Source organism: Pieris rapae, chromosome 3 (assembly GCF_905147795.1).
Source record: "Pieris rapae chromosome 3, ilPieRapa1.1, whole genome shotgun sequence".
Lineage (NCBI taxonomy): Eukaryota > Metazoa > Arthropoda > Insecta > Lepidoptera > Pieridae > Pieris > Pieris rapae.
Genome location: NC_059511.1, coordinates 8,140,661 through 8,284,839, shown reverse-complemented (window position 1 = coordinate 8,284,839; position 144,179 = coordinate 8,140,661). Strand labels below are relative to the sequence as shown.

General features: G+C 31.8%; 11 protein-coding genes across 13 annotated transcripts; 4 read left to right on the top strand and 7 right to left on the bottom strand.

Moving 5' to 3' along the window:
* Nucleotides 1-32,153: 32,153 nt before the first annotated feature.
* LOC111003356 (histone-lysine N-trimethyltransferase SMYD5) lies at nucleotides 32,154-36,935 on the bottom strand. Its single transcript, XM_022273803.2, has 7 exons — nucleotides 36,754-36,935; nucleotides 36,544-36,671; nucleotides 35,981-36,217; nucleotides 35,368-35,605; nucleotides 34,352-34,529; nucleotides 33,676-33,890; nucleotides 32,154-33,337 (listed from the first exon to the last, which is right to left on the bottom strand). The coding sequence occupies exons 1-7, from the start codon at nucleotides 36,790-36,792 to the stop codon at nucleotides 33,218-33,220; spliced, it is 1,155 nt and encodes a 384-aa protein (XP_022129495.2). The 5' UTR covers nucleotides 36,793-36,935; the 3' UTR covers nucleotides 32,154-33,217.
* Nucleotides 36,936-37,636: 701 nt separating this feature from the next.
* Nucleotides 37,637-55,388, bottom strand: LOC111003387 (organic cation transporter protein). 2 transcript variants are annotated; one of them, XM_022273850.2, is made up of 7 exons: nucleotides 55,298-55,388; nucleotides 45,724-45,934; nucleotides 42,979-43,079; nucleotides 41,451-41,602; nucleotides 40,497-41,123; nucleotides 39,533-39,714; nucleotides 37,637-38,584 (listed from the first exon to the last, which is right to left on the bottom strand). In XM_022273850.2, the coding sequence occupies exons 2-7, from the start codon at nucleotides 45,832-45,834 to the stop codon at nucleotides 38,426-38,428; spliced, it is 1,332 nt and encodes a 443-aa protein (XP_022129542.2). In that variant the 5' UTR covers nucleotides 45,835-45,934; nucleotides 55,298-55,388; the 3' UTR covers nucleotides 37,637-38,425. The 2 variants fall into 2 exon arrangements, with proteins under 2 accessions (XP_022129542.2, XP_022129541.2); XM_022273849.2 differs by lacking the exon at nucleotides 55,298-55,388 and adding an exon at nucleotides 50,377-50,719.
* A 3,488-nt stretch (nucleotides 55,389-58,876) lies between these two features.
* On the top strand, nucleotides 58,877-83,393 carry LOC111003304 (structural maintenance of chromosomes protein 3). The gene is made up of 23 exons (XM_022273734.2): nucleotides 58,877-59,025; nucleotides 59,135-59,249; nucleotides 59,375-59,514; nucleotides 59,584-59,742; nucleotides 60,045-60,170; nucleotides 60,708-60,875; nucleotides 61,806-61,897; nucleotides 62,479-62,632; nucleotides 63,279-63,508; nucleotides 63,910-64,119; nucleotides 64,407-64,506; nucleotides 65,045-65,191; nucleotides 65,675-65,833; nucleotides 66,279-66,437; nucleotides 66,505-66,716; nucleotides 67,282-67,444; nucleotides 73,413-73,576; nucleotides 74,056-74,263; nucleotides 74,634-74,810; nucleotides 75,553-75,689; nucleotides 78,574-78,754; nucleotides 79,409-79,591; nucleotides 83,133-83,393. The coding sequence occupies exons 1-23, from the start codon at nucleotides 59,011-59,013 to the stop codon at nucleotides 83,343-83,345; spliced, it is 3,612 nt and encodes a 1,203-aa protein (XP_022129426.1). The 5' UTR covers nucleotides 58,877-59,010; the 3' UTR covers nucleotides 83,346-83,393.
* On the bottom strand, nucleotides 68,197-71,245 carry LOC111003306 (organic cation transporter protein). Its single transcript, XM_022273735.2, has 3 exons — nucleotides 70,838-71,245; nucleotides 69,774-70,181; nucleotides 68,197-68,944 (listed from the first exon to the last, which is right to left on the bottom strand). The coding sequence occupies exons 1-3, from the start codon at nucleotides 71,176-71,178 to the stop codon at nucleotides 68,272-68,274; spliced, it is 1,422 nt and encodes a 473-aa protein (XP_022129427.2). The 5' UTR covers nucleotides 71,179-71,245; the 3' UTR covers nucleotides 68,197-68,271.
* Nucleotides 83,394-85,164: 1,771 nt separating the features above from the next.
* Nucleotides 85,165-115,117, bottom strand: LOC111003367 (5'-3' exonuclease PLD3). 2 transcript variants are annotated; one of them, XM_045634713.1, is made up of 11 exons: nucleotides 114,797-115,117; nucleotides 102,372-102,484; nucleotides 101,983-102,141; nucleotides 100,876-101,053; nucleotides 100,167-100,301; nucleotides 99,823-99,945; nucleotides 99,031-99,099; nucleotides 95,166-95,297; nucleotides 87,606-87,745; nucleotides 86,743-86,908; nucleotides 85,165-86,456 (listed from the first exon to the last, which is right to left on the bottom strand). In XM_045634713.1, exons 1-11 carry the CDS (start codon nucleotides 115,058-115,060, stop codon nucleotides 86,184-86,186), a joined length of 1,752 nt encoding a protein of 583 aa, XP_045490669.1. In that variant the 5' UTR covers nucleotides 115,061-115,117; the 3' UTR covers nucleotides 85,165-86,183. The 2 variants fall into 2 exon arrangements, with proteins under 2 accessions (XP_045490669.1, XP_045490670.1); XM_045634714.1 differs by lacking the exon at nucleotides 114,797-115,117 and adding an exon at nucleotides 102,550-102,743.
* Nucleotides 115,118-116,480: 1,363 nt separating this feature from the next.
* LOC111003320 (THO complex subunit 7 homolog) lies at nucleotides 116,481-117,449 on the bottom strand. The gene is made up of 3 exons (XM_022273758.2): nucleotides 117,307-117,449; nucleotides 117,111-117,234; nucleotides 116,481-116,997 (listed from the first exon to the last, which is right to left on the bottom strand). Exons 1-3 carry the CDS (start codon nucleotides 117,314-117,316, stop codon nucleotides 116,526-116,528), a joined length of 606 nt encoding a protein of 201 aa, XP_022129450.1. The 5' UTR covers nucleotides 117,317-117,449; the 3' UTR covers nucleotides 116,481-116,525.
* Nucleotides 117,450-117,631: 182 nt separating this feature from the next.
* Nucleotides 117,632-118,410, top strand: LOC111003382 (solute carrier family 35 member F2-like). The gene is made up of 3 exons (XM_022273840.2): nucleotides 117,632-117,819; nucleotides 117,905-118,096; nucleotides 118,270-118,410. Exons 1-3 carry the CDS (start codon nucleotides 117,761-117,763, stop codon nucleotides 118,361-118,363), a joined length of 345 nt encoding a protein of 114 aa, XP_022129532.1. The 5' UTR covers nucleotides 117,632-117,760; the 3' UTR covers nucleotides 118,364-118,410.
* LOC111003381 (solute carrier family 35 member F1-like) lies at nucleotides 118,386-121,677 on the top strand. The gene is made up of 4 exons (XM_022273839.2): nucleotides 118,386-118,517; nucleotides 118,618-118,985; nucleotides 119,455-119,600; nucleotides 119,968-121,677. Exons 1-4 carry the CDS (start codon nucleotides 118,466-118,468, stop codon nucleotides 120,110-120,112), a joined length of 711 nt encoding a protein of 236 aa, XP_022129531.2. The 5' UTR covers nucleotides 118,386-118,465; the 3' UTR covers nucleotides 120,113-121,677.
* A 777-nt stretch (nucleotides 121,678-122,454) lies between these two features.
* On the bottom strand, nucleotides 122,455-135,377 carry LOC110993316 (RNA polymerase-associated protein CTR9 homolog). The gene is made up of 19 exons (XM_045634429.1): nucleotides 135,206-135,377; nucleotides 135,038-135,136; nucleotides 134,709-134,948; nucleotides 133,222-133,490; nucleotides 132,546-132,741; nucleotides 132,036-132,263; nucleotides 131,648-131,854; nucleotides 130,804-130,958; nucleotides 129,749-129,919; nucleotides 129,076-129,290; nucleotides 128,562-128,719; nucleotides 127,916-128,044; nucleotides 127,096-127,358; nucleotides 126,420-126,621; nucleotides 125,802-126,007; nucleotides 125,169-125,295; nucleotides 124,127-124,362; nucleotides 123,496-123,846; nucleotides 122,455-123,172 (listed from the first exon to the last, which is right to left on the bottom strand). The coding sequence occupies exons 1-19, from the start codon at nucleotides 135,239-135,241 to the stop codon at nucleotides 123,073-123,075; spliced, it is 3,588 nt and encodes a 1,195-aa protein (XP_045490385.1). The 5' UTR covers nucleotides 135,242-135,377; the 3' UTR covers nucleotides 122,455-123,072.
* A 280-nt stretch (nucleotides 135,378-135,657) lies between these two features.
* Nucleotides 135,658-138,135, top strand: LOC110993325 (crossover junction endonuclease MUS81). The gene is made up of 3 exons (XM_022259536.2): nucleotides 135,658-136,973; nucleotides 137,071-137,473; nucleotides 137,702-138,135. The coding sequence occupies exons 1-3, from the start codon at nucleotides 136,003-136,005 to the stop codon at nucleotides 138,029-138,031; spliced, it is 1,704 nt and encodes a 567-aa protein (XP_022115228.2). The 5' UTR covers nucleotides 135,658-136,002; the 3' UTR covers nucleotides 138,032-138,135.
* A 38-nt stretch (nucleotides 138,136-138,173) lies between these two features.
* LOC110993272 (porimin) lies at nucleotides 138,174-141,484 on the bottom strand. Its single transcript, XM_022259467.2, has 3 exons — nucleotides 141,256-141,484; nucleotides 139,694-140,108; nucleotides 138,174-139,291 (listed from the first exon to the last, which is right to left on the bottom strand). Exons 1-3 carry the CDS (start codon nucleotides 141,320-141,322, stop codon nucleotides 139,174-139,176), a joined length of 600 nt encoding a protein of 199 aa, XP_022115159.2. The 5' UTR covers nucleotides 141,323-141,484; the 3' UTR covers nucleotides 138,174-139,173.
* Nucleotides 141,485-144,179: the final 2,695 nt, after the last annotated feature.

Genomic DNA, 144,179 nt, shown 5'->3' with positions numbered 1-144,179 from the left:
TATTACTTTGTTATGAACAATGCGAACCTTCTCTGTCTGGATGCCTTCCTGTTTATTCTATTTATGATAACCCTTTTTGTATAGTAAATATATTAATATTGTAAATCGTTTGGATTTATACTATACTAGCGGATCCGACAGACGTTGTCCTGTCTATACGTCTTTAATTTGAAAATTTCAAACTTTTTTTAATAAGCTAAAACATTCTGGACCATTTTGATGAAAATTATTATTCAAATGTTATGACAATATCTAATGATCCAGCACATGGTCTACAATAACACAATGATAACAAAACTTTTTTTTAATTTGATCGCAGCGCTAACTGTCGGGACAGACTAAAATTAAAATACGAAAATTATTTAAAATTTGACAGTGCGATGGTAGCGCCGTCTGTCGGATCCAATGTAAAACATTCCAAAATCAACAACTACTAATTAATTTAAAAAAACATTGTCCAGCGGACAAAATTGTGAATCTAAACCATTCTCGAATCTCCACGAACACACACAAAAAATTTCATCAAAATTGGTCCAGTCCTTTAGGAGGAGTTCAGTCACATACACACGCACACAAGAAATATATATATATTAAGATATGACGAACTACTGTGGTCTTAAAAAACATGCATTTTATCTTCTCGTATTTCAATTTGAAGGTTTGTGGGTCTCAATTCACAGCATCATTTCTTCTATATACCCTCACATACCTTTTAACGTAAGCACGTAATTCTTAAGCCTGATGTGTAGAAAAATATCGTAAGAAAACAATACAATGTTGGTAATGTGTTAAACAAGGTAGACTTCATACAATATATATAGAACCCTACTCCATATCCGGTCCTCGTTAACCACACCCGTACATGTTCTGCGTCTTATTAGACTTTTTATACAAATTTTTGTTATCTTGTTAACGGGTTTTATTGTGCAGGTCAGTGACAGTTACATACGTATCCGGTATAATAGTAATCATAAAGATCTACTACGCATAAGGACGCAAAATAATTGTTTCCAGACAGTGTTTATCGTGTACAACCACTATGTAGAACCAACTATCAACCGAAGTATTTCCGAACCAATACCACTGGGGGTTCTTTAAGAAAAGAGCGTATCAAACTATAAAAGGCTGGCGGTATCACTAAACATCAGATGAGCTTCCTAATAGCTTATTACGGAATTACTCTATAAAACAGCTTATTTTCTAAAATGTGGGAAATTGTAGCAATGCACCCATTCATAAATGTACCAGAGTTACATATTTAACATTTTAATGTATCAAAAATATATATTAAATAAATTTCTTTAGTGATGTCTGTGACATGTCTGTTTTTAATAAGAAAAAACTTAGCTTAACGGTTTGTTATGGATGCTTTTACTTTAGTTCCCTTTCCTCACTTTACCACTACGGCAATGATCGTGATTATAAGTTATACCACACCTATAGGCTTATTCCATGTTACTCAAAATAACGTGTGGCCACTTTGTTTCTTCTACTACTTTATATATAAATCTTGTATATACAAAAAACTTAAACGATTTTAAAACAAATGGTGACTTTCACCAGTATAATACGCGTAATAGAACTAATTTGAGTGTGCGAACAACCAGGTTCCAGAAGATAAACCACTCCTTATATGGAAATTGTATTCGTTTTTACAACAAACTCCCAAGCGAAATTAGAGAACTATCACTAAATATATTCAAAGCCCTTGTTAAAAGTAAATTAATTAATAAAGCCTTTTATAAATGTAACGAATACTTAAATGATCCTAATCCTTGGGATTGATTTGCTCCAGTTCAAACAATTTGTATTAAAAATTTGGCGATTGAAAAGAGTGGCGGAAAGTTTCTTGCCAGTTCTTCCTACCCGCTCTACGCCCTTGACTTGCAAACTGGTTGTAAATGTAAATTTACCATTAATATTATTTTATTTTCTTGACGTTCATACGTGTACATATTTACTTATATGAATAAAGATATTTTGATTTGATTTGATATCCTAAATATAATAAAAACAATTGACTAATAAAATTAATTATTTCTTAGACACTATACGACGGTATATTGTATATAGATTAAATTATACATTCTAAAACAACCAAAAAACAAAAAACCTAAAGAGTTAAAATAATTACTATGAGTGCCATTAAAGTAGCGTTAAAACTTCAAACAAATGAACATAAAAGTTTGTAAACCCACTAATTAAAACCACATGAGCCCAAATACAATTAAAACTGGTTTTAATATTGATCGAGTTTGTATCTAGGCCAAAGTGATAGCAAAGTGTGATAGAAAAGTGAAATTTTCCATCAATGAAAAGTTTAACTTCTGAAAAAATAATTAGAACACGATTTGGTAACTGCGTAGACCGGGCGACTGCGTAGCAATTTTCTGCGGTACAGCGTACACCTACGTAGCAGCGTAGTAGTCAATTATTCAATTTTATATAGTTATGACATTCTACACAAGCCAAAAAACGAATACACACTAAAACATAAGGCAGAGTTAACAAGTTTTACATATACAATATACAAAAAATAAAAAACATGTATATTTATAATAAATTCCAAGATGCATTGATCATTATTATATATATATATAACAAATTATTTTTAGATACACCACTTATAACTCAAGATCGGCTGTTACTGTCGCTGTGGCTGTTGTTAGTTAACTTTTTTTGGTGGATTATTCTCCGATCTAATTATCAGAATAAGTAACAAAATATCGGATAACAATAAATAAATTCATCAATTAAATAATTCTACAAATGCTAACAGTATGTGGTGCCGTCTGTTGACAAAACTACACTCCTTTTACATCGAATTCGTGTCAGTTCAATTCCGATAATTTTATTTTTTACATCAGTAAGTATTTAAACATGTATCGAAATATTGGCGCTGGAGACAAGAGGCCTAATGTGTAAAACTTCTTTCACAATGGAAAGCAAACATTTCTGTATTTGCAAAAAAATGTATTAATCTTATTGTCTTAATAAAATTCTAAATTAAGTTTAACTAAAGTTAAGCCGATATTATTCGATTGTTAGGCGGAATGAAGTAAACCGGGTCAGCTAGTATTTAATAAAAAGGAATGTTGTTCTTCCTTTTTATTAAATAAGCCTAAAGCCTGTAGATTAATAGTTTTATCCGTAGATACGTACTAGAGTTTCAATTAAGTGTAATACAAATGCTATTAGTGGTGTCCTGCAAGTGCAACGTGACACATTAGTTAGGAATTGAGTTAGACACGCGCCGTCGGAGATAACCGCAACGTTATGTTATGAAAGCCTCAAGCCCCAGCGAGCTACGAACATTTTATAATAACATTTTAGTGATTTCTTGGAAAAGCTTTTAATAAAAGTTTAAGCCGTAAAAGATTACATTCTTTAAATATATATTATAATATTGCTAATTTATCATATTTTAGCTGGTCATATCACAGTAACACTGTTTTGTGTCTACATTAACTTTGCGCTAGATGCAGCATTTATCCTGATTCCTTTCTTCTGATTTTTCTTTTACGAATATGCAACATAAGAAACATGTCAACACAATCATATTATTAACATTTATATTAGTAATTTGACATAGAAGGCGCTTTTGTGTTAAAAACCTAATAGTAATGGAGCGCTTTGTACTTGGCACATTTTTCATATGAAAACATAATTATTTCCAAGTGCTCCAGTTTCGTAGCTCGTTGACACCGTGACGTGGTTAGAGATAGCCTTAAGGCATCGTTATGGCGCCACGTCTTGACCCACTTAACGGCCGCTCTACGTCGTTAAAGTTTTTACTAAAACGACCACTTTGTACTGCTTGAGAGGGTTATCAAAGTTGAGATTACAACGTTAGTAAAAACAATTATGGGAGAAGTATTTTCTAACAAAATCATGGAAGTTGCCCTGCTTGACATATCCTTCTATATTGTTAAATGTTAGCGCAACTGTTATAGGGAGACTTTTGCCTTCCATCTTGCTGATGATGAGGTCCAGGTTATCTGGTTGATAACAGGCGATATAACTAAAAGTATGTATTTTAAGTTTATCTAAGATTTTATTATTTATTTTAGCGGTCTACGGTCCAGTCCTAGATAAGGTTTAACTCTTTAGCGATTGTATGTGCGTGATATCATTAATTTTAATAATAAATAGATTCTTTAATTGCTATTTCATATCAACAATACAATGCATTATTTCTTAGAATTTGAATATATTAGCACCGCGAAGTAATCTGTGGTATTCTATTAAAATTATAATTTCAATAGTACTACTTCAGGTTCGACTGTATAACGTTATAATTAAATCTATATCATCTGACGTATTTCCAATACAATAAAATCCAACTGCTCCAAATCAATGTTCCAGTTTTTATCCAGATTTTAGTGAAACTTCATTCAAAAAATGAATAAAAGCGAAGCCAGCGAACTTTATTTCATCAACCCTCAAAAAAACTTTTATTTTTATCTAGTAATTACGGATACAGAGAAAAATTTAAATTTTCGTTTCGTTACCGTGATGACTATTCATACATTCAGATTTCAATACATCTATGAAATTAAACTATAATTAATATTAATTGCGTATACATTATTTTAATCATTTAAAAACATTTCAATTAATTGAAATTCAAATGCTGATATTTATTCATATTAGACCACCTAAAATGGCGCTTTTACTTCATTAAATACAATATAAAGATGGTTCTAGTTGCCCCTGCCTCTAATTATATGTGAAGACTCCTACAATAAAACTACTATACAATAGGATAGTACAAAAAATTACTTTATAAAATAAAAAGTATATAATAGTTTAATATATCTTAATAGTTTTTTCTAATGTATAAATCAATATATATTTATAATATTTATTATTTGGAAAGTTTAGCTGTTGAGTGTCTTAATTCCAAAAATATAGGATACGCTAAAAGTGCCTGACAGGCTACTATGTAGTGGTCCTGTAAAATAACAAAAAAAATAAACACACTGTACAAGTTTTTTTTTAAATATTTTTTCAAAGAATCGAACTTATTGAAACAGTATTAAGCTCCATATTCCAAATCTAAAAAAATCAAACAATATAATTAATTTTAAGTTCCACATATAAATATGCTCAATTATTTTATTGAATGTTCAAGATAAACGCTTTAAGTACATTCTAGAATTTAGCCAAATAATTTTTAATATATTTCAATTGCGTTTGGATCTCTGGATGTAAAGGATCTCACATTCACGCAAGGCTTAGCAGGAATCAAAGCGTAAACACCGGCTGCACTTGAACTTTTTACCATTCTCAGTTTCAGAATTCATATTACGCTATTGTTCTTCACTCATTATATTTTTTGCACAAATTAAAAATGAGTTTACCAGAATAAAATATCCAGAATGCTGGAGCGTAAGTATGTATTGAAGTTCACAATGTTTCAGTCACAGATCATCCAGGCTCTCTTTTTATCTATTTGTTGAGATTTATCCAAAAAAATCCCATTCCTCTGTTTTTCACAAATTTATTTCGATGAATACCTTAATATATAATAAAACAAGTGGTTTCAGCAGTTGTTAAACTTAAAACCCTTGGCCCTAACTTTGTCAAGAATATTTTTATTACCTTAGTCATGAATTTAATTAAACTAAAAACTAAAACTAACCTTAAAATACAAAAACTAAAATATATTATTTAAAAGAGTCCCTTTAGGCAAGGTAACGAAGATACTGGCAGCGTTCCCCCTTTGAATAGCTAGACTAATTCTTTTTCCGAGGTAGCTGCCAGCTTTTCGGTCTCCTGTGATGTCGACTAACTTTTTTGCTATTGCCTTAAAAAGTGTTATAGTTCTTGGATCCCATGGACCAATGGTCTCGACACTGGATGGGACAAAATCATATTCGGAGCGTAGACCCCTATTTGCATGCTTTAGCTATTTCAGTTCAACTCTGTTGTTGGTTCCATGTAAATGGGAAATGGCCAGTTGGCTCAAGTAGACTTGTCACGTTGACGGTGGCAAGTCAAGTGGTTAAGTGTTAAGTGCGGCATATCTCGAAAAGAAGAATGTCTTGTCTCATAAGTTGATAACACTGTCCAAATACGCTTACCTAATTAAACGATTTGCCCAAATTATTAACCAACAACTTGGGATAAAATAATCTGAAGCAAAACTATGCATACTATTATTTTTACGTAAGCTCCGTATTGCTATATGAAAAATTCATGTAATATTACAAAAGGAGGTCATAATTTTCATCCAACACTTGAATTTTAATTCTACCGTATCGTAGCCTGAATAAAAAACGCGTAAATTTTAAAACAAATTTTTCGTAACAACTGTATTACAAACGTAGAAAATTAAAATTAAAAAACGTAATTTTGCACCGAGTGTCTGTACCGAGTGGTGTATAAATGTAATAATTTTTAAATTTGATACGATAAAGTTGCAAACTGAACTTTAATTTTGCCTAACGAAGCTATCTTCTATTACAAATGATCGATTTAATATGGTGGCAGTTTGTTTAACTTCATTTTCAACTTCGAAATGTTTGAGTCCTGTTTGAGCAACAGGTGTCAAACCAAAAGATGCCTCTATGGTAGTTCTAATACTATGATGTTATTGGCGTCAATAATTGTGTATATATTTTCTGGGGTAAATGCATTCGTGCTAAAGGGTAACGGGACCTTCGAACTTCGAGCCTCTGAGTTCTATTCAGAGAACTTATTATACACTAAAACTTATTCATGTCCTATACGTTTAAGATCCTCTCCATGGGATCGCTCTCCACAGGGCTCCATCTAATTATTTAGTCTAGTAAATTGCGTTCCAGATAAAAGTTATAATAAGCGCCTGAGTAATATCCCTCATGATATCATAAAACATCCTAGAAACTTTCGTCTTATCTCGAACAATGAAACTACATGTATACAAGTTTAAACTTTGAAATATTACCACTAATTATACGCCAAGCCAAAGTTATACAATTTGAGATAAAGCCGTGTACTTCATTTTGCTTTTAACAATGAAAACATCTTTAAGCATATTAAAATCAATATAAATTATGTGCATTTAAGTAATTTAAAAAAGTTATGTTCTAACACGACATTCAATTGTGAACCCAGATCATATATAGTTTGTCCAGGCGGCCACTGCCTATTTACTGCAGTTCTTTTACCTTGGTAAGACCTGATTGATAAGTAATCAATTAAAAAAAAGTTTTGTTTATTCATTATAAACAATGCATTAAAATGTGTAAGATTTGGGGTTTAAAAGCCCTATGTCACGGTCCCCAGCTCTTCCATAACAAATTCAACCAATTTTTTTTCTCCCAAGATTTTTTTTAACAAAATTATTATAAACGCGTGTCACGCGTGAGTGATTTAGTATAATATAGTCTGCCTGCATAATGTTTCTGCATAGTGTGAGTAGCTTCAATATAACGTATCATTCATCTCACCAGTATTGTATATATTGTTTATTGATTAGGCAATTGAGTAAACTATATCGATAAACAGACAACTGTCGCGACAAAACCAATCAAATGCTCCCAACTGGCAATGACGCACCAAACCACAACCCTTGGATGAATTGCTCAATAATTACTGTCGTATTTATATATAGAATGTATAGGGCAAGAATATAGTATATTCTAACTTCTCCGATATCGCGTTTAAGCTTCTAAGTTAGTAAAAAACTAGGGTTACTTTATTCAATAAAGAAATTTTCAACTAAATTGCAACTATGATTGGGTGTCTCGTGTTTGGAAAAACAAACGGACAACAAGAAGAATAGAACGTGGTAATTTGACAGATTATTAAAATAATACCCAATTTCTGAATAAAATTTATTCTCTTTTTAAAAAATTTCGTAATAATTTTATTGTACTAAAATTTTCTAAGGTTAATTCCAACCCTATCTGTAATAGCTTCAAGCCCAACATACAAACCATATTATCAATATCATTATATTTTGATATCAGAAGTGTTTATTAAGTATAATATTAGCTGGATAATGATAAACAAAACATTAATAACGATATTAATTTCTCCGGGGCATTCTCTCATCCTGTTTTATCTAATTGATCGTATTTCAAGAATGTCCCGGGGGAACAACTCACAAACTATCGTTATAGTACGTAACATTTAAATTATCTAGTATACGAACTTAATTAATACCGTATACCTATGATAGATATATATAGATAGATAACTTCACCTACATTAAACAGTTAAACCTCAGAAAGTTTCAGTAATCTCAGCAACAAAAAAAATCTAATTCGTTTTATGGAGTTGTTATATTTGAGGATAAAAGATGTGAATTATATTTGACGTAGTGGATAGAGAGTGTGATTCTCATCCGAGGTTTAGGTTCGAATACCGGATGTACACAAATCGCTCGCACGGCGAAGGAAAAGACGACGGCGTGTGTAAAATTTTACGCACAGAATGTCTGACAGAATCGTCTCGTCTATTAAAAAATAAAACAAATGATTATGAAACAGATACAAACGTCTGAGACCAAGGGTTATAGCACCACTGTTTTTTTTTAATAAAAGAATTTACATTATTTAAATAAAAAAACACATTTAGTTACAATAAAATGTATTTTTTATTTTGTGTTTGCGTGTAAAGTTAGCAAAGTTTGTTGCAACGTTTTCAACAGTTACGTATATGATGAATTTTAATCAATTTACATACAATAATAATGACCTATAATCTAAATTCAGTAATTATACTATATTCTGGTGAAAATTGGACAAAACTTACTATAACGTTAAAAATATGTAGACACGGGGTCATTTTATATTAAACTTAATAAATACAGAAATATTAATATTGACATAAATATGGAAATAAAGACTTCGCAAAACGAGTATTGAAGTATAGGCGGAAGCCTAATAAGAAGCGGAATAAGGGGAACCTTATTCATACAAACTATTTTCTTCTCAGTAATAAATAAAATTTGTAAGCGACGTTTTCAAATTTGTACATTCAGCTAAAAACCTGTGAATTGTATTAAAATAAGGCCGCGTCGTTCCTTCAAAGACACTAGACGATTGAAATGAGTTTGTTTTCGAAATATTCCTTTCATAAGAAAAGCCTAAAGAAAGAGAAAATCTTGACCTTATTTCATTTGTAGACCGTAAGTGTTCTCAAGGTAAACCATTCTGCGTCGGAATGAAAGAATTTTCATGAGCACTTACTAGTAACGAGTTACGTGAATAAGACGCCAGTCTAATATGTTTGTGAAAGGCTAGTTTAAGAGCCATTCAAAAACTATCCCATCTGCAATTGAACGTATTTTTTTTGAATGCACAGGACATATTATGACCCAGAGTTTTTCAGAGAGACCCAGATTTCTTATCGAATTCGAAGGCGACCCACTAACGTATAGAAATAGACTCAAAATTATTTACGAGCCATGCCTCATGCTCTACGGAGCTTAGATCTTAGTATAACTAGTAAGATGTTTTCTTGAAAGTTGAATTAGGATATATTTTATTGATTTACTTTTAACATCGAGAGTTCAATCCTATACAAAAAAAGTTAAACTTTAAGGTATCTAGAATGTGATTTGATACAATAATAATCACTTACTCTTATACTATTTCTACATGAAGCGCCTTTTATTGTTTTTTCTCATATTCGGAGGTTTTTAATGTGGCTCCCATTTCCGAGTTTTTGTAACTATTTCTGGGTATATGAAAGTGGGTTACAAGGTAAGGTTACAGTAAAACAATAACACGTAGTTACTGCAAGTAGAACTGAACTTTTACGTGCCTCTTTATTCTCTATTCTTACTTTTGTTTATGAGGATTCTTTCAACCCAACCCATTATTTAAATCTGGGCTAAAAGGATGCATTATTGCGGCTACAAATATGCACAAAATTCTGCATTTTTTAAATATTTGTTCTTCCTTCACTTTCTATATGTAAGCTGCAATTAGTCGATTTGACGTATATCTCAAATCATAAAATATTCTATAACCCATAAGTCAATGATAAAATCAGGTGATAGAAGCCGCGGCTTATTCTAGAAAATGTACAAAAATAATAATTTTTTTGTTTGACAAAAAAACATCTCTATTACACACGTTCGCGTTCTATTCTAATTATTTTAACGTGACATGCCACCATTACATAAAATTTACTTTTGCTTTTTTAATGACAATAGTTTAAATATACATATAACTAATATCAAGTGCATCTGTCTTGAGGGTCACAAATATATGACAACATCTTCGAGTGGTATGTTCAATTGTTCATTGATCATATTGTCTAGCCATGCTTCGGTGGATCCAGTTCAAGATGGCATTAATTAGAAGTAATCAATACAACAATGGTGCTACTTCATATAGTCTGCAATATGTGTTATATTGCAGACTATAGGAGACTATAGGAGACAGACTAAGGAGTTATATAGAGTTAAATTTTTCATTAAAAATACATCCATGGGTACCTTCCTTTTAATAACAGAATCACGTAAAGTAATGAAAGAATATTAAGCAATTTACTAAGCAACTCTCTCTAGGAAAACTCCTCAATTAAAACTCTTAAAAAGAAAAACACTTCAATTAACATTAAGCTCACTGAGTAGAGTTTGAGTCGTATACTTTTATGATGTAGGGGAGAAGTTGAATGTTTACTGGTTTTATATAAAGGAATGTTTCAATATTTTGTAAAAATTTAGAATGACTCGAAGACTTATTTAGATGTTGCGCCATACGTAGTTACATTCACTAGTGTATTAGAATGTATTTCTTCTTCATATTAATAAATATAATTTTGCGTTGGTAAGCTGAATGTAAGAGGCCGTGTAAGGTTGGTGGAGACTATCATACAACATAACTTTTATATTTATATATACTATCTTACTATATTTTTCTACTTTTACTATCTTATGGTAGTAAAACTTATTTCTTAACATTTATAATTACGTTATGTAATCGCTAAAATCTTTCTAGTAACATCTCACAGTTATCCAAAGGACTGACTAATATCATACTCATAGTAGTTTTTTTGAAAATAGAATATTGTCGTAACTAAGATGAAGGAAAAGGTGTCAGAATGAGGCGCTGCCATCACATCAACGCTATTGTTCGCCTTCAACTTACCACTGAGCATGGCCTTCATCGCTCGAGGTAACCAACATATGTATATGTTATGTCAACATATATGTGAATTTAACTATATAAGTGGGCCTAGTTGCTTCAGCCTGCGACTGAACTGGATGAGAGTTAAACAACTGGTTCGATCCCCAGCTGTGCACCAATGACTTTCTATGTTTGCTCGAACGGTGAAGGAAAACATTGTGAGGGACCGACACGATTACCTACTTACCTATTAGATTGAAAAATGATCATGAAACAGATTCGGAAATCTGACGCCCAGACTTTAAAGGTTGTAGCGTCACTCATTTACATAAGTGTGTAATTCATACGTCATAATGAACGCGAAACTTAAAACACAAAGTATGGAAACTTACGAATACATAACTCAATACTAAATCTACTTAAACAAAACATGACTTGAATGTTTATACGAAATTTTGGGGTCGGAAAAATGTTTCACGACTCTGTGGTATGCACCTAACAAATGCATGCACTATCTCTCCCTGGTGAATACAAATTGTCTTCTTCGGGGCGAAATAGGCAGAGGGGTCGCATATATTACAAGAACGCATTTAATATCTTAAAAATTCCGAGACATATTTCTGCCGCAAAACAAAAATGGGATTTTCGTTCCTGCGGCGTGCTTCTGAATGTACTATACTTTGTTTATATTGCTTTCGCAGTAATAAAAATATATTTACCCTAGCTGTATAGAACTGTTTTTTGTGCAGTTATGAATAAAATATATTCTTCTTAATAACATTGGTTTACATATCGTTCAATACATAAACAAAAAATGAAAAACACACACCTGTCCCAAACCTGTTACCTTGAAGGTTGTCCACCATTCCCTTTCAGATCTGAAACGATATGATAACAATTTCAAATGTTATATATACATTATATATATTGTGATATATACATATTGTGATATATACATTATGTGTGTAACGTTAGGCAACTAAAACAATTTTATCAGAAATAAAGGCTTAATAATACCATATACATACCGTCCCTGCTATTAGTTAACTATTGAAGATACTTATAACTATAATGAATCGCTTAAATAAATATTGAATTTTTAAACACGTACGCATAATTAGCAATTTTGTTAAAGCATATTAGCAAAGTTATTATCTCCACTAAAGTTACAACTTCTATCAAAAACTTATATTACGATTGTCAACTGTTCCTCTTCAAACCCAAAATAAATATTAATTGGCGCTTATTAGGCTGGTTTCCTTATAATTTTAGATATAGGGGCATATATTAATGTGTAATCCTAAATAATCATTGAGGAAAATGGACTAATGAATGAACCCTTTCAATTGACCCTTCAGAAAAAGGGCCTGAGTACTTCTCTGATTAATTGCTGCTATACTTTGTTGTGCCCGGACAAAAAAAAATATTTAACGATTATTCAACATTTTTATTGTACATACTCATTTGATTAAAGTATTGATTGGTTTAAATTTAAATATAAAGGTACAGATAAAATTTACAAAATCATATGTGTGACACAAATAGAGACATTTGTTATTTATGCAGTGATTAAAACTTAGGTTTCGTAATCAATACTTTCAGGTCACACGCCACCTTAACGCAGAGGTTATGTTAAAGTAAGTTTTACTATCGCTTGATACATCTAGACATTAAAATAGCAGAATTTAATAAATTTATTTCAAAGTAATAATATAAAATAATGTTTCTAATGAAGTATAGATTAGTTTTAATTTTACCTAAATGAATTGCGGTGTTCCGTTCTAGTAGAATAATACATAGGTCATCTGTGTCTATATTGATCTATTAATTTAGGACACAGAAAACCCTTGACCTGGTTGGACTCCGGTATAAAAGTTTCAACCTTTAGTAACTGTAAAAACTTTTATTCCATCAAAAATTCGTTCGAGTTTGAATTTCGAAAAGTAAATTTTTTCCATTTATTATAAAAATGATTTATCTCTTTACGAGTGTATAAATCACCCTCCTGATCAATAGAAGCAAGCCACTTACCTTGTTATACTAACTCCATCCTTATCGGTTATCCATCGGGGTCGCAATGAAGTCTTCCAATAAAATTTGAGGGTGCCTCAGGTACTTCCGACCCCCAGTGTAATCAAATACGGAAGTTAATAACGATTTTTGCTTAAAGGTTGTACTCAAATTTACAGAAATCAGATTAAAGCGTGTTATAATCTTTAAAGATTCAAATTGATAGTGGATCATTTTACTGTGAGATAAAGATATCGTCTTTTTATACAACGTTCTCTAACGCCTATAATGGAATCACACACCAAAGGAATTGTTGGCCAGTTTAAAGCAAATGTGTTATAAAATGTGAACGCTATCTTCAGATCCAGGTTAAGATCTGATATCTTATAAAAAAACTGTGATCTCTTTATAGTTACATTTAAATTTATTTCTAAGAGCCATTTTGCTCACTCAGTTTTTTAAGTTTTATAAGCGTGGCGAGTACCTTATTCCTCGGAATCACGCCAAGAGTACAGCCAGACTCAAGCACACACTTAAACAAAATATACATCGCATTAATGGCATTCAATCATTTAATTTTTTTATTATTTTGTTATACGTGAATAAATAAATAGTGTACAATTTATTTTAACCCATTTATTATCCCCTTCTGACCTAGGAACCGTATATATTGGTCCATCGAGCCGGAGAAATACGTCCGCCTATTGAATACCGCTACAGGTTGCTGAATCATTAGAAATGTAAGAAGTAATATTGTGTTTTAGACGCGAGCATCAGATAAAATATGTAATTTGAAAAACGATGTCTAGCTGACACAATTGTAGTAATTAATTCTTAATTTTACGATAATTATTTTTCTTTCGTAAAGTTTCTCCATGAAAATGACTTCCGCCTCTCTCCTTCGCCTTCCGTCCCAGTTAGGACCTCAACTTGGTCAGCCCAGAAACTAGAAGAACGGCCTCTGGGTCGTACCTTCCACTCAGACTTAACCGACCTCCGATAAAAATTTTAACAGTATCCTGTAGTTTTATAAATTAAAATAACATATTGTTAGCAGCTAATATTTTATAAAAAATATGTTCAAATAATTTCACAACAAGATGTATACAACTAACGTACTCTAAATTTTCTCACAGAGAGAATGTAATTCTTTTAGAAATAAAGTAGTTTGAAGCGAACAGTAAGCATGTCAAATCAGTATTACAACACGTAATATGTCACTGCGATAATTATATACAATTATTTATAAGTATATATATATATATATAGTAGTTTTCTAAATATAGTATTTAAATAGACTTGATCAATATGACTTATTGAAGAAAATTTCCTACATACATTTACAACATACGTACGTGCCAACGGAAAATTTTCATTTTTCCTTCCGCACGTCTGATAAATCCACAGAACATTATTTCCCGAACGCTACGTGTATGCAATATTGCACCTGATACCGCATTTGGCGATGTTGGCCCATGTTGTCGGACAGTGTGACACATTGCACGCCCACTCTTATTTATATGATTCACATTTGTATATGCAACGCAATTTGTTGTACGACTATTAAAATTCTCCTTCAAATAGGAAAATTTAATTTACTCCATTCAAAATTATAAGACTATTATGGCCATAGACAAAATAATTTAAGCGTGTTTGTCTTTTTCAGGTTGTGTAATTTCATGAAAGTGATAATGAGGTTTAGCAGCCTCATAAACATACTGTAAGCATTACTTTGAATACTTTACAAATAAGTACTTTTGGTGTGAAACGTGTGATGTCCAGAAATCAATTTTACGCAGTGCCACGACAAACAAAGAGAAAAGTACTTCAAATTAGTGTCATATATAAACTTTACAGAACCGTATTTATGAAAAGAACTCTATTTTTAGTAAGTAAATTAGTTCCGAAATGATCAAATCGGAATCTTAAATAGTAACTATCGATAGCGACAGCGATACGGAATCAAACATTTTTGTACGCAAGTTTGAGGGCTACTTCAATATTCGTAGCGCTGACATCGCTAACAAAAACTCATAATTGAGTTCAGAATCAATGTTGATGAGTAAAGACCCTGGAACATCTTTTTCCTCTGCAACTATTATTTATAGGCAATTAAGTCAGTCAAATTGCATAACAAATAATTAAATTCGCATCTAAATACGGCAGTAGGTTTCAGCAAGAATTACTTTTGAATTACGAACACGCGAAGCTCACACTACATGGGTGGATTTACCTTATAAGTTGAAACTTCCATCTGCTAAATTAATGACGAGGATACTAAGGTTACACCAGTTCGGACGACCACGTTGAATTGTTAACCATGGCCCTGGGGAAATCAAGATGCACAGTTACGGAAGATATTTTCAGGTGTGATTTAATTTGGGACGCTTTACTTATAAATTCTTAAGTTTACGAGTTTATGGATAGACGTAAAATACTTAGAATGCCGGTCCCTTGTGCTCGGTAAAAGGGAGATGCCTCAATAAAAAATAAAGAAAGAAAATATTTAGTCAGGAAACAGAAAATGATTTCTAACATAGCCGAATAGCTAGAATCTACGTAATAAATATATACCAAACATTTATTTATTACTTTTTCGAACTATATACTCCATATAACACTTAATAAGGTAGCGATAAATACCATCAGTATTCCGTATTCATTTTATCACTGACAGTATTCAAAAGTTTCCATGTCCATTTTTTTAATGAAGAGTAGGGTTATTTTATTATTTTCTATCAAATTTATGTTCATAATAAAATATAAGGTAAAAATAAATATAAGTCATTCCTTTAAACATTTTATATATTGTAAACGAAACTTAGTAAATTCCATTAAGCTAAGTTGGTAGTATCATTTGTTCCACCACATTGATCCCCGACAAAGAACGGTCAACTGTAATTGTAACATAAATACGCTATTAATGTCCATTATACCCTACAAAAAACAAGCTATAAATTAACAGACCACAACCATGTATCTTTCGAACCCCACTAGATTCATGGTGTTCGCTATTTATGCCCTGTTTTAGTTGATGTGCTGCAAATAACAGCCTATTGCGTGAAGTAATGAAAATACAACAGATAATTTAAATTTATTACACGGCTAACTTCCGCTCGTGTTTGTTACATTATTTTCGCTATGTATTCAGCGCAGTCCAGTTAACTGTAGTTAAAATGTATATATATTTATATACTTACATGACTTGAAGTCCATTGACTATGGTGCACATTGAGTCTGTCGCGTTGGGTCTTGAACGCAGCACTTACACACCTCGCTGCACGTCTTTCCGGCTCTCTTTCCCTTATCTACAACTGTACGATGCCAGGTCTGCTTGGGCCGGCCCCACTTCCCCTTTTCCTGTAGATTCTAATAAATCACTATATGTTTTGTGTAGGCAAGTTAATACGCCTTCAGTTATATTACACGAAATAATTGTTGTTTATATAAAATTAAGCTACCGTGCTAAACGATGAATTGGGCAACACCGCCAATAATATTACAAAAAAAACGTCTTCACTTTGTCATATTTGTTCAGATACATTTTTTAAATTTCGAATGATGTAAAATACATTGGGAACACAGGTGTATAATACGTCAAGAAGACATTCGGGAGCATTGTAATTTATTGAAAAATATTATTGTAGCATGTTTTGTTTGTATTTTTAAAATAAACGTGATGTTAAATTACGAAGCATATATTAAATTCAGATATTCTTTGTAAACTAACGTTTTGTCGTGTTTTAAAATCTTTCAAACATTATAAGTGAATGTCTAGACTTAATCAGATTAAAAGCCACTATTGGGAACACTAAGTAGTGGATTTCCTTTTATTTTTAATTTAAAGTAATTTTATATTACTTTAATACCGAGATGAGGATCTAAGGATACCACTTTTTTTAACTCAGTCTCTTTCTAGTCTTTGTTAAGATTATTTATTAGAATTAAGACAAGTCCTGATAAAATTAGGACTCCTAATTCCTTTCAATAACTAGAAAGAAAAAGAGTATTATCAATTTTGGATTTAAAAATAATGAAGGGCTGTGAGCCCATTAGACCACGGCCTAGAGGCAGTCTAAATTTTAAAAATACGGTCATTACGTAAACACAAATAGATACTAAATGTCTAATAATTTGGTTAATTGAAGGCATTTTCGTTCAAAGACATAATTGAAGTTTCTAATTAATTTATCGAAGAATAATTAGATGGTTTATTGGTAATTATAATTTGGCTTGGTGAAGTAACTGACGTATGAGCTTAATTAAAGTGATAAAAGGAAAATAAATGAAATTTCTTGGGTTTCGGAAAACATGAAATTTCGCCAAACTCTAGACAATTTTTTATCACATTTTAGTATTATATCCACACTTCAATATTATATATATGGTCCGTGATGTTATGTATGTTAAAAAAGTTTTCTTTAAATGTGTAAATTATCTTTAAAATTTATGTTATAAAAGACAATGCAAAAAAAAAATATTTAATTTATTTATTCTTAGCTGTGTATCCTGTCCATCTTCACTGCTAAGTTTAATATAATAAACAGTACCAATCAAGTAATTTAAAGTTCTAGCCATAACTGCTACGAGGCGTTTATCGATCTTCACTCTGGCCGTTATTTCACAAAGAAACTTTAATCCACGCCCTAAACAACCTTGATATTCTAGACAAACCACCTGTACTGGTATTCCTCAACTCTTAATAGCGAGAGCGCGACATCAGCGCTATGGATATTAAAGAAACTATTCGGTATCTGTTCGCTATCACCGTCGCTGACTGTTACGCTGGCCATAGACAACTGCTCCAAGCAGTCGTAGACGACTGCATTATGCGATCGTGTTGCAATCGTGTACGATGTCGCATTGTTTTTTTTTATGTAATAGAAGGCAAACGGATAGGAGGCTCATCTGATGTTAAGTGATACCACCGCCCAAAGACACTCACATTACGAGAATTCACGCAAGTGCACTACCGGCCTTTTAAGAATTTGTATTCGCTTTTTTTAAAGGAACCTAAGTCGAATTGCTTCGGAAACACTTCAGTGGGCGGATGGTTCCATATAGATGTGGTGCGAGAAACTGCCTTAGAAAAAGAACAGTTGTGGAATGACGGATGTCGACGTGATAAGGATAGTATTTTGTATTTTGCCTTGACGTCTGATAATCAAACTCAGCTGCAGGTAGACCGAAATGTTTCATCAGTTAGGAAATATATTTGTACTACGAGGACTTTCAATGCAAAGAATACATTTGCATTACAACAACATACATACATATACAACAGTAACAAGACGTCTAAGGAGAATTAAACCTTTTGAGTTTCTAAAATTACATTATTGAATATTTACAAGTGCGGTTTGGAAACACGAACACATACGTAGTGCCAAAACATTACAGAACTCTAAGACTATTAGTGAACATTATCTTAGTTTAAACTACATACTTCCTATAATTGTAGACAATTAAGTCAACTTTATATTGCATATTAGCTATAATTATTGTATAAAAGAGATTATCTTAACTTTATTGTTAGATAAAATTAAATTATTCTTTAAATAAAGTAATAATATAATTAATTCTTTAATTACTTTATTTGAAGAATAATCTTCTTTCTTATATTTTCTTTTATTTACTTAAATAACGGATACGCAAGAGTACAAGAAATTGTGTAATATAATGAGTTCATAAACGTTTGATTTTGTGTACTAGTCGAATACCAAAAAACAATATTATTGATGTTCCTAGAGAAGGTACCGCAGTGAGGCATTTATTCATAAATCATTGGAATGTCAAACAAGTCAATTAAAGAGAGTAAAAGCAAACAAGTGAAGGTAAACATTGAGAACAAACACCTGAAGGAACCCGGTGCGTGACCTGAACTTTTATTGACATGTAATTCTGTAACCGATGGGTAAGTGAAACTAATAGACAAGAATAGATAGCAGAACGTTATTCTAAAGTCAAATGGAACTTGTATATTTTATAAATAAAGTATTAGTTGTGATTTCGCATTAAATAATAAAGATCTTTATTATTGGAATACTTTGTGCATCTCTTTAAGAGAATTGCGCAATCGGATGATCGTGACATTTGATACAATTAATGATGTGTAGATCTTTTTTTTACATTAAATTTAATTACACACGCTACTGCTTAAATGACACATTTGTTTTTATTTTCACATTCACATTCAGTAGACCTCTTAAATACGATATACATGGGTAACATTGAAAATGTTCAGAACTGGCCAATTATAAACATTGCCAATGAAAACTGCTTTGAATTTCAATTTTAGAACTCTTTGGTAACCTAATGTAATATATTGGATTCATTTGTTTTGTGAATTGGCGGCAAATCTAAAACTCACTTAAATATGAACCTAACACGAAAAAAATTTTAGATAATGATTTATTATGACTTTCGTTGTGGGCTTGCTCAACAACAAAGCTATGCAACTTTCTACATTAATACATTCTAAACAGTTTTATTGTTACCTAGGTACACGAATAAGACGGCAATAATGATGAGATATAAAAAAATCTACAATTGTGTGCATCTCCTGCTTTCTTCACAAATCTTTATTCACAACGAAACAAATAACAAAAGAAAAACATTGTTTTTGCTACTGCATTAAGTTGAAGACAAGAGACGACTACAGATGAGATATAAAGTATCAGTTTCCAGTTAGTACGTTTTGGTCGGCAAATAAAATTATAGAGTACCTTTTTTTCGTAGACGGAAAACGTAATACAATTCGAACGCGAATTGAATACTAATCGTGTGTTTCACTCATGTGGAGTATCGATTTCTTGCCGCAAACCGCATCCCTAAGTTTTACAGGTATTCTCAAGATGTAAGTACTACATCGTGATTTTTACTATAACAATCTCTTAAGTATACTTTTTAAGTATACCTTTTTAAGTATACTCTTAAGTATACTTTACTATCTTGCAATGTTTACATAATACTGTGTCTTCTAAATTTCATTATATAAATTATCAATTCTTGATTAATTGCGCTTCACATATCAAAGTCACCAGAACATATGCAAACACAATATAGTTGTTTTCTATCCCTTTAACCTCGTACGCGCCTGGCGATCCAGCTATAGTCTATGACTTACTTCCCCATGGGACGGCAACTCACTTACTAGTCCACCAGCGTAGCAGGTGTCCATAGGCGGCGGTTAGAACTTTATTTTAAGTTTGTATCTTATCCCATAAATCAGGTGTTGGGATTTGGAGTTGGACCTCGGAACCCAATTTCTTATATTCTCCTTTAATAGACTGACAATTACATTTTATGTAACTTTTAGATGATATTCACTCTCATCAAACCGCTCAGGTAATTTAAAATGGTATAACAATATGCATTTTTCTTAAAGTTTTATTCATTTTCAAGTTGAATTTACACATTCAACTTGTTACTGGAATATTATAAAGTTCTCTCGATAAATTCTTCCACGTTCAGTTGACAAAGGAAAACATCGTAGGGATACATAAAGGAAATAAGTCCCGTCTTGATACGTGATACTAGACAGTACAAAAACTTAGGTCAAATACATTTTAAAAGGAAACGTTTAATATTGATACAAGTTTATTGTCATATCTTTACATTGGTTATTTTTTACTGATAATATTTATTATAAATATTCAGAGGAAATAAAGTTTAAGATATACTGTATTTCAAAAATAATAAGTAACATATAAGATAAATCAACTTCAATTTTAAAAAAATATTACACTCTTTAGCTTATAATAGCTTCTTATAATCAACAACTTAAAACAGATAAACCACACATCCAGAGAGACATTGAAACTAACAGATGTTCAAGCAAGCCTTTTTCGTTGTGTAACCAAAGTATAATCAAAAAGCCCTAGTAAAAATAGAAGGTCGCCTTAAAAGGATGAAGATGGTTGATTAAGTTGGACGTGGGTCGACGGAGCAAAGGTAAATCCCTCTGACCAAATACCACTTAAGGATGCCTTCTTACCGCCGAACGAATAAAAGCTTTGACCCGAAACTCTCGTATCAGTACAAGGACGGTCGATATAATCAGTGACCTCTGTTAGCTTTGTTCTTTTTGGGATTTAGACAAGAAAATATTAATCGTAAATTAGAAGCAAATCGCCAGTCAACTTGGCTCTAATGACCTTGATTGGGTTTTAAATGATAGGCACTTGGTAAAATGTATACTACATTATTGATACATGTGTTCCTTAAAAAAATATATAAAAAAATACGTTTATTTTGGAACATAAGATCATCAAGGTATCACTTATTCCACGTTATTAAATTCGAGCCTGTAGGCACTTCTACTCATCGGCAAAGAAGAAAGAGGATGTTGGCCGAGAGAAAAAGTCGGCGTAAAAAACTCTTGGTACTCTTTTAAAAAAGCAAATCACCAAAAAATACTATTACTTGTTAACAAATCTTGTTAATCTCTTTTTTCAAAATTAAATGAGTCTAGTGGCAAAGTGTTTCTCTAACCTCTCCTGAATTAGTAATACTTGTTATATTATTTACATTTTACTAATTAAAAATAACTCTGCTCCGCCATAAAATAACCAATATACACTACAAGAGACAAACAAAGATGCATATCGCATCTCGATACTTTTCCCTTTATCTGGCAAATCTTTGCTCGATAGAATATGTTCTTGTACAACGTCAGTAAATTTCAATAATAGAATGGTTTCATGGTTTCTTGAATATTGTAGGAGAGAATTTTCCGAGTGCAAATCTCATGCTTACGTCGGCAGGACTGGAGTGCGCTGAGACATTTCAAGAGCGTTAAAGTTTATTTTTCTTTTAAGAACTTAGAGTGGCACTCCCAGTGTCTGTTACGTTGTGTGAAGCTTCGTAAATGCTAAGTTCTTGTTTGTAATGTAATGCTAAGTTTGCTGTTGTTAAAGGACAGAAAATTCTAAGATGTTAACTGATGTCAAATTTTTATTTTATTTTACGAATGCCTAATAATAAAATACGAATAAAGCATTACATTGAGATTTTTATTGGAAAAAATTATTTTAGGTATAGTTAACTGTATAAAACCGCTTTGTAACATTAATATAAATAATAACTTTATTATTTTTACAAGTATTAATTTTTCTTTGAAATTAAATATGTGTTTTGATTAATTCATAAATATCTGTTTCAATTAACCTAAAGTTTTTAACAGTTTTAAAAAGGATTATCAAATTTACTTGTCAGTCACATAAAAAGCCAAACTTAATTAAATTACCCGCAGCACACAATTTAAACAAATAATAAAAACAAAAAATAATATCCTTAATATCTACATCACAAAGGATCGGCTCGGCTTAAGCAAATACTGCGTTAGCGAGATAAAAATTTCCGCCGCTATCAAGTTGTATGAAAAATCGTTGAAAATATACGCCATTTGGCAAGCTTGATTTTGCCGAGTACACAGTAACGAGCCATTTCAGCAATAACTTACTCGGTTTTATGAGAGCCTGGTCCGTCTAAATATTTACGGAATAATTAGGTACCTACATGCCAACATTTTTTGCCTTTATGAACCGGGTGTGGTTTATGTTTTAATAAAAAATATTTTTACAAAAGGTTACGCTTATGCCTTGTGAGTTGATTATATAAAATACAGCGGACACTCTGAGTTCTAACAACTGCAAATATGGAATAAGTGATTTGCATGATAATTTATATAAATGAAATATACATATACTAGCGGATCCGACAGACGTTGTCCTGTCTACACGTCTTTAATTTCAAAATTTCAATTTTTAATAAGCCATTTTGATGAAAATTATTATTCAAATGTTATGACAATATCTAACGATCCAGCACATGGTCACACACGATATAACACAATGATAACAAAACTTTTTTGAAATTTCGGGACAGACTAAAATTAAAATTCAAATATTATTACACTGCGATGGTAGCGCCGTCTGTCGGATCCAATGTAAAACATTCCAAAATCAACAACAACTAATAAATTGAAAATTAATTTAAAAAACATTGTCCAGCGGACAAAATTCGCGAATCTAAACCATTCCCAGATCCCCTTGAACACACACAAAAAATTTCGTCTAAATCGGTCCAGTCGTTTAGGAGGAGTTCAGTCACATACACACGCACACAAGAAATATATATATTAAGATGTATATAAAAATAAATATTATATTCGCATATATTAAGATATTTTTATTGCAAAATAAACACGCCACGCCAGACGGTTCTGCAACATCTATACTACACGATACTTTACTACCCTTTCATTATTTAAAACGTTCAAACAAACTAGGTCAATCACTAATGATTAAACAAAATCAAAGGACCTATAACCTTTGTAGATCTGTACCTCAGATTTCTGTATCTGTTGCATGATTATTTGTCATTCTAAAAGGCAAGTAGATAATAGCCTCCTATGCCTGACGCACGATGCCAGCTTCCTCACGATATACACCTTCGCCGTTCGAACGAATGTAAAAAAATTCCATTGGTGCACAGCCAGGGATCGTACCTACGACCTCGGGGTGAGAGTCGCATGCTTAACTAGGTGAAAACTACTCGCTTCTACAATTTTAAATATTAAAACTGGCAGGCTCTTTATCAAAAATAAGTCTTGAGACAAACATGTCGTAGGTAAAGTAATAATAGACACACTTACAAAGGTGCCTTTTAAAATCTATTCATATTTTAAATCAGTTCGTCTCATTCATATGTTCTGCTACTAAAACTAGACAAACACGTTGACAATTTAGTTCCAAAAATTAATAAAAGCACTTCATCTATATAATTGATAAAATTACGTTCAAACGCAGTAAATGTAGCAAAACTCATTAAATTCTAACTTTACCTGCAAAATTACCCAATAAGATGGCAGCCTGTAATCTAACCCTTGTCAAATTAACGTACATAGTTTCCATGCTTCTAGTTTCATTATATTTTACGGTACAAGTGTAGGTTAATGATAATAGGTAATATTAAACCGTACGTAAACGACACTATGAATATGTTAGTATGAAAATCTAGACATGGCATATTCTACTTGACCGCAATTTTATGGCTGGATAAAACACTATTTTTAAGAGTACTCTTAAAAGGGAAGAGTTTAACAGTTTCGTCGTCTAAAGTAGTGTTTTCTCTAGTTCTAAAAATTATATGTCTAATATCCATTAAAAAAATGGTTGTTTGGTGCCCCTTAATTTAATATATTAACAAAGTATAGTACATTGCAAATATGGTCCTAGATGATTAAAAGTGGTTTGAATTTGGAATTATATTGGTATGTTAATGTTTGACCACCAAATAGCATTTTTAATAAAATTTTACGGACTGGCGACAATTAGTCCACGGAAACTATAATAAAAATAAATATATTCAACTTCATGATGTATGTAACTATTTTTTCTTAGAAATAAAAATTTAGATAGTACAGATCAGGAGTGACCTGTGAAAACCACTATTTTTAAGAGTACCTTTAGACAGTACGTAATTGTGAATAATATAAGTCTCGTCACCGTAGACAGTGTTTTATGTACATACTTCTAAATATTACATTTCATTCACATTTTTAACACATCTATACAAAAGGACCTAAGTGGTTGCCTTTTGCAAAGTCTACACTTGGCAAATATAATCCTAGATGGATTATATTTGCCAAGTGTAGATTGAATTTGGAATAATATTGGTAGTAAATATTTTAATCACGAAAATAAAACATTGACTATCCACAAATAATCCACGCTCGCCCGAAATTTAAAAATAACGTAATTCCCTTAGAGTTCTTAAACTCCTTTACTCCTTTTTTTTGTATTTTCACAAAGAGGTGAAAAAGTAATGTCCACCTTCGGATCGATCATATTATAAACTCTTATATGTATTATCTCATTATCATATTAAGTACTACTATGGTTTATAGAAGATGTTCATCATCTGAAACGATTGTCTTATTTGGAATTCTGAATTGTTTTTATATAAAAGGGGCTAAACGGGCAGGAGGCTCACCTGATGATAAGTGATACCGCCATGGACACTCTCAATGCCAGAGGGCTCGCGAGCGCGTTGCCGGCCTTTTAATAATTAGTACGCTCTTTTCTTGAAGGACCCTAAGTCGAATTGGTTCGGAAATACTTCAGTGGGCAGCTGGTTCCACAAAGTGGGGGTGCGCGGCATAAACTGCCTTTATAAACGCGCATTGTATTGAATATAAAAATTCAAACTCCGTAAACAAGCATAGATCTTATTGTAATATTAGGGAATTAAAACCCCTCTATATTCCCCAACCCTTCACCCTAGAGAAAGTATTATTTTCCCTTAACCAAATTCATCTTCGTATCAATGCGACATTTTCTTCTTAACGACTTCAATTAGATTATGTAGGTTTCTGTTTTACCATGTAACTAAATAAAGTGACAAACAAAAGAAGCTCCATTACATTCGAGACACACGTCACGTCGAAGCAAACTCAAACAAAGTTTCCGATTCGTTAGGAGACATAATACATAGGTACGTGGTTTTTATAAGGAAGTAAATCGGTTTATGTAATATTATTATATAATAGATAAATACACTAGCAGCTTCATAAGCTGATGCGCGGGTATTTGCGTATTTAGAAAAAATATGCAAATTGTTTTTAACATAGTTGATGCACTAGTTACACTTTTCAGAAGCCACTACTTGGTTTGGGAGAAAGTTCTTTAGGGAATTTGTCTTATATAGAGCGGTCTTCTGTATAAAAGAAATACCGCTGTATATGTTATACATATATCGTAAAAGTGTAGGTACCATAACCTTATGATAAAGAACGCGATTAAAAAATATTGAATGAATAAACTGTAACATACTGACATAATTTTCCAGATGTGCCTGTGATGTATATTGTAAATTTACCGACGACTTTTGACGATTTAGTACTTTAATCAAAATATTATAAGAGTGATTTGATTATGCATTATTAAAGCGTTTGATTACTAATATAGCTACTTGTGCTTTTAGTAAGGATCAAATACGTGCTTAATTATAATTAGTGATCTAATGGAACATAGGCCGATTGTTTGAAATACAGTAATTCGTTATATTTTTAATTGAAGCTTATAAAGAACAAAAAGTTAAAATTTATGTCATCCGTAAAATTTTCCCAAAGTTCGAAATCTGTATCTTCCTCATTGAGATAAATGTATTACAATTTAAGATTTCCGTCTCCCCCCTTAATTACGCAGACAAACAAATCACGAGAAAGATCCCATCTCATTCTCATCTCATTACCGTGGACGCATTTAATTAAAATTCACCCTCCCATCGACTTTGTTTTTAGGGTTTCCGAAGTCGTTATTATCACATTCCGTGAACAAATGACGTCTTTGATTCACCCCACGTACTTTCAAATAACATTAGACACATATTATATTAAGGGTCACGCATCCTTTTAACGGATTGAATATACAGAAAGTTGTCTGTTTTTACAGGGCTGTACAAACTTTATAAGCAGACCGCATCCCTGCTGGCACGTTCGTGAGTACGAAATTACAATAACATAATGGTACAAATAGTAATATACTATAAGGCACAAGCAAAATCCAGATTAAATTGAAAAATAATCATTAAAATTAACTAGACGTTACCAACAAACCTTATAGAAGTTGGATAAAGGAAAGACAACGAAGATATAATAAAATTAAAAGTATATACATATCTTGTTGCAGCCTTGCATGCAGAACGCCAAAATCTTTGGGCGCGTTTACGTTAAGTAACATAAGTTTTTTGTGTATGTTCTAGAAGATACGGTGTGTGGTTAAGATTTTTTCCAATTCGCCTGTCCTACAATTCAATATTCAATCTAAAACTACGAACCATAGCTTACGAAATATAAAAGTATACATTATCGATACAAAATACTGTATTATGTACGTAACAACCAAAACAAATAGTAAATAACCAATTCCAACATCATTCCAATGGTCCATGGGTATAAAAGCGGCCAGCGGTAAGTGAAAAAGCGTGTCCCATTAGTATGTATGACTAAAAAACCTAGGTCACTGTAATCCACATCGTTCGCAGCGATTATGCGGGTTTGAGCAAGATTGATGACTAACGTACCAGCACAACTTAGGCGAAATCCCTCAGATTATGCCCGTAAATGGCAATTCATAGCTGTTGTACGCTTTATTCAGCGGATCGCACTAATGAATAGATCTGTTATGGGATTTGTCTTAGGCCTCACATCATTTACTTAAAGTAATTATATTCATTAAGTTTTACGCAGAAATGCGTTATGCCTGCACAAGTACTGGTAGGGCAGTAAACTTGTGTCGCACGAATTATTTATTATTTTTATTCTGTAATCTAAATTATCAAAATTAGCCTTATCTTCACATAATATGAAAAAATGTTTAAAGACCCATATTTAAAGCGAAAGTTTATACGTAGTTCTATAGACTAGCAGTAGTAAGCCTTCTTGACCTGAACATAACATTTTTATATTCTGTAGCCAACTAGGGCCCAGTCTTAACCCTTTCGACTTTTTATGTTCAACGTTGTCAAGAGCCCAAACCGGCTATTCTCGATCCGTTGCGTTGCTAAATTTTTATTAGCACTGCCTTTCTGATACAAAAAGTGATAGTGTTCCCAATGCCCGAGGGTCCGCTTAACCTATTTTCATTCTCTGTTTATTCCCTTGGAGTTATGCGAGTTACGTTCTATGAACGCGAGGCTTTTCAATTTACTACGCAACCTTCTTCTAAAATAGTTTCCGAGTCAGAACAGCTATTACAGTAAAACTTGTTTTAGTGGAAAAGTAAAACTGAGACGGCTGAAAATGTAAATGAAATTCCTATCCGAGCGCCGGGAATCTCGATGTAGTTCCTTGCAAGATATTATGTCTCACTTCTTACTTGTTTCTTAAATTAAACATTCACTGGATGAAATGTAAATTTCTACTATATTGTTTCAATAGAATTGATAATTTTATATAGAAATTTATGTGAATAGATAATATCTAAACTGCCTTGAAGATAGGTTATTATATCGCAAATCTGGCGTTATAATTATCTACCACCAATCAAATACTTCTTCAGTTCTTCACCCACACTGCGCCATTGATTTGGAAACTGGTGGTACGTTTATAAGGAGAAGTTTCATAGTGTCCAAAATGCTCAGTAAAATTTTGAATTGATTCCTTATTCTATATCAATAATAATAATTAATCTTATCAGATAACAAAGCTCAATAAAATAAATCAGTGGCGCTACAACCGCTTTAGGTCTTGGCCTCAGTTTTCTGAATCTGTTTCATGATTATTTTTAAATCTAATAGGCAAGTACGCGATCAGCCTGCAGTGCCTGATACACGTCGTCGACTTTTTGAGTCTAACTTCTAAGACATGTCGGTTTCCTCACTATGTTTTCCTTAACCGTTCGAGCAAATGTTAAATGCGCACATAGAAAGAAAATCCATTGGTGCACAGCCGGGGATCGATTCTACAACCTCAGGTAAGAGAATCGCACGCTGAAGCCACTAGGCCAACATAGCTCAATACTTAGTATTTTTACACTTGTCTGTTTACTTTCTTGTTTGATAGCTTATTTGTTTGAACCTGGGTTTACACGCTCTTATACGGCATCATGTAGGCTACATACATATTACGTGCTTTACAAAAATATGTGCCTAAAGTTAATTATTCTACATATCTGTTTTAAACCATAGATAGTTATCACGGAACTAATTCGACTTACCGTATAATAATTAGACGCGTTGGATATCTAGATATAGGAGTTAGTCCAAGCCGATTGAAGCCATGAATAATCAAATTGGAATTTAGATCGACATGATCGTGCGGACGTATGTATGTAAATTTACAAAATCTCACTCCGATACTTCATCTAAAAGATGCTCAGTTAATCAATATTCTTATATTCTGATATTTGACAATGTTCTTATAAACCCTTCAAACAAAAATAATCTAATAGACTTTCAACCTTTTATCGTTTCTCTATCAAATTTTTGAACAAACATCTTTGTGTACCACTAGACGTTGATTTCTGGGTTCAGACATGCCGGTAAACTAACAATAATCGGGGGCAAGTGAAAAATAGATATATCCGTAGATGTACAGCTAAGACTTAAACGCACAAATACAGGCTCAAGAATCTCACACCACTTCGCTAACACTTTAAAAACGTACGCAATTCCACTTATTTCATTCGTAAGTCGTCACAAATTAATATTTCAAATTAGAGCGTTCCATTATAGAATCAAAAGTGTCTCATTCCCAGTAAAGACGAAATGATGACGGAACGTAAAATAATAATTTTAGCAATAAATTCAAGAACCGCAACGTTTCATCACAGAATTTTTCATTAGTCAAAGCAATTTGCCGTGCCTTCACCGGCTCTAACTCAATAACAGAGGACGAAAGGCATCCGAATATAAAATTTCTTCAATTATTCACAACCCGCTCGAAGGCCAATATTCTGAATGGATCACAATTAGATACCCTTGCCGCTATTTCTTCAAAGAGACGATTTTAATTTAAATCTGGCCCTCAAAGCCATATCCGGCGTTATTAGGATAGTCCAAGCAAAGAGCTTTGGTCCCCTATTAATAGGGCACAACTAGGAACTGCAAATTACGGTAAATGGTTCACTAAACATATTCGTGTGTTATTTTATAGCAAACTATGGAAATATTTTATTAGATCTATATAATACATCGTTAAATATAAAAAAAGTTTTTATGGAGTATATTATACAACATGTTTCTTATTGGCAAAAGATATCAATTATATGTACCAATGTATTCTTCAAATGACAATAAATTTATTTTTCTTAATTTTGCGCTTACTTACTATTGCAGAGTTAATTACGTCACCTTGAATATTATATTTAGAATAGAACAATCCTAACTAGGCCTGATTCTTAGTTAACGAATTTTGTGTAAAAATAGATCATAATATTTTCCATTCTTAACCACATTTTTGATTATGCAAATGAAAACCAGTAAAAACACGAAAGTACTGTTAACGATGCTTTTCATGAATATAATATTGTTAGTCGTTCGTTTATTTACGGAAAATAGCTCATAAACGAGATATTTACTGAAATAAAAACGTTTTTGTAGTCCATATTTCAAGACAATTTGCGTTATAGTCGCGGGGAAGGCATTTTGTACAATCAGTGAAGATCGTTTTATTTTGGATTGGATTTTGTCTAGAATAATGAAATCTTCAATTCAAATATATATATATAAGTAACTTGTAGGTATATTAATTAATTACGCTTTCGACATCGTAAAAATATGAATTTTCAGATGAATTTTTTTTTTTTATGTAGAAAATTGAGATTTTATACAAATCATTCGTTTTTAAAGCAAAGTTTTAAATAGTACTGGTAATAAATCATCAGCTGATCATAGAACTGCTTCATGGGCTGCACTCTAAACACAAATTTAGAGAAAGATTTTAGAGTTGCTTCAAAATTCTAAATACCAGCTTCGTCATGCGTTAAATAAATCTGTCTATAGGTATTTGACATCATAATACTCGGCAATATGAATGCTCAAATTAAAACGCACATTACAGGTCTTTGAAACGGTACAACCATTTATTTGTCGCCTGTATCATTTCAAGGGACGTTACGCGGGTCAGCTGATACAGATTATTCGAGCAATTCGAATATTTTACTACTATCAACTATAATCAGAGGTAGACATATTCAATTGACAACCGAAAAATAATTGGTGGTCAATAATATCGTAACAATGGTTCAAGTGGGTCTTGCTCTTTAATGTTAAAAATACTTTAATTTATAAAATATAAACCTTAAACATCTATAAAAAGAAATCCTCCCACTAAGACCGGTCAAAGTATACCATTAGAGGCGTCTCTGTAGTACAAACATTCATTCCCCCGGTTCAACATCTTACAGGGAGAAAATTATCTCGTGAATAAATTATATTTTTTCCCCCTTTATGAAGACAGCTGAAGTGCATTTTCGTCCATCTTTTTCCTGTTTAGATCAAAGACACAGGAATTCCAACCATCATGCCGCAAGAATAAAAATGAAAAATTTAATACGAGTTGATGTCCTACATAATATAGTTAAAGTACTTTAAGACGTCTCCCGAGGTCCCGTTTGTTTTCTCAATTCAATTTTCGTTTGCGAATTTGCACTTTGACATTACAACCCCCGTTCCTTTGTGGGCTTTTGGGGCGTTTAATTCCTTAGGAATGACCGAAGATTTCAATATTTGATCAGAATTCGATTATTTTAACGAATTTATGTTAGGGATTGTCAGTGGGGTTTTTAGTTTCCATTTCAAAAAGCTAAATAATTAATATAAACACAAAATATCAAACAATATTTTTATTGATAACACTTTTACATTTAATGACATCTATACACAAAATCTATACAAAATGTATACCATAAACGGACTTTAAATTTTAAACATTTCTCTGTTTAAATGTTTGTTCTTTACGTCTTGTAATGTTTCTTTGTTCTTTATAATTAAATCAAAAAGGCAGTGGCGGATTTGGGCATCAAATTTTTATGTTGATACTTCATAGAAATTTAAAAAAAAATCTGCAACAGTCTGCAAAAATTAAAACTTGACTTTCCTCTCTCACATTTAATTCATTATACATTTGGAACAGCAAACTTCCATATTCTAGACTAAAATATAAGTGTAATTGCTATGAAGTTTTTGGATTTAACTTCACAGGTTAGAAAATTTGTAAATCCGCCACTGTATAAAGTGATGCAATGAGTAGATATAACTGAACGTGAATAATATATTTCGTCGATTATGGATTTACTAAGACATTTTATTGCTTTCGAATCTACGTAATCATGTAACGATATACGAAATAAGCCACAAAACAGCTCAATTTTGCATATGAATTTTACTATCTTGTGGTACGAAAATATATCTATAGCGAAATGGCAATGCATTAGAAAATAGCGGCGACTCAAGCCGCCAATTTTCTATTGCAGGCTATGTCTAAGATCAGATAGACACTTTTTGTACGCCCTACAAAAATGTATAAAATACAGTACCTATTTTACGATTTAATAACAAAACGAAATATAAAGGTAATCTTTTATTCACTATAAAACATACATTTAGGCCTTGATTATCACATCTAACTAAATCTAAATATTATCTCCTAATACAGATTTAGCCGAGTTTTAATTTTTTTAACACTTATTCCTATTTCTCACCTTTTTCTACGATAAAGAAAATATGAAGACTGAGATCTAAAACAATTTACGGAGACTAAAGACAATATTACACGAACATTTACGTACACGTGCAAACGCACGCACGCTTAAACTTTTTTTTTTATAGAACAGGGGGCAAACGGGCAGGAGACTCACCTGATGTTACCGCCGCCCATGGACACTTAACACTTACAGACGAGTGTTAGCTAAATTGGGCAAAATATTTTTTATATTATTCATTTGATTTTTTCTTCTTTTTGGAAGAATCTTTCATATCTTATCTCAACCAATACGTAAAATCGATAACTGACCGTGACAGAAAAGTAACGAATGCTCGTTGTATGGAAAACATAAAAGTGGGGATATTCAGGTATCTTATGACACAAGATCTTCTACCCTACGATACAGACAGGATACACTGTACCTTATATCATACACAATTTGTATCTGAGCTATGAGCTATAATAAATTAGTTCGCGCATATACTAGCATAATATAGAAACAATGAAAACTTTAACGACTTACTAAATCTACATGTTAGGCCGTATGAAATACACTAGCGATTGTTAAACATTTAAAAAATGTCCGCATTTAAAATGCATTTAGACAATATTTTATACAAATCTGTTATACTTAAACTTAACTTATTCTATCGATGCACAGGATTTCTCTTCAGTCCCAACCCAGTTGCTCAGTTCAGTCAGGATTATTGACTGCAACATCTGCCCGGACTCTATTAGATAAAATAGGGAAGTAAGGAAGGAACTAGATAACAGTTCAATATATCTTTTATTAAGGTGACACTCAAATGTTTTTTATTATTTGTATAGACTGCTATTAGTATTTTTATTAAAATATTAATAATTCCGCATTGGAGCACTAATCACTGATTCACAGTCCTAGCAAACAGAATGCCAGCAAGTTAGAGCATCAGGCATCCGAGTCAATCTCTTCTTCACTCATCTCCTCTTCACTTGTCACGTCCGGCTGAGTGCTCTCAGATAAGCACTTCTCGCAACCACATATGAACAGATAGTTCTCGGCTAACTCCTACAAAAATACAATAATTATTGTTATTATATCTAGAAACTTATTCAATGAAATTGCTTTCTGCGACAATATCAACATCAGTAAAGAATAAACAACAATAACATCAGTAAAGCCAGACAAAATTATAATTTATATCATAATAGATAATTTGAAATTTGTTTGAGTACAATGCCATCTAGTGACATGTTTTTGAATATAACAAATTCATTATTACTGCCATCTTTCGATATCTGTATGTACAACTTAGTGTTTCTATAAAAAAACTGGTAATCTCTTTTGTGTCTGTAAGACCAAATAGTTCTAATGCTATAATAAAAACTTACATAAAAACAACAAACCTTTTGTCTAGAATGCCTTGAGCGCTGTAAAGAGCATTCATCTAAATAGCTGATACAAATCTCTTCTCCAGGCATTATTGTTTTCAGTGCAATTAATTGTATCCGATGATCCCCATAAGGAAAAGTAGACTCTGCGTTAGGGGAACAGCTATGGTTACTTGCACTCTGCAACTGATAAAGGCCGGAACCTTCATTGTTGAGAAAGTGTCCAGCTTCTGAAATTGCAAGGGTTTAATAGTATAACAGATAATAATATAATCAAAGGCCGGCAACGCACTCGCGAGCCCTCTGGCATTGAGGGTGTCCATGGGCGGCGGTATCACTTAACATCAGGTGAGCCTCCTGCCCGTTTGCCCCCTGTTCTATAAAAAATAAAAAAAATCAAGTATATTAATATCTGCATCAAAAGCAGAACAATTTTCTTTATAATACTGAAAACCTATACTTAATTCCATTCTCAAAGAGCACTGTGTGTACTTATGTATTAAATTATATTTTTCACCAACTGGATTCAAATTAAACAGTACACAGAAAACAAAATAAATTGAATATGAATATCCAAAAAAAAAGAAATAAAGAAATATTTATATATAAATTAATGCTAATGTTATTATTTAAAACTTGATTCAAGTTAATAATTTTAAACTTATTAGATATAATTAAAATTATTTCTTACCATTTTCAATATCCTTATATAACCTGTCAATAAATAGATCTATTTGTTGCCTCTCATCATCAGACATGGCCAACTCAGAAACATAATGTACCCACTGTGCAAGAGGACTAGTACCTATTCCCTGGCCATTGGTACCAACTAGAGCCATAAGGGTACAAAATCCTTCAGGTGAAAGAAACTAAAAAGTGTAAATATGATTACAAATTAAGAAAGTGTGTGCATACAAAGTACACAATATGTCAAAAGTAAAACTTCTTTGTAAATAAAAAAATAATAATATATGATCATGGACCCAGTATATAATCACTCCATGTATTTGTATATATATTCACACTGTTGACATAATGTATTACGCATAGGTGCTAAATACAAATAAATAAAAAATCTGCATTTACTACACAATCTTATGCGACAAAATTGGGATCTAAAGTTCTAATGTATAACCAACAAATGAATACATTAGCATGTATTTTTTCTCAATCTCCCTTGTTCACTCTCAATATTTCTCACTATCTCATCTCATCCATCCACAGCTCTCATCCACCTCTCGCTGCACTGTGCGTGATGCGACATTCTCTATCTCACTTGCTCCCTAGTCACGCTCATGACTATTTGGTTCATGCAACGTTCGCCCTTTCTCACTCACTCTCAATGGCTCTCTCCCTTTTGACAAAAATGCTTAGACAAAAGCGCTGCACAACTTTGTGACGCTAATATTATAATTATTGTGTTTCATCCGTAAAAAAAATACCTTTGTGCGCCTAAATGTTTCAAATTTTCAATATATTTATATTTAATTGTTAATAATAGTGCAGGTGTAATTTATAAGCCCAGTAGAAGTTCAGAATTTCCTAATTGAAAGTCATGTTTTTTTTAATTTATACCACTTTTTAAGAGTATGTATGAAGTTATGTAGCTATTGAAATGGGCAAACAGCAGCACATTTCTGCAATTTTTTGGTCTATTTGTTTTTCCCTCTACTAAACTCATTTTGTCAATATTTTGATGTTAATTACCTCATCAATATAATCTCCACTAATTACATTTGCTGTCAAATCTCTTAAAGTATGGAGCTGATCTTTAAACTGATCACCAAGCAATTTGTGCATCAAATCAGCATCTTCATTAATAGTTCTATGGCAAAACTGTTTGATGTTGGAAGCAGCCATTGCTGGATCTGGATGTTGTTTAATGTATGCTAATATTCTAACCAATAGCATGATACTTGTTGTTTCAGGTGGGTAATGCAGTTGTCTGTAACGAAAAAAAATTATACATGTCTATCAATAGGAACTAAAGGTACATAAGATTAAGAATTAATCTTCATAAAGAACAACATACATATATGGGATTTCTCACAGCTTATAGTGAATAGAATTTATTTACATTACATGTGTCCATGGGCGGCGGTATCACTTAACATCAGGTGAGTCTCCTGCCCATTTGCCCCTGTTCTATAAAAAAACCATATATTACATTCTGAAATTTTATTTATAAATTTCTGTATGTTGTATATGATAATATGTAATATTATTATTATATGAAATATATTTGCTGGCAAGTTAAAATTACATTTATAAACACATTTTACAATATCAATATATAGAAAATAACAAGTAGTCTCCTTACTTCCAAGCTTCTAGCAAGATATGTATGGGATGCCTAGCATCAGATTGATCATAGCACAATGATCTATGATAACTGACACTAGCATTTCCCCTACATCTATCAGAACAGTACGGCACACCGCAGGCATTACACCTGGTTATACCGATAAGGGGTTCTTCAAAATTATCTGAATGTGGTAATGCTATGTCTGGTTTTACAGCTAGCCTTCTAACATTTTGTTCTGGTGTCTCAAGAGCTCTGGAATTAGAATTAGGCAATGGTAAAAATTTTTGTAACAACAGTAGTATTAAATTGACAGTAAAATGTATTAGGCAGTTGTGATACATAATTTCTTACATATTGTATTAAGACTCTCAAAAATATTTTAATACAACAGCATTTTTAAAGTGAAACTTTTATTACATCTTCTCAAACTTTTTGCTCTGTGTAGCACATATCCTGTGACGGTCGGAATAGGGATAAAATGAAAGCCCTCGTTATATACTGGGTATCCATTACGCAATAGATACCACTTTATATAAAGAAAAAAGTAATCATAATTTATTAACCTCTATTTAATGTACCTCATACAATGATCACAAGCCAGATACCCGTACGCAGCGTTCCACGCAAATTGACATGACACCAAAGGATCCTCTTCTAATATTACATCTCCTATATTGTAAGGTTTGGTTGCATATAAACCCTTTCCCTATAATAAAATATAAAAGCTCAGAAAAACCCCGACATTCATTGTTTCAATCATAATATTGTATTTGTTGAAGTAACGATACCTTTTTAGCATTTGAATGTCGAACCTCGTAGCCAGTCATGTTTTAATAAGTTAGTTTTTCCGATCACTCGGTAAAATAAATATTTTTCAAGTCAAGTATAATTGGATCAGCAGTCAGCTCTAAAAAATTATCACGTTTACTGTATAGAGGTTATTTTGGTTATGTTTGTTTGAATTTTAGTGCAAGGTAACCCGTAAAATGTAAATCGTCACATTGCCTATACAAATACAGATACAGCAGATAATAGTGACGGCACAGACGGTCTAATTTTAAAGCAACGTGAAAGTGAATAGAAAAAGTAATAATTATTGAGTTTGATTAGTAACCTTGGCAATTTATTGATTATATATTTTATACAAATAAATTTTAATTTAATTTATGTATATTTTCAGAGAGATCTTAAAGACTACATCGTAGTAAGCTTTACTTCAAAAGCTGAAGGCTTTACATTTTAACGACTAATAAAAGTTACTCGTTTTTTATTTATGAAATGCTCAGACATGCTAGTTGGTATTTTTTAAACATTTTCTCAATTAAACGGGCGGCGAAACCCTCATCCTCAAAAATACAAATTTGTGTTACTATTTGTAATGTTCTAGGCTGGGGCTTAATCAAGATACCTTAACGTTATTATTTATATTTTTGATGATATTAACAGATATCATACAGCTTAATGAGTAACACTTGGCAAAAGGCAAAACTATACCTGACTAGTAATCAGATGAAACTGAAAACTACATAATATATAAGTACAAAACAAACACCAAACTCTGTCTACAGGATATACAAATATCCAATATACATAAATTCACTATTTAGATTATTTTTTTTTACTATTTTTATGTTTTTACAACAAGAAAGGCCAAAAAATAAAACCGAAAAATATGAAATATAATTTATTCCTTATTTATTACGAATATTTACAATTGCAGATAATGTTTATACCTGTATATTTAGAGCTATTAATAGTGATGTACCTAATACTTTATTTAGTTAGTATTGGTCCCTTTGGTTGCAATGCAATTAATTATAAAGGCACTGGCTAGTTTTTATTTTAGGCACTATTATTTCTTTTTTTATATTAGAATAAAGCTTTACGGTGAAGATGCGGCAGAACTCCAACAAAAACGTTGTAAAAACAATCCTAAAGTTTTCCTAACATGTACTAAAATTTCGAACAATAACAATTTTTAAACACCTTTTTTATCTACATTTTTTGCGCGCATCGCTCACTTTAAATAAATGAATTGATTATACTATATACTTTTTTTTGGGAATCTGTCGCATCTACACTGCATAAATACATATAATTAAATGTTTTCATTTATATATAAGAATAATTGTATTCTTAAAATAGTTCTTAAATTACTTATTCAATAGATTAATTTTATCTTCTTTAATACATGTGACCATTTTAAATACAGTGGCCCAACAAGTTTCTAGTCTAATACAAGTATATTTTTTAAGTAGGTATTTTATTGGCACAAAGAAGTTTTAGGTACTAGGGGTAATATGTATTCAGAAACAAGACTATAACAAGATTTGCGCATTAGGTACACGACATCTACTCTATTTTCTATGAAGTTGAGAAATAATAGTTAATTTCACTGTTAACTATTTAAGTAATTACATTTGTCATTGAATTATTGAACTGTTTATACTTTTACACTGTCTATAAATGAGTCATAATCTTCGTTTTTTGAGTTTCAATCTGGGCTATCGTGTCGAACATGGGTAACGTTTTGGTCTCAGGGGTAAACGTTAGCGTGAATGCGGCAACTATAGACACCGACGCAAAGAGAATTGATGGTAGCGCCGCAAATTCTGACGCCTGTAAAAAAAACACGAAGTTAATTAGTTGCTTAGGTTAAATACCCTGTAAATCAGCTTTGGGTTTTATCCTGGAAAATTAACACACGGTCAAAATTTAATTAACACAAGTTTCAAGTAACACAGTTCTAGTTTCATGTGTTTGTGAATGAAGAAAATAATTAAAGCCGGGTTGAAAATAAATATGACTATGAAAAGTCTCACACGGCTCTTATGGGTTATACAGATAAAACAAAGGACTTTAATACAAAAAAGCCTTAATATTAACAGAAGATATTTAGTCCTAAGAAAACTCTTACAAAATATACAACAATAACTTGTAATACATTCGAATCTATTGTTAATATATTCACAAATTGTATGTAATTTGTTTAAAATGTTTTCTTTAATAATCATTTATGTTTACCATTTGTCAGGCGTTTTACTACGTCTAGAACCTTCTTAAGTTAAATTGTTGCTACATATTGAGTGATAGCATAACGTGACAAATATAATAATATGTGAATTCGTATTTACTAATAAATTTATTTTGCCACAATCGTGTATTTAATGCATAGTTCGAATGTATCAATTGTTTCGAAAATTGTAAATGATATGTATGAGCACAATGCAAATTCAAAATTCATTTATTCAATTTAGATGCGTCTTAGGGCATGCTTATGAATGTCAAAAACGTTTACAGAACTCGCGAAAGAGCAAAACTACGCCATCCGTTCGCACGACTGTAATATTGTCTCCGGACCTATTAAACAGATTTTTTTCTATCAGTAGATAGCTACATTATCCTGTAGCATAGGCAATCGTGTAGAATTGTTTTGGCAATAATATTGGTGTTTTCCAATATTTATGCAACGGGGCGTTCCCAGCCATAGCTTATTTTCTTAGAAACTGGTTGATTTCTATTTCATCGTAATACGATGTGACAAATCAATTCAACCTTTGCACTTACCAGAAGTGGAGTTAAAGGAGCCAGCATACTTCCAAATCTAGCGGCAGTGTTTCCACAGCCCATTAGAGTCCCTCTCACACTTGTAGGAAAAAGTTCCAAGGTATATGTATAGATGCCGGTGAAACATATAACTACACCCATTTTTCCACACAGGAAAAGCGCTACCTTGAGCCACATAATTGCTGAAAACGAAAAATATGTAATAATATCAAAACAAAAATTATTTTGAGATTTATTGTGAAATATATTACGGATATTAATTCATTGCTTAAACTTCAATGCCCAATATTTTGTTTCAAAATTTTAAATAATTTTTCTACAACTCAGAACCGTGAAAACATCTAAAAGTTGAAATAGTTTCAAGAGAGACTCTATCATATTATACTAGATAGTTTGAATTTACTTAAAGTTATCCGTCTTCAGGATATGAAACTTGTTATATAGGAAGGCTAGTTACCGGGTACATATTTTAGGAATCCTGTTTTCAGGATCTTTTGTATATGTATTATGATTTGTTCAAGGAACATTGCCCAGTGACTTTTCTGGATTTGTGACAAGAACTGAATGATACTAGAGAGAAAGGGAATTTTCTCGATGCCAGACAAAACATTTTAGAACGCTGTATAACTTCTTTTATTCGTGACTATGTTGTGTACTTATTTTTATAGCAATGAGATTAGGTGTGTACGTATTTTAATAGCAATTAAACTGTATTTTTATAGCTATTAGATTAGTTATTTTTCTCCAGTGAGTCTTTTCTCTAGCAAACAAAATCTTGTAAAAACAGAAAAAGAGTGGAACTTGCCCCCTCCTATCATACCTAGACAGTGTAATAAGGTATCATTTAAGCGGTGGTTAAATAGAACTTCTGGGCAGGCCACACCTCACTTAACATCTGGTGGGATTTTGGCCAATGGTCTGGCCAGTTCTGTATATGTTAAAAGTAATGTTACAAAATACTTACAATCAGGTGAAAAGGTTTGTGCTAAAAGGAAGAAAGCTGATGCTACATATCCACATTGTAAAGATACCTTCCTTCCGAATCTTTTAAATGTATACAGTGCTATCAGATCACCAGGGAAGGAGGAGAGTGAAGAAAGTACAAAGTTTGTGTATTTATTTCCCGGTAACAGAACCGCGTGGACAGCCATTCCATAATAAATAAAACTAGAAGCGAAGAAACAGAATGACGTCACCAATAAACGCGTCATTATTTCTCTGGATGCTAATATGTCTTTCATTCTCTCTTTCTCCTTTTGTACCACGACGTTGAATTGGAACCGCAAGTCTTCATTGCTCGTCTCATTAATTTCATGCTCTGTTACTTCCAGTTTGTTCATCTGTGTTATTATTTTTAATGTCTCTTTCGCTTCGTCCATTTTTCCTCTTAACATCTGCCATCTCGTACTCTCTCTAAGTATAAATGCGTAGAGAATGAAGAGGATTAATGGCGAATAGACGACAATAATAAGCAGTTTCCAGTATTTTAGTCCCATTGCGATAAATGCAAAGCAAACTTCTCCTACGTAAACTGCGTATGAGAAAATGACACCGGCTGACACTCTTTTGCTTTCTCCACCAACTTCTATTACTGTAATATAAAATATCCTCGTAAAAAATGATAACCCCCAAATTGTACTGAACAGTATTTAATAAGATTTTTTATTTGTATTTATGGGCCTTGTATCTCTAAGTGTTATATGTATAAGCATAAAAAAGTTGTGTTTATTAATATAATTTAAATAAAAAAATATCGTGGACTTGAAGATCTATAAGTTTGCTTGTTATTTAATAAAGTGCTTAGGTTTTTTAATACTATAGCAATATATTTATTTATATATGTTAAAATTCTACATTCTTTTAAATTAAATAAAAATACCATCTGAACCCGTATTACTAAGGCCTTAAGTCAACTTACACAGAACAACAGCAACTGTATATAACCCAGAAGCGAGAATTGATTCCAAAAATTCAACCGTTATGTATGCGTAATAGTTGGTAATAAATATCTTAGATAGTCCTACAATTCCACCAATTGAGCAAAAGATTATAGTCGGTTTTCTTCCAACTCTGAAATTAAAACATAGATTAGAAATTATAAAAATTAATAAATCAGTGGCGCTACAACCTCTATCAGATTTTTGAATCTGTTTCATGATCATCTTTGAATTTAATAGGCAAGTAGGTGATCAGCCTCCAGTGCCTTATACACATCGTCAACTTTTTGAGTCTAAAACATGTCGGTTTCCTCACGATGTTTTCCTTCATCGTTCGAGCAAATGTCAAATGCGCACATAGAAAGAAAGTCCATTGGTACACAGCTGGGGATTGAACCTACGACCTCAGGTATGAGAATCGCACGCTTAAGCCAACACTGCTCTTTATGATTATAAATTATAGTTACAGTCTTTAAATAAAAATACTACGATCCAAAAAAGGCCGGCGAAACACTAGCCGGCTGCAAGTGTCCATGGGCGGGTCGGTATTAATTAACAAAAATACTAATATTAATCTAGTTAAAACCATTTTGTTTTTTTCATATTTGTTTCATCCATGATTTTTTTTTAAGACTTGCCGCCATATTAACATTTTAAGCCGCCAATTGCTAAGTTGGAAAATCATTTCCGCAGCCGTGGTTCGAACTTACGACATTTTGGTTGTGAAACTCATTTCTCCCTTTATTCGTTTTCATGAATATTATTATCAGTTAATAAATAAATGTATCAATGACCTAAATTGCGCGCCAATTTATTCTACAAATTAGTTATCATTCGTTTTTATGTATCACGAATCCGGTGATAAGGATTTCTTAGAGTGTCATTACTTACTATACATTACATAAAATAATAATGCAAATAAAAATTCTAAAATTGGACTTTATAAGTAATTTAGTTATATAATACTTATCAATAAAGGATGGCTTATAATTTTTTTATTACTTATGTTTAATAAAAAAATTATTAGCCATCTTTTTTTAAACTAACACGTTCAGTTCAGATTATATCCGTTTTAATGTACCTTTGTACATAGGAAATATATTTTCACATAATGTTCCCGTAGAGCAGAAACTCAATTTTTTTGACAGAATACTTTATTAGATGACTCGTAAACTCCCAATTGCAATATGAAGGAGATTGATCTCTAAATATTCCTGGTAATTTACTAATGCATTTCTTACTTCTGCATTTTCAATAATCGCTGCGTATGCGCTGTATTTAACCATCTAGATATCCAGTAGGCACGTCATCCTATCTAGCCAGAGATTAATGTATCTGTTTGGTGATATTTTTTTTAATAGGCAAGTCGGTGAACAGTCTTCTGCCGGATTTCTTCGCCGTACGCGGGAGTGTTAAATGCGCAGATAGAAATTTCACCGAAAGCATGAGAGTCGCAACACTGCTCTTACTAATTATATATACTGACATATTTTAATATTTCCAACTTACTTGTCAGCTATCAGTCCAGTTATCAACATAGAAACAATCATTCCGGCGTTATGGATGCAGCCTACTAGAGTCGATTTCCATGATTCACAGCCGATGTTCAACTGGAAAGTATAAAAAATATATACATGGTCCTAAAAATTTACGATTCGAAACAAGAGCATAAAATTTATTAGTTTACTGCGTTAGTTTTAGCAAGTTTACAAACGCAAATAGTTAATTTCTATTATAAATTATTGATATATATCTGATACTCAACTCATCGTCCACTTTCAACCATTTAAAATTTGTTCAATTAACTTTTTGGTAAACTTCTATGCTCAGCATAGTTATAATATATCTACTAAAAAATAGCATACATAAGTTACAGTTAATTGAATAGAGGTTTTGAGTGTTTAGTTAGTTCATTCTTCAAGTGTTATATTATATGTATATATAAGAACTGTTCTGAGTTAGATAACTTTATCTTAAAGAGATCAAATGTAAGCACGTACAAACGACATAGTGTGAGGAATGTTTTTATGGAAAGAAAATTTTAAAAAATTACTTGTGCAAACCTAAAAAAGTTTTTTTCGTAGGTCAAGTAAAATATCATATAAGAGCAAAACGAAGTTCGCGTTGACAGGTACGTTAAAATAAATAAATATTTTATAAGCATATTCACGTCACACATGTACGATTTACGTGAAGATGGTGATCAAATTAATGCATATAGTATATGTATATTATGTTAGTACAATTGCTATACTGAATACAGCAACAGGTCATTGACTAATGGTATTTTAAAAAGAATGTGTAAATTCATTGATTTATCAGACATTTCTCGTTGCACTCTAGATTAACAACCGTTTCTCAGTTAATTGAATAATCATGTCATAGGACCTTGGCATAGGCAAAGGAAAATATCCAAATACATTGTTACAAACAGGTGCCTCGCTTGTTCTTAGTAGCTTGTTGTGCTGGAATTCCTTAATCGATACCAAGATTCTTAGTAGCTAACCTCTATTTCTCAGTTACACGTCAGTCACACGCCTTAGATCCGATAAAAAAAATGAATAGGTGTACGATTATTAAGCATTTCAATTAAAATTTAAAGACTCAGTGTTGGCCTAGTGGTTAAAGCGTGCAGCTCTTATTACTGAGGTCGTAGGTTCGGTGTGCATCATAAGACTTTCGTACGATAGCACAGTAACGGAAAACGCCGTAAGTAAATCGGAATGCCTTAGACCCAAAGTGCACTGAAGGCTAAATGCGTACCAAAATCTGAGGCCTAGACATAAAAGCTTGAAGCATCATTGATTTTTTAAATTATTATTTTAAAATTGATGCAAAATCACACCTACACCTGACATAATTTCATTTAAATAATAACTTTACACTATCTTCATACCACAAATAGAATATCAGTACTATTATTATTCTTAATACTAACATTAGTTTAAAGACAAGAAAATAAATATTGAAATAGTTTAATTTTAATTCCACTGCCAATATTATGTGCAATAAACTGTGTTATCTAAACTCTAGGCAGCCTAAGCCTCAGTCAGGAAGCCGGAATCACAGGATCTCAAATTCCAAGCACGTACCGTTATTTAAAATTATTATAAAACATATAAACAGCGTTATCTGTAATCCCTGCTATTGAGAAAACTCTATTATAAATGTTATGGTAAATAAAACATATAACTCCGCGATTTATATTGTTTTTGTTAGAGCGCGACGACTTTTACTGCTGCAGTCTTCCTACTAGAAATTAAGCATATCGACATTAAGAAATATTAAATGTATATATTTTTATATTTAGATTTATGTATCTGTTCCGTTTTCACTAGTTTTAAAGACACGCAGATGGTCAGTTTCTGTGCATGCCACGGTCCATTTTCCGATCTAAAGCATACCATAAAGGCTTTCTGACAGAATTTCCTTCACCATACGAGCAAATAGAGAAAGAAAAATACAGAAAGTCCATTGGTTGGTTGGCAGTCGTACCTACGACCTCTGGGATGAGACTCACACGTTCATGTCACTAGGTCACCTTCTCTTTATATAATATATATATTTTACAAAAACTTACGATCTTTTATGAACAAAGGTTCTTGTGAAGAAGCGCTAAATTCATTACCTTCTATAATATATTCGTTGCTTCAATAAGTTTAAAATTGAACAACTTCCAAGATATGTAACAATTGTAGGATTAATATTCAAATTCAGAGTTATAAATATTCATATTGTAACGTAACACTTTATTACAATGATTTTTATAAGTTCAAAAACTTGTTTAATGGTAAGTAAAGTTAGAGGTCGAGCAAATAAACATTCCAGTAAAGAGAAATCCAAATATAAATTCATAGCGTTTTAAATAATTAATAATATGTCACAATAACGCTAAAAACATTATAAGGCACCATAATAGTTTTTCACTAGAACCATTTTGCATTCGAATTAACTCATTATAGAATTGTTAATTACATTCAAATATTTGCCGATCTTATAGTAATGGTTTTATTTTTTCGTATAATTAAAGCATGCCTTTTCCTCTATTTAAAACCAGTTCACGTTTTAAGGTGTATATGTTACGTCACCACAGGTAATTTCGGTAATACATTTTTGTAAATGAGATGTTTGTGCTAACATTAGTCGTTCTTATAATCTATTGTATGCGCGATTTCGAAAAGGTATAGGAACGATTACTTTCAATATAATTCGTTAATAGCTTTAGATGTCTGGTAAAAGTGTAAAAGAACTTACTGCAGCGACAACCGAATTATTATTATCAAAAACCCAATCGTGGCATTCTTCCAATACTTCAAAGAACGTGTTATTTGAACACGTTTGATTGGATTTGGTGTATCGCTGCATGTCCAGAACTGGTCGGTAACATTTGGCGTCGACATTTTGGGGCCACCATTTTGGTATGGCCACTGACGGATTAGCATCTTCGCATTCTGGAACTCGACACCTGCAAATAAATCACAATTAGCTCTAATTTGCATAGTAGAGGTCGAGGACGACACAAAAAAACAAACGAAGTTCCGACATATTAATGCCTTTGAGTGAATTAGATAACAAGTATTTCTTTAAATTTATTATTATAAGCAGATTTATAAGCGATAAGTTCTATTAACGAAAAACAAGGTTAGGTAATAATTTAATTATTACGTTTGCGTTATTTTCACGTATGCTAGCCGTAAATATTTTTTTATGTAACAAAGGAAAATTATTGTAATACTGTCCGTCGACCTTAGACTGATAACCCTATCCTTTATTTTAAATCTATTATTAACAGTCCAATGCCAAGGTTTTCATGTAGCATTGTGAGCTTGCCAGTTTATTATGTGGGACTTAGCAGTTGGCAATACTTAAAATATCATACTAAGCTATTCCTATAGCGATTGATAAATAAGCAGTACTAGATATGATTATTCATAAGCATTTGAACAAAAATTGGCATCTATTTTTTATCATCAAAACTCTAGTAAACTTCGAGTTGATTTTATTTCATAAATGAAATTTAATCAGGTGTTTTTGTTAAATTATTTACATTGCTAGGTTCTCTGTATGTTAATCGTCTCGTTACCATAGCAACCAATAATATTTTTTGAGAAATTCAAGCCATTAGTTTGTTATAGTTTACAAACCTATAAGAAAACTAATGGCTTGAACCTTAATGAATCCAGTGAAAAGAGATAGCTACTCATGCAAAGAAGACGTGATAGGAGCACGATTCCAACGATGCGTGATGATAAAAAATTAGGTTACTAGTCGTTGTAATAATTAATATGTATTAAAACGAAAAATATATTAGAATACATATATTATAACAAAGGTACTCTCGGTCTTAGTTTGACAAACCTACTAAGACATGCGGCTTTCCTAACAATGTTATTAAATTTTTATGATATTAGTTTACCATAATATATTATTTCATTTTACTTTTATTGCAAAACACACAAGTAATAAAAGCATATACATTCTTAGTTTTTGTGCTTTAGAAAATTTTGCGTACATTAAATCAGAAATTAATATTTTCGCATTCTTTGTTCATATATTTCTTGTAAAATACGATATACCAGCTTGTGATACGTGCAAGAACTGGAGGTCATTGACTCCAATTGGACAAAGCATTAACGCTTATTCATCCTGTGGGATAAAGACGACTTACACATTATTGCTCACCACAGCAAAGAACGGTTGCTTACCAACCAGTATTTTAGAAAAATATTTGTATATTTTTTTACTAAATCCAACTGTACTATTAAAAAAATAAATCATACGTTAAAATGATAAATGTATTTTTATTTCACTTTTTTATGGACACAACAGAATGGTAATGAGTGAATGACAATTGCACACATATCCATCATCACATTGACCTCAATTTGTTGTCAAGTATCCATTTAATTTGAATCCTTTAGTCCCATGAATAATTATTTCAAGTGTCAAGAAAGAGAAGATATTTTTCTTAATTTAACTTTGTTAGAAATTGCTTTAGTGATGGGTGTGAGTTAAAATAAAACAAAATCCTCACGTCTGTACGTCTGTACTGTATGACAGATTTTTAGAAAGTAGCCTACAAAATTGACCTAGCCGGTAAACAAATTTGATAAATAAATATTTTTTTAGAAACCTAGACATTCCTAAAAAACTAAATGACTTGATGAATTTATACATTACTTTTATATTGAAAACTTTTTATTAAATATTATATATAATAATAAAATTCCCAAGGTCTGAAATCAGCAAAATTTTGTGCGAACCAACAGTTCAGGCACCTCTCTTTCGTATTCTTCGCAATTTCAACAAATTAAATACTAATCCGGAGCTGAATATATTCGGCAGTGGGCTGATCGGTTTTAAAGAAAGCATTGTTAAGTGCCTATCACAATCCTAATACGCTGTTTTTTCTGGTATTTTTTTAATGTAAATTTTTTTGTGCTTACTAAACAATTTCTGGTATTAATATTTTAACGCGTATATATTTTAATTGTATTTATGTTTGTTAATTTATATTTACCTTAATACTTATAGATAAAATAGTTTTTTAACATATACTGTAGATTTAGTACTATGTATGATGTGGTAAATAATAAATAAAAGAAAACTACTTGTCTACTAACTTTTAATTATGAAATAAGTTTTTAATATTAGGTTTAATAAAAACCTTAATGAGATTCAATTGAGATCTTCTGCAACTTGGTATGTCACTTAACGAGTATAGAATTGTAATGAACGTTGCGCACGTAGTAACCAGTGGCCAGACTGGTCCTCTACTACTCTCTCTAAATAGATATACTTAATTGTCTATTTCTAGACGCGTCAGGCCTGGCGCCTGTTGACCAACGGCATAAGTGCAGTTTTAGAATAATCATTAAGCGCCATTTCATTAGTTATACGCCCCTAAACCTGACCAGTTTAGTAAAAGGCATAACCTCTTTCACAGAAACATTAAAGACTTTAATTATTTGTATTGAACGGGTATAAAATACACCGGTAATAAAATGTTATGAATCTTTTATCGCTGTGGGCATATTTGTCGTGAATGCGATTTCTTGCGAAATATGAAACTTGTTTTTTTCTTAGTACTTTATGCATTTGTGTAATGTAAATACCGTTTTATTTATGTGTTGAAAGATATTATTTTAATATAATAAAATGAGTTAATGGCCCATTAAATTTGGTGTTTTTGTATCTAACCGTTAGTTTTTCCAGTTCCAGTTTGGAAATAAAAATGAAGAAACTATAATGAGAAATATTTTTTTTATTTATTAATTAAAATAATTTCATTTTTGATAATATTTAGTATTTATTTGTCAAGTTCTAAACTAAGTTAATTTTTGAATAATGTTTTTCTTGACTACAGTTATTTAGCCGACCATTTACGTCGACTTTCTCATTACATAACATACTTTCTTCATCGAGAGCCGAAAACATCGATAAATTTAAAATAATATTGTACTGAAAGTAAAAGCTGTCGTGGATCAGATATAAATAATAATAATATGGTGTCTTGACAGTTAAGGAAAGATCAGACCTGTTGGGTTCACAGAACTTTAGATACATAATACTTGTGCACGGCAGATCCTGATTTTAATAGACTTGTGTGTTCTTTATGTATCGGCATGTGTTTTTTTTGTTTTTATCTTCGGACCAGCTGTCCGCGATTCCATATTAAAGAGGTTTTAAGGTATTTGCATTGTATCTAAAAAAAGGTAGACTCTGATTTGACTTTCTCTCGGGTGATTTTTGTCGAGTGGAAATGAAAAAGAATTATGTCATGTATGTAAGTTTTTAAGTCCAGAGATTACAGACCACAAACAAAAACAAACAAACCTTTTCACATTATTTACTTATATATGTTTTTTTTATATAATATGTATAAATATAAAGGCAGTGCTAGCGTTAGTGAGCGATTCTTATCGTTGAGGTTGTAGGTCCGAAATCTCGGCTGTGAACAAATGAACTTTCTGACGGTGATGGAATTCACAGTCACTTGTCTAAAAAAAAACAAATGACAACCTAACAGATACAAAATTAGGAGTCATGACCAAATACGTAATAGTACCACGGGTTATTATAATATGTAAATATTTTTGTTTACAGTTCATGAGAAGTTAATTTTTGGATATTTTCGAACTGTTTTTCTCTCAATAATTAAATTTTATTAACAAATAAAAATTAAGCAAGTATTTTACTGCTTGTTATTTTCAAACACAATACGGTGTCAATAAAATAGATTTAATTCTAATGAGTTAAATGACGTATGATTAGATTATTTACACAGGTGCATTTTTTAAATTACAGTTAGTACATAAAATCAAATCAAAAACATTTGAATATTTCAAAACCTTTTAATAATTAAAACTGCTTATATCGCTCATACATTAATATTAGTTATAACACAGTCAAAAGTTGCACAACCCTAATGCATCGTGATGCTGGCGCCATCGACCTATTATAACAAAACTCGTAGCAAAAAGTGAGGAAAATTCGTAGCCAATGCTACGCAATTTCATCATCAGCAACAGTAGCAGAACGAGATTTTCAATTAATTAAGTGTACTATTAACAATAAACTTAATTGTTATTTACTTAAGCGCACAAAGTAGTTTGTATCAATTAGTTTGTGTTTAAAGAGATTTATTTTTCTTTTTAAACGTAGTAATTATTATATAAACAATATATTTTGTGGATGTACCAATATCAGAAAAATAATTAATGTTATTTCCTAACTTATTAAACCTTTTTTCACATAATGACATATTTTAGAAATAATTAAAATCATAAAATTATTGTTATTGAAAACAATATTAATATTAAATTCCATTTTCACCAGGAATAGATAAATTGAAAAAAAATATTCACAAAATATTTAGATAAAAATAATAAAATAAAAATTACTTGCCTGTGTTCAACATCTTCAGCCACGAAAATATAATTCACGTGGATCATAGATACCATCATTAAGGGTACACATATTAAAATATATTGAATCACTTGAAACTTGCCAAATTGGTCCAATTGTTTATAAACATCTCCCTTGTCCACACTTTCTACTCCGGTCGCAGTCATAATGTACGAGGCGACTACGCAAAAATATTAAGCGACGTGCAAAAATTTAATAAAAATAATCGTGAGACCTGCACACACGGATGCTGTCAAAGAACTAATTCAAAATAACAACAGAGAGCACAGGATCTTTTAGCGTACGCGTTCGTGGCGCTCGTACGAATGCTACGCGCGTACGGCGTCTAGCAATTTTTTCTCGATATAGGTATTAGACCGTAAGTCATTTAAATGGAACGCCTTGTTTGTTTGGTTGATATATTTGAACTTCGAAATTGGTTCCTTGACACATAGTATAGAAAAATATTAGGTTTAATTATGATTTAGTTAGAATAATGGGATCGAGTCGTTTAGTAGGGGAATGTTAATTAGGATTCGCTGGTCAAGAGTGCCTACTTAAAATGCTGGGTGAAAGGATGTTCGTTTCCGTGGCGCCAGAAAGCTTTTACAAACAAATTTGCGATCAATTGTATCATACTGAAATTGTATGCCCTTTATTTGCATGCGACATGAATTTTTACAGTTACCATGACGCATTTTCACTGCATAAATCTGTTATGTACATTAATTTCTTGTTCTAGATGTATTCCAAAGCGGATTGATTATTCAAGTGCTCAGCTGAAATGTCAGTAAGCCATAAATTGGTGGACCTGCCTATGTGGACCGGTGGACTGGCGAAACAATTCTGTATTTGCACAAAGCCGTACAGTGGCCCACCTCAAAATATTATTATAAAAGAAAAGTTATACAATTTGAACAATTGTTTCAACAATAATATGGTGTTACAGCCGCCTAATATACTCTAAACATGTATTGTTGGTCAAATTAAATGCATATCAATAATGTTTTCTTACATACAAAATACAATAAAAAAAATAAAAGTAAAAATTTAATAATGTATCATCTTGGAAGGGTCTAATAATATGTCTGTCTTAATCGTTAATCAATGTTGTTTATTTGGTTTTTTGTCATTTCAGTATACAAAGAGGTTTTCGTTGGCGCTTAATATTAGCAATAAAAAGTCTTAAAGGTCAAATCTACAAAACTTTGGCATTATGGCACTGTATCTTTTTATACAGTTATATTGGCCTGAAATAAATGCTATGAAATTTACGTACATATCTTTGTATGGTAATATTATCGAAGTTCGAATCCGTTTAGCGCCTTTCTCATCCTTGACGTTGTACAGAGAATGAAAATTTCATATACAATGATGATAAATGAAAAAAAATATCATTAAACCAGGTAGATTAAGTGTGACGCGACGTATACCCATGGTTAAACTACTGTTGAATAATATAGTAATGTATTGTGTGTTTCATATATCAATATAGTAATTATAATTATATCTTAATTTAGTATTTAAAAGAGATAATAGATGTTTTCATAATATTGTATAATGTCTATCAATTATAATCGTTTATATTCTATTCACAATATACAGCTCTTACGAGTCTGGAAACCGGTTGTGTTTTAACAAAACTAAACCACAAACATCATTTAAAAAATGTTCTAAAAATATAATACAAGTTCTGTACTGATCCCTAAGTACAAAAACATTCGAACATCATCTTGTCTCGTTCAATAATAATTTGACGATCGAATATTCTAAGTAATGTCTTGTGATTCCTAGAAAATATTTGTGCCTGTGTATAGATTTGTTGAGTTTAATAAAACGAGCAATCTAACACGGAATTATGGTGTCGTGGAGTAATTAAGTTACAATGTCTGGCCGACAAGAAGGCACAAGTGGCTGAGGTCGGGATCCTGTATAAGGTCTCAGCACTTGGAAGTTTTAAAATACATATATCTCTATTATTACCTTTTGTATATATAGATATATTTTAATATATATATACAAAAGGTAATAATATAGTATAATTATAGTATAATTTGTATATATAGATATATTAAAATATATCTATATATACAAAAGGTAAGTACTTTGGCAGTTTAAAAACATCAGAGGCGCTTCAAGTTTTTTAGGTCTGAGCCTCAGATTTCTGAATCTAATAGGCAAGTAGGTGATCAGCCTCCTGTGCCTGACGCAAGCCGTCGACTTTTTGGGTCTAGGGCAAGCCGGTTTCCTCACATTGTTTTCCTTCACCGGTCGAGCGAATGTTTATTGCGCACATACAAAGAAAGTCCATTGGTGCACAACAGGGGATCAGGGCTACGACCTCAGGGATAAGAGTCGCACGCTGAAGCCACTAGGCCAACACCTATCAACTTTAGCACTGTAGTACAAGATTATCTTTACAATTGCCATAAGTCTGATAACAACTATAAAAAAAGTAATTACAAAACAGTCCCAATATATCGTGTGCCTAAGCAAACGTTCAACGTCAAACTTACTTAGACAAAATAAAAAAACAGAAAAAATTATAATTTGCATATTTAAATTGAAGTTTGGAATAAATTTTAGTGTAAACATCCTCCCTTTCATTTATTCATTTAACAATTTCACGATAGCAAAAGATAGAGTCATACAAATTGTTCTCTACTGCTTCAAAAATTATATTTGTTAATTAACAGAACGATACAAGACGAACATAGCGTTTATTAATTATAATTACAAATTGAAAAACTCACAGTACAAGACATCTTAACAACAATATTTTTAGGTCAATGCTTAAGATTTACCGATCAACTGGATGACCCCAGATCAACAAAAACCGTCTTATACCTTATCTGATAAATTACAAAGGCCTAAAGATCACTAATACATGGCACATGTCCTCCACAAGTCATATGATAATGTTAATGTACTATAAAGAGGTCAAAAAAGAATTGGACACATCGCGAATTGCTGGAATCGCTCAATGAATTAAGAATCATTGTACTCGCCCTGATTTGTGAAGCCGGTCGTGTACAATGATTCTTTTGGCCGTATGAGCCCCTGTTAGCTCGCTGAATCGTTTAGGGCTGGGATACAAGGCATTGCAAGGGGGGGCCGACGTTGTGGTATCCAACGGGGATGCGAATGGGCTGCGGGTTCGACCTTCCTGGTCCTCTCCGCCTCTTCTTTATGGCGCATGAGAGCCTAGCAGATTCTCTTGGGGATTTCCCACGTGCCGTCACTGTCCGTGCTTGAAACTGCTACTCTCAGATTGTTATCGAGTGTAGCGTCCTCATGCTATGGTAATAAATACACAAAACCAATACATCGATCTTTAACTTTTTTCTTTTTTTTACTTGCATTGCGCATATCCTACCGCGGCGCGACGGCTTGGTGCGGGAGGGTTACCCACCGTACCCACTAAAACTCCAAGGCGGCACAATCGCCCTTTGCGGTATGCGGAATACATATATCCTGACCCAAAACCCCATAAGGTCTCACCTGTCTACCATATGCCGATAACGAATTATCTCATAATGCGGTCAACCAATGCGCAGAAGCGATGAGAACTTGGAACTTAGATCGTGGTTGGTAACAAAGAAGATATAAGATCACGTGGCTGTTCACAAACCAGATGGACCGATGAAGAAAATGCCCAGCGTCCTTAAAACTATACGCTGTTATAAGCTAGTGAAAAACCGATAGAAACAAATTGCTCGGATATGAGCTACCGACTGAAAAAGAGAGAAATTAATATGTTTATATTAATTTCTGTCGAACAAGACATCCATATCGGCGTTCCTTTTATCAAGATACTTAAGTTAATGCAACGCCCCCTATGTTCCGTTTGTTGTTCCTATTTGTGAGTCCTATGTAAACTAGAGTACAATTTTTGTTTGACAAGGGCGAACGGATAAAGTATCTTATTATTGAGCTATAACAGAACAAGGTTGAATCACATTGAGACGAGATAATTTTACAATTAAAAAGTAATTATTATTAAACGCACTAATTATAAGACCGTGTACCTATTTGTTAACAAAGCCGTTGACTTATTACGCGAATCTAAGATCCTTTCATAAGTTTGACAAGAGTCACTTATGAAGTTTAAATATAGCCTTTAAATCTATTAACATCGTAAACCTAGTGGTTAAATTGGTCATTTAGAGCCCTCAGATCCTACTTCTTTATAGGAAAGTATCGTAAGGAACAGTAAACAGGTGTCACAAACAAAAACAAATGAAGACCTTTCGACTTAAGAGAAAATGAAGAGACTACTGTAGAAGGACTGTAGTGACCCATAATTTATTCCACATCAGGAGTCTTAGTTATAAGATAACCCAACTTTGAAACTGAAGAAGGCAATTACAATAACCAATGGACTCTTTTGGTGCCCCTTAAATGATAATAGTATAAAATAAATTAAATAATTTTAAAAGAAAATAAACAAATAGAATAGGCGATAATCATTTATAAAGAACTCACTTACACAACCCCAAACATTACGCATTTTCACACACACTTCAATAAGAAAATGAGTAGTATATTGTATTTGTAAGTATTTAATCTTTGTTGTATAAGTGTATGGTGTAATTGGCAACATTTTTTCGAATGGATGTGGATTAACAATACATAGTAAGATTTCGAGCCGAATCATTATTACACATTAAAGTTGTTATTCCGTGTCTCGGTTGACATAAATGGCGTAAACCTCGAAGGTCCTGGGGGCTTAGTCAAGATGCCTTAATAGTTGCTTATGTAGAAAGACGAAAACTAAATTCGTAAAAAAGGCCGTAAAGGTAATGGTTCCGGTTTACCGGGTTACATGCATATCAGAAACAGACTCATATATATGATACCTCACTCAACACTGCATTGAATCCTTATATCATAAAGTGATAAAAAATCCTAATTTACTTACAGTAAGATTGTAGTGGGTCATCTCTGGATCTACTGAGCCGATTTTTAAGAATCGACTAACTTGCGAGTGTCATAGGTATGAACTATTATAAATCAACTTAATTATAAACAAAAGACAATCGCTATTAATCAATTGAAGGCTAAGCAAATTTTCGTTAATGCTCTAAAGTTTCATTTGCTATAAACATTGCGCCCCTATGAACGTTGACACATTTTTAAGTAGATATTTCAGACTCACCAAGGATATTGTATTACGATAGAAAAATACATGTAACAATATCAGTTGGCATTGATTTCGCAATGTCAATGTTGACACTTAAGCAGAAACGTCTTTTTCAAGGAAGTATTTATATTATTGTTTCTTAATAACGAAATGACTTACTTTTAACATTGTAAAGACAGATGTTTAAAGATAATACCTGGGTTCTGAGAATCAACGAAAACAAAGTATTCGAAATTCAAAACGAGTATTTATACAGAGAGAAAGAAATGTAAAAAAACAGCGAAGGCTGTATTATTCTCACTCAGAATTGCTTAGCTTTATAAGCATAAGACGCAGGCAGTTTCTTCAACAATTATATTACGTGGCATTTATTTATCATGAAATCATTTTATTGCTTTTGTGTAAAGCGTGTTGGTATAAATATGTCAATTACTTAGAACATCCCCGCTGATCAAGGAACTGTACACAGCCGTTTCACAAATTTATTAAGTCACACCTTTATATAACTAATAGGGTAAATATGATTGAATAAAAAATTCTATTGAGTTTGTAAATTTCTACTTAGTAAAAAAATTGAAATATATAAAGGAATACCATTAACAATATGAATAGAGAATTAAATTAACTACACAACTATTAGCAGCTTTACAAATAACTAAATTAAATTTCTAAAATTGTCCGAATAGCTTGCAACATTTTGTATACAGTTTGGTCAGCAATAAAAAAAAACAAAAAGCTATTAAAAACGTCCTTCCATTTTATGTTTTGTCAGGGTTTAGTCCTATTACATTGATAAATCTAACCTTGAGATTACTTAGCAGGTATTCTTGGTACAATCTTCAGTTGGCCTCAAACAAGGTTGGAATCCGAGCATTATACATGCAGTTTTAGGTTTTAGATTATAATAATTGTGTTTGCAAAGTTAAGTTATGATTTCAAGTTATTAATTCATCTTTATTATTTGGATGTCATAATTCGCAATCCGTATTTTTTGCCAGATTGGCAAGCACAGGCACGAGCTCAATACTATACAAAAATGTAAATACCCAAGCTTATACAATCACCAATACAATATAATTTATATAATAGATAACATAGAACCAACAATAATATAAATAAAACAGTTTATGGTTAAAGTGTAATTAATGATACCCATAAAATGCCGATTACAAAATTAGGTTTAGAAAGTATATAAAATTAATTAACATGAATTCAAAATACTATTAATTTGTCACTGTCTACTGGTCTGTCGCTATTACTAAAATTCAATGGAAATTTAACTTTCCCATTCATACGTAAATAAATATTCTATGATACTGCGGACACGATAAGATCTAAGTTATTTTACTGCTATGAATAATTTAAAAGATTTGGCGAATAAGTACCGCAAATAACATTTACATGTGTTAAGTGTTCGGAAACTTACAATGTAACCGACGTCATAAGCACCCAAGGTATTCACAAAAAGGTTAACTAAGCAAGATACGATTACGTGATTTAAAACGTATATTTATATTTTATAAATGAATGATCCATCCCAGCAAATTAAAAACTGGTTTAAAAAGTTTGAATCTTAAATACTAAAAAGGTCATCGTGCAAAATATATTTTAATAAATTTGTAAATCTATCCTCATGTCGTTTGGATTATGATGCAAATTTGAATTAAATTGAATGCCTTGATTTCTATACTAAATACTTTAACGATAGGTGTGCCAAATGCTAATTATTCCTAGCCATAAATTATTGTATAAAATCCTAATTTTCCTTTAATATTGTTTCACTAGTTTTACATTATTAAATCATATTATTTTAGTTCTTATATTCGTCGAAGAAAGTATTCAAAATTAGCTAATAAGTAGAAACAGAAGAAATATTGTATAATATCTTCTGCTTCAGTTACTTTTTTAATTTGTAGGGATCATGATAATGACGCCGCACTATTTCCTCTACTTCCATGTCTTCCGCAATCCTCATCGCCAGAGTCAGTCAGGTCCAGAGAGTAGGGGATCGGCCTAGACGTTTAGTACTCTCTTCTCTATCTGTCACAATAAATTTCTCTAGACTCTTCTGGTTCTCTAGATGTTACATTTCCATTGAAGTATCGCATTTTTTACCTAAAACTTATAGTAAAGGTATGACGTGTCCACGATTGATTTTCCAGCTGTTCCATGGAATCCTATCAATGAGCGTTGGCCTCCTGCACTACATTTACTTTCCTCCTTCCAGATATTCGTATTCCAGAATTCAGTGTTATAGAGGAAAACGGGTCTTGACGAAATTATTGTTTGTTTTTTCAGAGATGTTCTGGCCCTTCCACGAAAACATATTGTTTGACATGTTAATTGTCTGTCTACAACTAACGCGTTTCTTAAAGTTCTGACATCATCGTAAAAATTAATAAATACAAGAATGCGAATTCTTCAAACTTTAGTTACCTAAATCAATTATTAGAGGACAAACTGGGTATGTACATTTTTTTACATTGGACTTAAGTAATGGAATGTAAGGTCTATAGCTTTGCATATCTTTCTCTTTATCCCGTATGGTAGAAACATATTATTAGATTTGATATATCGGAGTCGTGCTTAGTGCAAGTCTCGACTCTTCCCTTACATTGTAATAATTCTAGTGACGCTATCTGCCAATAGCTAATTTAAAATATTTAGGTTTTATTACTAACATTTATGTTTATTAAAACAAAACAAACAAAGCTTGTTTTGTGTCTCTTAATTAGACCTTGATCATAAATTTATTTTGTTTAAAAATATTTATGAACGAGTTAGTTCTAATATTAATACTATATAAACAATGGGTTAGTCTTTGCATATTTTTGAAATGAAACTTCTTTAGGCGCATGAGGGTATTTTTTTTATGGAACGTCATGAAGATGTGCGCCGTTAATTTGTGGATGAAAAGGAAGAGAGCGAGTGAGAGAAGCCTAATATTATGAATGTCAACTGTGCCATTATCATTAATCTGTCAGACCCATATATAAAGTACATTTAGATATAGCCATATAACAAAGTGCGTTAGGACATAATAATAATAAATATGAGTTACAAAATCTAGGTAAAATTTTGAATATTGATAAAAAGAAGGAAATATAAATATTAACAAATTGAAACTTGGCTCGGATTTGCGTATTAACCTCTCAATAAGATTAACTCAATAATTTCAAATATGATTAGTGTTTGTGTAAAAGTAGATCTGTCTGATACGTTTTACCCAAACACTATGTCTAATAATAATGTGAGTTAATGTCTCTACGTTTCACCGTCACGTCACACGGTTGTCACAAAGAATACAGATGTCAGGTATTAACTGTCAATAGTCAAACCGACAAAATAAATGGCGGTCAATTGTTGTCACTGAATTATTGCTTGTTGGCGTACTTGAGGCGCTAATATTATTGTTCAGAGAAATAGTTTTAACTTTTTATGAATTCTTGTTTTTACTTTTCATTAAATGTTTAAGTTAATTTTTGTCAAAAATGCACATTAAACAAGTAAGATAATCATTTAATTAATAGTGTTAAATTCCAACAATACATTAGACATAGTTTTAGCTTAGTTTCAATAATTACTTTTATAATTCATTACCATTTTACGTTTCAGGTTATTATTCAAGGATTTAAAAGTTATCGAGAGCAAATTGTTGTTGAACCTTTTGATAAGCGGCACAATGTAGTAGTTGGTCGTAATGGCTCAGGAAAAAGTAACTTCTTTCATGGTAAGTCTCTTTAGTCTTAGACCAATCTAAGGTTGTAGCCTACATTTAAAATATTTTACGATTTTACCTACTTGCAAAACTTCTGTTAATGCATGATTTTATTTATTAATAGTTTGTATTTACAGCTATTCAATTTGTACTCAGTGATGAGTTCTCACATCTCCGACCAGAGCAAAGACTGGCTTTGCTACATGAAGGAACAGGGCCCAGGGTAATTTCAGCCTTTGTGGAAATTATATTTGACAACTCTGATAACAGAATTCCTGTAAGTACATCTCTTAAACCCTTTTTAGTAAAATGTATAACAGTTTCCCTTATTAAACTCTAATTTTAGATTGAGAAGGATGAAATATTTCTTAGAAGAGTTATTGGATCAAAGAAAGATCAGTTTTTCCTGAATAAGAAAGTGGTTCCTCGTTCAGAAGTGTTGAATCTCTTGGAAAGTGCTGGCCTGTCTAATTCAAATCCATACTATATTGTTAAGCAAGGAAAGGTAACAAATTCATGTATTACTCAACACCATTAATATTTATTATGTATTTTAGAGAAGATTTGTGAGAAAATCTTTAAAAAATTCAATTACATTCTATAATTGTTTTTTGTTAATGGGCACTACTTAAATAAAACTTTTTAAAAGAAAATAAACAAAAACAACTTGCATCAATTTTGGTATTAGTAGAGACTAGCTGAATATATATTTAGACATTCCTATGCCTTATTAACACAGCTAACATAAAATGAAATATGGTGATTTTAGAAACACCATTTTTAATAATGAGTGTAAACAATTTCCAGATTAATCAAATGGCCATAGCTCCAGATTCTCACAGATTAAAGTTGTTGAGAGAAGTTGCTGGTACTAGAGTATATGATGAGCGGAGAGAAGAATCTGTGACTATATTAAAAGAGACTGTTGGCAAGGTTAGCATTGCAAAATACTTATAGCCATATTTTATATATATAGAAATGAGCACATGTGCTGGGTTTCTTAGCCAGATTTTGCATTGTAGGGTAAAGTTAAAAAAAAGAATTATATGAAAGAAAAAACAACTCATGCATGTTGTTTTTGTTATAGAATATAGAGGCCCTACTCCAGATTATTAATAACATAAAAAGTAGCAGTAATGTTGGCCTAGTGGCTTCATCATGCAACTCTTATCCCTTAGGTAATAGGTTTGAAACCCCGCTGTGGACCGTTTGAATTTCTTACTATGTGCGTATTTACCACTTGCTCATATGGTGAAGGCTGATCATCATGCTATATTTGTATATTAGATTTAATAACAATCATGAAACAGATTCTAAGGAATAGTAGTTTACTTTCAAGTATATTTTGCTCCTGCACATAATATTTGCTTATATGTAATGTCCAGTTGACCAAGCTATATTTGTCAGATATGATGTTAATAAAAGAAATGATTATTGATTTATATACATATATATGACAAACATTTACAGGTCGAGAAAATCAATGATTTCCTAAAAACAATTGAAGAGAGATTGAAGACACTTGAAGAGGAGAAGGAAGAGTTGAAAGAATACCAGAAGTGGGATAAGTCCCGCAGAGTGCTGGAGTTTATCATCCACGACACAGAACACCGGGAGAATAAGAGGAAGCTTGATGAAGTATGATAATTTTATTTACATTCATAACAAATAAATTCTAATATTTTCTTAAATTTAATTCTATTTAAAAAAATACAATTTGGTCAAATTGTATAAATGTGTAGTATAATGAAAAGTCTATGTTTCTCTTCTATTCATAATTCTTTTTAAATCAAAATTGCTGTAATTTATTAATTTTAATACTACTTATTAATGGATACACATATTAATGTACATATAATTAATACGTACGTAACACTAGAAATGTTTAAAAATTAAAAACGGCTTAATGTAGAAAGATGCATGGTCATCGGTTTCAGAGGCCTAAATGTTCATGTAATATTTTTTTCACTTCACTCATACCAATGCCTAGAATTGCCCGTATCACCTGATAGGTCACTCTCTTACCTTCCTTTCTATACGTCGCACAGCACCTCTTTTAGATTTGCCGCCAATTCGCAAACCTAAATGACAAATGAATGCAATACAACAATAGGTTACCAAAGAGTTCTAAAATTGAAATTCAAAAAGTATTCATTAGCAATGTTTCTGACTGGCCAGTTATAAACATTTTCAGTGTTACCCATGTATTGGTGATTTTGTGATAGAGGCTTGCTAGTTATATTCTAGGGTCATGTTTCAGCACCACCTATTGTACTCTTACTAATTAGCAGGTTTTGATATTTTTATTGGTAAAAAGAACAACAACGTTTTAGTTCTGTGGCCCCGATTTTTGTCTGAGATCTATTCTGTGATCATTTGTTTTTATCTTCGCCTTGCCTTAGATTTTTAGGTCTGAGGCAAGCTGGTTTCGTCACGACGTTTTCCTTCACCGTCCGAGCGAGTTAATTACGCATATAAACAAGTCCATTGGTTCACAGACGGAATTTTAAACTACGAGCTCAGTATTAAGAGTCTAATTAATAAAAACATAATATCTCTTAATTACAGTTACAAAAAATGCGTGCGAATAGCGGCAAAGAGCAACAAAATTATGCTGATGAGGTTAGAGAAGCGCAAGAACATGTCAGGGAATCTAACAGGTTAGATGCGTTAGATGTTATACTTCTTTGGCGTATGAAAAATAATAATTATTAATTATTAAATATTATTCATTCGATTTAATAATAAATATTAAAAGTTAATATTTAAATTTGATGTTCGATTTTACTTTTTATCACAAATTATTCAATGAATGTTTTATTAATCTTTTTGAAATATTAAATATTTTTTTAATAAATATTAAACGTTATTAATTTAATAATATTAAGTATGAATTATATTAAATAATAATTTTGTCATTCATATTATTAAATAATACATACGGATAGTTAACCTCAATTGTATTGGGAAGGTTGATGAGCGCAGTTTTTTCAAAAATATTTTCTTATATTAATTAGTATTGATTAAAATTTAAATATTCAATATTCTATTTAAATCACTTCTAATTATAATTCAGACGCACATAGTGATTCTAAAGTAGGCAGCTGGGCAGTACTTTTTAATTTAGAGAAGTTTTTAAGTTTCTTAACACACCAACATATAAAATAACTACATTTTTTAATTAAACATGTTTCTTTGTTTGGTTTGACATATCCGATTGTGTAATTAATTCTTATTATAGGAAACTAAAAGAAGCAAGAAAGGATGTGGCAGCAGCTCGAGAAGAGAAAGACATTTTATCAACCGAACAGCAACAGCTGTTGAGGGAGAAGACCAAACTAGAGCTGGGTATTAAGGACCTTACTGATGATGTTGATGGTGATAATAAGTCCAAGGTATGTAAACTCTTCCGTGCGAACCTCCTTTGTGCAGCAATTTGCACAGTTGGCACTTGCTGGTTATTGTTAGACGGTCTAACGCCCAAATCCAATAACCTATCTCAATCCATTATTTACCATCTGAGATAGGAATTATATCCAAATATAGATAAAACTGTGCCAATATCCTATCTTATGATTTAAACTTACACCAGTTTTTAAAGTAATTAAAAATCTATTTAATATGTTTTAAACATAGACATGTATATTTTAATATTATTTTTACAAAAAAATAAATAATATCTTACATTTTTATAAGTATATAATACTTATAATAACTATATACAGTTTAAATTTGTTATATTTCTTTCTTGTTACTCGTTATCCTAACTTCCTTTAGTATCGGAATCCCTTTACAGGTAAAGACCTCCTCTAGCTTTTTGCAAACTCAAAAAAAACACTCTAGCTGTGGTTTTTTTTTCTAACTTTAGGAAATTGTGTTATATGTGCAATGACACGGATTTCCATAACTTGGAATAATCTTGCCCACTAAGTCTTAGTTTCCCATCTTTGAATATAAATGTAAGGAGTTTAACATATGGGAGCACATAAAATAATATTGTATTTAAAAAAGGTGATATATTATATAAATTGACGTTTATAGGAACGTGCCGAAGCAGAATTGGAGCGTTTAAGACAACAAATATCGGAGAAAGAGAGGGAATTGGAGGAATTGAAACCAAAATATGAAGAAATGAAGGCTCGTGAAGAGGAATGTACGCGCGCGTTGGCCTTGAACCAACAGAAGCGGCAGGAGTTGTATGCGAAACAGGGACGGGGCACTCAGTTCACCTCCAAGCAAGACAGAGATAGATGGATTGAGAAAGAGCTGAAGTAAGGAATTTTTACTCTTGCAACCAAAATACTAGTGGATCGTATCTTCGTCCTAACAATTCTATGAAAAGCCTTATGTTATTTCAAAGTTTTTTAATTTTAATGATTTAAAATTGCCTTTGGCTTAGTAGCAACTCTCCGAGTTCTCAGGTTCGATCTCGACGAAACAGTTGTCCCGGGTTGGTACATATAATATCACTTTATAAAGGGTTATATAACCATGATGGATGGCTCTCTGAAACAGAGAATTTAGACCAACTAGTTAAAGTGAAAAAAATATATATATAGAAGACGACCTCTGGCGGATTGTTGGCAATTCTTCAACTTACCTCTCATCCTCGCCACTATTTTCCAGTCCTTCCCCGCTAACCCTTTTATTCCATATATATTGTATATTACAGGTCCCTAAACAAACAGCTTAAAGACAAAAAGGACCACGAAGTAAAACTACGTGATGATTTGCGGCGTGACGCGACCAAACTCACAGAGTTGGAGAAGAGAATAGAAGAACTAACCAAGGAAATGGAGCGACAGAGGGTGGCGATAGATGATCATAACAAGCAGTATTACGAGTGTAAAAAGAAAAAGGACCAGGAACAGAGTACAAGAAAGTCAGTCAAGTTTACGGAATATAAACTTTAATAATATTTTATTTTATTCATTAAATTATCTCTAACCTAAGATAAGGAAAGAAATAGTAGACTTCCATAAACATTAAACAAAACTATTCTAATAAATCATAAAGCTATCGTTTCTGTAGTCTATGGAAATTTATGTGGTATAATATTTCGTTGTTGTTTAAAAAAGAAAAAAAGGTTCTATAAAAAAAAATATAGCTTTTTGTTAAACAATGGTAATATCAAACAATATTGTTCCTTTAGTTCCATAAATTTTTCAGTGAATTATGGCGTAAAGAGACAACTTTAACCCAAAATCTGTCGTCACTAAAAGAGGATTTGGCCAAGGCCGATCAAGCTCTGAGATCTATGGCTGGAAAGGTAAGTACGACAGTTGACTAATAATATTCAGACAAATTTCCTCTTATCTGTGCAAAGCATAGATAAAGATTTCTTTAATAATAATCTTTTTTCTATGAAAACCCATTTTTGACTAAATCGCCGTTGGCGGCCTTTGAGGAAGTAGTACACCGTTTTAGTTTAGTACAAATTGATGTAATACAATAAAAAATTAAGCTTAATTATAATATATGTTTAATGAAATTCAATTAAAAACATTAGTTTTTTTTCTTAAATCCAATTCTTGCTATTTTTTAAAACAAAGTGTTAATTTAAAATCCATTGGTTTTTGCTAAATTTTATTAACTGTAAGTATATTAACAGTTTTCAAAGCTTACAAATATTTGACAAAGGAAATATTGGTTTGTAACAAATACCCTCAAAATCAACTGGAACATTACAAAAGCTTTTTCACCATTAGACTGTTATCTCAGAGTAAATATTTGTTACAAAAATATTTAAAAATAATGTTTAGGCTTAAGTCATCCGAGCAAATCACGTATAATTATTTAATTTCTAGCCAATATTGAACGGACGAGACAGTGTCCGCAAAGTGCTCGAGACGTTCCAAGAGCGAGGTGGGGAATGGGCCAAGATTGCGACTCAGTACTTTGGCCCGGTTATTGAGAACTTCACTTGTGATAAGACCATTTATACCGCTGTTGAGGTAAATATATTAATTAATTGTTCAAAATCGGTGTATGGGGATGATTAAGACGTTAAAGCTATTGATTGCATAGCATTTATCAACTTATGCAATTATAATTATTTATTTATTTTTATTTATGCAGTATTTTTTTCTTTTATATTTATTCCATCTACAACTCTACCAGACCCAGACTAACGCCTATATAGGCTGAAACTCTAACGCGTAGCCGGTACCGGCCTCCGAGATCATCAGAGAATACGCAGTATGCGTTCTGTCCCACTCTAACGCCACGTATCACGCCAGACCGATTTGAGACGCAACCTATATTACGTCATCGTGTGTTAGGTTTATTGTCGTTACGGAGTTTCTCAATTCGGTCGCCGCGCTCAAAGCCCGCGATAAAATCTATACAATAGCTTAATTTTTTTAATTTGATTAGTACATTATAATACTTTAGACCATTACCGAAGTTTGTAATAATTGGGTACCTTCTGATATCAGGTTACAGCTGGAAACAGATTATTCCACCACATCGTGGAATCGGATACAGTCGGTACAAAAATTTTGAAAGAGATGAACAGACAAAACTTGCCCGGAGAAGTGACCTTTATGCCTTTGAACAGATTGCAAGTCAGGGATATGGTGTATCCTAATGATAATGTAAGCATTTTTCATATTTTACTTCCTGCAGAATTTATTTTATGACACAATTTTCAGTTCAATACCTTAATTTAAAATAATATATACAAGCAGTATTGGGTGACTTGCCCTGAAAATATTTCCTCCGACTTCGGGAAAAAAAATATTTTTTAATACATAACTCGAAAAACGTTTGGCCACAATCCCACCTGATTTTAAGTGTTATGTGGCTTACAAGAGGTCACTTTTGTCCGGGAGATGCCCATTCAACCGCAGGTGAAAGGAACTATCATACTTCGTATGGAAGATGGATGAGGAGTTTCACTCCTTTTGCTTATGTTATTATAGATACACTTTATAGACTAGCTAAGAAACGGTTTTACTGTCAGCCATATGCTTTGAATAATTCCTAATTATTAAGTTATTACATGTGTACCGGATAGCTGATGTAAAATTTATTTTCCAGAACGCCATAGCTATGGTACAAAAACTGAAGTACGATCCCAAGTATGCCAAAGCAATGAAGTATATATTTGGGAAGACGCTCATTTGCAGAAACCTCGAATGTGCCACAGAACTTGGGAAAGAGTACCATTTGGATTGTGTCACTTTAGAAGGAGATCAGGTTTGAGAGAGATGCTAAAGCTATATTATATATTCCGGCAGGTGTAATATAGAACAATTTTATTTAGGTATCATCGAAAGGTTCGCTAACAGGAGGTTACTTCAATCAGTCCCGATCTCGACTTGAGATGCAAAAGACGCGATCAGAATTAATGGAACAAATAACGACACTTGACGAAGAACTGAGCACGTTGAGACAGGAACTGAATAAGACTGAGACGAGTATTAATTCAATTGTTTCCGAAATGCAAAGGACTGAAACTAAACAGGGGAAGGCCAAGTGAGTATTACTACAATTAAACAGTTGAATAATTGAGGGTATTAATGGTCAAGGGAACGAACCAAAGTTTTTAGGTACCCTCGGTTTTATAGATAAGAAAAAAATATTCTTGATGTAGAGTTGCTTGTTTATTTCACGATCACCGGTTGATAATTTTTTTGTTAACTCTTAGTATAGAGCCGCTGAAAGCCTAATTTGAATAATTTCAAAAAAAGAAAACTTTAACGCGAGCTTACTGCAGAAATTTCTTTTTAAATTTGGAGAGGACTGACTTTTTTTTGCCTACCAGTCACGTTTAGATATAATGTTAGTTGTTAACCTCTTTGGTGATTAAAAAAACATCCACATTCCGAATTTAATTTTCTTATTTACATTCATACATACAAGTATTTGACTTGAGGTTGTGTGTCATAATCTACTTTGATTGAACCTCAATAGAAGATGTGGCACTACAATTACAATTTATAAACATAACAAATGGTTTCCTTCTTCAATTGTTTGAGATTTCGCCATTGTATGCTATGTATACTGAAAGCTTTAACATAATATATATTTTTAATTTCAGGGACATTTTCGACAAAGTGAAAGCCGACATACGTCTGATGAAGGAAGAGTTGAGTTCCATAGAGCGGTTCCGCGGACCTAAAGAACGTTCATTGGCCCAGTGCAGGTCCAGCCTTGAAGCTATGCAGGCTACTAAGGAAGGCCTGGAGTCTGAATTACATCAGGTAAATATTGTTTATTTAACTAGCTTTTTTTACTTAGCTGTAGTTTAGTTATCCTAGCGCTGGGACTATTACATTTGTATTCGTCGATCTCATATAGAACAGTGGTTCTTACGTCTTAAGTGTGGGTTTTAAATGAGGCCGTTCGTTTAAATCTCGACTGTGAAGTAAAATCTTCAATCTTCGATCTAATCTATACTAATCAGTAAACCTATAAAATTTTCAACAATTTACATTTTGTTAATCGTTTTGATTTTATATTACGATATGAAATAACATTAAATTAGGACATGGATGTTGTTTCAATCACCAAAGAGGTAAACAACTAACATTATCTAAAGGTTACTGGCTGGCAAATAAAAATGGCGCCTTCCAATTTTAAAAAGAAATTTCTACAAAAAAGATAGTAATCTTGCGCTGAAGGCATTCCTTTTTTGAAATTGTCCAAAGTCAAATTTTAGTATTCTTTGTACGAAGAATTCACATAACAATTTACATTGTTTTGTTCTCACTTTACTTGAAGTGCGCGCTTTTACTTCAGCTGATAAACGTTTGTTACTTTATTGTTTTGTTGCAATATGTTAAGTGAAGCAAGTCGTAATGGTTTCTTGCTTACTTAATTTCCTTGTACAAAATTTGGCGATCATAAAGAGTAATTTGGGCACTGGTAGTGAATGTAAATTTAGATGATTTTTTTTTAATTTTGCCGATCATAAATGTGCATAATTTAGTAAAAAACCAAAATTATTCACCAAGGTTTAATCATTTATTTCGAGTATTGCTAGAGAATTAAATATAACTTAAATGTATAAACTTAACTAAGGCCTATCTTACTGTTCTACTTGTGATATCGTATTCAAAAGCTCCTTATCTTTTGTATTCGGTAAGAAAAAACAAAGAAGCCCTGCAGAAAACGCCAAAAAACTAAAAATTCCTATCGTTATCCACTCAACGCCTATATTAACCACGAACGGGGCAATAAACCCACCGACGCGGGCAAACACAGACGCGAGACCCAAAGCAGAATTCCTAACAACCGTCGGAAATATCTCCGAAGTGTGTAAATATGCCTGAACGAACGACGCGTGCGCACCCATCAAGCCAATAATGGCAAATGTTAGTAAGACATTAGGCTTTCCTTCTGGAATAATCAAAAACACTAAGAAAGATATAGCAGCCACGCAACAGCTTATGATCATACTTAATCTACGGTTTAAATATCGCGTCGCAATGACGACTAATACTAAACCAGGTATAAGACTAGACGCGGACAATAGCACGTTCAAATAAATGTTACCCTGAAGTCTGCCGATGTATTGGTTGACCCCGAAGTACGTGAGCGAGCAACACATCCATACAAAATTGGTTATCAAAGTATACGTTCTCATTAAGGGAGTCCTGATTAGGTCGATATAAGAGCCGTACCGTTTTTCCTCCTTCTGAAGCAATTCTTCGTATTTTTTCTCGACAATTGCTGCGATGTTCTCTGTTGGTTTGTTTTGTCTGAAATTAATTTTATTGGCGATGACATTTAAAGTTAATATAGCCCGGGAATTATGCCATCAGTTTCGAATATACGTTTCTAATCTTTATTAAGTAATACCGAATTTTTAAGAATTGGTACGCTCTTTTCGTGAATAAATTTTCAAATTGGTTCGGAAATATATCACGGATGGAATCGTAGAAGAGTCTGAAGAAATATTGTATAAGTGTAACCTATTGTGGATGCATCTAGTGTGTTTGTTTTGTGTTTTATTTTTGACTTTGTTTTTATTGTAAAAGAGCGTACCAATTCTTAAAAGACGTAACACTTTGTAAATTAATTATTACGAATTTAAAATTGCCAATAGATGATCATGTACCATTGTTATGTGCGTTTACTGCACAAGACGTTATGCGACAGAATTGCCATCTAAAGTTCTAATGTAACTACTAAACGAATACGTCAACCAATAGCGTGTATTCTTCTTCTTCCCTTACTCTCTCTCAATCTTCTCAAATAGCTTTCTCCCACCTCTCGGTCTTTGGCGTGAAGCGACGTTCTCTCTCTCTCACACACACTTTTGCTGCCTATTATCTCTCCATGGCTATTTCTTCATGCTACGTTCGCCCTTTCTCACTGTCTATCGGTCATAACCGCTCTCTCCCTTATCTTCGACAAAAACGCTGCACATCAGTGTGACACTTATATTATTGTTATTGAATTTCATCCGTAAAAAAATACCCTCATGTCCCTAAAAAAGTTTTCACTTCAAAAAGTTACAGAGCTTGTTTGCTCAGGCTCTGTTTAATGATCATTTGTATAAATATTATATGTTAATGATATACTTACTTCTTTGCCATGTTAATTAAAACTGCAGTTGCCTCTTTCTTTCTTCCCATGGTAATCAACCATCGTGGTGATTCAGGTATTACAAAATAATAGGCCGCAACAAACAACCACGGCAATGACGTCGCAAGTTGCAAATGCTTCCAATCGCCTAAGAAATAGGCTATAACCGGTAGTGCCATATAACATATAACAAAAGCCGCCTCTGCCAATCCTGGTATTAAAGGTCTGAATGATGTTCCCGTCAGTTCTATGACCATAACGTAGGTGCAAAGCATAGTACCACCGACAGATGCACCAATTAAAAATCGGCATATTGCAAACATCCAAAATTCTGTCACCGCGGCTGATAAAGCCACAAAGATAATTTCAGTTGTCAAAGATAGGAGACACGACGTTTTGCGGCCAAATCTAAAATAGTTCCAAATATAAAATTATTTAGCTGTCTCTATAAATATTGTGAACAGCGTCGGAAATTTACGAAATTTTAGCTGTACATCACATTGATTTAATTTGTATTTAAATTCTAGTCAAACATAACAAATATAACATTAAATTCATCAGATTCGGTAACCCACTATTGAAATTTGAATAGTACCTGGATGACCAAGCTTTGCTCGATATTTTTTTTTACAAATTGTATTTTTTGGAAATTATATTTAAGTACGAATGACATACTAATAAAATAATGAAATATATAATTATCGATTAAAGATAGAGACAAGAATTGCTCGTTTAAAGATATAGGATTGTTAAGTACATTCTCCTTTTCCTCCTCAAGAATAGAAATGTATTAACTATGATGAAGCATACCCACAACATTGCAGTGCCTAACCAAGGTCCTTATTGAAATACAATAAGGACCTTGGTTAGGCCATTTTACCAATTCTTAAAAGTCCGGCAACGCGCTCGCGAGCCCTCTGGCATTGAGAGTGTCCATGCGCGGCAGCATCACTTAACATCAGGTGAGCCTCCTGCCCGTTTGCCCCCTGTTCTATAAAAAAAAAACATAATAACGTGTTAAATATTGACAAAAGGTATGCAATAATGATTTGAGTTTGACTTACCGGTCTGATATATATCCATAGAACACGCTGCCAAACAATATTCCCACTTGCAGCATTGACTGGCCTAGGCTTGCCAAATGTTTCCTTTCACAAATCAAATCAAACTCGCTCGATACAGAGCTCATTATACTCGTATCATACACTGGATCCTCACATGGACAAAGATTCGTAACATTTTTCTCTTCACCTCGGCAAATATATTCTGGGTTCGGTAAAATGAAAACCACGTTTACTAGTTGAAATTCGGTGGGGGACCGGCCGAAAATGAGAAGAAATAATAGCAGAGCCTGGTACCACCCTAACTTTCCAATTACGACGTCAATTAAATCTTCTGATGCCATTGCTAGATATTATACAGAGTATTAAATATTTTTACGTTATAAGTTTTGTACTATACGTGCGTCTTATTCAAAATGATATAAGATATAATGTTAAGTGCGATTACATTATCTGTATGCACAAATCCTAGAGTAATATTTGTTTATTTTTTGTGTAGTTAAGAAATTGAAGAGACCGTTCAAATATAATTTACATTTTAATCTGTAGTCTTATGAGTCTGACGGGTTTTGTTTTATTGGTATGGTATACATAGCGCAATGTCCCTTATGAATAATAACAAATGAATGAGCAAACTTAGTAAACTAGTTTTACCCACTTCTGCACGGCCTTGACTGTACTGGTTTAAACTGTTTTACGATAGTCTAGAATTGACCCACGGACAAAATTCAAATAACCCCATTAATGAATAATTATTAAATCAAACAAACATTTAACCTCTCCTTCTATGGAAATTGTTTTCATTTTTACAACAAATTTCCAAACGAAAGTAGAGAATTTTCACAAATAAAATTAAAACTCTCGTTAAACCTAAATGAGTCGATGTAACTTTTTATAAGTTTCTTTGTTACCTATATGAATAAAGTTATTTTTAGTTTGACGTTAAGTATAGAACTTTAGCTATAGGCCCTAAATGTTGCCCACATTTAGGGCAAACGTCTCATTACAATTTAAACCTAATAGTTATAAATGATAATGGTATACATTCTCCATTCAAATATTAAAATAATGCATTACAATATTTATCTATCTTCTCAAGAATATTTGCTTTTGATAAACATAGATAAGTATTTATTTTAAATGTTGAAGAGGTATCACTATTACCGTATATTGCAAAGTTGAGAGATCTTTAATTTACAAAAAAAAATCATTAAATTTACAGAAATGCACATTTTGAATATCAAAAGTAAATTAACACGTATAACAAGAAAAAACAGATATACCTAAATACGTAAACAAATAACTTAAATATTAATAATTTATAAAACCTTTAATGAAAATTACTTACTGCTTAATGAGAATAAAACAAAATGTATTAGATTTACAACTAATAGCGTATACTCTTTTCTTGTCCTTCATGAAAAGAGCGTACCCATTCTTAAAAGGCCGGCAACGCACTCGCGAGTCCTCTGGCATCGAGAGTGTCCATGGACGACTGTATAACTTAACATGAGCCTCCTGTTCTATAAATAAAACATAAATAATACTAAGGGGTTCGTTTTCTATATAACTTCTAAATATCTAACTTGGCGAACAACAAAAGGTAGCTGAGTTTCTTTACTTCTCAGACCATGATCGAAGCGATCTAAAGTAACAGTTATATAAAATCATGTTTGATTCAAAAGGATTTTACATGATATATATAGAAAATTCCAGGGATTAATTTTTATACGTTTAAAACTCATTTATTCTACCCATGCGAGTACAAGCAGTTTAGATGAATTATGCATTTACATTTTAATATATTGTAAAATTGTCGTGACACTATGTCACGTTTTTGTGAAGTTATCTTTTCTTACCCTTGGTAAACATTTAAGACAACTAATTAGCCGATTTTGTACATCATATAAATAATTAAAACATATTTAATTTCCACAATTTGAATTTTATTGCATGATTTATTTGCGATTGAATTTGGCAAAATTTTATTAATCTAACATTTACTTTTTATGATTACCTTTTTTACAACTAATATACCTAATTGAATACGTTCTTATCATGTAGATAGTCAAAAGTACCGTAAAATATTATCTATCAATTGCGATACTACGTTTCGTATGTTATTTTATAAGGCATCTATTGTTAAACAAAATTGTGTGCCTATCTTTTGTTTGAACTGTTTTTGGTAAAGTGTGCAAGGTCGTAGGTTCAATCCTGGCTGTGCATAAATGGACTATTAGTCTACGTCCGCCATTAACACATAACATCGTTAGGAAATCTGGCTGATCACTACTTGCATCTTAGTTAAAACAAAATCATCACGAAACAAATAGAGTATTAAGACATTGTCAAAGACAAATAAGACATTGACAAAAGTCATAGATTCGATTCCTGAAACAATACCAGTTAAGCCGTATTAGGCACGGTAGGTTTATTACACACTAAGTTTTGGAACAATTAATGAAAAAGACGCAGTGATGTATCTGCTATATATTTAACTTCAAACATCTTAAGTTTAATTAATCTTAGTAAAATATATTATTAGTGTAATATTAATAATAAATAATTCGTGTTATAGGAATTAATGGAACAGCTGTCGACGTCCGACCAAGGCAAAGTGGACGAGTTGAATGACGCAATCCGTCGGCTCACCCAAGAAAACAAGGAGGCTTTCAGTCAGAGAATGAATTTGGAGGCAACGAAAAATAAACTAGAGAATTTGCTCACCAACAATTTAATACGGTAAGATTTTATTCAGTTTATAAAAGACTAGCCTGCCTTCGCACAGGTGTACATTATTTTTTTTGTTTGTTTTTGTTTTAATTGATATGTTCTTGTATTGTGGAATTTTGTTGTTCTATCATCAGTACTTTTTGCAGCGCATGCAATAAAAGATATTTTATGGGCATTTTTTTACACCTTTGCTAAGATTATTGTAGTTTTAGTAGGGCACCTTTTTTTTCTTTCAATTAAAATTTTATTTATTTATTTATTCGGAAACCAAACAGAGACATCCTTATAATAAAAAGTCAAAAATAAAACACAATACAAACACACTGGATGCATCCACAACAGGTTACACTTATACAAAATAGCCTATATACATATAAATTTTGAAAGATTTATTAATTAAATCGGTTCAGTACTTTTTTGAGTAAACTTGTCACAAACATACAATCTAATATAATACAAATACTTTACTATTTTGACGTATTATTCAGACGTAAGGACGAGTTAGTGCAAGCACTTCAAGAGATATCGGTAGAGGATCGCAAACGAAGATTACAGAATAGCAAGTCTGATCTAAATGCGGCGGAAAAGAGAATCAAACAGATTAACAAAGAAATGGAAGAAGTTGAAAGAAAAGTTCAAGCTGCCGTCAAGAATGAGAAAGCGCTGAAGTTGGAGTTGGATAAGTGGAGAAATAAGGTTAGAAAAACGATAGTATGAGAAATAAAGTTGATAGTAATGTGTATAAAATATGCGTAAAAAATGGCTTGAAAGTTAATTTATTATTAATAATAATTTATTTATTAGTAAAATTATAGTTAATTTAGTTATTAATTTACACAAAATTCCTTAATTAGTACCATTGATTTTTAAATGTCAGTCACGGAAATGAATAAATGATTTTGATTTTTAATATCATGTAAGTCTCCTGCCGGTTTGCCTTCTGTTCTCAAAAAACGTTTTTCGGTATTTAAAAGCGTGGATTGGTGCGACGCCATCTTGCCATGGATTTTGGCGGGTACTTGAAATTATGAATGTTTAATTTTAATTTTTAAAATGTGTTCTATAGGAAAAAGAAGCTCAAGACAAGATGGAGGAAGATGCGAAAGGTCTAGAGAAGATGGCTTCAAAGGAAGTGTTGCTTCAGGAGAAAATTCAAGAGTCCTTAGATAAGATCGCCGCACTCGGAACATTGCCCAATGCGCCTGAGTTGCACACCAAGTACGAGAAGATGTCGCTCAAACAGGTATTTCTCTTCGTATTATGTAAAAAAACATTAACGATTCATTGGGTAGCCATGACAGTACCGAAAAGACGACTGGGATATAATTAAAATCGGTCCAGTACTTTTTGAGCCATTTCCCTACAAACATACATACAAATATTTCCTCTTTATAATATTAGTATAGATTTTTTAAACAGTTCAAGTTTAAGTTTGGATTAGTAACTTATTAAAAAAAGCTATGTCAATACGGAAATATATAATAAATAAAAATAGTGCTTTGAAACCCTCCGCGCGGAAGAATAGAAGTGAAAACAGGAAGGGGTAGAAATTGATTTGTAGTGAAATCGTATTGTTTTTAAGACAAACTTTATTAACATTGCTTACAATTCACAATTGATCGCATCTTTGTAAATGAAATAATAAACATTATAAATTAAAATAGAACAACAAGCAAGCACTATTTACTTCGCTGCATAGCAAGAATACCGGGCGTATGTGCTTGACCGACTCACTCTCTTTCTCACCTACTCCGTACGTCTATCTTTTTCTCTCTCTCCCTCTTGCGTTGCAATATTAGACGCCTCGTTACGCTCTGACCTGTAGCTACTATGCGCATGCGTTTCTATCTATTCCCCCTCCATGGTAGCGTTAAACGTTTAACGCAACCTTGTTGGAAGTCGCATTAGAAGTTTCACTTCAATAAATAATACAATTTTAAAATGTATAGTAATTATATTAGTATATATGAATAAATTACTTTCAGTTGTTCAAAGAACTCGAAAGGGCGAACCAGCACTTAAAGAAGTACAATCACGTGAACAAGAAGGCCTTGGATCAGTTCATCAGTTTCTCAGAGCACAAGGAGAAGTTGTACAAGAGGAAGGAGGAACTCGATGTTGGGTGAGGGCTTTTTCAATACTTAGTACTTTTTTCTCTATTTAATTTGTTTTCTGTATTCATTTAAGGAAATATATACTGTGGTGTAGCTCTTATGACACCCATTGGTTGCTTTTGGTGCCTAGTAATTCATGATTTTGTATTGTCTTTGGCCTCAGATTTTTGTATCCATTTCATGGTCTCTTAATTTAGATAATAGATGAACAACGTGCTGTGCTGTGCTGTGCTGTACATGACTTTTAATATCTATGATTCTCCTTAACCATTGAAAAGTTAAATGCGCACATATAATCGAAATTGTACCTACGACTTAAAGGCACGCCAAAACCAGACCAACACTGTACTCATATACTGTAAAAAAACTGTGTACTGTCTTAAATATTGATTTCGAATTGGTATAATTAAGTAAAAAAAAAAATATCAGAAACAAAGTGATTATTATTCTAATGCTTTATAATCTATGATATACAACATTCTTTGTTTGTTTTTCTGGCGCGTATATTAATGTTTGTTGGTATTCCGACACGGGAACAGGCGACGATGAAAAATATGGATTTTCAAGATGCCACAAACAATTAGCGACTGCTTAAGATTTTATCAATGAAAATTGCTATCGTAACAATAGTCAGGATTACATACTATTAAGGTGATTAAGTATTCTAAAATTTATATTATTTTATTTCATAAGAATCTGCTCCTTACAAACACAACAAAAAATGAATTAGCGTAATCGATCCAGCCGTTCTCGCGTTATGTCGTTAACAAGGGAAATAGGGATTCATTTATATATATCTAATTGTATCGGTATTCCAATTAATTTCATTATTTACTATAAAAGTTATCAAAGATAGTATTGCTCAAATTTATAAATCCGTTTTAATATATTCCCATATACTTTGTCTTTCGCGATGTTCGCGTATAAATAATCGATATGATTAAAATTCTCAACGAAATATTTCTCGGACAGCGGCAAATGCTCGCTCAGCGTTTCCACATCCAATGAATTGGACAGCCAGTCATTATTGCTATAGAATAGCACGATTGGAACTACTACGTTACTTAAATCATAGTTAGGAGGCGATATGTCACCGTATTTTAATATATTTCTATCGCCATAATCAAATCTACAAAACCGACCGGAGTTGATTAATTGACCGTAGTGAATGAACTGCAGAGTGGAGGAAGTGGACGGGTAATGGCCGTAGATTATTGGCAACATTGATTTATCAACAGAGCTATTCTCGCTACCAGAAAACAGATTCATCAAATTATCGCAATTGTTAAAGAACAAAGTGCAGAATTTTGATACTTTCACGAAAAACTCCTTGCTCGGCGTGAATACGTTGAACGCGGTCGAATAACCGACGAACTTTGATATGAGTCTTAGTATTGAATTGTCTATATTCTTCATCCAAGCGATTGGTGATAGGGAGAACATTAACTTTATTTTTCTATTGTACTCGGGGCGTAAGGCGTTCATGACATAAAAACTTGTCGTGCCTTGCGAATGGCCGACGTAGTAAAGTGCTTGGGAGTCCCTCTCGTTTAAAATATAATCGATAAATGCTGGCAGATCGTACAATCCAATTTCTTCCCATGTAAAGTTCCAGAACATTCGATCGTTGCTTGTTAAGTTTACGTGTGAGAATGAATATTGGTTTCCTCTAGCGTTTCCCATCCATACGTCGAATCCTTCGTTAGCCAAAATGTATCCCAAGGAATTATTGGGTCCTTGTAAAACCCAGCAATCGGCCGAATCCAATATCCCGTGCATCAACAGCACCGGAATCCCACTTTTCTTCGTACTCTGCAATCTATGAAGTGCCAAAATGTAGCCATCCTCGGTGGTAACGATATGCTCTTCGCATTGAAATTCATATTTTTGGACCAATTGTGATATATTCAAGAATGCGTCTTCTGTGGTGTTGCTAGTATCAAGATTTGATCCACCAAAAATGTCGCCTATAAATGGTATTTTAAATAACTGGACTTGTTTTATGAGTGTCATGATGACACTAATATATACCAACAGTTTTACGTCCATTGTGTAAGGCGTAAAATATTCAAATCTAATTTATACTTATTCAGAGTAATTAGTGTAATGTGCAGTGTACTACATTGGAGTGAACTTGACATGACTACTTTCCATACAGATAATGTTTAAGTTTGACAAAGACCTAATTGTGTATTATTTTTTTCTGTTTTGAATTGATGTGATTTGACGTATTTAAGTAATTTTAAAATTCTTAAATTTATACTTGCATTAATTAATTTACTGACTTCATTTAAGTATTTCTATGTTTTAATTGTAATATAAAATCTTAATGTTCTTCAAGAACTGTGGTGGCTCCAGCGTGCACCCACGGACTTTCTTATGTGCGCATTTAAAATTCTCTCAACTGTGAACGAAAATATCGTTTAGAAACCGGCTTGCCTAAGACACAAAAAGTTGACAGCGTGTGTCAGGCACACACAGCCAGGCAGGCTGACTGACTTGCCTATTAGATAGAGAAATGATCATGAAACATATACTGAAATTTGAAGCCCAGACTAATCTTCTTTTTTGTAAATAAAATCTGCTAATTAATCTAAAATCGAATCGAATCCTTAATCCCCTTACCCCAAATCAAACGACTAACGAAGACTTCTTAGACGTCATTTAAAAAAATACATACATATAAAATCATGTAAAGTCAAATAATAAAAGGATATGTTAAATTTTGGATAGTTTCTTGAAATTAATAAAAATCTAGAAACTGATACCCAAAGATTCAAAGCCGAGACTTAGCGCTTAGTTTCACTTTATGTTAACAACGTGCATTTCACAAATGAGTCGTATTCGCTCAAAGCTTAGCGAACTAGTCCTTATATTTTATTTTCATTTCAGTGGCGAAAAGATCCGAGAGCTAATCGAGACTCTCGAGCATCACAAACTAGAAGCAATCCAATTTACGTTCAAGCAAGTGAGCAAGAACTTCACGGAAGTGTTCAAGAAGCTGGTACCGCACGGTCGGGGATCCCTCATCATGAGAGTGGCCACTGAGGACCAACCGGAATTGGTTGCTGAGGTGAGAGGTGTTTTTAATGATTTTTATTAAAAAAAATATATCTTTATAGTATATATTATAACATTTTCATTTAACATTATAAAAAAAATATATCTCTATATATAACATTTTCGTGTCAGTGTTCGTTCCCATACTCCTCTGAAACGGCTCGATCGATTCTTATGATTTTTTTTTATATTTCGTAAGTCTGAGAATCGGTTACTATCTATCTTTCAAACCCCTAAGTAATCAGGGGTGTTTTTATTTTTTAGACATGTTTTTTTGTTTTTATTTTTTTATGATACAGCAACCAAAAATACATACAACCATTAATTTTTATCTACCCTCTACCCTTACTTTTTAATTGTTAGTTAAGATCTTATAACTTAAACTTTAAGGTTTACATAAAGAAAAATCAGAGATATAGATAATACCGTAAATGGTAAAAAAATGGTAATTTATAAGTATATAATTCAAACAAGACAGAAATGCTATATCTACAAAATATACTACAACCTATCTTTTCTAATATAAATGACAATTATGGTAAATGTAAAGAACCAGCTAAACCATACTTTGTATAATATCATTACATACCGAAATTACGAGAGATTTTCCTATTTTTAGTGTTTGAAGTACCTGCTCCTGTTCCTATAAATAAATATTATATTCCAGCGGGCAAATGCAGAACAATTCACGGGTGTGGGTATACGCGTGTCCTTCACGGGCGGCGAAGGCGATATGAGGGAGATGAATCAGCTGTCGGGAGGTCAGAAGTCACTCGTTGCTTTGGCCCTCATCTTCGCCATACAGAAGTGTGATCCCGCGCCGTTTTACCTATTCGACGAGATCGATCAGGTATATTCGGTTTTCTTGTTATTAGACCAGTGCCGAAGCCTTCAAAAATAGTAAAAAACGAAAAAAAATTACAGTAGGATGAAACCCATTAGAAATGCAGGGGAATATGATCAAAATGAAAGGAAATAGTATATTTCATTACAAGTGCGGAAAGCCTGTCATTGCAACGAGTTCCGACGAATGTCTACCCGAGCCGAGGCGCTGCCGAAGGTGAGGGTTGACAGTCGGAACAAGTTGCAATGACGGTACCGCACGTGTACTGAACGACTATTTTTAATACAGTTGCGAAAAAATAAAGCAATTTAATTAAACTATTTGCTTTTTTTCTATTCTCTCTACGGAATAAATTCGTTGCACGTAGATATGTAGCGACTTATATGTTTCCGGTAAATTGTTCTCCGAAGCATTTTATGCAATTATACTGCGTTCCGGTGGTATTCATTCAAATAAAATATCGTCGAAATTACTCATTTTGTGCAACAAATAACTCAACTCGAAAGAACATTTTTGGAAAATGGCGCCAACCGCAAAGAATATGAGCAAAGCTTGTTTTTTCTTTTCTTCACCCATTCTGGGTAGGCAAAGGGAACTTGGCCCATACAGCCAGTTCTTCAGTAGACTATTTTTATTGAAAGAAAACCAAATCTAACTCATTGAGTCCAATCATTAAATCTGATATTTAAACAAATAGTAGCTTCTTTTTAAAATATTTGCATGAATCATAAAAACTTCTGTGATTTTTTTTAGTAAAAACTTCATGGTTAGTTTTTCTTTTTAATATTTTTTTTATTGATGTGAAATATAATAAACCTAACCTAACTTATTGAATCCAATTATTAGTAAACTTTTTAAAAATACGTATTTGCATATATTATAAAATTCTTTTTAATATTTTTTTAATTGATATGAAATGAAAAGAAACCTAATCGAACTTATTGAATCCAATTATTATAATATTTAGAAATCATATATCATAAAAACTTCTATGAATCTTTTTAATAAAACCTTCGTGGTTGGTTTTTTCTTTTTAATACACATTGTTTTGACAGTTGGCAAAGAAAACGCACGAGTGCGGGAATGGCAAAGAAAAAGCACGAGTGTGTAATAGCCCACTTTCCGAACGCTATACCTCCCTGCAATATGCCACTTTTTGAGCAACTGTATTAAAAAATAAATTACGGTCGATCCGAGTTCGGGAAGTGGGAGGGGGGTGACTTTTAAGGGGGGAAAATTGTTTATCTTGATTTCCGGCGAAACTACCAGTCGTATGGAAAAAAGTTAAATGGCAAAGTTGTAGGTCATAAAAAGATCTACAACTTTGGTATTTACAATTTTTTCACATAACCTCAAAATTTAGGTGAAAAATTCAAAAAACCAAGTTTTTGGTTTTTTATTTATATCTTTTTTAAAAAGTTTTTTTTTTCTACGAAATTTGGTGAAAACTTACCTTATTATGTCCCAAATATACTGTTATTTATTTGATAAAAAATATTTATTTTTTCGCCTCATTTTAACTTAATATCAAATAAGCACCCTAATTTTCAATCGAAAATTCTGACGTCAAAATTTCAGCTTTTTTCAAAAAGTTTGGGGGCTTTTTGTTCGTTGAAATACATATCTACTTTCTGATGGTGTAAAAAAAATATACATTACTATGGGAAATATTATTAGAAAATGCAAAAAAATTGAAAAAACCTCAAATTCGAAAATTTTCTTTTAATTATGTACAATTTTGAGGTATTTATTAAAATTTACACTTTAATTACTCAAAAAACGTAAGATTTCATGCTTCATTGATAAGCGAAAAAATTGCAAATTAAAATATACTTCTATAATTAACAAACAAATAAGTTAATAAAGTTAATATTTAATAAGACATCTACAATATTTTGAAAAAGTTGTAGAATCTTCTGTAAATAATATTTGTAGATGCCTATTTATTGCTGTTTTAAGATAATTTATATACCTGAGTGACCTTCGGTGAATTTTAGCCCAGTGTAAGTTATTTCATTGAGAAGTGGGGATGGACCTAGGAGGGTCTGGGCCTTACTGCTACCTGCTATTTCGTAGCAGCTGTAAAAACCGTTAGCCAGTATTCGAGATACAGAGTAGTGTACAACATCGTTTTTAAAAATACACCTGTTGGCTGAGTTACTCTAAGTGATTTGTGAGAAATTTACTTTATTCAAAGAAAAATTCTAAATTCACCGAAGGTCACTCAGGTATATAAATTATCTTAAAACAGCAATAAATAGGCATCTACAAATATTATTTACAGAAGATTCTACAACTTTTTCAAAATATTGTAGATGTCTTATTAAATATTAACTTTATTAACTTATTTGTTTGTTAATTATAGAAGTATATTTTAATTTGCAATTTTTTCGCTTATCAATGAAGCATGAAATCTTACGTTTTTTGAGTAATTAAAGTGTAAATTTTAATAAATACCTCAAAATTGTACATAATTAAAAGAAAATTTTCGAATTTGAGGTTTTTTCAATTTTTTGCATTTTCTAATAATATTTCCCATAGTAATGTATATTTTTTTTACACCATCAGAAAGTAGATATTTCAACGAACAAAAAGCCCCCAAACTTTTTGAAAAAAGCTGAAATTTTGACGTCAGAATTTTCGATTGAAAATTAGGGTGCTTTTTTGATATTAAGTTAAAATGAGGCGAAAAAATAAATATTTTTAATCAAATAAATTACAGTATATTTGGGACATAATAAGGTAAGTTTTCACCAAATTTCGTAGAAAAAAAAAACTTTTTAAAAAAGATATAAATAAAAAACCAAAAACTTGGTTTTTTGAATTTTTCACAAAATTTTGAGGTTATGTGAAAAAATTGTAAATACCAAAGTTGTAGATCTTTTTATGACCTACAACTTTGCCATTTAACTTTTTTCCATACGACTGGTAGTTTCGCCGGAAATCAAGATAAACAATTTCCCCCCCTTAAAAGTCACCCCCCTCCCACTTCCCGAACTCGGATCGACCGTAATTTATTTTTCCTTTCATTTTGATCATATTCCCCTGCATTTCTAATGGGTTTCATCCTACTGTAATTTTTTTTGGTTTCAAAAATTATCGACACTGGTCTATATATATAATTGCTATTTATTTATTTCGAAAAATATTTACAAAAAATATAAGATACAATATAGCTTTTGTACGGGAAATATACATTTAAGTGATAAATATTTAGAAAAGTCAACAGAATTCATAGCTATCAACTGCTAACTCTAACAACAAAAATGAAAATAAACTATAAAATTATATATTATTAAGAAACAAATTTGAAGTTTATTAGCTTAATTCTGCTGAATTCATAAATTTATTGGTTCAACTTTGATTTCTCTTTCGTGAATGTGGACAACAATATATAGACTGACAAAATTTAGAACACTTTCTCGGAACACTATATAGATCACGCTTAAATATTCGTTTCCAATCCAGTTTTTTGATGTCGGTTAAAATTTACATACATAATACAAAACCTCCAAGCATCTACGTTAATCACAAAATAATTTTTCAGGCCCTCGACGCCCAACACAGGAAAGCCATAGCCAACATGATCCACGAACTATCCTCCAGCGCCCAATTCATCACAACCACTTTCCGTCCGGAATTGTTGGAACACGCGCACAAGTTCTACGGAGTTAAATTCCGGAATAAAGTCTCCCACGTGGAATGCGTCACCCAGGAAGAGGCCCGGGACTTTGTGGAAGACAGTGCTACTCATGCCTAAAGGAAATTTTACAGTCACCTGGAGACAAATATTTATTCCTTTATTCATTCTAATTCAGTCTAATTGCACCGTCTCTTTTCACCACAGAGTGCACAATTTGACAGTGTATGAATGCAATTAGAAAAAGTTTATTTTTAAAAATGGAACCACGTAAAAGTTCGAAAACAATATTTGAAAATATTACTGGTTGTACAGAATTCAGCGTGGATAACATAGACGGAAATACGAAACAAATTTTTAAATATGGAATTACGTCAATGGGCCCGAAAAGTCATAAATATTTTTTTTTTGTGATAGTAGTACTGATTATTCAGGCTGTTAATCACAGGGACAGGCGGTTAAGACGTTTTGTAACTCGGTTTACGTCAATGATTGACTGCAGTACCGCATTTTGAATTTATAACGTTTTCGAACGGTAATCGAACTAGTAAAAACATAGCCATACTTGCGTAGTGGCTATGTTTTTACTAGTTCGATTACCGGCGAAACTATAATATTTCCGGTTACTACAGAATTTTACCAACTTGCCTCAAAAGAGATAAACCAGACAGCCAATTATGTAGCCGGGCCTCCAACAACAAAACTGTCCCACGGCCCTTTACGGGACTAAAAAACTATTACCTTAATGTCAGAAAGTATAAAATCTTAAAAAACTTTAAAGTTATTCCGAAAACTCTGGTTTTGGAATTCTGTTGGAATACACCAGAAGTGTATTCAGTCATTTTTAGGCCTTTAATTTACAAGATGTAATAGGACTCATATTAAGATGAATTTATTAAATGATATTTTTAAAGTATTTCATTTTGATTTCAACATAAGTTATTTTCTATTAATTTCGGATTCAAACATCAGTACTGGTATATCCTTGTAATATTATGAATTTCTTTAGTATTTAGATTCAAAAAATGTTTGAAAAAAGTTTTAAGAAAAGCGCGGTGCGCTTACGCAAGCTATAGTGAAGTGTCAAAAGTAATGTCACTATATCTTTTACTCTGAAAATTTATTTTAATTGTACCATTATTAACTTTTTCTTCTTATATGACTTAACAAATCCAAAAAATAGTACATCATATAATTTATGATGTGATCTCGAAGAGCCTGAAGGATTCGCCAAGCGTGGTAGTTACTGGGTTGAATGATGTAGACTCGAGCACTGTCATCTTGATCTTGTAGCTCTTGGAACCATGTGAACAACATGAGATCTATCTTGACCATGGGCTGGAGACAATCTATTTTCTACAGATGTGACTAACCATAAACAATTAGTATGGGAATGACATTAGCTTACGCCTTGTCACGTGATTTGACGTTTGACGTTAGTGGGTCATGACAGTCGAAAAGTGATTTTGTCTCACCCAAGTAGTAAGTATACCATATATTGGTTCGAACTATAAGAGACAACTTTGTAACCCGGCTTGGAACTAGTTTGATGCTGTTAAAATATATTATGTACTATTTTTTTATATGATTTTCATTCTTTGGTTGAAAAACCAAATTAGTAATTAAGGTTAGATTTAATTTATGGTGTTGATTAATATGAATAAACGATTTTCCGTTAAATTTCGGTTTATACCTAAAATACTACTTGTTAGGTTATTTAATGTAAACTTTGGCTACGAAATTGTTTATTACAATAAAGATTACTTTTTTAGAAAATGTGTTGTATTTAAACATTTCTCACCCACTTTAGATATTTTAGATAATACAGCAACATAAATTCAGCTCAACGTGCTGCTAATTTTTTTATATATAGGTATATACGTTATTGAAAAAAATAACATTACCTACTTTTAGTACAAGTATAAGAATGAAACAAACATTTATTTTTGATATTTTATTTAACCTTAATCCAACAGATTTCTTCTATACTTTGTGGATAACCATATTCAACTTTGTCTTGACCTTGAAAAATATATTTTTTTGGTACCGTTTTGAAAGTACAATATATTTCGTCTCATACATATCTTTAATCACAATATTTAACCTATAAACCAACGCATGAACGCCAACATGAAACAAATTCATTTATTTCTATAGAAGGGATAAAAAATCTACACTACAAGAATTCTAAAAGAAAGGCACGCTTACTTAAGTTTATTTACATAATTTTCGCAACATTCTTAATATTTAATCAAATTATTGCTCATTATTATAAAGCAACAGGAAATTGAGCGGTTTCATTAAAATTCTAATTTATAATCATTTCATTCTAGAAAGTTCATATATGCTTAAAATTTAAACATAATTATAATAACGCATTTCTAAATATTATAATACATTCGGAATTCAAATTGGCAGGTTTTGTTTACATGTACATTCAAAAATCAACGCTATCGGATTGACCATGATGTAACAACGACTTACAAGACCCATTTCATTAGCGGCATAGCCATAGATGTGACCATGCTAACGAGTGATAAAAATCGTGATAAACGCTTTATCATCCGGTAGTGAAGTTTCTTTGGAATGTATGAATACTTAAAAAAAAATTCATACTGAGACGTCATTCCGTCATATTCTAGCTCATAATATTTATTCTCATTATTGGTTTTGGTTGACGTATATTATTGACACTTTTTTCAACGACTCAAAAATGGTTATCCGTTAATTTTAGATAAAGGCCGGTCATCGAGATGTTATCTACTCAGGGAATACTCCAAATTTCAGAACTTGTATAATGCAAATTATATTGGTGATTAATTTATTTGGGTTTTTATTACTAATATTAAATCGTTTCATAATAAAAACTATTATCAGTACACACTTTCCGTAGAATGAACGATTAATTAGACCTATTTAAATTTCTCTCACAAATTAAAAAAAATACATTTCTTATCGCTATAAATTCCTCAGAGGCACCGCATAAGGTGACGTCCAATCCCTCTCAAATAGTTCCTGCAAATCCCGCCGGATGTCGCTGACATTTCTAACTTTACTTTCCATTTCCGGTTTGTATACAAAAGCCACACCCGCAGTGTCAACGAAATAATCGGCTGACCAATTCGACGTTCCTATATACGCTGTTTTGTCTGTCACCATATATTTGTTGTGGTTCACTCGCGCGAATGGAATCTTGTCTTGGTCTGGAGTAGATGGCACTATGAAACGACGCTGAAATGTTTTTATTTATTAATATATTTCTTCTACATGACGATTTTTTTCCTTTTATGACAGTCCGAATAAAACTTTACTTTACCAAATACTAACAAAAACAACATATAAAGCAATAATACTAATAATATAAAAAATCCTGGAAAGTCGTTAGGGATATTTCAATTGTTTTGTTTGATAAAAATCTGCTTTAAATGGCGTTCAAAAATGTAGTATATATTCCCTCGTCCGTAAGAATCAACAAAACTGTTTATTAAATAAAATAAATTAAACTATAAAATCATACCACTTGAATATCAAGATGCGGCAAGGCCTGGTTAAGCGCAGCGAGAGAGCGTAAATAATGCTCTTCGGCGGGCGATGAGTGGCGCCACCAGCTTATCAACATGCGCACGCGGACGTGACGCTCTAAAGCCGCTGCTCGCAATGCGTCGTCGATTTTGGGCCAGTATCTAAAAATTAGAATAATTCTACTAACAAATTTCTTATGTGTAGTCTGTTGATTAAAAACGAGATTTGGATGTAATATGCAACATATCAAAAAGTAAATTGATTACAATCGATAGATCAGGAAAAGTCCTATGCATGGTGAACTGAAACAAGAGATAGTAGGGGAGTTTATATAGTTAACGGGAAGCGAAAAACAAATGCAACGAAGAAGCCTAATGACCAAAGATTCAATGACGTTTGGTGCGTTTATGGAAAGACCGGAACATTTCTTTAAAAACAAAGAAGAAATTGGTCGAGACTCTATTTTCCTTATTAGCACTGAATCCTATACAATATGGACATTAGAAAGGAGGAGAATAGATGCTCTGGAATGTGATTTTGGAGGCGGATGCTGAGGAATCCCTGGGCAAATAAAGAAACAAACGTGTCCGTACTAAGCACAGACAAAAAATTATCTTTTGACACTTGACACTTTGCTACCGGAAGTAATGCGACGCCGCTAACATAACCTTTAGAAATTTCCCGACTGAAGAATGATTTACATACATGATAGTTTCTGTAGCTTGTATCAACGTGAATTAAGTCGGACAAATACGTATAAAATCATCTTTTTTGACATATTGTGCGAACGCGCTTGTCAGCTTAAATGACTCCCTTTACCTTTCTTCAGTATTACTTTATTACAATATAGGTTCTTACTTAGGTTGCGGCGTAAACTCAAACGCCGGAGCGTAGTCCATAACAGATATATAAACGAATTCCTCCGCCGAGTGGATAATGTTAACAATCGCGTCGTCATCATTAGTCCGCCCAGATGGACTAAAAGGCGGTGGGGAACTCTGAAAATAACAAAGCTTATTAGCAGAGCTGAAGCGTGTTACTATGGTTACCAAATATACGAGAAAAACATCGTACTATCACTAGTCTACACTTCTACAATCTTGAGCCAACGTTTCCTTCGTTTTAATTATTTAAATAAAAATGATCTTAAATCGCAAATCAATTCGTATTGTACTAATCAACTTTTGTTTTATTGAATAAATTATAATTCAAAGGAAAGAACAGAATATAATACATATACCTTCTAAAAATAGTCTTACTGTATTATGTGTATTGAGGAAAAGGTCTCTTTCAAAGCTTCCCTTGACCGGAAGGGGCAAGAGGTCGTTTATGACAATAATGTTCCTATATAAGATATATAAATATATATAAATTCCTATACAAGAGTTATTGTTTGCTCGTATTTTTAATTTAAATAATACCGAAAATTAAACTTTATTTTTTAAATAACAGTGATATTAGGGGGGAGGGGCTTTGCCTGTGTGACAATTTTATTTATTTAATTATAAATATATTCATTATATTTTCTTTAAATGTGACAAATTTACACAATACCGCAACGCTGCGAGTACCAACATTTTTTTAATAACACAATAGTCCAATTTCTACTAGTAGTAACTTGCAAGGGATATAACATTTGGTCTTCCACCCAATACCGAATAATTTGCTATTCAAATAGCCGTACATTACGCAGAAATATTAAAGCGTTGGCGAGGTCAGTAATTTTCGTTTATTTAAAAAACTTATAATAAACGATTTGATCCTTACCCTATGCATTGATGCCAAAAAGTGTAGATTACACGCCTTCAATCTGCGCTTGCAAATTACTACTAATAATTACTATAATTGCTAACACCATAATAACTATGGTAATGATAATAAAATTTCAGTATGAAACAGTCCTTTATTTTTAACCTTTCCATAAAGATTTATATAAGCGAAGCTTAATCATGTTTTCAAAGCCGTCACGTCACATTCACGCGAGTTTATTGCACATTAATTGCGATCACGTTTTATACGTGAGCAACAAATAATTAATGAACAATTAAAACGTGAAGTATAATTTTAGAACATCTTCAAAGTCGCCCACGCTGAGTTAAGCTTTTAACGATTAAACTGCACAAATTACCTCATTACTGCAACAATAAATAAGGTTTGCTTCTACGAATATATTAGATAAAAGAACGAAAGGCAAATTTTACTACATAGGTAGCGTGACGTGGCTCAGCGTCCATATATCATGTACATCATACATATAAAAAAGAAAGATTTGTTTGTTTGCATTGCAATGGCTCCAAAACTCCTGGACCTTTTGAAAAACATACCACAATATCCTACATATTCATTATACATAGGTGATGAAATATTACCAATAAAGGGATCCATGTAAATGTTAGATAATGTAACAAAAACTGTGAAAAATATACTTAATACCAAAGATATATTGCTAATGTCTACGTCGTCCAAAGTTCAATAGCATTCGTCAATCTATTTCAAATATATAACTATTACATAATCTTTACAATTACAATTACGTCTTGAGGTTAAACTTTCCAATATGACCCGTCGATTTTTGAGGTTTTTTTCATGGGAGATGGAAGAGGGGATGGAGAAATACCCCCTGTGTCATTCCTAACCTGCGGAAACCCATAGTTACGGAGATATTCATATTTAAAATTTTAAGGCTAGAATGGTAACAATTTAGAAATGTGTCCCTTAATTTGATAATACTGATTATGTAAGTGTCTCTTTACCTTGAATGGAACACCTCCAAGTTATTTTTTCTGCCGGAGTTCCGTCTAAATATTAATAAAGATTATTTAAACCTGTATAATGTATAGAAATTCGTAAATAAATCGTACATTTTCCATTGCTTATTTTTTTTTATTTTCAATTTATCCCTAATGGGAAAGGCAAAGGACTTTAGCCATACAGATTCCATTAGTTATTAGAGACGTGACATTTTGCATCAAAATCGTTTTTTTAATTTGTCGATAGTTTTTTTAGAATAAAAACTTGAATTTTATTCAAATATAATATAATAATATGATATAAATATTAGTTTTTTATATGTTTATTGATGATTTCAGAAACAGTTCTTAGAAAAAAGAAATTCATATACTAACCTAACCTAACCGAACTAGATAATCATTCGGTTTATGAACGGCTCCGGCGCTACGGAAAACGCAGCCCCTTCACCCTTGCGTACCAAAGCACAGGCATTTCATGCCTGTGCTTTGTTACGGCGGGTGGGGGCTGCTCTTCCTCCGCGCCTCCGATTATTTATATACACTCTAGGGGTAGGGCAGACAAGACCACGTGGATAGTGGGGTGCTCTGATTCGGTGTTGGGTACTTTTAGGTTATTAAATAAAATGTTATTAAAAAAAATATTCATATACTAACCTAACCTAACCGAACTAGATAATAATTCGGGTTTTGAACGGCCCCGATTATTTGTATACACTCTAGGGGTAGGACAGACAAGACCACGTGGATAGTGGGGTGCTTTGATTCGGTGTTGGGTACTTTTAGGTTATTAAATAAAATGTTATTAAAAAAAATATTCATATACTAACCTAACCTAACCGAACTAGATAATAATTCGGTTTTTGAACGGCTCCGATTATTTATATACACTCTAGGGGTAGGACAGACAAGACCACATGGATAGTGGGGTGCTTTGATTCGGTGTTGGGTACTTTTAGGTTATTAAATAAAATGTTATTAAAAAAAATATTCATATACTAACCTAACCTAACCGAACTAGATAATAATTCGGTTTTTGAACGGCTCCGATTATTTATATACACTCTAGGGGTAGGACAGACAAGACCACGTGGATAGTGGGTTGCTTTGATTCGGTGTTGGGTACTTTTAGGTTATTAAATAAAATGTTATTAAAAAAAATATTCATATACTAACCTAACCTAACCGAACTAGATAATAATTCGGTTTTTGAACGGCTCCGATTATTTATATACACTCTAGGGGTAGGACAGACAAGACAACGTGGATAGTGGGGTGCTTTGATTCGGTGTTGGGTACTTTTAGGTTATTAAATAAAATGTTATTAAAAAAAATATTCATATACTAACCTAACCTAACCGAACTAGATAATAATTAAGTTTTTTGATTACAAATAATTAATTTGATCATAAGTTACAAATAATTTATGGTCCATATTGGAAAGTTATTTTTTTTCATTTCATCGATACGTCAAATTTTTCGAACCCTTCACTAATCGATACGTGAAATGGTTGATGTTTGACATCAGTTATTTGTCAAATTCATATTTCATTGTGTTATGGCGTGTTATGGAATGATATTTGTCCATTTGTATGGAAAGTATAATTAAATTTATCTCATGAACCGTAAGTTTCCGCAACTTAATACTTTACAAAACGCTTTCTTATGGTGAGTACTATCTACAAAAAAAATTTGAGCATTCAAATCGACGGGTCATATTGGAAAGTTTATCCCGTCTTGACTTGTTTATATCGATTCTATAGGCACTCATCAAATAATCTTGAATGGTTATTAAATTTATTGTCAAATAGCGTATTGCTTTAGGTCTCCTTAGGTCTTTTATACATTAAAGATGTCGCATTAAAAGTAGAAGGGCAATTGAAAGGTCGAGCCGAACAAGTCGTTATGAGTCAGCAGTTAAACCTTTTACTTAGATTAACTTGAACACCAACTAGTGACTAGAGCGGATTGACACATAATTGACACTCTTTGTTATGTAGTCAGGTGTCAAAGAAAGCTTCAGCGATTTGACATTTGTGTTGTACAAAGAATTTGTTCTGGATTACAAAGGAGTATCACTTGCTCCTATTCGCAACGCAATATCACTATTGATTTGAAGTTACCGTGTAATATTTTGAGACAATTCACTACAATCTTGCTGATTTCATCGTTTTTTTTCGCATAGCATGGCATAGCAAAGGCTAGGAGCCCATTATAGTAGTACATAGACATATATAGTATGTCTATATATGAGGAAAATGTCCTTACATTTTTACATTTTATAGATATGAATGATAAAATCTCAATATTTTGTCACATACCGAAGGGTCATATATTGTTTTAAACTAAAGCTTACGTTTCTTATCACCATCTATTTTATCTTCAACTTTAAAGAATTTGTGAACATCTTTAATTTGTAATAAAAATTACTCGAGTCGTGTAACTATACATATATACTCGAGTTTAGTTAAGTTACATATAAATATAAGGTAATTATTATAAGCGTAAACCAAATGTAGACAATCGGACACTTCAAGCCAATATAGCCATTTAGTTTTTACCACACTTATAAATTGTATTTTAACATTCTCCTTTTCGATAATTTCCATAATCCATTGAGATATATAAACCTTTAGATAAGCCAATATTAGGTCATGTTTTAGCTCATTAAAGTCAGTTGTTACCCAGCTTCAAACAAAGAGTTTTATTTAAACACACCGTTACAAACCGCCATCGAACTTAATTCGCGACAGGCGATTTTTGTCAGTTTAGATAAATTCACTTATAATGAATGGGTCGAGATATTTAATTGTATAAAATAACATCGCATCAAAAGTATAGATTGAAAGATAAATATTTCACAACCCGTAACTGAATTCTCAAGACACATGAATATTGCGCTATTCAAACAGCCCCAACTCACAGAATATTCATGAATACAAGTGTATAGGGGACTGGTGCTGTATACATGTGTAACGAACCGTTATCGCTTATCAGAATCTAATTAGACGTCTCTGAACACGACTTCTTGTACAGAATGTATTACTAAAAAATAATAAACTAATAATTGATTTTTCTGTTACGGAATTGACATTTGAATCTCTCTCAGGCTCTGAGGTATAGTTTCTTATTATCATCTCGTTGATGATGACTGATGAATTATTGCAAAATGGCATTTAAATAATTTCAATAATTAACATACGACTATTCACTCCATGGACGCTATGGAAATTATCTCACAATAGCAATCGGGACTATTAAGTTGTGCCTTAAACAAAAAACGTGTTAAAGAAAAATATTTTGCTACGATTTTTCCGAGATATAAAGAAAATACGCCACACTGGCTAAAGGCAAAGAAAATTGAATTTTGTAATAGCGAGGTTTGCGATATCATGTTCACGGGACGAGCATAACGAACCGTAATACTGCCTTATACCTACTTTAATGTTTATATTGGATATGGTCTATGGATAGAATCTTCTTTATATTATATGAAATAACAAAAGATAAGTTTCTTGGCTACTATAATGAGCATTAAATATTTTGGCAGAGTTTGAAAACAGTCTGAATAATTTTCTTCAGCTTAAGTTTTTTATACAAATAGCAAGATAAATTAAAATCTATTCGAGCAAAAAATATATTATATATTTTTATAATTATATTTAATTATTGTATATAGTAAATATTATACTATATACAATAAATATTAAATGACCTATATAAATAATTAAAAAATAGTGAAATAATTAAGTTTAGAAGAGCAATTTCATAATTTTTATCCGATTTTATATAATTATATGAATAACTTTTAAATCATTTTCATTTTTAAATCTAAATATTAGCCATTCTTACATAGGAAAAAAATTTGTAATATGTGAAAAGTAGCTTTCCTCCGGCGTTCATTTCATTAGTCCCAAACATGTATCATTAAATATTTTTTGAGGTCTTGCGAATTTTCGCTAGGTCTATCATATTTACCAAAACAGACTGAAGATTTTATATAATCTTTGGCTATCGTATAAAAAAACTTCAGCTTTCTATTTTGTTTTACACTCGAATCAAGATATTTTTCGTATCTCATGTCATCCAACGTTATTAGAAGACCCCGCTAACATTCTCGACGATAAAACGAGTGTGTTCGCTGGAGATGTGTTTCTGTTATCGTGAGAGCATCGTACATTATCTGGATTACCTTATTCACTTTTCATAAAAAATATATCATGCTTATGACGTAAACATAACAGTTCTTGCCGAGAAATTCAACACGTTAAATACCTTTTTCTGATACTTTGCCTTTTCATCGGTTGTAAAGGTTCGGTATTGAAGTTTTACTTACTTTTAATCACGAAAGTGTTTTAATTAAGTATTAAGAAATTAAAACAAATATTAAGTATATCCAAAGTAGTGCATAATGAGTATTCTCTTTTACCATTACACAACAGAGCCTTAGGTAGAGAGAATTAGGTATTAGTTAGTTAAATGTATTTAATTTACACTGACTTTTTCCTTTCGTTAGCTTGAACCTCTGTAAATACATATTAAGTACTTTAATTTTTGGTATATCTTTGTAAATGTAAATGTACTGGTTTGTAATATTTGTACTGGTTGTAAATGTAAATTTACAGTTAATTTAATTTGTTTTTTTTTGACGTTCATAAGTGTACATGTTTACCTATGTGAATAAAGATATTTTGATTTGATTTGATTTGTAAATATTATTTATATTAGCTGAAGAATTATGAAATAAATTTTATTTATACGACCATAAATGCCATGAACTATTTCGTCTTTGTTTTTCTACTCTAAAAGGACCTGATTTATTTCACGTCGTAATATTATATATATGTACTGGAGAATGGTACTTTAATTCAATTGTTTTCTAGGGTAAGACATAGTTTGCCCATTAAGTGTGAATTCATGCTAATTTTTATAAGGAATTTACCTCAGTATATCCGTCTCAGGTCATCTGATAGTTATATTGTGGTCAGTGATATAAGTATACCTGTGTAGGTATACTAAAAATAAATATTTTTATTAATTATGTATATATCGTTATTAATAAGGTCTATATAATATTTTTTGGGACCAAACTAATGTTTTTTTGGAAATAAATCTTGGGTTCCCAATCGTAAATCTTTTTTATGGTTGCAATGTCGATATAACATTGAACCGATCCTTCTCCTATCGTGTGATAATAGATAAAATATTTGGAATATTACTACGAGTGAAGCTTATTATGAGCAGTGCTGGCCTAGTGGCTTCAGCGTGCGGCTCTCATCCCTGAGGTCGTAGGTTCGATCCCCGGCTGTGCACCAATGGACTTTCTTATTGTGCGCATTTAACATTTGCTCGTGAGGAAACCGACATGTCATAGACCCAAAAAGTTGACGACGTGTGTCAGGCACTGAAGGCTGATCACCTACATGCCTATTAGATTTAAAAATGATCATGAGATTCAGATATCTGAGGCTAAGACCTAAATGAGGTTGTAGCGCCATTGATTATTATTATTATAAGCTTATTATTTCTGCCACACGGGATAAACAAAATCGTCGAGGCAGAACATTAATTTGACCGTAACTTGGAAACACAAAGCAATATTATATATCGCTGTAATTCAAAGCGCAACCAAATAATTATTGCATCTGTAAAATATTTAACGAATCCTTACCGTTATAAACGCCCCGTAGTTGCTCTGGTCATTCGAAATGTTGATCGGATGCTCCATATTAATCTCGGTACTCAGTTCCTTAGGCCACGTGTCAGGCACCACGGCATCTGGGCTACCCAGAGTCCAGTAAACCTAAAAAAAAAGAATACTAAATAGTGCGTTCTCCGCGTGGATGAGGTGAAACTTCGTATTGTGGAAATGAAAATAGGAAGCATTCACTCTCGCTCTATCTCTTTCTATTCCCCCTCCCCAGGTGCGTTAAACGTTTAACGCAACCTTGACGCATTCAATGTTTCACTTCAAAAATTATGAATTTTGACATATTTTGCATCTGTTTCAAATCCTTTGTGAATCTAGAACATGGTATAAAGACCATTTGGACAGTTTCGAAGACAAGCCTTTTGACTTTTCAATTTGAGAAATCTCAATTAATATGCTAAAATTGCTCTTAAAAACATTGAATGATTATTTAATAATATGATGAAATGTTATATTTCTAAAAAACTATTTTTATAATTCAGAAACTTAAATTTGCTTGCTGAAATTATGAGAATGCAATATAAATAACTGTTATCGATCAGTCGCGACATTGAGCGAAATACCTAATAATTATTAGTTATTTTTAGTATTTCAGTTTTATTTATATATGTCAATAAATAAAGATAATCTATCTTCTATCTTCTTGGTTTTTTATCGGCGACAAGTATATTATAATATACCATACATTGTTTACTATTATAGCGTTAATTCTCTGACTCAATTTACATTACATGATGCACATAGACGTAGTAGAGTAAGAACTTTGTATCTTGGTTAAAGAGAACTATTACATTTAACATATCTTTTTTATAAAGATATAACAAAACGGTTTACTATGAAATTGTTGACTTTTTCATTTTCTTAATAGCCGAACCAACAAGGCCACACATAAAAAAGAGCAAATTAGAGCCAATGGATACCCTCAACAATAGGTTCAGCGTTTTATATATATAATAATATAATCTATCTAATCTTTAAAATATGTTCATATATTCATAATCCCTCTGTCTCCAATCCGTAGCTTATGTCGAAGGGGCGTAGTCACCAAGGAAATATCGGGTTCCATCGGTTTCTGTCCAGTACCTCTCTTATGACAGTGCATAGTTTTGAGGATGATGAGTCTTTCACTTGATTGGAAAAACGATCAACGACATGAGTTGCCGTGTAACGAACCATGATTTATATGGCCGAAATAGCATACAATTCTGAGTGAGGCCGTATATGGAGCTAGGTCAGGATCGATGTATTGATGCGTTTGATAATAAATATTCATAATAAGCTACTGATTTTCCATTTCAGACGCGGTCTAAAACGCGGGCAAACAAAAACAAATCCAGTTCCTTTTGATAGTAGACAATTTATGCCAAAGTCGTATTTTATTACCCTCAAATGCAGGTGAATTTATCATTGCTATTATAAAATGAAACGTACAACCTCGTGCCAGTTAGCTGTCGAGTTACACAAACTTTGGGGGTAAATGTCATTCCAAGTTAAGACGAAGTATCAACCGCATAAATTGGATCGAAGACTTTGAATACATGCTTAAATGAAAAACTTAACGATACATTGCTGCTTATGTGCATATGTAAAAACCTCAGTTTAAATAGGTCGCTTAAATAGGTTTTCATTTGCTAATGTATCTTTTGTTTTCAAATATATTTTAATACAGGCGTCAATGCTATATTCTGTAGTCTTGTTTTGCTTCGAAAACCTTATTTGACTTTTCTACATATATGTATGATCTATGACTGATAGCAATCAGGACTGTTGTTTTACCCGATTATTCGGCAATCATTACTATCATATTAACAATACAAAAAATGGAAAAATTGGGTATGTAATAAATATATGATTATATGAACATGTTATATGTCAGTTTCATAATATATCCTTATTTACAAAGCTATAAACGATACAAGTAATAAAAAAAATTATAAAACCCTCGTGCATTTTATGTCCAGCCAATTTTTGCGCCGACATCTAAGAAATTAAAAAGGAAATCCTATAATGATCTTTATAAATAAATTAATCATCGTTTAGTACACTAACAAAACCAATTAATAAAAGTGAGAAATATTGCTATTTAATATATTATGTAATTGCATCATGAATTCGGAGTTTTAAAAGCAATTTATAGTAATTTTAAGTCAAGTCTTGGATTTTTTGCTAAGATACAAGCTGTGATCGCTACGAAAAGTTAGTTCTAATATTCCGCGAACATCTACTTATATCTTATTAAACGCGTATTTTATAAGGAAAAAAAGTCAATCAAATAGATTTTTAAGATCACATAATACACCCTCACATTCCCACACACTTCAAACAGAAAGTGATTAGTACATTACTTTTTTAGTACATAATGCACATTGTATATAAAGGGGTAATAGGTTTAGGCTATGTTTTTAATTAAAAAAATTGTAAATATAATATATTTTTTCAGAGACAGATCTCTATAAATAAACAGATAAAAATATAGAATACCAATATAGCGCTAGCGATAGAGATATCTAATTATTTCGCATATAGGTCAAGAATAAAAAACCGCGGACACCTAAACAAAATAAATGAAAATGCTGTTTTAATCCCGTACTAGTGGTTTTAATTAAGGCCTATCTCAAGTATTCCAGTAACAATAAAAACAGGACAGGTGGCAGTTTATTAAAAGCGGCATTTCTTTGTAGCGAAAAGTTTCATTAGAGATTTTGTATGGAGTAATTAGTGTTCTTTGTGTGCATTTACTTCGGCCCTTAACGATGTATTTTGCAAATGTTTACCATTAATACATAAACGGGTCAAGGGCTGTGATTAGATAAAGCTTTAAACAGCTTTATATTGCTCGACAGATGGAATGAGTGATAAAAGTGTTCACGTTACGAACGGGTCTGAAACTATATAGTTTTGTATTAGGTCAAGGATTGTTAGGATTCTTATGATTTCTTATTATGATATATTATGATAAATAAAAATAAACAGATTATAATATTTAAGTTCACATAGAATTTGTAACTCAAACAATATTAATATAGAATTCTTGCACCCAGTTTATACCTGCTTATAATAACACTGCATAGTTCATGTTATGTTACAGATAAGTTTTTTTTTATGTTACAGGAGGCACACCTGATGTTGAGTGACCACGGAGGTCCCATGGACACTCTCACTGCTAGAAGGCTCGCTGACGGCCTTTTGAGAATTGGTACGCTATTTTCTTGACCCTAAGTCGAATTAATTCGGAAATACTTCAGTGGGTAGCTAGTTCCACATAGTGTTGGTGCGCGGCAGAATTATCTTAAGAATCAGTTAGTTGTGGATTAAAATCCCGGAGAAGACCAAAAAATAAAATATGGCAAATTTTCTAATAAAAATAACCCCTATATTATACGATTATTTAATACTGTCCCAACGCCTGGCGTGACGTGGGCTCAAAGTGTATTTTTTAACTTTATCAAGCTAATTGTAAATTATCTCAGTCGAACCGTGACTATGTAAGTTGCATAATGCATTGGACGCGAAAGCCTCAGGACATTCCAGTATTCAACGTTAATATAATATCTCTGCTTATTAAATGGTTTAATTCGGAAAACTGTTACAAGTCAAATTATTATTCCTAGATTTATTACAAAAATAACTTCACTACATTAGTTAAAATCATTTTTACTAAACAATTTAGCAGGTATATTATGATACCAAAAAGATTACCCACTCAATAATTGTATGCCTACGCGGTGTGCGTGATATAAAATTATGCAATCAGTTTACGATTTAAATATAAAATGTATTCACAAAACCAGTGTAAAAATTAGCTAAACTCACTAGTTATACTCACTTCAAATATCTTTACTAGATCAGTGGCAAGACAGGAACAATTGTACGCTACGATTCCTAATTCCTTTACCTAGAACAAGTTACAACAATTTAAAAATAACAGAACATAAGTGTTTTTAAAGGATTTTTCCATTTGAAGTCTGATTAGAATACATTAATGACTGTGATATATTCCTATACATTTTTTCTTATATGACACGTTAAAGGTTAAATAACTTTTTTATACAATACTGAATTACTATTGTACATTAATTATAGGGAAATAATTAGAAAAACCTTTAATACTATTTAGCTTATATGCTAAATATAAAATATAGCTTACGTAATACGATATTTTGTATCTATGTATACTGAATATATTTTAGCAAGTGTCAAATCAGTAAATAAATAACTATTTACTGATTGGCCTTCGACAAAGGCCTGCTCTAAGTGTTTCCATTATTCTCTAGCGGTGCGAATCCAAATTGGATCCACTGAGTTTATATCGTCCTCCCACCATCTTATATGCCTACCTCTGTTTCGTTGCCTATATAGAATATAGGGAAATAATATTCAGCTAATTCACTTGTAATAGCATTCATTAAAGGTCTACCTGAGAAGGCCCTACTATTAAAATTGTAACATATAATTTGATATTTGTTATGTATGTATAATTATAATAATAACATGCGGCGGCAACGAGATTTACTCAAATATATTTTTATAAGATCTTTCTCTTTATTATTATAAATAAGATTTTAAATCACTCACGTAGTGAAGAACTTTTACTCTGAAAACATATTGAGATACTCACTTGAGTCAGCGACCTCCAATCCATATTAGCGCTGCCTATGTAGAAGTGTGTCTTGTCTATGATCCAGAACTTCGTGTGAAGGACGCCACTTCCGAGCAACTTTGAGAAGTTAAGGCTTCGCACCTATATAATAATATTAATAGCAAAATTACTCCTTTGTGTTATTATTATTCTTATTATATTTCTAAAATCTTTTTGTCCTAATATACAGATCACAAAAACGTAAGAAAACACGTCGCTTAAATGTTAACCTATTGCATTGTCGGAATTTGAACGAAAGACCTTAGAGTAAAAGCCAAGATCTACACTGCTTATTAAATGACACTAAAATAAGTAAAACTCACCTGCGCTGCCTTTTTCTTAACTAAATATTCAGTGTCTTTATTAGGGTAAGACTTAGAAGGCCAGTTTTGAGCAATTCTTAATTTTATATTTCTCTTTAATCCAGCTGCTAGTAACGCCTGGAAAACTTGTTCTCCCTGTACCAATTACAAGTATTAACGAATAAAAATTTATTTTGTCTGATATATTGTATAAAATTTTTGTGCGATAGTTACATAATTGAGGAATTTAATAAGGTACCTAAGCCTAAATTGGACACGGGGAAGTTTACTTAATACCAAACTTGTGAGTTCCAGTTTTCTTATAAGTATAGTCGTAAAAATGGCCTTTTTGATGTAAATGTTTTTTTGTGATGTAAACGGTTGAGGCTCACATGTTATTAAGAGATAACGACATCCATACATGCTTACATTTCCCGAGGACTTAAAATAATTGTTACGGTCTAACAAAAAGTAAAATCAATCATTTCCCAAACTTCAGATTTATTAACACTTTGTTTCCGCACATACTCAACAAAAATCGCTGTGGAAATGTACGGACAAACTATATTAAATAACCCAAATAAGATTATTAACTTATTAGTTCCGTATATTTTAAAAACTCGAGATACTTTTTTATTGCTTTTTATTCACAATAAATAAAATAAAATACCAAATAAAATATACTTCATGGGCGATGAAATATTGTTCTACAAAATTTAAATTTACTTACCTCAATAGAGGAATTATATGGATATTGTTCATTAAACCTAAGAGTCCAATACAAAGACGCTATTTCTATAGATGATTGAGCATCGTCTATCAAATCTAGCCAGACATTTTTTGTGTTGGCATGTGTTGAATTAGGCGGATACATATGACCCTCTGGTATACTTTCTACTAAAGATAACCTGCAACAAATATATTCATTTATAATTCGTTTGTATCTATAGAACACAATACCTAGTTACTTTTTGTATGGATTTCAAAAGCGCAATTTGAAACAAATAATCTAACGAAAGATTCTCTATTATTATTAATATATCAAAATTATTCAAATGGAAAATTTTCTTTGCTGCATATTAATAATATTGTATCAAGTACCTATTGAAAACCGTAAACTTTTACTAAACATTACTCTTGATATGATATGGTGTATAATACTTAGTCAGCAATTGCTTTGATACAAAATTATACCATATAATATATAAAGCCCTTGCAACAAAGTAACTTTTAATTAAATAACTCTCAATGCCACCAATTCTAATTTCTCTTCCAACTCACACAATATACATTCAAATATAAAAAACAAAAAGATTCAATAGTTCATGTCACAAAGATTAAACTCTACTGAACAGTTTACAATGGAACAATTCTAGTAATAGAAAACAATTTTTCAATATGACAGCAAAGTAATTTATTATTTTCCACAGAGGAAATGTTCTTGTTATATATGATTAATGGCTTTTCAGTAATAAACTATTATTATTATGTTTTAATAATCATTGGTTAGAAATTGTAAAAGGATTTGTATCGACTTGATGAAGTAACTGCCTGGCAAGTCAATATTATAACAAAAACCATAGTAAGGGACTGTCAGAATAAAAGTCTTTATTGTAATATTATAAAAAAAGGGAGGATTTGTTCAATTTTGTTTATGACATGATAACTATTACCAACCTGTTACAAAGATTTTGACTGACTTGATGATAATTGGTACAAAAGTCACTGTACAAATTATTGGTAAGTGAAGTACTGGACTAGTACTTAGACTGTAATTTAGCTTGATTCTTAGTGTGGAAAAAATTATTAAAATTTAACAATGCATAATAAACCTTACCTACACTCATCTGAGCAATGTAAGTCTCTAGAAGTGGGCAGTACCTGGGCGACATTAGGCTGATCTAATAGTGGCACTAAAACCACAAGAACAATCAATAATATAACTATTGACACAGGAATACATGACGGCCGACACCATATGCTTCTTTTCTTTCTCCTAAAAAAATGAAGGATGAAATAAATCTTATTAGAGTTGGCATTTGTCAACAAGGCACTAAAAATATGTTGAAAAGTTACTGTGAGGCTAGCAGACATTTAGATCCACTGTTCACAACATACTATGTATGCTAAGTTTATGTTTGCCTGAAATTCCTTAAAAAAAATAGTAGATACTGAATAGCTTATTATGCTTTTTCATTAGCATGATTGTCAAAAGACAAGTCTTACTTGTCATGATAGCTATTTCCATTTTCATCTCTCATCATGAATATTTGCTCCCACTGCTCCAACTCCTCATCAGATGACGACGCGTTACCCACACTTCCCGATTCAAGAACGGTCTGCAAAGAAGGAAAATTGATAAATATATTAGATTATATGCAAAATAATTTCAAAGTAAACTTACTTTCAGTTGTTGTAAAAACTTTTTATACATTTTAAATAATATATTTAGTTCATTAAGTAAAACAGACAAATAATGCAACAATCTTAAGAAAATGGTTTATATTAATATATATTTTAATAAAAATAATGAAAAAATATAGCGGTATTAAAAGTTCATCGTTAATTTAAGTAAATAAATATTTAAAATGCTTTGTTTACGTTTACACTTTACATAGCAAAAAGTATAATGTTCAATGTTGTTGCTGTCAGCTGTCAAAGTTTTAAAAAAATGAATTAGTTTGAACACAGATAGAAAACGTTACACAATTCGCGCGCAAGTACAAATTATAATATATAGTTCTATATTATATCCATTATTTAATATTCAATAGAATATAAAGTCTAATACTGTAACGAATGTATTATTTTTAAATTTGATCCTATTTTATGCATAATTTATTTTAACATAGTCTATAGCTTAACGGCAATCGTAAATTTAAATATTATTTGCCTACACGTTTTAAGAATCGGTCTCACCATTATAGTTATGTTATGTATTAAATCACTGCACTTTGTACAATACACATCATGAACACTATACAATACAAACAGTGGAGCTGCGTATCCTTGCATTCCTTTGATTCGTGCGGGCGCAATAGCATCAAAAATATAACTGCAAGTAAATGACGTCGACAACCGCATTGTGCATGTGCATTTTAAATACTAGGTTAGTTGAAACCGTTAAACTATCCAGGGCAACTGTTTAAACATAGTCATTATCGTTTTACCAAGCACCTAATGGTATAATTTAATGTACAAACTATTTTTGATGGGCACATTGCATGATTTTTATAATTAGGCGCGATTCTTCAAAACTGAATATTCAAAACTCGTGATCTCGCCCACACCTAAAAATAATTTAAGTAAAATTTGAAAATGCATCAAATGTTAAGCTCGACTATCTCTGCCAATGAATAGAGAAGCCTTTTATTTTAGTAAAATAAAATGCATTTTCATTAAAACTCTTACTAGACTTCTATCGGTAATCGGTAAGTTGGTATTAGTTTTCTACGTCTTTAAAATAAGAATTTAACATTCATAAATAAAATAATAACGCTGTTCGTAGGCACGTAATAAATAATACATGTGGTACTTATAGCTACCTCACCTTAACCTTCAGGGTCTTGTTAGAAAGTTGCGTGTTGACCTGTCACCGTGATGTCGGCAGAGATTAAATTAGTCAATTGTAAAATACAGACAGATTAATAAATCACTTCTACTTTGAGGTAAAACCTCTGAAACGTGTGATTCTGAAAGCTGACGAATTTGTACTGTGACAAAATATGTTTTCAACTACAACCTAAATACACGTAATATTTCAATAATAATTACAAGGGTGATGACTTGTAATGTCGCTTACCACTTTTACAAATACATTTTACGTACGATTTTCATACACGTTGCAAGGTAAACAGTATAATTTAAAAGTTCTTAATAGTTTTTACACGTTACGATAATAGTAGTCCCTGGAAGTCGTAACTTTCCTTTATAATGAATTTGTATTATCATGGAACAGAAACAATTTTTATAGCTCAGTATTAAACTATAGGACATCATATATTAGTCTATAGCGTAACTACATGGAGAGGCCCACCTGGCAAACGGTACAGAGGCAGACCTTACGCTCGATGTGATAATGATATCAAAAAAACGCGGGTCCCACATGCAAATAGCTCTGGATAGACAAAGATGGCAAGCCTTGGAGAAGGCCTTTACGGGAGAGGGTTCCTGATATACCTACTATAACTGTTAAAATTATTTACTAACACAAAGATTAATCTGATAGAAGTGGATCAGGAATTAATTAAAAACTAAATATAAATAAATTAATAATATAACTAAAATAAATAAAATATTTTCAGTTAATTATTTAAAGTGCAAGTTTCATTCCATTTAAAAAAGTCACTTCAGAAATAATGCATTTGGTGTAGAAAAATAGTCCAATAACTAGCTATTGTACAAATTCAGACCATTTCAATCCATTAGTGTAATGTAAAAACGTATATATATCTTTGTTTTCAATTTTGTACAATACCCAGTACGCAGTACGAAATATGCTTATAATTCAAGGGGTTTCAGGCCCGCCACTCTATTAACACACAGGGACGGTATTTGTTTCATTATTCACATTTTATTGACAGTTAGGATGATATCTACACGGATTAAATAACTCTTAAATTCAGAATTGAGATGTAGCGCTCAGTATGCCTCCTGTTTGACAAAAATGCAAAGGATTTTGACAAAAACAATAAGAAAAATAAATAGTATACAACAACGTATTTAAATAAAATAAAGTCCTAGTATGTGATTTGTAAAGCTATTTTGCGACGGCGTAAAATTAAAATACTTTTATAGTTACGTGTTGCCATGACAACATGTTTAATAACAAAATATTATGTAAATAACATCATGGTTAATACGGGCAAAATTGATGAATCTTGAACATGATTGATGGGTTGTAATTCTAGTTAAATTACATGACATTAGTTGGACCTTTAATCTATAAAACGTCAGTTTTGTAAATGATTTAATACTAACATAACTATTAAGTTACGGTTAAGTTACATTGTATATTATTAGGCAAGTTAGCACATAACTTTAGTTTTTCCTAAACGAGTTCTTAAACAATGTCTACATTAAAAAACTAATGTATAAAAACTATTTTTATTCATTGTTAAATTTATGTTATTAATTAAAAAGTGAGTGTTTAATCATAGCTTGCATGAATCGAGTTTCCAGACATTTGTTATTATTTACCTACAACGTGAATTAATTAACGATGAATGTTCGTCTTTCCGTTTATTTACAAAACGCCTCTTATCAAGTCGAACTGATGGAAACTGATCATAATAAAACACCCACGTTATTGGAATGCGCCTTTTCAGTCAAAGTTGAAGCCCGTTTAGTTTTATAAAAGGAATTTTGTGTAATAAATCAAGAAAAAACTATTCACTATATTTACAAAGTCAGTTAGACGTCATAGTAAATTCTTGAAGATATTTAATAATATAAATATTTCAACCACTAAAGGAATAGTTCATTCCCCCGGCAGCCGCAAAGAACATCAATGTAAATGTTTTTAAAACCTTCCTTGAACCCGAAGCTGTTAGTTTTGAGTCAATATTGTCTTTTGATGTTCTCTTTTATTTTTATAAAACACATGCAAAAGCTTTATCCCATTTAGTAGTCTGCTGATGACTCTAATTTTATTACAAGTTATACCATAGAATACCTATAGGCGGTATATATTATATGAAGATCTAAAATGGTAATAAATGGTAGATACAATTAAATTCTTCAGAAGACATCAGAACTTATTAATTATTCTGCACGTAGTCACCAGTACTGACTGATACAATATTGAAGAAAATCGTTTTGTCTTGTAAAAAGGCAATAAACATGGTAATAAAATTTTAATTTTAACACAACCTCGCAAATAGTGGATCTGATTTCCTGTAACTTTAAAGACAAATCTTTAGAGTAAGCTTGATATTTTATTGTTACGACTGTTTTGAGTACTACTTAAAAAAAACTTCTGCGCACCAAAGGATATTTATTTCTGTGTTCAATTTAGCACTTCCCCGTAAAGGAAAGATTGTGAGAAAACTGACATGTCATATTGGTAAGACATAGATCATACAATTATCAAGACAAGTCATCAAAACAAGTATAGAAATTCTGAGGGTAAGACTTTACTTGCTTTTTTTATTCCATAGAAAATATATATAATATTGTTGTGCTATATATATATTATATGTATTTTACTTAATGTATCACATTGACTAATGCAAATGCATACATTCTTTATTCAAGAGCACTGGAATAACAAATAGTAAATAGAAAATATTTATAAATGAAATGAAAGTGCTCTATGAAAAGCCCTCTTAGCTTGAAGCAGCCATTGTTATAGAAACTCGTTGAGCTGTCAATACCTCAACACTCAAGTGTAGTGATAGTGAATATATTATACTCCTGCATTGAATACTTTAATTAAAATATAAGATCGTACGAAACGAATTTAACAATATTGGTTCGATCTTATATATAGTACATAATGATGATATACGTGCAGTTGACATAATATTATAATGGCGTCGATATTAATTAATATAATGACACTTATTTATTTTCTTTTGTAAATTCTAAAACATTACTTTGCTTGAAAAATATAAGAAAATATGACGTTCCAAATTTTACACGCATATATTAATTTAATAAGAACATAGAAATTACAACAAGCAAGGGAAAAAAGGACATAAAAGCAAGGAACTAAAACTAATCAGAAACTTAAAAAACATAATTCACATTGAGGGCACATCATAATAAGTAGGCAAGTTGAAAGATTTTATGAAATAGATCATTAATGTTGTTAATTAAATAGGTAGAGCGAGGTGAGAGATATTCACAGTAGCATAAAAAGTAGCAAATAAGCAAACCGAACATATCGACGTCATTCATTTCTAGTAATTCTAGGAATAAAGTAAAAATTGGATAATTTACTAGAAGGTCAATATGAGTTCTGAAGTAAGAATTTTATACAAATAAGCAAGGTCAGTAGGGTAGGGTTTTTAGGGTATTTTCCTCGAAATAGTCTAAAAGAGCGTACATTTTCACTAGACAACGCGAACTTCCCAATCGTCTACCATTGCAAAGTTTTCTATGAAAAACGTTTTCGAACTGCCTCTTGTTTAGGTATTTATGTGAATTTTATAAAGTTGTGACCATATAACATTGTAAAATACAATGGAATAGTAATTTTTATAATTTTAACTTTTGTAAAGCATGTAGAGAAGCTTAATTCAAAAAATATCATATTAAATTTGTATAACCTTTGTTGGCAATCGGTCTCTTGTAGCATCTTTATGAACTAATGGTAAGTTTTGCATTCTATTATCGAAAGTAATTAATATATTCATAAAGGTCACTAGTAAAGTGAGTATATGTGCAGATCGTCGTAAACGTTGCATACGTTGTATTTGTCTCCGGATTTCCGTAGTTTTACATGTACTGTATTCCATACATGGAGAAGGATATTCAATGATGGCGATAAGTCATGAGATACGAGACAATCCTTACTACTTTTGATTTTATTGATGCATTGGTGAGATTAATAAATCCCAATCAAAAATTACACAAATATTTTTAGCGAAAATATTGTAAATACGTATATGTATATTGTATTATTTTAACCACTAATAAATCACATTTATTTTTATTTCGGTTAAGTGCATTTCTATTGCATTTTAGTTGGTTTTAAATGGACGAAAAGAAATCGCAAATATTCTCCAAGTTTTGATAACATAAGTCACATAAAGTCGTTAAAGGTCGCGGTAATCGTAAAATCGCGTGAGCTTTCGCTATTCTATGTAATATCTTAACATTAAGCATTGTTTATGGGATACGCAATAATTTCGCATGTTTCGTAATTTTACGCAATTTGTTACGATTCTTTAATTATAAAACAAGGGATAAAAATATTTTTTTAGGTTGCGTGGAGTTTTATACCTGTTGACCAATAATTTGAAGTCATTGAGTACCTTTGATATAAATCTATTATGTTTCTATATGTTCTAGTTTTTGAAATATAGCTATCAGAAATATTTTTTTACTAGTCACATTGAAACTTCAAAACAACCCAGCTGTTCTAAAGATTTTTGTTTAATATTGTCCTACTAGAAATATCTGTAAAATCAATCCTTAATTTTTTTAACGGTTTATAAAACAGGTGTAACCTGATTACTTTGGATTCTGTTTGGATAAATTTCATGAGAACTGGGTCTCTCATATGACAGGTAAAACCTGCTCTTCATTTTTTTGCCTTCATTTAGCTCTTATAAAAAGAGACATTATAACGATGCAATGGGCAATATTTATGTATACAATTCCAAATAGTACGATTGAAAAAGACATACTTAAAATTCTAGGAAAAATATTTCAAAGATTTTGCTTTGATATCTCTGGGTAATGTGTTTGCAGTGTAAAAGATACACACTATTGTTAGTCCGCAATGTCTTGTTGATACATTAGAACACGCCGGAAGCTTTTTGCAAAGTGCTTTTAGGTTCAACTTTCTGTTCTTACGTTTTACATTTATATAACGGCTTTTGTTATAGTCTCATGAATGTTGTAATTTTATATTCATAAAATATATATTAGCCTCATTGAGTTCTTCTTCTGGGAGTCTTAACTAAACTCTTTCCATCAAAGCGAAAACACTATTTGACATAAAAATATGAAGAGGACAGAACTGACATTACATTAAAATGTAACCCTACTGATTTGGTGAATATAAAAATTTGGTAATACATATTATAAAAACATAACAATTAAATGCGATCTTTTTTTTTTACCAAACAGTTAAATGTTTTGGGGCTAAACGTACATGGCTTAAGCCTACCATTTAAGATAATAACAATAATAATTAAGTTTAATTTATTCCTTGAAACATTTACAAATTATACACACACTCAAAAAAAAATATTTTTTTAAGGACCTCTTAGGGTATAGGCCCCCTCCAATTAGCTCCATCTCTCTGTCTTGAGCATTTTTCTTACAATCTTGTCCAGCAATTTCCTTAAGCTCATTCTCAATTTCTAATTCTATTTCTATATTTTATTTCTATATATATTCTTATTCTCTTCAATCAGCCACCATTATATGCAAGAGAAAAAATTCTCTTTCATTTTCCAGGTGGCACTTTCCCCTTTGTTACCCGCTTTTTCTATCTGCCATTATATATAAATAAATTATTATTATTATTATTATTCATGCGAACTGTATGGCCCACCCAAATCCACTTAACCACTTTTCCACCATTAATGATAAATGCTTGTAAACCATTTCCGGAAGTTTCTTCTCAATTGCTAACTACTGCAACCACGCAACCACTTTTATTCAATACTAATTATAATGCTGTTTTAGTATGTCCATTTGCTTAAACGTGCTAAAAACAGAAACTAGAAAATCTTAGGAAAAGCACGTTTATATACGTCATATATTTTATTTTGGCAGAAACTTTTCTTTTAAATTACTGCGTGGGAACAAGCAAATTATTTTAGGAGAAGTTTGTTATTTTGGTTTGGTAAGACCGTAGTTATTTAGATTATGGCGTATTTGTTTCTTTTATCTTTATACTGCCGAATAACAGTGTGTGAAACCGCAGTGTTCCAACTAGAAATAAAGGTACCGCATATTCTAAATTGGGTATGTTTTATCGTTTAGCATTCGATTCTATCAACATATCAATCTGCGATTCAATCGCTTTGTCAACATCAGCCGCGGCCGACAATCCGCAGGTGACATCGCGTGAGGTGCTGCTATCGGACGTGAAACATGCCAGTAGGGTGACCATTCTTGAGAAATAATGATTATTACGCAGAGACTATATTTTGATAAATTTCCTTACTCGTAAAATGTCTATATCTATGTCTAAGTAGCGGAGAATTGAATTTGAAGAGAAAATGCTGCGAAATTTGCACAAAATTAGAAGAAAAGAGAATACAATAATAATTAATAATGATGGATGAATTCCTTATTAGTAACGATTAAGTTTTTTTAATAAAAAACACAAAAACTAAATAGAATGACTGTATGCTTTAATACTAGAAATTACTGAAAATTTTCTTCTATACATAAATGATCTATGTCAGTTACATATGGCATAAACATATAATTATACTTATAAATATGGGTTGTTCTATCTTTTGCTTCACCATATTTCCCTCTATGAGCCCATAAATTCCGTCGCGCTTATGAAGGGCTAATGAGCAAGGTATACATGTAAATAAAAAAATATATAGATAAAAAGGTATATAGACTGCTGTATATATACCTTTTTATCTACAATACAATATAGGCCTTGGATTTTTCCTCTAAAAACTGCAACGCATGTGCCTGACTTGTTTGTCACACGTAGTAAACTACAAAAAAATACACTTAACATATTATTATTACGTTAACGAAATATAAAATTATTTTTTATCATGGTATTCAGAACAATGTTTGGTAATCCTACATAGAAACAGGTACAGTACGCTAATGACAAACAATGTTTACGAATGCTAAAAAACTATGAAAATACATAGATAATAAAAAAGATAAACAAATAATAGGCTATACCAGTAAATCGATTGGGTTTCTAATTACTTCTGAGTCATATTTGAACTTGAAATATAATTGTTAAATTTATTTGATACCAATCAATTTTTAAAAATAATTTCGAATAATTACGGGGACTTATAATGAGACATACAAATACTTCATATTAAGCTTTATCAGCTTGGTTTATCAGCCAACTTTGTTATATGACTTTAATATGCAATAAAAATATATTTAATCCGGGCATGTATAAGTGCCATTGACGGTTTCATATCCTCACAATGAGTTCAAAAATCAAAATCAAATACGTTTATTCAGTTTAGATGCGTCTAAGAGCATGCTTATAATGTCAAGATTGTTTACAAAATTCACGAAAGAGCAAGACTACGCTATCCATTCGCAAAGCTACCAGAAGGCCTTGTCTGAGAAGAACGGGCAAGAATCTCAGCAGAGTTCAAAATAACTTTTATTTATAATTAATTCGTAATTCTTCTGTCGTTTTAACGCCTTCGAATCTTACTATTTTGCTGCCATTACTCTCAAAAAGGACTGGAAAAATAAAAAAAGGTAGTCATGGTGACTACCCTTTTTGAATAGATGAAGAAGAGGATTTTACAATAAAATTATTTATTTTCATAGCTTGTACACACAATCTTTTAATTTAACCTGTAGGCGCTAGAATAAAGATAAACTGATAAGACTGACTAAGAATTACTGACGCAAATAAAATGTTTATATACTAAAAATAATATTAATTAAATTTTCTGGTTGAAATACTTAAATATAGATAGCTATAGCTATTACGTTAAACTATTCCGACACAATAACAGACGAACAAACAATTTAAATGTTACGTATATCTATCTACAAAGTAACACAATGCAGTTTAGAAAGCTATTAAAAGTTCACATGAGATCGAATAAGCAATATATCATAAGTGCTTAAAGATTGTATGATTCTGAAGTGTTTAATGGATCTCCGAAGGTTGCAATAATGCTCGTTATTAGAAATCGTAAAAATGTTTATTGCACATGGTCAGGGACATTCACGGGACATTAAATTGATCATAAGAACTGTACTAATTTATATGAATTTATTAATGTGATAAATATTAATAAATATACGGATATTATGTCAAAACCAAGTTAGCCAAGCGACATAAACGCGCGAAACACACTATACCATACGAAGAATCATATCATTGCATGACAGAACGCATTTTATGTAGTTTATGATTGGCCATAAGTTAATCTTAGAAATCTACCTAGCGCCTACGAAGATTGATGACCACATTAATTCAACGCTACGCAACTTGCACACGCTATGCTACGATTTTTTTCTTATTCTATAATTTTCAACAAAACGTTTATTTGTTAATCTAAAAAATAAAACCAAAACAATTTGTTACTAAGCGTGGGTTTAAGTTAATTAAAAGTTCGGAGTACCATACTCATAATATATTCTATGAAAGGAGATTCAATTAGACGTGTTACAAAAACACTATTATTTTATTAGAAAATTTACAAATTACTGACGAAAAATTAATTACGCTTTCAAGGAAAATTGGCTTGATACCAAGCCAATTGCATACTACCTCGAATAAACAATGTTTATTTACTCAACAATTATTTATAAGTGTTGTTAGTTCAAAGCGCTCCACTTTAATCACACTAAAAGAAACACGTGGCAGTGAATACCTGTTCGATAAATAAGCACATATTAGCCTCCTTCGTGGCTCATTTATGATATTCTTGGACAATTAATGCATGAAAGTCAGAAGGCTTTGGTTTTCGGAAGTAAATATTTTAAGTTTGCAAACATCATAATATGTATATTATACTTGTTAAGAAAAGGCCAGTATAACTAACACTTAAAAAAAACTTGTATGTGTATTGTGTATAAGTGCTAAAGAGACCTTAACCATGTACGGGTTGAGAGAAAAGATTAATAGATTTGACCTCACAATAAATCCCGGGTGGGTATGTAGATAGTTTTGCGCTATATAGTAAGAAAGCATTACTCTCATTAAAGTCATTGAAATAGTTAAATATCATATTATCCTTTATTGTTACTATGCAACTTATAAGTAAAAACGTATGGATAAAAAAAGTTTTAAGATGAATAAATCTTAGAAACTACATCTTAGACCATATTAATATAGTATTATATTTTAAAATGGTTATAATATAATATAAAAAGCATATTATTGTATTATGTTTAACACAGCTTAGTCTTTGCTTTCAATAAAATCCTCTTCTTGAGAGGCTACCGTCACTTAAAAGATGGCAACAAAGTAACACTTTTCTAACAAACAATTATTCAATTATAAACTTTCGGTGAAAACTTTGAAGAAAATTGCAGGAACCGATTACATCATTATAAACGGCATGCAAGCATGCTACGAGGAACTGTAGGCATGCTACGGGGCTACGGTGCTACGGTCGCGTAGATATGCGATACGATTGTAAACTGGGGCATGACATTAAAATATTACTGCCTCAGGCAATGCTTAGCTAAATATTCTAACTTGAAATGGAAATTTAACAGCCAACTTTTGCAGACAGCAAAACTTACCAATATTTTTTATTTTGGAACTTTCTTCATACTAATTTTAAATACACATACAAGGTCACAGAAAGCTGATTATATAGCCTTAATGTACACTATGATAAAACATATTATCGAAATAATCAATATCCTTAACTATTGTAGTAGGAATTTTATTATAAACTTAATTAGTTTATTTTAGTTTTATACTTACGCACATGTGTACCAAAAACTATTTATTCAACCATTTTGTACTCTGTAATTTTGAATAGCTATCTGAGATTTGCTATCATGCTTATAATAGCCTTCGACCACAATTTACAAACGTAAAATTCGCGGTCTGTCCGAAAAACAAACCGAAAGGTAAAAGTGAATAATTGGAACAAGGTCACTCACTAGTCGGGGCGAAGCTAATGCAGCGGTCGGTTCTTTATAAAATCGATATATACCACGACACGCAATGAAAGACTTAAAACTAATATATAATAAAAAGGAGCATTCACCTCAAATTGAATCAGCTTGCAAGTATTTTTGCTAACTACACAAGTATGAATGCATAGAAGGAATGTAGGAACGATGCGGTTCGTTTAAAAACTTTAAAATATCGTCGATTTCCGATAAATACAATGCACATGTCTCACGCGCGTATGCATCTTTAACACTGAAGACATTTATTGGTTGTCAGGTCTAATAGCGTAGGCAATGATTTTGTATTTTCATGGGCAATTTGAAGCGGCTTTGTGTAAAATTCTAAAAAGCTCTATTGTCTAAAATTACTAGAAATAACTGAGGTCTACCTTGAAAGTTTAACCGTGCCTGGGTCATGCTGCAGTATTACCATTCGTAAATATACTTTTTATAATTCAAGTTTGGATTTATCAGCGATATCATTGAAACCCTAAACCATATGAAAAAAAAAATACCAAGAAGCGGTTGTCATTAGAAAATTTTACTGTAGTGTTAATTATAAAGAATAGAAATAAAAGGAGACATAATTATTGGATAAATTTTAGCAAAGAACTTTTTATCTGCTTCGGTAGCGGTAAACTCATCAATCTATTAAACGCGTTATTCATGCAAGCTTTGTTTCATAGTATGCTATATTTCATCCGGAAGTTATCGTCCTTTTAATTATTATGACATCACCTTCGTAGGATAAGATACTTAATAGTTGTAAGTTGTAACGTTTTGTTCAACTTATATCTTACGATAAATATTTACCCCAAGAAAGCTTGACGATTGAAATTCGATGACCTCAGTTTGTATTTCATATACCTAGTAAAAAAATAATTGATAATATGTACCTAAATATGTATATACAACGAATATAGCAAACAATTTATAGCAGTTATTATGACAGAAAACTCCACTTAATATATATTTGTAGTTTTCCTATTTGTCCTACCAAGAGTTTTTTGTAGTTCTTAAAACTTTTATTTATTTTACTTAAGCCTTACTTAGCTTTTCTATTCAGTTAATATAAATAATAATAAACTTGTCGTCAAAGGCTTAAGCGAGGGGTTTTTTTTAAGTGACTGTCAATATATACAATTTGTATGACTTACCGACAATCCAGGGTTGCAGCCCGCAGTTAAAGAATTATTTCTAAACTTCGGAACACAAATTTGCATCGAAGTTTTCCCCTTAGGAGGCCCCGCACAACCGTACTCATCACTCCTATCGTTTCTTGTTAAATTTATATTGTTCGTGTTATTTACTTTCACCAATATATTACACGTCTGCGAAGCTATTTGAAATAGACCTTCCTCTAAATTTCTTTTGTTTTGATATTGCCGGTTGAAGTGTAAATAGTCCCACCACGATGGCATTTCAAATGCCGCGGCTAAAAGTTGACTATGACTTATGTAGCGCGTGTAGCTTCAAAGGACCGCGTAGCCGCTTTGACGGTTCACTAGTAAACTGTATTATCGAGGACCTGCGCCGTAAACTTATACCAACTCCTGCATTGTACTTAATTTATAACTTTATTTAACTTATATTTCACGGTAAATATCTTTGTTGACTGTTGAATTGTATTCCCAAGAGCTAAGAGAGTATCGTGACATGTTAGAATTTCAAGGTTACATATTTTTTTGTTATAATAAACACTCTAAATGATAACTTATCGTATCATCCGTCCTCAGCTGAGAGAAATTAAAATATCGTCCCAACTTATACATTGGAGATATGACTCAATAGTATAGATTGAAACGCGTATGTTAGAAATTACTACTTCAAGTAAATACTTGTTTAGAATAATAATAAATTATTGCAATATTAACAGTAGGTTCTAGTTAATCAACTCTATTATTATAGAATGAGGTATCTAACGAAAAGGAATTTTCTTACTGTAGATAAGACAACGAAAAATGATAAACAATTTTTGAATCACACCAAAGTTATTTTGTAACTCCTAAAAATTAAAAAAAATATAGGAACCCATAATAATACCTCAACAACGCTAGAAACAAAAAGCAATACAAAATATTTACGATGATCCATTAAGTAGATTAATAGCACAATATATATTATGCTTACATGTTTTTGTGATAAAAGTGTAAAACTGTTTCAGTCTGCTACACGAAAACAATAAAACGAATGTTGAAAATTACACATGTAATTACAATTTATCTGATTCATGTGTCTTTATCTAAACCTAAGAACATAATATGCATTATTCAAATCACAATGAAAAATGATAATCGCTTTGGTGTTTTATTTATTCAAATTCCTAAAACACGTATAAATATTTGGGGTTCGACCTTCAAGCATACGAGTTTACCTTGCATACATAAAATGCTCTCATATTTGTGCCTGCGTCCACAGAGAATAAGCATTAATGCCGTGACACGCGATAAAACTTTACTTTTACGACTTCTATCGCTGTAATGAGCCGTTTCGGGCGTAATGACTCGACGGTTTTCCAATCCCTATAATTATAAATGGATTATTTAGTGTTTCTCTTATTTTTATTGCAACTGTTTACAATTTAAAGCCTTTTATGCTAATATAATATAAATGCTTGTAAGTTTTAGATTTACACAATATATAGGTCTCAAGCTATTTTTGATATTAATAAATTAATATTTGCCATGTAAGACTGTTAACAAAAAAGGCAGGTTTGTAATAGAGTTCATAATTTAAAATCTTGGTTGCTTTTATGATTTGCAAGATCATTTATTTTATAGGTATTTTTACAGAATACTAATATAATATTTTAATAGAAGTTATGAATGAATACTATAAATATAGAAATTTCACACTTTATTCAATTTTTACTTTACTCAATACATATTAGGATTCAATTGTCTCTTTCATTTCCACATCCTCTATAGCAGTGTCTGTATTTTCAGGTTCATCTAATAACGCCTGTAGCTGATGTATAGAAGTTACCAGTACATGAAATTGCTTTTTCCTTAGACCTAAACGACTCTCTAGTTGTTGTTTAGTAGTCTCTAAACTACTTAATTCATTCTTTAATGTGCTCAATTGATCTAAAGTTTCCTTTCTGTCTGGTTGATCACTAATAACTTTGGCTAAAACATCATACTCTATCCGGTTTTTTCGGACTGTTTTGGCTTGAGCTAAATCTGCTTTGCTCTTTTCGATATTCTTTTTTGCTATTTCTATACCATCTTCAAGTATTTTAGATAAGTTTTCATAACTTTCAAGTTCGGCTGCCATCATTTCTGCACCAAGCTGAGATTTTGTGACAGCAAACTCACATTGAGCTAATTGTGCCAACATTCTATCATGTGTAGACTTACTGAAAAAGATAAAAAATAAATCGATCAAAGATGCAATTGCGATTGCGATGCGATTGCAAAGATAAACATTTGACAAATTTTACCGAAGTTAATAATTAAATACTAAATTTACCTCTCTTCCGCACTTTCGTCACTTGCATTACACCATTTAATTAAAGTTTTTAACAAAACATTAAGTCTTCTATCGTCACCGGTACCATCTCCATCTATTAGGAGGCGTCGTCGTATTACATCTTCTACGAGAAGAAAATAGAAAACATTATTTAACAAACAAACACATTATAAATTTGACTTTATATATTACATACCATCTCCCATGGTAAGGACTATTATGCCAATATATATATTAGATATATTAATTGTTATTTTGCCAGATAACTAGTATATTATATAATATGCCAATTCTCAACAATTCAAAACAATCCTCAAAATAATACAACTTAGTTTTAAATTTAAGTTTATGTTTAATAAAAACAAAAACCGGCTTAAAATTAAAGATAATACTGAAAAAGATATCTTTAACGACCTTATTCTTCTGTGGTCGATTTGTACAATAGTCAACTGTCAAGTTCAGTGTCAATTGTTAAGACTAAATTACAGTAATTTAATCTTAAAAAAAATAACTTACGATTTACCAAGTACCAACCACTTCAGTTTTGGTGTTTGTTTATATAAATATGGATAGTTATTTTATTTTTGCAATTTTGATTAATGTTCAAAACACTATAAATACGAAATATTAAAAAGAGAAAAGGGATTGCCATGGAAAATTTAAGTTTTAGTGAGAAAGTGGAAGAGTACTTTTCGGAGTTAGGGCGATGGTCTGAATAATTTATTTTCTATTTGACAAATAAAATAAATATTTTGTATGTTAATTACTGAATTGAATTTGTCATTTTCTTTTAGGAAAGTGTGGCGTAGTATAGCACTTGGTCAAGTGCTGTCTCTGCTCTTGAGTGGAAAATGTATTTTAACCACTCTTCTTCAGAGTGCTACCTGGCAGTTTCCAACTACAGCTCAGCTGGTTATTCCATATTTAGCACTTTTCATTTTATTTACTCCAACTTTGATCTGTAATGGTGTTAATAAGTTATCAAAGTAAGTAATGACCTCATGAATTTACCTCTAAAAATATTATTTCTATAATGCCTTTCTATTATGCACATTGAGTAAGTGAGAAATTTGAGAACATATACATTATTATTATAATTTTTAAACTTTAATTTAATCTATGTTTATTTTTTTTAATTAGGCCAATTAAATTTTTATAGAAAATGGTGGATTGTTATCCTGGCCTGTATCCTTGATGTGGAGGCTAGCTGGCTTTTGATTCTATCACAAAGATTTACATCTGTCTTGAGCTGACAGTTGCTAGCATGTAGCGGTGTTGGTGCTGCATTGGTTGGCGGAGCCTGGAGAGGACAAAGGCTTGGTGTTGTGCATGTAACAGGTGCAACCTTGGGGCTGATGGCTGTTGTCTGTGTTGTATGGGCTGATGTGGAAGGTGCTCCTACTGATGGTAAATAGATTTTTTTGTCTATAAATTATTATAATTCAGAAAATACCTATATTTAAAGCCTCTATTGTACTAAAAACTGTATACTTAACATTTTTTTTAGGTAAAAATCAGTTAGTAGGAGATATGCTTTGCCTTGGAGGATCATTATTGTATGCATTGATGACAGTTTTGCAAGAAATTATGCTCAAAACCCAAACATGCTCAGAATATTTGGCCATTCTTGGTCTTATCGGGGGAACACATTCATGCTTACAGACATTCTTTCTAGATTTTAATGAATTGGTAACATTCTACTGGTATGAAGTGGATACAATATTTCAACTGGGGAGCTACTGTTGCATTCAGACTCTGTTTCAAATACTGCAAAGTTTCATGTTGAGAGATGCAGGGGCCATAATGCTGCACTTGTCATTTTTATCAGCTGATTATTTTACGCTGATTGCAGGAATGTTCATATTTCAATTTAAGGTGGGATATACTATGACAAATAATAATTTATAAGAACAGTCAAAATCTGTTATAATGACATGGAAGGCACAACTTATATTTGGTCCTAAAAACCAATAAACCGATAGTCGTAACAGCCATATACAGTGGAATTTGGGACCTTTGATTCAGGCTCAATATAACCGGTATGTTGTACTAAACTGTGTCGTCGTAAACGGTTTTGACTGTACTATATTTTGTTTTATTTTGTACAGTTATCTAGATATATTTATGTAAAGATTTTTATTATTTTATATCAAAGTCAAGTCAAAGTCAAAATTTATTTTTTCATATAGGTAACACATTGTACACTTATGAACGTCAAAAAAATAAATATTAAATGATTCTAATTTTACATTTACTGCCAATTCTCAAATCAAGCTATTGCTGTTTTTTTATTAAATATTTGATGAAAAAAATTAATTTTGGCAATACTTTATTGTAATTTCAGTTCCACTCATTATATTTCTTATCATACTTATTGGCTATGCTGGGAGTATTCCTCTTCAGCTCCCGCACGACGCGTCTTCCGCCGCCCCCCGCTCTTTTACCGCAACTAGTCAACGATTCTGTTCAGTCGCAGGATAATGTATCCATGTAAGTGATTAATCATAAATAGACATTTGTTACGTACCTATCACCTACTTGTCTGTTATAATGACAATTGATCATAAAACAGATAAAGAAATCTGAGGCCCTGACCACAAACTATAAAAGGCTGTAGCGCCACTGATTTATTTGACTGGCATGAAAATCAACATTTTCAATTATAGTGTTTTGATAATCTAATGATTATATTTATTTTTAATTTTACTATATAACTCATTTTTAAGCCATATTTTAAACATTATTCCTAATAATATTATTTTTCATGTAACATTCTGTAAAATAGCCTAAACTTATTCAGGTTTTTTAAACACATAAACTCATTGTTTGGTCTCAAATTTTGTTCTAATTATTTCAGGGAGTATACTGTACCAACACTTGACTGTATACCACTTTCTGAAGGACTCGAACCCCCCATGAGCCGGGACACAACATTCACTTCCTTCCTTGGAGGCAATCAGAGCAATATGCCGAATGGTACATTTACACAAAATAAGGATTAGTTCGCCTAATTATTCTAAATTATATATTTAAGTATCTTTATATTTTTTCAGCCAGTTTGAAGCATCTTGCTATTGATGTTAGCAATATATTTTATTTTAAAGATATATGAAAAATAGTGCACTTTGAATGACAAAACAAAAATATAATAATTTTAAAGGAATGTTGAGGAATTGAAACAGAATTGCTATATTAAATTTATCAGATTTTATGTCTCCAAGTTATTTTTGTCAAGATGATTTTTAATAAATTTTAAATACTTCATAGATTTAGGCCTAGTTATGCGTTAGATGAATATAGCAGAATATACTCAGTATTTACCTTCTAGTCAATATATTTATAGCTTGGAAACTCAAATAGATTAAGTAGTGACGCTGTTGTTCTGATGATGATCTCGATTTGTTTTTAATGACCCAACTTATTTGTGGTTCATTTGGGACCTTTAAACCTAATCGCATCCAAAGATTTCGCTTTATCTGTTGTATCTTTCAATTATTACATAATAGTAGTTTTGTTTATAGTTTTAATGTAAAAAATAATAAAAATTAGGTTCTAATGAGCACCCAGGCCAGTATTTTTGTAATAATAAATAAGATTATTTTTCCTAAATACTCATCTAATATATTTGACATGTCTTAGTGCACAGATAATAATTAACAACCATCAAACTAAAACTCTGTACTTTATTTTCTGTACTCATTTATACTAAATATTCATCAGAACAGCAGTTTTGACCAGCCCTTACCCCTTAAGATTTTTAACGTTAACTGCCATAATCGAATTTTACTCAAATATATGAAATTTTATTACGTAGATTAGATATAAGCTAATTGGTGAGAGAGAAAATAGATTAAATGTAATGTGTGGAATTAGAATATTTAGATATCTCTAAAATTATGTAGTTTCAAAAATCTAATTATTGGTTATTTTCACACAACAAAAAGAAAGTCATTATTTTTAAATTTATATGAATAATCGCGTTCGAATCCAGTGTAATTGTTCTTAATATATCTGCAAATAAATTCCTTACTTAATGCACCTATTTTTCACAGACAAAGATAATTATTAACACTGATTTATGTTCCTAATATATTTAAATGTTGTCATATTAAAATTTTATTGCGAAGCATACTCAGTTATTGCTATTGTTAATATTTTAATTATAAAATGTTTATAACATTCGGTTAAAAGCCGACATTGTAAAAATCTGAGACTTTACCACAGTTAGCATGATTGTATTATTTTAAATTGTGGTCTGTATTTTCTATACACAACTTCAAGTGTTTTCAAAGTATACTGAATCTTTTTAAACGATAAGAATTGAAACTAAGGCATACACACATACAGTGTTTCTTTTGTTTGTGTGTCTATATTGACATCACAATCTTACGTTTTGTCTGGTTCTCATCCATCTCATTAAGGTTTTTAAAATTTAGGCTTAAGAGGTCTATTAGTAAGGCGTTCACCACCTTGCAATATTGGGTTTAACTATAAAATCTGCATTTGAGGGTTTTCCTACGGAATTATTCACATTGCAATAATAAAGGGAAGAAATGTATTTCCGTAACTTGTGTTTTAATAATGTAAAACGGTTGTGGATTTATGTAATAATTGTTCCATTTTAAACAATTTAAGATTGTTTTATGAATTTCTCTAAAACAAATGTTACTTAAAAATGCTCAAGTTCACAAATCGAAAAATGTAGTATTTAAATCTTTGAGTCTGTGGCACAGTTTTGAGTATTAATACTTATTTTATATAACAAGAATAACGAAACTTACTTTAAATAGTGTTTACTGAACCTTTTGAATCATTTTGATCAAATACTGCATTTAACAATCTTTAGATTGTATCTTTCTATATAAAATAATATTTACAAAATTGATGTTTTATTTTTGAATTCCCGATTCGATGAGAATATTATATTATAGATATATATATATATAATATAATATTAATATATATATATATATATATCTATTTTCATAAATTTTGCAGTTATATAATCATATAATTTTTTTTTTAAACATAGTACTAAATATAATAATTAATAGCCGTGTCATAATGTATACTACTTAACTACTAGACTGAGACAGAAATGTTCAAGTTTACATACAAAACATACCTACGAATAAATATAATTTTCATAAAATCAAAGTAAATTCATATCTGAATATGAAAGCGTCATTTCGACTTTTGTATGATTAATATAAAAAAAGAAGATAGGTATAGAGATATAACGCTTCCTTTATAATGAATCCTGTCTAAATACGGCACACCAAGACATAGAGGCTTGCCTTACGCGATGTAAAATAAATTTAGGTTATACATTATTAAAAAACAATTTAGGTTTAAAACTTTATTATCATCCTTGCTTACAATATCGTACAGTAAAATACAGATATGGAACATTTCTCAGACAACGAAAGTTATCAGAATTATATTTCAAAGAAAAAATTACAAACAATAGAATAGGGTTTATTATATGAAACAATATTACAGTAAGACCATATTTTTAAAAAAACGAAACGACTATTGCAATTTGTCAAACATTTGTGGATCCGTTTCGTTTTCCTGTGTAATTTATTTTCGGATATCATATACTATGATATATAACGGTACTTAACCCGCCTTTTAACCTTTCATAACTAGAGTTGAGATTTCGAATATTGTAAAATTTGTATTAAGCAGTTCTAATACTTTTAAAATTGTTACACTAAGGCCGCTACTGAAAAGGAACCTATATATTTTTTTTAAAGGAATTGTTTAAAGAGTAAAATAATACACTAAATATAAATGTCTGTATTTCAAACTAATACTTTTTATGGATGTCCTATTATCAGCAGCGGTCTTTGTGTAATACAAAATTTGAATTGGGATCTATTAAATTGTAGATGAGGAAAGACTAGGAAAAAATTTGTTAAAACAATTTATATATACCTTTGAGGTAATATTTAAATATCTAGGCTTCATCTTCACTTGCCGATACAGATTTTCTAGACTCGGGTGTGTCAGGTCTAGAGTTCCTGGATCCAGAACGCGAACGGGATCCTGAACGACTTCTGGAATAATTACGGTATATGTCATCACTTAATTGTTTGGATTGACCGATTTTAAAAACAGGGTTTGAGATTGATCTGTAAAACTTGGATTACATAAGTGTATATTTATCCAAATATCATGTCACTAATACTACTTTAAATATTTATGTATATTAATTTAATTAGGTTGTATTTACATTATAACGTAAAAAGCCCTTTATTTTTAAAATAATGTAAACTTTAATTAATTTTTAAGCATGTTTTAAATAAATAGTAATTAACTCCCAGTAATCTGAACAAAATTTGAAATTATATCCGCATTATGATATTTATTCTTTACTTACCTAGATTTAGATCGGCTCTTGGATCTAGATCGAGAATGGCTTTTAGATCTGGACCTCGACTTGCTTCTGGACTTAGATCGGCTTCTTGATTTCGAACGACTTCTAGACTTGGAGCGACTTCTGGACTTGGATCGACTTCTGGACTTGGAGCGGCTTCTGGACTTGGAGCGGCTTCTGGACTTGGAGCGGCTTCCAGACTTGGAGCGACCTCTGGACTTAGATCTATTCCTAGATTTAGACCTAGACCTGGATCTAGATCCACTTTTGGATCTTGACCGACTCTTAGACCTTGAGCGGCTTTTAGCAGACCCTGAGCGACTCCTAGACTTCGATCGGCTCTTTGAGCGAGATCTGAAATATAAATATATATTAAATAAGTGGAATTATTTTTTTGGCCCTTTATACATAAAATAACTATACTAGTTTATAAAAATCATTAATAGAATTCTGACATTTCAAAAGTGTTGCTACTAAAAAAGGTTCTCCACCGAAAAAAGGAAAAATTTGACCCATGTGAGGGCAATAAAAAATAAGAATGTTTATGTTTGAACCGGATAATTTATACAACAATAGATTTTTAACCTTTAAATTATTTCACCTGTTATGTATTTAAATATGAATCATTACTGACCTGTCGCTATCAGATGCCGACATGATTCTCTTGCGTCCCTTATTGGCGGGTGGGCTACGACTGCCGCTGCGACTACGACTAAGACTGCGACTGCGACTGCGCGACTTGCGACTAGCGTCCGAGTCCGATTCTGACGTAGAAATAGTCTCTTTCGAAACGATTTTAGCCCTTTGTTTGGCGCCAAGCTTCTCTTCAGCCATTTTGGCTTTTTCGCGGCGACCGATGCCTTTTTCTCCCTAAAATTATTCCAATTATAAATTATATTATAAGTTAATTAATTAGTGTTAGGTACAATTTATGTGTAGATTTGAACATTACACTTGAACAATGACCAACTGCTAAACCGGTTCACTAAGTTATTATAATTATATAAACAGCTGAAGGTTGATGTTCAACAACTCAAGAATATTGCTGTCTTATTCATTACTCATTTCCTCTCAAAGCGGCGAAGACTCCTTCAAGCCCTTTATTATCGTGGTGAGCCTACCCGATAGCTTTCAGCAAACCACCACCTAGAAACGTAGATCCTACCTATTTCCACACAATAATATATTCACTACTTATTTGATACATCTGTAGGGCATCTTCTTAGTTCTCACCCTCTCATATATTTAGTTATCTTGTGCTAATGCATATGTCGCAGTAAAGTAGTTAAATCAGAGAGTTAATTGAATCTCTAGACAGTTAATTAAAGATCGATATTCAATCAAGTCGCTAGAATTTTGATTTAAATAAAGCAGCGGCTTAGAGCAATCTTAAAATGTGCGTTCAAACCCCAAAAAATAAATCTATATTCATAAGGTAGGATTAGAGTTTACTTTGACTCTCGTATGTAAAAATCTAATACGTTGTTGTCAAACACTTCTACATTATGGCTGACCAGTCAAAGTCAATAAAGATTCTGAAAATTTTGTATGAGTCCTTCACAGTGCAGGGCTCCGTGCGTAGTTAAAAATGCACAGAATGTAAATAGAATAGAATGCGTGTGGTCAATAAAAATTATATGGACCTTTGCGTGGTCAAAACGAGTAGAAAAACTCACCCGTTTCTTTCCCTTCTTCCTCGGAGGATCACTGTCGCTGCCACTGCCGCGTTTGTCCCGAGCTTTACGGCCGCGTTTCTTGCCTTCGCCCCCTTCGCGTTTGCGTTTACGTTGCTTCGGTTCGCGGCTGAAAACGAAAATAGTTTTTGTATAAAAATCTTTCCTATTGTAAAATTATCTTATATAAATTTTCTGTGTGTCTTTGTAGGCCTTTCCTAATAGGCTGGACCGATTTAGATGAAAGTTTTTGGGCGCGTACAAGTGGATTGCAGAATGGTTTACAATTAAATGATTAGACATTTAAGACGTTTGTCCGGTTCGTTAGTATATTTATATCTAAAAAATATGAAATTTTCATAAATAGAGTTTTTATAGGAATATAATAATTATCTAATAATATATAACTAATTATCATAGCACAGAAAATTAATCTAAATATTAATTGGTATAAAATAATTTCATTATTATGGACGAGAGAAATCATGAATCCTTTTGCATTTACAGTTTTATATGATTAATCTTTCCCATTCATTAACAAATGTCGGTTCCATATTATGGATTGCCCTGTTTTATATTAAAAAATGATGCAAATGATGACGATGCAAAGGTAAAATGAATAAAATATATACTGACCCTTCCTCCCTCGGCCGATCACTTCCACTGCCCGAATCCGAAATGTATTCATCTCGTCTCCGTCCTCTTCCCTTAGACTTGCCCTCAATCGGCATATCAGCGAAGAGCAAAGCGTTCTTTGTCTTCTCTTTGTACTCTTGCCTCTTCTGCAACATCTCCACTGTACTCTTCGCTTGTTCTTCTTCGCGACGTTTGCGATCGTCTTCCTGTAATATATATTTAAGATTGTATATCTTATTTTATATGGAATTGATAAATCGAAATAAACAATTGTGTTTCTCTGAAAATAAAGATATTTATTTTAGTACTTACACATTATACTAATTACATTATCTTTAACTTAAATAACAATATCCTACCTGAAAATAAAGAAACGACATTAAAAGTCTATTTTTTATAATTATCAATCCCTTTTTACAATAACCTCAAAACTAAACAATATTGATTTCAATCACACTGACTTTTTACTTCTGTCAAACTTTCAACCGCGACGGCTGCAAACGCCACCTAGCATACAATAAAGAAACATGCAAGTTTCTTTACATATATATATTTTGGTTTACAAATTTCATAAATAAAAATGAAATAAGGCTCTCCCACTGGAGGCGCTTCCCTCACCTGTTGCCTCCGGAAGGCTTCTCTTTGCTCCCTCTGGCGATCCCTAAGGGTGACCTCTTCCTCGTGCTGCCTCCTTGCCCTTGCCACATGCCATTGTGCCTGTGAGAGGAGATCAGCGCAGGCCCGTGCCTCGGCTGCAGCAGCAGCTGGCTCATAGCGGGCTCTCTCTGCGCCCTCCACTGTGGATAGGCGTTGGAAGTACCTGTGGTAAAGTTAGGCAAAATAATTAATACTGATATAATTTAGATGAAAACTCTTGAAACTCAAATCTAGTTTTAAGAACTGTCAAACCAACAATCTGTAAAAGTTTGACATATTTGACAGCGCTCAAGGCGAGATTAAGATTTGAGATATTAATTAGAATATGGACTATATTTACATGCCAATTACGCAAGTATTTACATATTTTGTATAAGCTATCAATAGATCATCCTACCTTCATATTTCAGATTGTCATATTAAAATTTACCTGTGTTAAGATTTCAAATCGGGGTATTTGAAATTATATTATCATTACAACTAGAATTTAAAAACCAAAATAAAATACATAGAAATGTGGTATATATGCAAATAAATATAATTTAATACGTGTCGGCGTTGACTTAATAGAGTTTATTTGTTTATCAACAAGTTCCATACACGGTAACCATGGTAACGAGATACATCCATCACTAACCTGTGGGACACGTGCAACTCGTGAACCGCACGTAGCACGACCTTCAACTCCGACCTCTCGTCCTTAAGCACGTGCGCCGCCAATCTCCGCAAGGCCAACGCCGTGTTGAACAACAAGGCCCCGTCGTGTGGCGCCACTCGCCTCGCCCTGAGCAAAGTCGATCGCGCGGCTCTCGATCGTCCCGCGAGCGTTTGAGCTCGTGCTAGCCAAGTCAACCATTCCACGTCGTGTTGTTTGCGGAATTTGCGAATACAGTTTTCGTACTAGAATAGTAAGTGTAGTACGTAAGAAAAAACTATTAAATAATATAGTGAAATAGCCGTGTTTTGTAATAACTTCTTATATTGCAGACAAAGATAAGACAATATTTGTGGATTTAGTTTGCATACTAGAAATTTGTTGGGGCTAGATTCTGTAGACGGTAGAATTTGTTATTGTTGAAAAGAGATAAAAAAATAAGGCTATTTTTAATTTTCAGAAAGTGTTACTAAAGTTTAATTAATAGTCAACAGTCTAAGCAAATAGTAAAACGTCATCGATCCATACAATTTGCCTAGCTGTTTGATCAACTGGCTGAATATCTTTCAGGCCGCTATTTAAACGGCCCTGTTTAGTTAAAAGGCTAGGTTGTCAATTGAACAGCTTATTAAGCTAACCTTAGCACCCGAACCCTTAAACTCAGTGGCTAGAACTCTTAAGACACATAGACGAATAAACAAAATAAATTTTATCAATTAGAATTCTTTATTTATCTATCGGTTTATCTTAGATTGAATTTAATTGATCTTAATTTTTTACGTGCAGTGACAAATAATCTTACCATTTGTATGGCGTTGATATATTGTTTCTGTTCCACATAAATATGTGCAATATTCATCCAGACATCAGGGAAATCTGCCGTCGCCTCGCGCACTTGTGCGAATATGTCCCTGGCTTCGTTCACGCAACCCTATTAATAAATATATTGATATTATCATCAGAGCTTTAGTTGCAGTATAAATAAATAACCTAGATACCGACTGCAGCGCCATCTCCCGGACTGCCGGAAAAATTCATTAAAATCGGTCCAGCCGTTGAACCGTTGCGTGATATACCCACGTACAGTAGAATTATATATATATAAAACTGTAATCCAATGTAATAATATTTCAATAAAGTTATAAAAGACATTTGCAAGTCAGTATTACTTAATAATTAATAAATTTGCTAATTTTCCGCGCAATTTTCTTAATTTTTTCAAGAATTAGGGAAATGGTCCAGCCGTTCACGCGTGATGCCATGACCAAGGGAAATAGGGATTCATTTATATATATATATATATAAATATATAGTAATGAATTCATTCTCAATTAGGATTCAAGCGAGAAAAAATAATGATGTCCGCTTTAGAGGGTCAACATTGTATGACGTCACAAAGATTATAAGGGGCAAACTCTTTTATGAATGGAATAGAAATGATAACACACCTTCTGTGCCAGTACGCATCCAATTCCATTGGCCGCCCAAATGTTCTTAGGGTCGTTTTTCAACACCTGTTTGTACATAGCTAGCGCCCTCTCTTGGTGACGCTTTTCGCGATCTTTCTCTTGACCCGGCTGATGTAGAGTTTGCAGCCAAACATTGCCTGTCCAAATATAAATAGTTATTTATAGGTACACAATTGTTGTCTAGTAATATATACTAATAAGACAAAAATCCTCAAAACTACTGTATTAAAAAAAATTATATTACAATACTACATAAACTAATATTTTAACAAAGTAAGATTTAGCAACCAAATACCGTAAGACACATAGTAAAAAAAATTCAATAGTATTTGAACTGATTGAAAGCCAGCAATATGTACCTACTAGCATATACGTGATGTCAACTTGTAGAATTTTAACAATAAAATAAATTATATTAATTTTATATAATTTATTATATTAATTTATTTAATTAAAAATTGACAGAAATTTGTGGGGAAAATAAGTAACATACCAAGAGCGATTAGTGAATATGCGTCACTAGAAGTGGAGGCATTTTGCAGAATCCTTTCAAATTTCTTTTGCCCAGGTCCCCATTCCTGTTGTCCTAAATGCAGATTTCCCAGCAGTGACCAGGAATCAGCGTGCTCCAGATTCACCTTCAAAGCCTCTTTGAACCAGTCAGACGCTTCGTAGATCTGACCCTTACCGCGCGCCATACAACCCAACCTGCATATTTTTTTACATTACACAAATAATTAAAGGAAGCTCGTAAAAGCAAGTGCTTTTTAAAAAATTTTTTTTTTAAATACAAGGTAAAAAAATGTGTTTCGCGCGCTTTTTTTAAACAAACTTTTTATTCGGTCTGAGCGATTTGTTAACAGCCAGTAATGTTTTTATACAATGTTCGAGATTGATCAACATTCCAAATTCAAATTACTTTTAATCATTCATTGAAAACTGTTTTAGTTTATGTACTATCTCTTTTTTTAATAACATTGTATTAGGTTGTAGGTGATCTTTGCAGTACAAATTTGAATAATAATGAATAAGGTGTTTAACTAAATAATCATATAATATATTTACTCGGAATATTTATCCTATACAATTTTCTCTCATAAAATAAAAAGCAATTCTCAAAGATTTTTAACCATCTATATGAATGCTCGTTTCCCATAAGATAATACCTGAGATAGCAATCAATGTAGTTAGGATGTTCCTTAAGTATATCCTTGTATAATTTCTCTGCCTTGTTGTACATGCAGAGTGCTTCATTGAGGCGTGCTAAGTTGTACATAGTAGTCACAGCAATAGAGTTGTAGTATTGCGCATCCAGGGTTTCTGCATCCGCCTTTTCCCTATAATGTAAATCGTGATTTTAAAATACTAGACGTTCGCCGCGATGTCACGGGTTAATCTGGTCGCACTGTTGTTATATTCGTCAATACATAGATTAATATATACATATACTAGCGACCCGCCCCGGCTTCGCACGGGTGTAATGCTGATACTAAATACACTACAGAAAATCTGTGAACGTTGTATATATGACATATACCATCATGGACTTTTCTGTAGACCTTTTCAATGTGTACAATACTTAGTACATTATTTTGATAAAACTCATAGGGTTCAGCCTGCGTTTGCAATGTAAGCGGAAAAAATTTACGACATCACATTAGAAACCTCAAAAATAACAGTACTTCTCGACTATTTAATGGAGGTTATTATACATATAAACCTTCCTCTTGAATCACTCTATCTATTAAAAAAACCGTAGTTTCAAAGATTTAAGCGTACAAAGGGACATAGGGACAGAGAAAGCGACTTTGTTTTATAATATGTAGTGATAGACATTATATGTAACAAAAAAATTATTCGTACCCGTAGTTTTCATAAGGTTTTATAGAAAATTTATTTATTATAATTTGTATAAATAAGTATTTAATTTTTATTACTGGATGCCCGTGATTAATTTTACGTATATTTGGTTGAACAACGAAACAATAAATTATTTATCCTATACATATAGTACATAACTATAATATGTTATTGATCATAAAATAATAAATTTTTACTGCGGATTATATTTGGCCAAGCAATAATTATTAACTGGACTAACTATCAAAAACTATTGAATTAGTTAACCATGAAACAATAAGTTTTTCTAAACAAAGACTAGACTGCTCCCGCTATCAAAAAATTAAGTTAATACTGTAAAGTCATTTCTGTAGGAATATACCTTTCCAAGGCTTCTTCTAAGTATTTCATTGCGTCAGTCAAGTTTCCAAGACGATAATGCAGTGCAGCAACATTGTTCAGAATTTCAGCTGGGATGTCAGCATTCACCTTGTCTTTTAAAATTTTCATCGCCGTACTGTATGCGTTTAAGGAGCCCTAGAAGTTAAACAAAATTCATAAATATGAAAACATTTTTTTTTTTGAAATTAAGTAAATTGATTTGAAATAAAACTTTCTTATTTACTATAAAGTGATAAGAAAGTTTATGTTTATTTTTTAAAATTTGCGTTTATTTTGCCATATAAATCAATAGTCATGGGTTTGAAACCAGACAATAATTGTTTTGGGTCAAAAGACACAAGACCTTGCTTATAAATGTTATCGCTGAAACAGACAAAGAAATGTCTAGCCCGTATGGGCTATAATTGTATAATTATTGCATCTCATGCGAATATATAAAAAATAAATCAGTACAGCTACAACCTCTTTAGGTCTTGGCCTCAGATTTCTGAATCTGTTTCATGATCATTGGAATGCTAATATAAGAATTATAAATTATTGAACCATTATTTGTTGTTTTTCAGTGAACCAAAAAAACTTTGAAAAAAAGTGAAACAAGAAACATCAAGCTATATAAATACTATTCATAAAAGGCAACATAAAAATATTTATATAGTATCTTTGTATACACAAATGTGTAGTGGCAAAACCATGATATGCTTACAATGTTAACATTATCTAAGTTTAATTGAACTAAGTAATTTAGAATATTAGGCTACCATATGTATTGATAATATAAAAGTAATTTAAAACTCCCATATTTATATATTTAAGTAAATGCGTACCTGTAAATCATTTTGTTCCAATATTTGTGCCAATTCAATCCAAGCTTCAACATCATCAGGGAACTGTTCTGTCACCTTCTTCAAATGTTGCCTGGCAATATCCCGTTGAAGTTGAGAAGGGGAATTGGCATATAGTGAACCCAAGATCTTCATAGTTTCATAGTTACCTGGTTGTGCTTTCAGTACTTTTTCAAAGCATTGTGCCGCCTGTAGGTTAGAAATATTCAATAAAATATCAATTTTAGTAATAAAATGATGCTCGGATCTTAGTTACTATATCTGCCTACAGGTGCACATGTGCACTGTTAATTAAAATCCACAGATGAACAGTAAAGAGATTTAACTTTAGAAACTATGATAATAATTAATAGCAATGTGTTGCACTTACATTTTCAGTATCTCCTCTATAAATATACATTTGTCCTAGGCCATAGTGTGGCAATACAAAATTAGGTGGGGCAAACTGTGTTGCCTGATAATAATACTGGAAGGCCTGATCACAGTCTCCTTGTGCGTGAAAAGCTCTTGCTAAGTGATGGCAACTCTCTGCTCTCATAGCTTCATTTTCCGTATTATGGAAAGCATGTAATGCCAGATGTTGAACTTTACCATAATCCTAAAATATTTTTTACTATTTATGAAATTGCAGTTTCCTACATTAAATAAAATTCATATTTCTACATCAAACATTCTTTAGTTTAAGTCATATATACATGTATATCACTTAATATACTTACTAATTACCAATTTTATATCTACTATCCAATAGAATCCACAATAAAATAATACAAATTACGTATTAATACTTAGAATTTAATAAATTGAATTTTTGTAAATAAAACATTATTCAAAATAATTGATGCAAAAAAAAGGTGCTTATATAATAGTTGAAACATACCTTTTTGAAAAAGAAATGATTTGCCAAGTGATTAAGAACCATAGGGTTTTTAGGATCAATGGCATAAGCTTTGGAAAGCATTATAACTGCCATTTTATTTGATTCACTCTCATGTTGATTTAATTTTAATATAGAGAGACCAACAAGTGCTCCCACACATTGAGGATCAAGCTGCAAAGCTCTTTCAAATGCCATCCTGAAAGATAATTATTTATTATTAATATATTTAAATGTATTTCTTTACTTTACTAGGTGTTTTTGTTATAAAGATTATTTCACTTGTTTTTTTTTTCATCAACATAATCAGCAGTTCCTAATGCTTTATTTTAGAGATCCTAAAATAATTAAAATTATGTTACGTGACAGTCCTCTTTTACCTTGTTTCATTCAAAAACTCTGGTTTTTAATTCTCACATATTACACAATAATATATCTATTGGTTTAAAATTAATTCATAATGGTACTGTATTTACTATTTTTATGGGTAATTAATCAACGCAAACTAAAATAAATAAAAAAATTTGTGACCTCAATGTGGATCTTGAATTCAATTTCCTATTTGGAACTACAACCTTTCAATGGAAAAAAGCTTTGTCATAACATAGCCCTTGAAATAACCTCTAGAATTGATCAATGTTTAGAATACATGCCAAAAATCTCATCACACAATCAATACCTAGCTTTTTCTTGATTGTTAAGTTTCATAAAACAATGGCCCATTCCCAGACGTAGTGCTGCTGGACTATTAGGATTTGTTCTCAATGCCTTTTTATAGAATGCCAAGGCCCCTCTATAATCTTTTCGATTGAAGGCAATACATGCTTTTCCAAGTAGTGAAGGTACATTGTTAGGAGATTGATTGAGAACAAAATTGAACTGGGTATCAGCTTGTCCCATTTTATCACCCTCTAGAAGACAAAAATAAGCACGACCCAGAAGATGGTTCTGTAAAATCATTACATTACTTTTAATACAATGTTCTTCAATCTTTAATCTAACATTATAAGCTTATAACTTTATTACCAACCAAAAGTTAACATTTAATTATATTGTTGACACTAAGTGGCCACAATGGCATCGAATATTTACAGATGCATCTAAACATTCCAGTGATGGATGTGTAGGTGTAGGTGTAATACATTCTAACTACAATATTGTCCAAAAAACTAAACTCCCTCCTGAATCCTCCGTGTTCACTGGCGAATGTATTGGCCTATTCAAAGCTTTAGAATACATCCTTCTACTGAAACTTCAAAAAACTGTAATTTTTACAGATTCACTTAGTTCTTTAAATGCCCTAGCCCGGTTCCCATTTGGATCACATTATCAATTCCCTGTCATTTCCGAAATTAGAAACTTACTATTGAAATGTTTGAAAGAAAACTATTCCGTATCGTTTGCATGGATTCCTGGTCACTGTGGAATATCTGGAAACGAAAAAGCCGACCGTATTGCCAATGAGGCAGTGGATAGTGGAGATGTGGATATTTTTGGAAACTATGCGCATGACTTGATGGCTCTTTCTGGGATTTATCTCCGGAATTCCTGGACTGAATCCTGGAATCAAGATCGTTCAAAAGGTCGCCATTATCGTGCTATTCAACCTTCTATACCCATTAAGCCCTGGTTTTGGAGACTGAGATTCGGTAAAAGAGTTACAACAATACTGTCTCGTATGCGTCTGGGACACGTCTGCACCCCAGCTCACCTTGCTAAGTTTAATATTATTGACAACCCTACGTGCGAATGTGGATATGCTGAAGCTGATTTGAATCACATCATTTTTGTTTGTTCTCGGCGCGAACGGTCGGCTCTTATCGACGGTCTCATTTCCCTTCAAATTCCTTTCCCTTCATCCATATCCTGTTTACTTTCAACAATGGACCCACATATATATAAACTTTTAGCAGCTTTTATCTTAAGTAATGATATAAAAATTTAGATCCTATGAATGTGTATATATGTAAATATCTTTTCTTACACTCCTTTTATATCTATCTCTATAAGAATTGATCTTTTATTTTATAGATTTTCCTTTCCTTAATTCCGTTCCATCCGTTACGTTTATTTTTTTACCCGTTTCCCTGTTTTGACCCTGGGCCACAATGCACAAACCGTGCGGGCCATAATATAAAAAAAAAAAAAAAAAAAAAACTTTATTACCTGGTCATACATAATAATTTTATCTGCCATAGTATACAGTAAGGTTGCTTTAGTAAAGAGATCTTTTTTCTTGTCCTTTGATTTTTCTTTATTTGCTTCTTGAACATAATAAGCTGCAAGCATATCCAAAGCTCGCATCTGATCTCTCTCAAAGTCTCTATAGTCAATGTTGGCGTCCACACGGGACGCCTCCAAGATTTTAAGGAAATCATCGATCTTTTTTTGTTTATAATACGCCAGCTGAAACGAATATGCAGAATGTTAATATAATAAACACGTAATACATATCTACAGCACAAATTTTAGAGGTTATGATTTCAAAAACTTACTGCAACATTAATCCAAACATTAAGTTGAGACCGTTCTTGTTGTAAGATACCAAGGACTTCATTACCCGATGGCAATAGCTCAGGATCTAGTTCTATCACCTAAAAAAAAATATTTTTAGATAATGACACGAAAGCCAATTTTGTATACAACGCATTATTAGTATTTACCTCATCGGTGCTCATTAATGGTATCTCTAACGACATTTTTATTGATTATCACACAACTATTTCGTCAAACATAAATCATTTTCAATAAAATATTTCAAAAATCTTGAAATAAAACTCCATTTCTCAGTTATCACTTCACAACATTGAACACAGATAAACCAAACAAGTACAATAATGCTAATACTAACATCAACATTAACAACAAAAAAAAACACTTGAGCACAGACTAGAAACTAGGGAGCTTACAGCATCAAATGAATTTGCTTTTTTTAATATTATTAAAATAATGAGATTATGTTATTAGTACATATTTAATTTTTATATTTTTAATCATATTTTATCATACTTTATCTAATCCCTACAAGTTTCAGTAACATTTCCATCAAAATCTGTTGACAAAGGTCAACATTATCCAGCCCGGAAGAAAACTGAAAAGTATATATTAAATATTTATTATACTGTCAACTAACGGAAAATAAAAAAAGCTATTAGTATTTAAAATTTAAATAAATTATTATTTCCTCATAATTATTCCTCTTTTAGCACGTAACGCGTATTTTACTTTTGTACTTTTCATAATCACATCGCCTGCGACATCATAATTTGGTGAAACCGGCCAGACGAAAATGACAATAACACAAGTTGTTTGTGTTATTGAAAGTGCTTTGTGTTTCTAATTTTAAAGCAAATAATTTTTATCTACACGTTAAGATATTAAGAATGACTTATACACATAAACATTAGATTTTAATACTATTGAGCTCAATGTTGAATACCGATATTGTAAAATTATAATTATGAATCCCGTAGCAGGCAAAAGATTAACATATAAGCGAATGAGACCTAATCCCCTATTTGAAGTATGTTTAGAGAAAATTTATGAAGAAGCTAGATTAAATAATACAAAATATTTGCCAGTTATCAAAGAAGCCATGTTATCATTATCTAAATATCCATTACCTTTAAAATCTGGAGCTGACTGTGCCATACTTAAAGGTTTTAATAAATCACTATGTGTTCTTCTAGACAAGTATGTGTTAGAAGAAGTCTCTAAAAATTGTCTTTCCCATAATACTACTACAGATGAGGTAATAGATTTAGAAACATACCAAGGTTCAGTTAGTAAAGATTTTACTTTAAAACCTTTATCCACCCAAGAAATAATAGATGTAGAGAATTGCAATACCTCAATTATTCATCACAAAGATAACATTGATAATAGTCCAAGATCTTCCTGTTCTGAAATACTTCCTAAAAAAGGTATCTATAAACCTCAATTCAAATCTGGAGCTTTTGCTATACTTATGGGTTTGTTAGAGCACTATAAGAAAAATTCTGAAAAGAATTTATCAAAAAATGAAATTATACAAGTTGCCCAGAAGTATTGTGAAGAATCTTTCAAAGTTGCTAAGTCTGTGAGGTACTCAGCTTGGTCCAGTATGGCTCGCTTAATTAATAAAGGCCTTGTGATAAAAATTCGAAGTAAGAAAATTCAATATGCATTAACTGAAAAAGGTGTTTCTATGGCTTATAATTTGTGGAATGAATATGAAACTAAACCTTCAACAAATAAATTTATGTTCCAAAAACCAATGGAAGTTGTAGATATTGGAAATGTTTCATCATCAGATAATTTAATCAATTTGCAAGAAATCAATCCATTTGAAAAAATAAATACTGATTGTGAAGAGGCTTTAACTCCAGTTATTTATTTACCTGCTAATTGTTATGATATTGTGTTACTTATTGATAAAAATGAAAAGAATGGGTATGTTAACATTGCTTGATGGCAACCAACACAACCTTTTTTGGCTGTTTTGATTACTATTGAATGTTTAATGTTGTAATTGATCTTTTTCTTTCAGAAATGATGATCCATTCCATAACTATCCTGATTTAAAATATGAACTGAGAAGTCTTAAAGTTGGTGATTTTACATGGATTGCAAGAAATCGTGTTAGTAATGAGGAACTTGTCTTGCCCTATATCATTGAAAGAAAGAGGATGGATGATTTAGGAGCAAGTATTAAAGATGGAAGATTCCATGAACAAAAATTTAGATTAAGAAAATGTGGTTTAAAACATGTTTTTTATCTTGTGGAATCATATGACAAAAATAAACATGTTGGCCTACCTCTACCTTCCCTTATGCAAGCCCTTGCAAATACAAGAATCCAAGATGGCTTTAAAATTTACTATACAGATTCTTTGATCAAAAGTCATAGATTTTTGGCTATGATGACCAAAAGGTTACAAGTTGAGTATATGGTAAGCTAACTGCATTACAAATTTAACTGTAGGGGTATGAACATATCATTTTCGTTTAAGGCAAGGACCGGACTGGGTTTTGTCTTGACCATCAGATCCATTAAAATATTTAATGTTTTGCCACAACCCCAAACCATTTCCATGTAGAAACCATGGATGCAATGATACAAAAATTCAATCAGATGTCTTCATAAATATAGTTTCTAAGAGCAATATAACTTTTTTCAGAACAAATCATTATGTGGAGCCAGTTGCGACCCAAAAGATGGAATGCTAATGACCTACAACTATTTTAATAAATCATCAGTGAAAACTAAAGTTTTGAGTGTTACTGAAATGTTCATCAAAATGCTACTTCAACTAAAAGGAATGTCCGTTGAAAAGGCATTAGCGATAACTAGTGTTTACAAAACACCTAAATCTTTATTAACTGCTTATGAAAATTGTGATACAAAACTAGGAGCACTTCTTCTAGCTCATTTAAAATATGGCGACTTAAACCGAAATGTGGGTCCCACTGTCAGTAAGACAATATATCAGTTATTTACTACCTATTAAGTGAAGTCCAAAATTTCAATGATCTCATATTTTTGTACCTTCTATATTAATATTTTAAAACTAACATAATCATGAAACTAGTTAATAAATATCATTTTAGCATGTACAGTTGTTTCAATTACCAAGGAATAAAACACAAATGCTTTGTTTAAACATTTATTAAACACACTATTGAATGTGACACAAGTGATGTCTGAATAGTTTTATTATAAAATATTTCAGATTTAAGAGCACTTTAGGATGGAATCAACTTGTTCAGATGAAAATATAGCACAAATGTGACTATCAGAGATTCAATATAAAAAGCAAACCAAATATCATTGAGATTCATTAGAAATGACATGAAATTAATAAGACCACATATTTTTCTGTTATATATTAATTACTTTCTTATATTAATACTAGTGCATTTGCTTAGGCCAATTTAGAAAATAAAGTGAAATAGCTTTTCAAGTATGAATGGCACAGGTATACAGATCATATAAGAATAAAAAATCTAAGGTTTAATTGCACTCAGTTTACCCTATTTAAAGTTCTTAAACTTTATATATCAAACTTTGAAAATTCAACACACATTAAAATCATGTACTATTCAATATTTTTAGATCTTAAAAATACTTTGCAATTGTCTCCGAAAATCTTAAATATGCCAATATATACACATATTATGGTTTACAAATAAGGATGAATATATTGAAATGCCCAAACAATAACTATAATATAAAAATACATCCTATTTTTGAGATACATAAAAATTCGTTTATAGAACCAACCACCACAGGGTTTTACAGAAATATGTACTTATACTACAGTAAACAGAACCCTGTTATATAATATCATTTATAGACAATGAAATGTGCACTTAAAAACTTAAAACAATCTTTTCTATAAAAAAATAGGTTCTGCTGCAATAGTATGACGAAGCAAAGTACTAAAATATAAAATTAACCTGCACCCATTAAAGCCTTTTTTAATTTGGTGAAGCAATGATTAAATATCACAGTAATTTACTGTAAGAGATTCTAGCTGAATATAATTTATAAGTTCCATTCCATTGCAACATAACCTAAGATTACAAATAATTACAAAAATAAAAATAGCTTGGTGCACTTACATATCTTACATAACTATAAATTAACTTTTTAAAGAGTATGGTAGTTTCTTTCAGTGTGGTTCTTGTAGTACTTGAATCCCATAAACCCGATGGCCAGAAGACCCATGGTTAATATTATTCCACCTACAAAACTAGCTCCATCAAACCTGAAAAATATTATTTTTAATGCATATCCTCCAACACTTATTAAATGTATTCTTATTAGTGCTTTATCTTTGAGAGGAATTTTTTTACATCATGGTCAATTAAGGGTAATTGTTGAGAGAAAATCTTATTAACAACTATTAGGAAAGACATAATATGTTTATGTACTATTGTTTTTGAGAGCTTTGCTTACTTTTGCTAAGAGATGGGGTGTGATAAATTGCAGTAAATCTGCTTATGTAATTCTAGAAAAGCCCCTAAGTTCAAAAAGCTCATATAAATCTCTGTGCTAGTAAACTTTCACAAATTGATTGGCTCTTAAGATAGGGCTGACAACGTAGATAAACTATCCTATTTATAAATAACCACAACAAGTAAAAATTAAAATTCAATGTATCTCTTACCCTGGATGTCCTTCAATGGGACGAGCTGTAACTTTATCATTTGGGGCCACAGTAGAAGTTGCTTTTGTTGGGACATCTTTCGGAGGAGTAACAGGGGGTGTTACTGCTTCTTCAGTCTTGCTGGTGCTGGATTTTTCTTGGGGCTTTTCTTGAGGTGAAGCTTTTGTTGGGTTAACTGACTTTTCTTTTGTCTCTTCTTTCTTTTCAGAAGTTTTGTTATCTATGGGTTGGCTAGATTTCTCAGTAACTGGGGAAGCCTCTGTTGCTTCTTTAGTTTGGTTTGGAGCTGCTTGTGTGGCAATAGTACCATTTGAACCTAGATTGGGAATTGGGATTGGAATGGGAACTGTTGAAGATTCTGGTGCTTTAGAAGTCACTGAAGAATTGGTAGTTTGTGGTGATGCTTGTATGGCACCTGGAAGATGTGATTTTATTAATTATATAAGTAATTATAAGAAGTATATATGACACAAAAATTGAATAACATTAATTGTAAAAGTTTTGTGACATCATATCAACTGAAAAAAGGTTAATAATTGATACATTTAATATGTATCTTTCAAATCTTCATTCCAAAAGAGACCTCGGTGAATTCAAACAGCCTATTTAACATACAGGTTATGTAAATGATTAAAAACAAGCACCACTGTTATATGCTAACATCATTAGTAAAGCTTCTCATTAATAATTTTGTTTTAAATAAAAAATAATAATTCTTATCCAGTGGTTTTTTACATATAATAACTCTATATACAAATAACCACAATGGATATGAAAAACAATCCTTCATAAATAAGGTCAAGTGGTGAGTTAATTTACTAAAAAATCTTATAAAAATATATTCTCCTAAAGAACCTACATGTACTGTTGCATCTTAATGTTGTGATTTATAATAAATTAAAATCACAGGAATCTATTATGATTATTCATTTAAAAATAATTTTATTGACAATGAATTACTTAAAATAATATAGAACAAAGCAGGCAGTTCTAATTGGTCCATTGTTATAACTTAATAGGTACTATAATTAACAATACTAACTAAATAAAAACCTATTCCATATACACTTATATAAAATATACATAAAAAGTTTGCTATGCACAAGATACTCAGGCAATTGAGTGGATGCATGCAGTGATGTGTAACACATTCTGATGAATGCTATTTATTTGAAAGTTGCACTTGTATCTATTTACTATATATTTTGTGATTATATTAGTTATAAATCAGATCTGCACTTCAATCATGAAATAGATTGGATATAATTAAGAACTTGTTTTTCGTAAACGTAACAGAAACCTGCAGCCTCAGTTTATGACACTTTGTGTATTTATAAATTGATTTGTTATAAATATATATGAATTTCCGCTCGATTCTAATTTTTGTTGTAAAGGTGTATTTTACATATTAAATATTGTGCAATACAATAACGGGGTTTCCATAATTCAGTTTAAGTAACATTTTAAAACAGCATGGCCGGACTCTGACGATTCCTATTTAGTAAAAACGCAATAAGATTATGTAGTTGATTATGGACGCCAGATTGTTCTTGAAATCTTACCTTCATTAGCAGGTTTGCTGACGCATAAGGATACCGATAATAAACACAAGAAAACTACTTTCTTCATTTTACGCAAATTCGAAATCGTACAACAATAAAATTACTTTTGTCGACAACCCCAAGGCGATAGCGACAGAGGTGAGAGGAATTTACAATTTTTTAACAAGATTAGCTATAAGACTAAATTTCACCAATCACCACCGTTGAACTTCGAACAAATCTGTAGCCATAGAGCATTAAAATAATAGACAAAGAAATCAGAATACAGAATAGCTAGTAGTAAAAATAATACTCTATGGTATATCAACTACATAAATATAAATATTTTATTGCTCAATACTCAGATGATATCTGAATGTTAACAAGGCACTAAATAATTAATTAGGAACAATCTTAAAAAATTATGTACGAAGTAATTTATTAATTATTTTTTATGTCGGAGCAATGGCGCTGGATCGGCTGTCATTGTTATATATTGTCATAGAGCTGTTGCTGTTGCTATTAGCCAGTATTACTAGATTTACAAATTCTGACTTTTTGATAGTCTGTAATAATCGAAATTTTATAGTCATTATTAGGTCTAGATACCAGGCCTTAAACTCAAAAAAAAAGTCATTATTATTAATGTTAAAATGACGTTATCTCATATCTGCCATAATCAATATAATTTAATAACATCCTGATGAACTAATTCGAGTTCAAAACCGTTATTAAATTGGTTTCATTAATTTGTCAATGTTTCCAAATCAATAAATTAACTACTAAAATTTATTTATTAATTGGTCGATAATAATAGTGACTGTAATAATTTAGCGTACTAGTAGTCGTTATTATTATTTAAAAAAAAATGTTTATCATGACTTTCAACTTAATATGTATATAAGTATTTGACAGTCGAGAATCGTTTCCACAACTGTTTGCAGTCGATTGTGGGTCGGTCGTGAAATTTCATAACGCGGAGTTCTTTAAATGTGAAAATTAGTGAAAATTAAATGAAATTAGTTTGTTCTTTAAATATCTATCTGGGGCTATAATCTAGGTGGGGCCTTCGTTGCTTGTGTCTTATTCCTAGCTTTTTAATTTATTTCCCCGATCTTTTTCCTCTCACTATGCATATATATAGTATAAGAATTAAAGCTTTGAAACCTCGTCAAAAAATAATACAGATATTAAATACATACATAACTAACGTCATCCTGATTCGTTCGTCGAATGTGTGTTTTATTTCACGTATGCAGTAGTTTTCATTCGAGCTGGTGTTATTTACTATTTTACATTATTTTGATTGTAAATGAAATGATCAACTACTGTTTCTTAACTGATAATGAATAATAGAACAAAACGCACTGTTTGGAGTTGAGGACCGCACACCATCGGGAATGGGTGTAGAGGACCTAGAAGTTTTGTTTACCTCGGAAGTGCCGTGTCTGAAACTAGTGGTACAGAAGAGGACATTACTTCACGCATTGCCAACGCCCGAGCCACCAACACACAACCTCGGCCTATGTGGCAGTCACGGATGTTGACGCGACGAATCAAGGTTCAAATATTCGGGTCTCAAATCCTTGGCCGTATTCTGAGCATCTACTGGCCTGAAAAAATCTCTAACGAGTAAATTGAGAGAGAGCGACCAGAAACCCCGATCAGCCAGCAGATCAAGCGATGCAAATGGAATTGGATAGGCCATACACTTGTGTATGCCACTGTGGACGCCCTCTGCCTCGTCTAGGGGTTATAGGACTTTAAGTGAAGTCATATAGAGTTGCAGTTTATATTGTGTTAATTTTATTTATAGAAGTTACCGTACCTTATATTATTTACAATAATATGGAAGTAATATGTTCATAGTCATACATGCATATATTATGTAATAGTGAAAATTTTAAAGAAAGAATTAGAATCTAAAGTGGAAACGCAAAAGTTATTTTTTTCACCAATTGTGAAGTTCAGAACAAAGTGCGACTTTATATAAATTACAATCTAGACTATACAATAATTATGCCTAATCTTAATATATATAAATCTCGTGTCACAATGTTTGTCCTCAATGGACTCCTAAACCACTTAACCGATTATAATAAAATTCGCACACCATGTGCAGTTCGATCCAACTCGAGATAGGATAGTTTAAATCTCAAATTATAGTCGCAATTTTAATTTATTGCTAATTATTTGTTTATTATTAGATACAATTCTAACAGATGGCGCTGTGTTAAAAGTACCAACGTTTCACATAAGCTTTTTCACATCAGTTTCCCTTGAATAGCTCACTACTTTGTAACAAAACAAAAACCATAGCCACAGCAACGCTTGGCAGATTCTGCTAGTATGTAATAATTTGTTCAATTAATTTCTACAATACTAGTACATATCAGTCTTCCGTCATGTTTTGGCATTATGGTGGAATTACCGTACTTATTATATTCACTATTACGCAAAGCGGACCAATTTCGATTCTAGTTGCGGAAATTGAGCCCACCTACCTAATTATATTCACTACACTACTAGTTACTAGTTTTAGTAACTTATAAAAATGAAACAATTCGACGTAGAGTCTTTTAAGAAAAAAGCGTACCGTTCTTAAAAGGCTGGCAGCGCACTCGCAAGCCCTCTTTCTTTGAGAGTGTCCGTTAATGAGCGGCGGTATCACTTAACATCAGGTTAGGTTCATGCCCGTTTTTTCTGTTCTATAAAAAAAAGAGGGCAACTGCTGTCTATATCACTTTGGAGCAATCTCTTTCAGTCAACCACTGTGAGAAAAAAATAGATAAGGTAAGCGCAAGAAGTACAGAAATAGGACCTATAGTTATTTAGACAAAATCAATGTGAACGAAACCAAGTGAACAGGACAACAATAAAATAGGAAAACAGGAGAATAATAAACACATGAAAAAAAGTGCACACGAATCAATACAATTTCAGAT

Coding starts and splice junctions, on each gene's coding strand:
- LOC111003356 (XM_022273803.2), bottom strand. CDS start 36,792: ATGACTGGCTACGAGGTTCGACATTCAAATGCTAAAAAG. Junction 36,218..36,543: donor GCTTGTGATCATTGTATGAG/GTACATTAAATA, acceptor TTCTAATTCCAG/AGCTCTTGAGACACCAGAAC. Junction 34,530..35,367: donor GTGGAGATTATATTGATGAG/GTAATTAACATC, acceptor TACACTTTTTAG/TTTCTTTCACCTGAAGGATT.
- LOC111003387 (XM_022273849.2), bottom strand. CDS start 50,543: ATGACTGCGACCGGAGTAGAAAGTGTGGACAAGGGAGATGTTTATAAA. Junction 45,935..50,376: donor GCTGAAGATGTTGAACACAG/GCAAGTAATTTT, acceptor ATTTATTTGCAG/GTGTCGAGTTCCAGAATGCG. Junction 41,124..41,450: donor TACAGTTGCTGTTGTTCTGT/GTAAGTTGACTT, acceptor TTTATATTACAG/TAATAGAAGTTGGTGGAGAA.
- LOC111003304 (XM_022273734.2), top strand. Junction 60,171..60,707: donor TAAAAGAGACTGTTGGCAAG/GTTAGCATTGCA, acceptor AAACATTTACAG/GTCGAGAAAATCAATGATTT. Junction 61,898..62,478: donor CATGTCAGGGAATCTAACAG/GTTAGATGCGTT, acceptor TTCTTATTATAG/GAAACTAAAAGAAGCAAGAA.
- LOC111003306 (XM_022273735.2), bottom strand. CDS start 71,178: ATGGCATCAGAAGATTTAATTGACGTCGTAATTGGAAAGTTAGGGTGG. Junction 70,182..70,837: donor TATGGATATATATCAGACCG/GTAAGTCAAACT, acceptor GAACTATTTTAG/ATTTGGCCGCAAAACGTCGT. Junction 68,945..69,773: donor TTAATTAACATGGCAAAGAA/GTAAGTATATCA, acceptor AATTAATTTCAG/ACAAAACAAACCAACAGAGA.
- LOC111003367 (XM_045634713.1), bottom strand. CDS start 115,060: ATGCCATCGTGGTGGGACTATTTACACTTCAACCGGCAATATCAAAAC. Junction 100,302..100,875: donor CATATAATTCCTCTATTGAG/GTAAGTAAATTT, acceptor TAATTGGTACAG/GGAGAACAAGTTTTCCAGGC. Junction 86,909..87,605: donor GAGTTTACGCCGCAACCTAA/GTAAGAACCTAT, acceptor TCTAATTTTTAG/ATACTGGCCCAAAATCGACG.
- LOC111003320 (XM_022273758.2), bottom strand. Junction 116,998..117,110: donor GACGAAAGTGCGGAAGAGAG/GTAAATTTAGTA, acceptor TATCTTTTTCAG/TAAGTCTACACATGATAGAA.
- LOC111003382 (XM_022273840.2), top strand. CDS start 117,761: ATGGAAAATTTAAGTTTTAGTGAGAAAGTGGAAGAGTACTTTTCGGAG. Junction 117,820..117,904: donor TTTTCGGAGTTAGGGCGATG/GTCTGAATAATT, acceptor ATTTTCTTTTAG/GAAAGTGTGGCGTAGTATAG. Junction 118,097..118,269: donor GGTGTTAATAAGTTATCAAA/GTAAGTAATGAC, acceptor AAATTTTTATAG/AAAATGGTGGATTGTTATCC.
- LOC111003381 (XM_022273839.2), top strand. CDS start 118,466: ATGGCTGTTGTCTGTGTTGTATGGGCTGATGTGGAAGGTGCTCCTACT. Junction 118,986..119,454: donor TGTTCATATTTCAATTTAAG/GTGGGATATACT, acceptor TTGTAATTTCAG/TTCCACTCATTATATTTCTT. Junction 119,601..119,967: donor TCGCAGGATAATGTATCCAT/GTAAGTGATTAA, acceptor TAATTATTTCAG/GGAGTATACTGTACCAACAC.
- LOC110993316 (XM_045634429.1), bottom strand. CDS start 135,241: ATGTCGTTAGAGATACCATTAATGAGCACCGATGAG. Junction 127,359..127,915: donor ATATCAACGCCATACAAATG/GTAAGATTATTT, acceptor TTACTATTCTAG/TACGAAAACTGTATTCGCAA. Junction 125,296..125,801: donor GATCGGCCGAGGGAGGAAGG/GTCAGTATATAT, acceptor TTTCGTTTTCAG/CCGCGAACCGAAGCAACGTA.
- LOC110993325 (XM_022259536.2), top strand. CDS start 136,003: ATGAATCCCGTAGCAGGCAAAAGATTAACATATAAGCGAATGAGACCT. Junction 136,974..137,070: donor GATAAAAATGAAAAGAATGG/GTATGTTAACAT, acceptor TTTTTCTTTCAG/AAATGATGATCCATTCCATA. Junction 137,474..137,701: donor GGTTACAAGTTGAGTATATG/GTAAGCTAACTG, acceptor AACTTTTTTCAG/AACAAATCATTATGTGGAGC.
- LOC110993272 (XM_022259467.2), bottom strand. CDS start 141,322: ATGAAGAAAGTAGTTTTCTTGTGTTTATTATCGGTATCCTTATGCGTC. Junction 140,109..141,255: donor CAGCAAACCTGCTAATGAAG/GTAAGATTTCAA, acceptor CACATCTTCCAG/GTGCCATACAAGCATCACCA. Junction 139,292..139,693: donor CCCATTGAAGGACATCCAGG/GTAAGAGATACA, acceptor AATATTTTTCAG/GTTTGATGGAGCTAGTTTTG.